Genomic DNA, 107,043 nt, shown 5'->3' on the forward strand with positions numbered 1-107,043 from the left:
GGTGTTCTCTCGAAGAACAGCATCCACACGGTGGAAGAAGCTCTTCTTGAACTCACCATGTTGCTTTCTAGCTTGGTAAAAACACTTTCTGCCTGCACAAGTGCAAAAGAGCCCTGGATTGTGTCCATCTGGCTGTGAGGCAGGAAGGGAAATCTGTGATTTTCCTGAGTTTCTTCCTGTGGTGGACTGAGTGAGCTCCAGATGACTCCACAGTGAGAGACCGGCAGGATTGGAGAGGGAGGATTGGCACTCAGCAATGCCCTGCATGGCAAATATCATCTCCAAGTTCCCCTTGTGTTTCAGGGGGCTTAAATCCAAGGTTTTACTACAGCTCTCTCTGCGTCTCTGATGAAAAAAAAATTGAAATGCAAATGACTCAAAATCAGCCAGATGCACCAGAAGGAAAAAACGATGCTCCGAGAACGAGCTGGCCTCCAACTCATTCCCACCTCGGCTCTGTCAGGGAGCATTTGTGCAGGCAAGAATATCCACACTCTTGTCACTCACAGGGATTGTGGATCTCGTGTGGGGGATCTGGGATGCATCACACGCTCCTTCAGGGGGCTGGAGCTCCAAGGGCAAATGAGGTATCTGAGAACATCTCAGCCATTGCCGCAAGCACAGCCCCGTGTCCTCAGGTGCCCCCTGTGATTACAGACAGCTCGGGGCTGATGTGCCTCTGTCGCCCTTCGGGGTTGTGCTTAATGGCTGCTCTGAGTGGGATCTGGGCAGCTGCGAGGCGTTTGGCTTGAGTCACGTATGCTTGGAGGAGCTGGAAAAACAGGTCTGGAGCTCCTGGGCCAGGAGAGAGCCCCGCGCCTGGGTGTGCAGGAGAGCAGGATCCGCTGGGCTGGGCAATGCTGCCACCTCCTGCCTGCCGGGGACAGCTCGGTGTCCTGGGGACAGCCCTGTGTCCTGTGATAGCTCCCTGTCCTGGGGACAGCCCTGTGTCCAGGGGACAGCTCCTTGTCCTGTGATAGCTCCCTGTCCAGGGGACAGCCCTGTGTCCAGGGGACAGCTCGGTGTCCTGTGATAGCTCCTTGTCCAGGGGGTATCTCCATGTCCAGACACTGGATTTAAAATTCCAATTAAATAGCACTAAAAATATCAGTTGGAAAGGGAGTTTCAGGCTGAGCTGACCCCAGGTCTCACCGCTGCTCATAATCAGGGTGGTTTCTCTTTTTCAGCCTCTTTCCCTCCTACTCACCTTCTCACTGCCCAGCTCTCCATGGTCAGCTCAGCTCTCCAAACCTATAGAAAATTTTCCCAAAGGTTTCTCCCGGTGCTTTCTCTGGGTTAATGTTCTGCCAGGCTGGTGACCCTGATGGAGCTCCAGGGGCAGTGCAAGGGTTGTCTCAACTTGGCAGTGACATGGCAGAACAACAGACAGGAGATGTCAGCTGGAAAAGTGAAGGAACATCTCCCACTGCCTGAAAAGGAGCTCTGAAGACGCCAGGGAAGAGCAGGAGAATCCATGAATTCCCAACCTCCTGTCCATTATTATTTTTCATATCTTTCAGGGCCACTGAGACAATGAAAACCTCTTTGTATCTGCATCACTTGGGGGAGTGAAAGGAATAAATCCTCTCTCTGCCCTTTCCAAAAGGCAGGCCAGAAGTCCTGCAGTATGACCAAGGCTCCAGACTGAGCAGCCCTCATCTCCAGCCTGAACTCTGATCTGCTCTCTGAAGTGCTTGTTGTCTCACAGAGATGGAGGACCCAAGACAATTTTACCCCATTTTCCCTGTAAGGGAGCAAAACCCAGGTGGGGACAAAGCCAAGTGACACCAATGGGTGTCACTGAGCCTGGGCTGCCCAAATCACCTCAGAATCCCTTTGTTCTTTGCCAGGAGGAGCACGTGAGCCGCTGGCACCACTGAGGCTGTGTGTCCAGCCAGATCTGGTCCCAGGTGTGCAGTCCCAGCAGGTCCTGGCCTGGGACACCTCTGTGCTCTGGCATCTGCCCTCACCTCACACCAGCAGCATGTCCCCCTGACAGGGACCTCTGCCCTCCCTCCTGAGCCCCTGCCTCCAGCCTGGAGTGCCCTCAGCTCATCCTCCACGCTGCTATTGTTAGCAGAGCTTGTGGTGTTTGAGAAAGGGGCTGGAGAGGAGCAGCTTGTGCCAGCAGGACCCAAACCAGGCTTGCTCTGAGCCCCTATGTGAGGCTGCTCACCTTGGACACTCCTGCCAAGGACAGGGGACACTGCCAAACCCTCCTGTCCCTCGGGTGGCACTGCCAAACCCTCCTGTCCCTCAGGTGCCACTGCCAAACCCTCCTGTCCGTCAGGTGCCACTGCCATACCCTCCTGTCCCTCAGATGGCTCTGCCAAACCCTCCTGTCCCTCAGGTGCCACTGCCAAACCCTCCTGTCCCTCAGATGGCTCTGCCAAACCCTCCTGTCCCTCAGGTGCCACTGCCAAACCCTCCTGTCCCTCAGGTGCCACTGCCAAGCCCTCCTGTCCCTCAGATGGCTCTGCCAAACCCTCCTGTCCCTCAGGTGCCACTGCCAAACCCTCCTGTCCCTCAGATGGCTCTGCCAAACCCTCCTGTCCCTCAGGTGCCACTGCCAAACCCTCCTGTCCCTCAGGTGCCACTGCCAAGCCCTCCTGTCCCTCAGATGGCTCTGCCAAACCCTCCTGTCCCTCAGGTGCCACTGCCAAACCCTCCTGTCCGTCAGGTGCCACTGCCATACCCTCCTGTCCCTCAGATGGCTCTGCCAAACCCTCCTGTCCCTCAGGTGCCACTGCCAAACCCTCCTGTCCCTCAGGTGCCACTGCCATACCCTCCTGTCCCTCAGATGGCTCTGCCAAACCCTCCTGTCCCTCGGGGGGCTCCTGCAGAGCAGGGTGACGTGGGGCTTCCCAGGACATTGCAGCGTGGCAGGAGGGATCCTGTCCCTCCACATTCCACGGGCACTGTCCTGCCTGACCCCCACCCGTGCCAAGGGGTGCTGCTGGCCACCCCTGCCAGAGCCACTTGTCCCTGCCCTCCCCTGCACTGGCACAGGGCCGTGGGGAGCCAGCCCAGGGAGCTGCTCCAGGTTGAAAATAACTCCGTTTTTCCAGAACAGTCTGACACTGGCAGCCTTTGCCAGGCTGGATCTCAGTGCAAAGCTTCACTGCCAGTGCTGGCACGAGGCAAGAGGCACCATTATTTTTGGCAAGGGCGCCTGCTTTAAGTGTTTGCACGCAACCCTCAGAAAGTTGTCAGCCCCTGTGCAGTTACAGCCAGCACAGGAGATGCCTTTTTGCCTCAGCAGGGATGTGAGCAGCCATGAAATGATGGGATTTCATTCCCAGGAGAAGGCAGCAGGGACAAGGCTGGGACAAGGCTCCCCCACTAATGCCAAACCTTTATATTTGACCTCATCGTGTCTCCAGGCAGATCCCAGCACCCACAGCCATCGTGCTTTGCTCAGCCTCCTGCAGGGAAAGGACACAGCAGGCCCTGGAGATGGGAATGGCTTTGGGACAGAGCCTGGAGCAGGAGGGACAGTGGCACAAATCTCATTCTTGCAGTGCTTGGGTTGAGCCAAAGGTGTTTGTGTCCAGGAGCCAACAGCGCCACTTCCAAGCCTGTAAGAAGTTAGAGGGGAATTCTGCAGCCTGAGACATTCTTGGCTGTTTGGAGAGAGGATTGTTGGGTTTTTTTAAGTACTGGAGGAAAAGGGGGATTTTCAAGTAATTTGGATGATTCATAGGAATGTTGTTAGTGCACAGCTGAAGCTCCACCAATGAACTTGTTCCCTGGAAGACTTTTCTGCAGTGTGTGGAGCTGAGGCCCAAACTTTCCAGTGATGTCAGGGCTGAAATTGCTTTGAGTGCTTGAGAGGATGCACTGGGAGGTGAGGAAAGAGAGTCTGAAGGAGTCATGGGCCCAAAAAGATGTAAATGGCAGCACAGCTGATTCACTGCATGTCAAGTGCTGTGGAGAAGCCTTCAGCAGCAGCTTCTCTGGTGCTCTTGAATTAATTACCCTGCTGGTGTGCAGAGTTCTGGTACTCGGCAGCCAAGGCACATTTCCTCTGTGGCTGCTTAAATCAGTCAGGTTCAAATCACTGAGGTGAGTCTGCTCTAACACAAAATAATTCAGCTGCTGCATGACAGCTGATACACCTGGGAGTAAATCATCCTCCTAAGTGCAATTTCTTGAACCATTTTAGGGAACATGGGTTTTGGGTTTTATACGTGTCGTGTGCTGTGCTTTAGGATGCTGGGGAGGATAAGAGGAACAGAAGCAGCTGGTGCAGTGCCTGAGCTGGTCCCATGCAGGCTCTGGCTGTGCTTGCTGGACATTGCTGCTCTCCAGTGGCAGGAGCCGGCTGAGCACAGTGTCCCTATCACCTCTTTTTGGGGTGCTCTGGATCTCTTTACACATTGGGGGAGAAATTAGATGGAGCAGGAGCAGAGGCTGAGTTCCCCTGTCAGGCCATTACAGTCCCTTCCCTCTTTTTTAAAGCAAATTCCTTCCTGCCTGAACATCTTCCCTACTCAATGGGCGAGCTTTTCAGGTCATTCAAAAGCTGATGCTCGCTGCGATTAAAAAAAGCCCAACAATGAGCTGAGAAATGCTGTTTGATTATGCCTGAATTTTTTTTCTCTCCCCTCCTCCAAAGATCATCACGAGCTCCCGGTTCATTTGCGTTTGGGAAGAGCACAGGGTGGAAAGTGCCAGATAAGGGGAAAGGCTCATCACATGTTATTGTCAGCAACTGGAAATGTCACTAATGGATCCATCAGCCCCTTGGTGCACAAGGCCCTGCCCCAAACCCCCCTGGAGCAGCAGGCAGGGCAGGTGGGTCCTTCAGGGAGCAGAAGGAGCAGATGAAGAGGGAATGGGCTGTCCCGCCTGGATGCTCTTGGGAACCAGCTCTGTCAAGGGCTCCTTCACTGCTGGGCCCTCAGCGAATTCCAGCACTAACAAGCAGCAGCTCAGCACAGAGCAGGGCCATGGTTTGCAGTCTTGCCCGTGTTGGACACTCCAGCCCGTATTTAGCACCCCAGGAGTGGCTCTGTGGGCTCTCATGATGGGGACACCCAGCTTCAGCCCCAGAGCTGGGTCAGGGCTCTGTGTGTGACACAAGGCAGCTTTGGGCTGAGCTGCTGCTCAGAGGGACAGCTCTGGGGAGCAGCTGGGTGCCTTGAAGAGCAGGGTGCTCCACAAACACCCAAAGTGCAAAAGTGGGAGCAGCAGGGCCAAGGATGAACCTCCCTCCTGCTCTGCACCGACTGCAGCTCAGCACACACAGCACAGGCTCCTGCACCATCCCTGCTGATGGGGAGCACATCCTGGCAGGGACTGCTCCCTGCTGCAGAGCTGGAGGGACCAGATTTGGCTGCAGAGCGGCTTCATGGTGGGAGCACAGCTCTGCTGTCACTGCCTGTGCCTGCTCTCCTTGGCACTGAAAATACAGACAGAATTACTTGTCACCGCACGAGCTCTCATGCTCCTTCCTGAGCAGCTCCTGTGGGTCTGTGAGGTGGTGGCTGATGCCTGGCACAGAAATGTCACCCAGCCAGGACACTCACCCCCATTACAATGCTGCTGGCCCAGTCCAAACCCCACCAGTACCTGGGGAGCAGATCAAAATCTCGTGTGACTCAGGCCCAGGACTCAGCAGGATCCTGAGTGAGGCAATGCCCATGCTGTCCCAAGGAGTGACCCTTTCTCCAGAGGGACACAGAGTGCCCTGTGTCCCCAGCATGTGTGGTGACTGAACAATGTCCCCCCAGAGCAAGCCCATGTTCCTGGGCTGGTGCTCCCAGGAGTGGGATCCCACCTGCCTTCTCTTGAGGAGATTTTTCACTTTGAAACTTCTCAAGAAAATTCAGACATGTGGGACTTGCCTCCCCTCTGCAGAGAGACAAAAAAGCCTCAGTCCAGAAGGGAAGGAAGGAGTGCTCAGTGCTCACACAAGGTGACCAAGCCTTGGGGTGCAGCAGGCATTCCCTGGGCAGGATGTGGTGTGCCATGTTCCCAGCAGCTCCTGATCTCTGCTGCCATCTCAGGACAGCACGTCAGAGCCACGGGACACCTCACCCCTGCTCTGGCTGTGGCCCACAGCAGATGTTTGCAGTGTTCTTGCCCCAAGAACATCCCCTGAGCTCCCCCCAGACCTCCAGCCTTGAGGAAGAGGTGGTTGTTCTTTGTCTTTTAATAACCCAAAGGATTTTTCTTCCATGAATTCATCCAGTTCCTGTTTAAAGGCTTTGCATCTGTCACATCCTGTGGTGGGGAGCTCCATGCTCTAACTGTACATTGCACCAAGAGCCACTTCCTTTTCCTCACCCCAAACTTCCCTGCAGGTAGTTTCGTTTGGAGCCTGCACTCCTGCAGGGGCAGGGCTGTGAGTAATCCCCCTCCCTGCCCTCACAGGCCTCGCAGGGCAGGGCAGAGCTGCATCACAGCCCTTCGGTGCCTTTCCTCATGCGGAGGCTGCTGCAGGGCTTGGGGCATCCCTGCCTCCTGTCTGAGCCTCTCGCACACCCCTCTGGAGAAAGGCAGCGGGGAGAGCTGCAGGCAGCATCCCCAGCGTGGGCTCACCCCCAGCTCACACCCTGCCAGTGATTCCTTCCCATCCTCTGCTTCTTCCCTGCTCATTTCCAAGTCAATTCTCTGCTTTCTCTGCTCCAGGCGTTTTGGAAGCATCATTTAGCAGGACCCCCAGGATTGCCTTGCTGGGAGGAGATGCACCAGTCGGAGTCTATCACTGGGCTAGGACTGGTTTTTATGTGTTTTCCCTGCCCTTTCCTGAGTTCCCTTGGCTGTACCCTGCTCAGGGACATGGACCAGCAGCTCCAAAGAGCTCAGTGCTGGTGCCAAACACGCTCACTCTGCTGGCCCTGCCCTTTTCCAGAGAATTTGTGGACACACTCAATGGCTCCCCACAGGTAACATCCCCGAGCTGTGAAAACAAACTCTTTATTGCAGCCCTTCCTTTCCTGCCTGTAACAACTGCTCTGCCTGCAGGTTTTTCCTCTGTCCCTCCCCTGTCCCTGAGGGCTCCTCTGGATCTCACAGCCCAGGTTTCCTTCCCCATCCCTGCAGGATGGCCCCGATCCCCCTCGGCCCAGAGGGTGTCAGGGCTGGTGCTCTCACCAGCATGGCCTGGGGAGGAGCTGGGGCTGGGCTGGTGACTCAGGGTGGCTGCAGGAGATGGGATCTCATTAATAATGGAGACTCATTAATAATGGACACGTCCCTGTGACTCTGCAGCCACCCTGTGGCTGGAGGGAGGAGGTGAAGCAATGGCTGCTGGCACACGGGGAGCAGAAGCAGTGGAGGAGCAGAGGAACCTTGGGCAGGCGCTGCCACTCTGGCAGGAAGCTCCACACAGCCTGAGCTGGGCTAACCCCACAGGTATGGGGCATTCTGAGCTGTACCTGGCACCAGGCTGAGCTGGCAGACCTCAGTGCCACCACAGCTGGGGTTCCTGGCTGTCATTTCATGTTCCATGGCATGAGCTGATGCTGGGGTTTGTTCCCAACCAGCTCCTCCCCAGTAAAACGTCCTCCCTGTCTGATGTGACGTGGTGGAGAGGAGGACGTGTGGGCAACACCACGAGCTGCCCTGCAGCCCCTCTGCTGCTGCTGCTGAGGCTCCAGGGACCTCTGGAGCTTCCCTGACACCTCCACCACTTTCCATCCCTTCTGGCTTTGTGCAGCCACATCTCCCCGTGTTCTCAGCCTTGGCACCCACACCAGTCCCAGCTCTCTGAAGCCTCTGGTGATTATTTCTCCCAAAATGAAGGGGGACCCAGGCATTAGGCTGTTCCCATGAAAACGTTCTGGGTTATGATCTTCCCCAGGCTGTAGCACAAAGCTCAAGGCTGCCCTCCTTCCCAGCAGAGCCTGGAGCTGGTGAGCTGCCAGGCCTTTGCTTTAGGTGTCCCCGCTGTGCTGTGAGCCCCAGCCGAGCCCCCTGGGCTGGGTTTGTGCCCTCAGCAGTGAAACAACACCCAGTGGCTCTCCCAAGGGGCACCTGGTACACCCGCCTGTGGCAGAGACACGAGCCCTGTCATGGCACAGCCATTCCTGGGAGCACCAGTGGGCAAAGGGATGGGGACGCTGCTCAGGGACTGGCTCAGCACTTGAGGGGGCTCTCACCTCCCTGGCACCCCTCCTTTCTCCCTGAAGCAAGAGAAGTCAGCTCCTGCAGCTCCTCCTGAGCAGGTAACAGCTGCTGCTGTGACTCCAGAACAGCCACTCCTGCAGGAATTTGCCTGGAGGAGCCGGTGGGGCTCCAGAGGTGTCTGATCCCAAAGCAGAAGGTGACTCCCATGGGGATGTGCCTCCCTTTGGCTTCTCACTGCCTCACCTTGCTCAGGAGAGTGGCAGCACCCGGGGGTGGCTGTGGGCAGGGGGTGCCCAGGGTGCCCGGCTGTGTGGGTGCCCATGGGGAGGAGGAGGAGGAGGAGGAACTCACGTGGAGTTCCAGCTCCATGGGTGGGTGGTTGTGATGACGTGGCTGGAGCAGAAATCCTACAAGATCAGTATTGGATCCGTGCAAATGAGTAATCAGCAGAAACCACCAGAATTTTCTGAGCTTTTCTTACTTTTCTCATGTCTTGTTACTCCTTGCTGCAGGCAGGAGGGTGGGGTGCCCTGTGGGATGCTTTGGGCGAGGAGTGCTGCTGCTCCAATGTGTGGGTGGCCCTGTGTGGGGCTGGGCTGGCCTGGACACATCTGTCCTTCCTGCCAGAGCTGCAGGGTGCTGCAGAACCTTCCATCTCTGCATGCACTCCAGGCCAGGGACTGTGCACACTTCTACGTTCTCCACTGGTCCTGAGAGAACTGTCAGGGCAGAAATATGAACATCTCAGTGCCCTCACACCAGCCTCTGGCTTTCTCCTTGAGCTGCTATCAGCACCAGCTGGCTCAGCTGGCTACAGGGATTGGTGACAAGTGGGTGAAAGGCCCAGAGCCACCAGCCCTGGGAGAGAAATGGAGATCTTGGTGTGGGAAAGCAAGGCAGGGCAGCAGAGGGGAGAGGGAAGGACCACAGAGACTGGTGGACATGAAGCTCCAACCACAAGAACATGGATCCAGGAGGATCCATGCTGTGGCCTCAGAGAGGCCCAGAGGGGCTGAAGCCTCCTCCATGAAGGAGAACTCTGCAAGGCCATAAATAACCCTCTTGGGAATAAAGAGCTGACTCTTCACTTATTCTGCCTAGATCAAATCCTCTCTGCTTATTTTTGCTCTGCCTCGTGGTGCAGGCACGGGCTGGAGCCTGCAGCTCCACACAGAGCCTGGAGCTGACTCCATTTCCCCAGCCTGGGAGCGCCTGAAGGGATTATCCTGAGCAGGGGGCACAGCCCTCCCTCCCTTCTGAGCACATTATCTGGGGAGGGAAGGAGGAAGAGGAAGCAATGACATCCCTGTGGCTTTTCAGGAGTGCTCGTGCTGGTGGCAAGTTCAGCAGAATGAAAACCTTTAATTTCACAGGCTTTTCCCTCCTTTCCAGGGGCTGGAGCTGCACACACAGCACACACAGCAGGGCTGCAGGCAAAGTCCACTTCCAGCCCTGCCTCCCTGTGTGGGAGGAAGCTCTGTGATTAGGACGCACCTGGGAGCACATTCTTGAGCTGCTGTTTTTCTCCCTGTGTTTTCCTTTCCATCCTGTGGTCACCAGGTCCTTTCTAGACAGGAAAGAAATCCCAAGAACAGCAAGAATGGAAGAGATTGAATCGAGGAAATGTAACTTTCCTGTACCAACCTGCTGCTGGGGGAGGAACCCCCACCTGCTGGTATTGGGCAGAGCCTGAGCTGCGGTGCTTTGCGTGGCTGGAAGCTGTGCTTGTTTTCTGAGCAAGCCCTGTGTAACTCCAAGCTTGTCTGGAGTGTTCCCAGAGAGCCCCCTGATGGCTTTAGCTTCCATCCCCACATCCTGAGCGTTGATGTTTGGAGGAGCCGGGAAAAGGCAAAGCAGCAAAAGGCTTTGCAGGAGCCAGCAAGCTCAGGGTGAGATGTAGGGTGGAAATAGCCCCATTCCAGGATGAGTGATGCCTTCTGCCTGGATGTTCCTGCCTCACATCCAGCTCCCTGTTCCCAAGGCTTTCACCACGTCCTGTTTGGAGCCAGAGCACAGAACCATTACCAGGTGCTGCTCCAGCCCCTGCTGAGGCTGTGCTCATCGCACAGGAGAGTCCCAGGGATCGCGTCCCACCAGCCTCACGGGGTTGGGTTTTTCCTTAAATACTGCCAGAGCAGGGCTGGCACAGACTCCTGCAGGGGCAGTAGGTCTGGAGAGGGCTGGGCAATGCTCTCCCGCAGGGGCAGTGGGTATGGAAAGGGCTCCAGTGGCTCTGGAGAGGGCTGGGCAGTGCTGTGGAGGTGGCTCGCCCTGCTCTGTCAGAAGCAGTTTTGCAATGAGCTTGCACACAGCTGGCACTGCTGCAGGAGAAGCCCTGCAGGGTCCCACAGGACACCTCACTCCCTGCCCAGCTCGCCAGGTTTGCGTTGGCAGGGTGGGAGCCCGCCCGGCTGGGTGCCAGGGGACAGCCCACCCTGCTGGGACACTTCAGCTTGGCTTCCCCTGCCCACAGCCCTGGCACACGAACACTTGTGCTCGACCAGCCGGCGCCTGCTTGTTTTCCCGGTGTAAGGAGAGCCGGGCCGGGGCAGGCAGCCCGCTGCCCTCCTCCTGGGGAGCCCTGGAGCGGTGCCAGCGCTGTCCGTGTCACACGGCGCTGTCCCCGTCACACAGCCCTGTCCCCGTCACACAGCGCTGTCCCTGTCACACAGCGCTGTCCGTGTCACACAGCGCTGTCCGTGTCACACAGCGCTGTCCCTGTCAGTCACACAGCCCTGTCCCCGTCACACAGCGCTGTCCCTGTCACACGGCGCTATCCCTGTCAGTCACACAGCCCTGTCCCTGTCACACAGCCCTGTCCCTGTCACACAGCGCTGTCCCTGTCACACACCGCTCCCGGGGCCGCCCAGGTGAGGCGAGCGGAGCCGCAGCCCCAGCTGAGGCTGCACGGGAGGTGTGTGGTGCTTGCAGCAGGGCAGGAAGGAAACGGCTTGTGCCGAGGGAAGGAGCTGCCAGGAAGCAGGACAAGCCCATCCTGCAGGGAACTCGCCGGAGCCAGCCTATCCTGCCTCTGAAAAAGCAGACTGGAATGGGAAATGTGCCTGAGGGAGCGCCCGTGGTGTGAGCTGGCCGGGGAGGGGCTGGGGATGGGGTGTCGCTCCCGCCCGGTGGGATGGAGATGCTGCGGGAGGAGGGAGCTCTGCCCTGCTGGATTCCCTGGTGGTTCCTGCCCTGGATCATCCACAATGTGCTGATGGGAGCAAAGCAGCTGTGGTGTGTCCCCATGGCTTTGTTGGACATGGCAGCGAGATGGAGCTGAGAACTGGCATCAGAGCAATGCCAGCCCAAGGGGCCTCTTGCTGCTGCAGAGAGCACCTGGGCAAGGACTGAAGCCCTGCTGCCACCTGCAAGGGAGGAAGGACATCTGTGTGCCCAAAGCCACAGCCAGGTAATGCCCTCGCTGCCCAGCCGTGTGTGGGTCCCTCCTGTGGCCATGTCACTGCCTGAGCCCATGTGGCACAGACCAGCCTGGGACTGATCCTGCTGGGGTGCTTTACCACCCAGTCAGCCAGTTCCATGAGTTTTGTCTCTCTGTGGCCACGATGGGAGGCAGGCAGGACAAGCAATGGGACAGGATGGCCCTGGTGGCAGGACAAGCAGTGGGACAGGATGGCCCTTGTGGCAGGACAAGCAATGGGACAGGATGGCCCTGGTGGCAGGACAAGCAGTGGGACAGGATGGCCCTTGTGGCACCAGCACTGGCTGGGAGCAGGTGGAGCAGGTGCATGTAGGTCCCTGTGCTGCCCTGCCCAGCCCACATCAGAAAGGGTCCCACAAAGGGACCCAGAGGGAAGGGCTGGAAGTGCCAGAGAGCTTGTCCTGGCCCATGGGGAGTTTTGGATCTGGTCACAGACGCTGCCTTGTGCTGCATGAGTCACTGAAAACCTCAGAGTCCTTTTCACAGTGACACCTTCTGCACACCGTGGGTCAGCCTGGAAAAACCCCAGTGCTGCCATCCCCTCCCTGTGGTCGGGACAAGTGAACAGCCTCTCTCTTCTCAATCACTTGTTTATAAGGATGCAAACACCTCACCGAGAATAAAAACCAACTTCGTGCCAAGCAGGCACTGGTTCCCCATGTCCGAGCTTCCGCGGTTCTATTTTCATTTCTGTTTTCTCTGTCCCCGTTCCCGAGGCTGAGCAGAGGTAGGGACAGCAGAGCGGTGCCGGGACACGCCTGACCTTGGGATAACACAGCAGGAGCCCTGCGCGTTTGGGATGGGCTGTGGGAACAGCAGGGCGTCACCGGGGCTGTACCTCGGAGCCGCAGCGATGCCGGGGAGACATGGGGGGACCTGTCCCTGTTATCGGTGTCAGGGGCGAGTTTGTGTACCCTGCTCTCCCGGTGTGTCCCCTGTCTCCCGGTGTGTCCCCTGCCCTGCCGCACCGGGGGCTGGACGGACGGGGGGCACAGGGCTGGCGGCACCGGGGGCCGATGCGGACCGGGGCTCGGCTGCTCTCACGGACAGGAGCCCGTGCCGGTGCCGGGGCTGCGGGGCGGTGCTCGGGCCCGCCGGTGCCAGCCGGGCCGGCCGCCAGCCCCCCCCGCCCGCCGGGCGTGCGCAGGGCCCGCCCCGCTCTGCCCGACCGACACCGAGCGGCGGCGGCCGCGGCGGCCCCGAGCGGCGGGGCCGGGCCCGGGCGGGATTATCCCCTGCTCGGGGTTATCCCCCGCTCGGGGTTATCCCCTGCTCGGGATCAGCCCCGCTCGGGATCAGCCCCGCTCGGGATCCCCCGGGCCCGCAGCTGCGGCGGCGCTGTCCCCGCCCGCAGAGCGGCAGCGCGGCCGGGCACGGCGACCTGCGCAACCCCGCCCGCGCCGCAGGTGAGAGCCGGGGCCGGGGGCTCGGGGGGCACAGGCGAGGCTGGGCTGGCTGAGGAGCGGGGGGGACACTCCTGGGGCGCGGTGGGAGCTGCCGGTGAGAGCCGGTGCGCGGGAGGGCCGGGCCGGTCCCCGCGTCACGGACAGGGATGCCCGGAGCCGCACCGGGGACAGGGATGCCTGGAGCTCCAACAGGGACAGGGATGCCTGGAGCCCCTCCGTCACGGACAGGGATGCTGGCAGCCTCTGTAAGGACAGGGGTGATGGCAGCCCCCCATAGGGACAGGGATGCCCGCAGCCCCCGTAGGGACAGGGGTGCTGGCAGCAGCCGAGGCAGCAGTGACAGCTCAGATGTGGGAAGCTGCCTGGGAGGGAGGCTGGGAAAACGAAACCTGCTCCTGCGCTGTCTGCCTGCTCCAACGCTGCCCAGAAATGCTGCGGCTTCCTTTTGCGCTGTCCCCTCGTCCCTCTGAGGTGCCAGATCAGGGGGGGTGAGGGGAGGCAAGGAGGTTTCTGCAGCCTGGGGTAGCCCCCCGAGCAGCTCTGTGCCCTGGGGATGCTGCTGCAGGGACCAGGGACACCCCAATACCGGCATGCCCTGAACTGCAGGGCGCCCCTCCAGGGCTCAGGGGTGTCTCAGATGGGGCCTTTCCACCTGCCTCCACTGAACTGGGGCTTTGCTGCCACCCCAGGCAGAGGGCACTGGTTCTTGATGGGAACCCCTCTGCCCGGACACCTCGGGAGCACCCAGAGGGGTGCAGGAAAGTCTCCTCTCCCCATGTCCCATGGCAGCCACAGGCAGGACAGGCAGCCAAGTCCCAGAGGACAGGGTGACAGCTGGCAGGGTGACACACTCCTCTCGGGCAAGTGCAGGTCCAATGCCACTTTGCCGGCTGTGCCAAGCCCAGCAGCGGGTGTGTGCCAGGAGGGGACAGTGGCCCTGCCCACAGCTCGCAGCTGCATCAGCCCTTCTCAGCTGGACCCGGTGGGGACGGGGAGAGGCGCTGCAGCCTCCAAGGGGGCACCTGGCACGGTGCAGTGTGGCTGTGGAGGCTGGCACTGGCTGGGCAGGCAGGGCAGGGCAAAGTCTGTGCTGCTGCTTGTGCCATCTGGCTTTTATCTGCCGCCTCTGCCTTGCCCCTGCTGCTCTCCTCCTCCGCAGGAGCCTGGCAGGAATCCTGCCCGGCCAGGGCTCTCACAGCCCAGCTGTGCCTGTGCCACACCTCTCTTTCTCTCAAGACCTTCCTGCCAGCAGCCAAGCACTGTTTGTGATGCTCTGGGAGCTGCTCACGCTCCCTGGTATCAGTTAGAGCAGAGTGTGTTTCCTGAGAAGAAAATGTCAGCAATCAGCTCAGATTTTCCATGGCAGAGAGGAGAGAAGAGTGTGCTGTGCCACGCAGGGCCCTGGCATTGTGTACCAGGGGCTGCCAGTGCAGCTGGCAGAGGCAGCAGCAGCTCTGCCCACTTCTCCCCCATCCCAGTGGCTTTTAAAGCAGCTCTTGCTGTCACAGAAACATCTCTTGTTCCAGCACTGCAGAGCCACTCTTTGTACTTTGAACAGGACCCTTGAATGCCAGGCAAGGTGCCAGGCGCCGCCAGCCAAGGCAGGGAGGGAACAATTGGCCCTGGCAGCAAGGAGCTGTGGCGGAGGTGGCAAACCCTGCTCTGCCATGGGGACGGGTCCCCGAACAGTCCCAGTGCTGGGTGGCAGCTGCCAGGCCCCTGCTGGCACCTGGGGGCCCCCTTGCCCCACACGTGGTCACCAGAGCGTGGGCACGCGTGTGTGGCACGTCCCTCCCTGCCACACGCGGGTGTCTGCAGGCAGCCTGCTCCCGCCTGGCAGCACTGGATGGTTCGATGGGTTTGGAGTGTGCAGATGGGATGAGTGTCCCCGGGGATGTGCTGTGGTGCCAGGGCAGGGAGCGCGGGCACCGAGCTGGGTTGGGCTCAGAGCACCGGGCTGCCTTTGCCGCCCCTGCAGGTCCCTGCAGAGATGGCGAGTGCAGAGCCCGGCCCCGAGGAGGCAGCTGAGGCTGAGGAGGCCGTGTACGAGGAGATGCCCTGCGACAGGATGGAGCTGAGCCAGCGCCTGGCCGTGGAGGAGCTGCTCAGCACCGAGGCCAGCTACGTGCACAACATGCAGCTGTGTGTGTGTGACATCCGGGCTCACCTCCAGGACAAGCAGGTGACACGGGACACTCTGCCAGGGGACTGCAGGGGGACTCTGTCACAGTGGGAGATGCCCACATCACTGCAGGTGCCCCTTCCCCCTCCCTGTGCCCCCTCACCAGCCAGCCTCTGGGGTTGGAGGGACGCTGGGTCTGACCCAGGACAGCCACCCTGGGAGCCCAGACAGGCCTCAGCGTCCCCAGAGCCTCCTGAAACACAGCATCACTCCCTGGGGTGCCCCGTGGGGCAGGTGGAAGTTACCAGCAGTGCCTCTGAAGCACCTGGTGCATCTCTGATGTATCTGGCTTAGCCTGGGGCATCTTCGTTCCCTTCAGCTGCCCGAGCTGGACCTGGAAGGACTCTTCTCCAACACCGACGACATCCTGCACGTGTCCAGGCGCTTTCTGAAGGGGCTGGAGGACATGCCTGGCCAGGGGCAGGAGCAGCTGCTCGGCATCAGTAAGTGGTGCAGTGCCACGGCTGCCCCGTGCCCTCCTGTTGGGGTGTGCCAGCCCAGCCCCTGCCCTGGCACCTCCTGCTCCTGCCTGGGCTCTGGGAAGCTCTGGTGCCACCGTGTCCAGCCAAGGCTGAGCTGCCCAGCCTGCAGAGTGATGGGCACAGCAGCAGGCCCAGCCTAGCAGGGTACCCAGGGGGCAGAGCCCTGCCCTGGCACGCTTGGCATTGCTCCATTGGCTTTGTCCTTCCAGCAGGCTGGGGATAAACCCCTGCCTTGTCATGGGCAAGGACCCTCCTGTCCAGCCCCACTCTCCCTCCCCAGGCACACTGTTCCAGGAGTTCAAGGAAGAGATGGAGGCTGTCTACAAGATCTACTGTGCCAGCTACGACCATGCCCTGCAGCTGGTGGAGAGCTACCGCAGGGACCCCCGGCTGCAGGAGGAGATCCTGGACACCCTCAATGCCACCGTGTAGGTCCCTCTGCCGAGCCACCACCTCCCTGTGCCTGCTTCACATCCTGGCTTTGCCCTTCTCCTCTCTGGACAAGCTGCCTGCGTGGATCTGTGTCACCAGGCTGGCTGTCACATCATGGCCACCACCTTTGTGGCAGTTCCTGGCAGCCTGTCCTGGACCCTTGGGTCAGGATCTTTTGTGATGGATCCCAAAATAAGGGATGGGTGATATCCACAGCTGCTGCCTTCCCCAGGGAGGGCACATTGACCAGAGAGACACAGGCTGGCCCTAGGGGACCTGAACTATCAGGGGGGTCACAAACACTGCGAGAGGCAGGAGGAGCAGCAGTGGCCGGGGAGCAGCTCCTGGGATTCTGCTTAGGGCACAGACAATGTGATTCCCAACAGAGAGGTGGTGCCTCCCTGTGGGTGGGAAGGAGACACTGCCAACACCTTCCCTCCCTGCTGCCCACTGATGCCATGCCCAGGGCTGGACAAGCACAGAGCTGCCCAGGGAGGCAGGATACCCACCCGAGGCTGGCACTGCCCTTAGGGCTGGCAGGGACAGTCCCCTGCAGCTGGAGGGAGCAGCCAGAAATGCCCCACAACATCGGGGCTGCTCTGTCCCACAAACACTCCCAGAGGAGCAGTGGAGAGCAGCAGGGCAGGAGGGCAGCCCTGCACACCAGCCCTGAGCAATTCCCCTCCCCACCAGGCCTCACACGGGCGCCTCAGACCTCAGCTTCTTCCTGGTGATGCCCGTGCAGAGGGTCACCAAGTACCCTCTGCTGCTGGGGAAGATCCTGGAGAACACCCCGAGCAGTGCCAGTGCCCACTCAGCCCTGGAGGCAGCGGCTCGTGCCATGGCCCAGGTCAATGCCAACATCAACGAGTACAAGCGGCGCCGCGAAGTGGGTGAGTGGCCAGGCCTTGGTGCAGGAGGGGGCACAGCACCCAGCATGACCCCAGTGGTCTCCTGGGCACTAATTCCCACCTAAATCAGTTCAAAGCTCTCCTGCCCTCCACTTAATCCTGCTGCAGACTGTGCAGGCAGCTCCTGGAACTGCTCTGGTCCTGTCAGTGCCACTCTGGGCAAGACCCAAAGGCTGCAGGAGCAGGGTGGCATGGGGTGATGAGGACTAAACCAGTCTGTCCACATTCCTGGGGCTGGGGAACGGGGAATAACACTTCTGCCCTTGGGATAGGAGAAATCAGGCTCCCCAGAGATGGGAGCTCACCTTCCTCTTTGGTTTTCCCAGTCCTTCCCTTCTTTGATGTGGCTCGTGCTTATCCTGCCCATCAGCCCCTGTGCTGCTCGCCTTCCTTGCCTGCTCAGCCATGAAGTCTCCTCTTCTGATTTTTTCTTCCCCCCTTATTTTGTGTCCTCCCACCCGAGGCAGCCACCAAGTACACCAAGGCGGAGCACCTGACGCTGCGGGCGCGCCTGGCGCGGCTCAACACGCACTCCATCGCCAAGAAAACCACGCGCCTCAGCCGGCTGCTCATGCACGAGGCTGGCATCGTGGCCAAGGTGGGCAGCCCTCACCACCCCCCGGGCACCTGCTGCCCCTCCCTGCGCCGTTTCTGGGGCATTTTGGTGCTCCTCAAGTGCCTCAATGGCAGAATGGGGAGGACAAGGCCGGTATGGGGTGGGGTGGCTGGTGCTGCCTCCTGGTTCTCCACCAGCCCAAGGAGCAGTGGGATAGCAGGGATGCAGGGATGCAGGGATGCAGGCACACGCCTCACTCCCCACCCCAGAGCATTGCAGGGCAGCACTTTGGTCCCCAAAGGACCTGCAGGACCCTTGGGCCCCCCAGAAAAGGAAAGACACCCCAGTGTTCCCCAGCACCACAACCACACCAAGGGCTTTGTTGCTGCCTGCAGCAATGTTTTGACCCTTTCCAGATTCATGGAGCCCCCCAGGTCTGCCCTGCCCTGTGAGCTCCAGGCTGCTGTTTCAGCCCCCAGTGATGGGCATCAGCCCTGCCCGTGCTGGTGACAAGCTGCCTCTCTCCTGACAGACTGAGGACAAGGAATATGATGACCTGGAAGAGAAGTTCCAGTGTGTGGCATCCAGTGTGGCCACGCTGAAGGAGAACGTGGCATCCTACCTGGGCCACCTAGAGGTAACACCCTGACCACTGGCCCCATCCCTCGGGAGCTGTTCCTTAGGATTGGGGAACACTTCCAAGCCCTGTGGAAAGCAGGAGCTGTTGGGGATGTTCAGGGATTTGCAGCTGAGCTGTTGTGTCAGGGAGTTGCACAACACACAAGGATTGCTCAGGTGCAGGGGAGTTTAAACCAAAGCTGAGGCTTTGACAACACTGTCTGAGCTGGTGTCAGTTGAGAATAATCCGTCCTTAAACTTATCATTATTTCAAGGTCTGAAATGATTGAAAAGGCCGGGTGTTGTTCAGCCTGGGAATTCTCAATTTAACAGTGTGTATAAGGCAGAAAGGTCCCCAGATCAGTCCTGACAACAAATTGCCCTTCTGAAATCACCTGGGTCAGCAGCTGCTACGATTTTCTCATGGAAATCCCTCGGGGCATCTGAGGAAAATGAAACTCTGAGTGCTGGCAAAACATGCAATCCCCGGACACGGCATTATCAGGAAAGCCTCGGGGAGCGGCCGAGGGTTCAGCAGCAATTCCTGGGCTGGAAAGGCCTTGCAGGAAAGATTGGCAAGGGCTGCCCACGCAGGATTATCGGGAAGGAGCTCAAGGAGCGTGGTGCTGCCTCCCTTGCAGGCGTTCCTGCTGCCCAGCCCGCACCTGTGTGACCTGCAGATGGAGCAGGGCCCTGCCCAGCAGCACCGCCGCCTCTCCCAGCTCCTGCAGAGCGCCGTGTTCCCCGAGTTTGTGAGTGCTCCTGCCCCGCACACCTCCTGCAGCTCTCCCACCTCTGGCAGGGCTCACCGGGGGCACCCCGGTGTCCTCAGAGTGTCCCAGAGCCCAGCTGGGCAGGCAGGGCCAGCAGGGAGTAACAGGATCCATCCGCAGTCCTGGCACAGGGAGGGAGGGAGCAGCTCCAGGGACAGGGACACAGCAGGAGCACAGCCAGGGCTGGGCTGGGCTGCAGTGTGTGCCTGATGTGCCTCCAGGGAGATGGGGAGGAGACCAGAGCACCCCAAGGCAGGGGCAGAGGGGCCTGAAATGGGCTCTGGGCAGGGGTGTGGGCAGAGGCCCAGCTGGGACTGCTCCGAGCCATTGCAGGGTCCTGCCCAGCTGTTCCCATGGAGCACCAGTTTGGAATTGTGTCAGGCTCCCTCCCAAGGGTTTGTGTTGGTTGGCATCCTGTGAGCCCTCAGGGAAAGATGCCCCAGGTGCTCCCCACTCCCCGCAGACCCCCTTCCCCTGTGCTGGCAGCGGCTCCTGCCTGGGGGCTCACCTGGGGTTTGGGGTTCTGCCCTGGCAGAAGCAGCGTGTGGGCAGGCTGGTGTGGCAGCCCCTCTGCAGCCTCTCAGACATGCTGGAGGGGCCCCAGCAGCTGGTCAAGAAGCGCCTGGACAAGCTGCTGGACTACGAGGAGATCCAGGAGAGGAAGAGCGAGATGGGCAGCGTGAGCTACGACGAGGAGGCTGCCATGAACACCTACCTGGCCATCAATGACCTGCTGGTGGCCGAGCTGCCCCGGTTCAACCAGGTGGCTGTGCAGCTCCTGGGGCAGATCCTGCGCTCCTTCAGCGCCCTGCAGCTGGACTTGGCCGCCCGGGTCCTGCACCACGCAGAAAAGGAGCTGGAGCAGGTGAGTGGGACCCCTCAGCACAGGGGCTGAGCTGGAACTGCCTTCTCCAGCTTTGGGGGATCTCTCAGACATCAGGGCACTGAAGGTTTGCTGTGGTCCACCTGCCCTCGCAGACACACAGCTCCCTGTGGAGCATTTGTAAGGATCTCCCTTCCTTCCTGCCCAGGAAAAGCCAGATTTTCTCTTCTGCACTGTCAGACACTGTCCTGCTCTCTGTTTGTGGACACTGCTGGCAATTTATTGATGTGCTGCTGTCTGAGGGGTCAGCGTGAGCTCAGAGCTCCTGAGAGCCCTGTGCCAGCAAGGCAGGGAGGAGAAAGGCAGCTCCTGGGCTGGGAACAGCCTCCCCCAGCCCCATGCCCTGGGAGATGTCTCCCAGAACTCCTCACTGCTCAAAACTCCTCACTGATGTTTGTAAATACGGGGAGGGAGGGAGGGAGGGCTGTCAGAAGCCCTGGGGTGGAGCACAGCCCTGGCCTGGGCCAGGAGCAGGAGCAGAACAAGATGCAGCTCAAAGCCAGAGAGCAGCACATTGATCCCCCATGCAAGGTGAATTTAGTGGCCAGGTCTGCTCTCTTGCTTCCTCACCCCTTTTCTTCCTCCTGCCTCGCTCTGCCTCTCCCCAGAGCTCTGTCAGGGCTCTCCCTGACCCCAGCCTGTCTCCACAGCTGCCCCACGGGCACATGGCCCTGCCCAGCTTCTGGAAGGTGGTGGAGGACAGCCTGCAGCAGTCGGGTGCCCAGCTCCGTGCCTTCTGCCAGGCCTTCGAGACCGTGGCACCCAGCCCTGGCACACAGGTAGGGGCAGGGCAGGGTGGGGCTCAGGCCAGGGGACACAGAGACATTGGGCTGCGGCTCCCCAGGGCAGGAAATGCCCTTGGTGGGGAGGCTGGCCCAGGATGGGCCCTGGGGGTTCCACAGGATTCCCCCAAGCCCCCGAGAGCTGGGCACAAGCAGGGATGGAGGAGCTGAGCTCTGCTGGTTCTGGACTCCCATCTCCAAACCTGGGGGTGTAAAGGAGGTTCTGCTGTTAACCTGGGGCGTGATCCTGCAGCAGGAGAGCGGGAGTGGGGGTCTCATGCAATGCTCCTGTGTCTCCTCTCCCCACCAGGCTCTGACCCCAGCTGAGGAGAGGAAGGTCCTTTCCCTTGTGAGCAAGCACGGCCCAGACAAGCTCTACCAAGTGACCAGCAACATCAGTGGCAGCAGAGAGCTGGACCTGACCTTGCTGAGGGGACAGATCGTGGCCCTGCTGCAGAGCTCCGACACCAAGGGCAACACCAGCAGGTGGCTGGTGGATGCTGGAGGTATGTGGGCACTGTGGGCAGCCTCTCCTCACCCTGGCACCAGGGCCAGGTTCACCTCAATCATTTCCTATCCTGGATGAAGGAGCAGGCTGTGCTCTCCTGCGCTGCTTTCCAGGCTGTGCTCAGCCCAAGGCACCTGAGCTTTGCCACCAGCTGTAAGGCTCAGGTGATTCCCCAGGGGAAGTGTCGTGGCTGGGGAAGGGGAATCCACACACACAGAAACACATGGAATTCCCTTTGTGGTGGGGATTTCTCCTGGATGTGATGGACAGGGCTGCTGTGCCATGCCAGGCCACAGCCCAATTGTCACTCCTGTCTCCTGTGTGTGCCAGGCAGCAGGGCCCCGTGACCTGGCTGTGTGTGTGTCCTGCAGGGCTGTGTCTCACACCTGGCTGTGTGTGTGTCCTGCAGTGTCAGGGCTGTCTCCACACCTGGCTGTGTGTGTGTCCTGCAGTGTCAGTGCTGTCTCCACACCTGGCTGTGTGTGTGTCCTGCAGGACCCCGAGGGTTTGTCCCACACCTGGCTGTGTGTGTGTCCTGCAGTGTCCTGCTGTGTCCCACACCTGGCTGTGTGTGTGTCCTGCAGTGTCAGTGCTGTGTCCACACCTGGCTGTGTGTGTGTCCTGCAGTGTCGGTGCTGTCTCCACACCTGGCTGTGTGTGTGTCCTGCAGTGTCACAGCTGTGTCCCACACCTGGCTGTGTGTGTGTGTCCTGCAGTGTCCTGCAGTGTCCCACACCTGGCTGTGTGTGTGTCCTGCAGTGTCAGTGCTGTGTCCACACCTGGCTGTGTGTGTGTCCTGCAGTGTCAGGGCTGTCTCCACACCTGGCTGTGTGTGTGTCCTGCAGTGTCCTGCTGTGTCTCACACCTGGCTCTGTGTGTGTGTCCTGCAGTGTCAGTGCTGTGTCCCACACCTGGCTGTGTGTGTGTCCTGCAGTGTCAGTGCTGTCTCACACCTGGCTGTGTGTGTGTCCTGCAGTGTCTCACACCTGGCTGTGTGTGTGTCCTGCAGTGTCAGGGCTGTCTCACACCTGGCTGTGTGTGTGTCCTGCAGTGTCAGGGCTGTCTCCACACCTGGCTGTGTGTGTGTCCTGCAGGACCCCGAGGGTTTGTCTCACACCTGGCTGTGTGTGTGTCCTGCAGTGTCAGGGCTGTGTCCCACACCTGGCTGTGTGTGTGTCCTGCAGGTCCCCGAGGGTTTGTCCCTGCTGCAAAGCTCCGGCCCTACAGCCCAGTGCAGGTGCAGCAGCCGCCTGTGATGCAGCTGCTGGGCCTGGACGGTGACCCAGAGAGGAGGAGACATTCCTATGCATCCCCTGAAGCTCCCAGGCCTCAGGTGGCCACCTTCACCCCAACATTCCAGGTGAGAGTGGGGAACATCCCTGGGGACATTTCCAGCAACCCCACCAGCTCCCTGCTCGTCCTGGTGTGGCTGGGAAGGTGGAGCTGCTTTTCCAGGTGTCCCTTTTGCTGGCACCAGGGCGCACAGGGCAAGAGAGCCATCCTTGGTGGGTCAGCCCCTCCATCCGTGGCGCTGCTGTGCTGCCCTCTGGGAGCTGCCACATCCTTGCCACATTGACTCCCAGCTCCAGCCAGGGCTCCCTCCTTCCCTTCCCTTCCTCCCTCCCTCTCTCCCTGCCTCCCCCAGGTGGTTGCCGGCTTCTCCTTCGCAGCACGGAGCCCGCAGGAGCTGAGCCTGCAGGCGGGGCAGCCCGTGCTGCTGCTGGAGCCCCACGACAAGAAGGGCAGCCCGGAGTGGAGCCTGGTGGAGGTGAACGGCCAGAGGGGCTACGTGCCCTCCAGCTACCTGGTGACCGTGCCCGTGCCGGAGCCGGCGGGCTGGAGCCTGCCCGTGTGAGCGTGCCAGGCAGGGCAAGGATGGATGGAGCCAGCCTGGCACCGAGGAGACCTCGCAGGAGATGCTGGAGGGAGGCAGCCCCCGGCTGGGGAGGTGGTGGGAGGCACCCGGGGGACACGGGCACGAGGTTGGCACTTGGGAGGCGCCTTTTGACAGGAGGTGTGAGGGTGCCAGGTGCTGTGTGTGTGTTGGCACAAAGCAGAGCAGCACCGGGGCGTGAGGGCAGGTGGCTGCAGTTATCCAGGGATTTGCTGCAATCCCTGTGAGTGACAAATGTGTCCTGGGGAGATGAGGTGGTGTCGTCCCTGCTTGGAGCAGGATTGAGCAGCACTGCAGGGGGGAGCAGCGCTGCAGGGGGGTCCTCAGCCAGGCAGGGGGCACAGGGGCACCTGGGCACTGAGCATCTGGGCACTGGGGCACCTGAGGGCCTGAGAATTTGGCTGCTTGGGTACCTGAGTACCGGAGAAACTGGGCACCTGAGAATTTGGCTACCTGGGCACCTGAGTGCCTGAGAAACTGGGCACCTAGGCACCTGAGGATTTCTCTCCCTGGGCACCTGAGGATTTGGCTCCCTGGACACCTCAGTACCTGAGGATTTCTCTCCCTGGGCGCCCTGAGCCCCGTGGCCGCCAGAGGGCGCCCCGCACCCGCTCCCGGTGCCCTTTGGGCCCGCGCTGGGGGCGCTGGGGCGGGGGCACCGCCCGGGCCCGCCCCGCGGAGGGACCGAGATCGGGACCCCCAGACCCCCGGGACTCCGGGCGGCACAGATTGCCGGCGGGCTGGCACAGGTGCCGTGGGAGAGGTTTTTGGGAGGATCGATCCGGGTCGGTCCTGACCTAAGGCTCGGTTTGAGACCGGAGACCCCTCCCACCATTCCCGTGGTCTCCGTGCCTCAGTTTCCCCGTGGTTGCACTGTTAGGGGATGCTGATGGGGCTGGGGTGGGCAGCCCTGCCGTGGTGCCAGAGGGGACTTCAGGAGCGCCCCGGGACTGGCACCGCACGCTGCCCATCCCTCACCCAGACCAGTGGAGCGCCCGGCTGGCGTCGCCTGGGCTGCCCACATCAAAGGTGCCCGTGCCGTGCCCTGCCCTGCCCTGCCCGGCCACCCACGGGCTCCCCGCGGGCTCCCAGTGCGGCCATGCCCGCGGGCTGGGCAGGGGGCAGGGCTGGCACGGCCTCACCCAGCCCTGGGCAGGTGCCAGGCGGGTGGGGACAGCCCCAGGCAGTGCCCTGTGTGGGGCTGGGGTCCGGTGTGAGGCAGAGGGGGGCTCACCCTCCTCTCATCCGGACCCGGGGGGTGGCTGGGGGCAGCCAGCTCTGCCCAGGTGCCATTGAAAGGCCCGAGGAAATGGTCAGCTACACCAAACCCGGGAGGGGGCAGCAGTGCCAGCGCTGGGCACGTGTCCTGGGGATGCTCCCGGCCTGGGCAAAGGCTGATGGGCTCCTCAGCAAGGGAAAATGAGCAGGCTGGGGATGAGGGTCAGTGAGCAGGGGCTGTGTCTGTGCTTGCCCACCCAGCCCAGCCCCTGCAGGCTCAGGGCTCACCCCTCCAGCTCCCTGCAGGTGCCTCCTCTGGGTTTTTCCATCCCTAATCAAACCCCACCAGGTCGGGTTTCCCTCCCCAGTCAAGCAGCAGCAATCAGCGCTGTGCCAGCCATGGCAGCAGCGGGGCAGGTCCTGCTGCACAGCCCTGGGTGCCTGTGACCCTTTGGGGGCTGAAAGGTGACGGTGGCACACGGAGTGCTCACCCTGCTGCTGCCCGAGCCTGATCGAACCACTGGAACTGGGCAGGGCTGGGCTGGACACCCAGCAGGAAGAGGGCACTGAGTTCACGTGGGTGCCAAGGGGCGAGCTGGGCTCTGCAGTCCCCCCAGCCCTGCTGCCAGCCTCAATGGCCAGGGCGCCTTTCCCAGGGCTCTGTCCCCAGGATGGGGCCTGGTGCTTGGCTGCAGGATGTGGGTGCCTGCATCCCTCCCTTCTCCCTGAATGCACCCAAACTCACAGCACTGCTGCTGCCCTGAGCCTGGAAATGCCCTCCTGGAGTCACGGGAGGGCACGGGGCTCTTCCAGCCCAGCCATGAGGGGGATAAAGGGCACGAGTGTGCCTTTAAATAGCCTCCCAAGGACAGGCTCTCCCGGGAGGAATGCTCTGGCTGGCCCGCTGGAACATGCCTGTGCCCGGGGGCACGGGGGGACAGCTGGGGCTGCTCGCCAGCAGCCAGGTCAAGGTTAGGCACGGCCCTGGCCCGGTGCCACCGTGCCATGCTCGGCACGGGGGAACGGAGCCGTGCAAACAGGGGAATGCGTGCCAGGCCGGGGGTTTGCCAGGCCGGGGCTTTGCCAGGCCGGGGCTTTGCCGTGCCCGGGCTGCTCCAGAGTGGCAGCGGAGCCGCTGCTGCCCCTGACCCGCCCTCGGCCTGCCGGAATTTGGCAGCGGCGCTGCCCGGCTGCCCGAGCCGCCTCCGGGGCAGCTCCGGGTGTCCCAGAGCGGCTGCTGCGCTCCTGTCCGTGCTGATTCATATCCTGGACGTGCAGGCGTTTGGATATTGTCCACCCGCGGGGTGTGACGGCGTCCCCGGGGCACTGCCAGCCCGGCCGCGTGCCAGGAGCGGCTCCGTGTGCCCGCTGCTCCCCGGGGACGCGGCAGGGACACACAGCACACCCCAGGTGAGAGCCCGGGGTGCCAGGGGCGTGGCTGAGTGCCCAAGTGTCCGTGTGCCCGTCGGCTCTGCTGGGGCACCCCGGGGGCACAGAGGTGTGAGGAAAAGCAGCTGCCACCAGCCCCGATCCCAGATCCGTCCTCTCACCGCGGGGTGCAGAAAGGAGAGGGCAAAGGGAGCCAGGAGGAGCAGGGTGGCTGCCCTGGGCCGAAGGGCACAGCCAGCCCCAGCGGCTTTGGGCACAGAGCTCGGGTTGCCCACGCTGCCAGGCTGAGCTGGCTCCCAGCAGAGCCAGCCTGTGCTGCAATGTTCTGCCACCTGCCCACCCTGTGGCGGCCCACGAGGGGCAGCTCAAGCCCCAGGCCACCCTCACGGGCCCCTCGTGTGCCAGCTGGGATCAGCGTGGCCCGAGGAGGGGCTGAGCCCCACGGAGAGGGAGCCCGGGGCTGCAGAGCAGGAGAGGAGCCGTGAACAGCAGCGCTCGCTCCAGGCTGGTGCAGCTGGCACCTGAATTGTCTAATAAAGTGTGAAATTGCTTTCATGCTCTGCTACCTTTGCTGAGCTGGACCGTCATTACAGCCCCCCCTCGCCGCCCGCACCGGCTGTGCCCGTCCTGCTGTGCTGGTGCTGCCAGCTGAGCCCGGGCTGGGCTGGCACTGCTGGGGCTGGCACTGCCCCTTCGCCCCTGTGCCAGGGCTGTGTGTGCTCCCAGCGTCCCCTCCCTGCCTCTCTGCCCCTCTGCTGGGTGGGGGCATCACCGGGATGGGGACAGGGGATGGGGGCAGCGGGATGGGGATGATCCCTGCCGTGGGGATGGATCCCCGCTAGTGGGGCCGGGGGCTGCCGTGGGGCCGGGGGCTGCCATCCCTCTTCCTTGTCCCACAGGATGCCCCGGGCACAGGGATCAGCTCAGGATGCCCCGGGCACAGGGATCAGCTCAGGTCGGAGCCCTGCCCTGCGGCTGTGCTGCTGCCAAGGCCCTGCCCGTGCCCATCAGATTGGGCTCCATCCGGCCGCGCCCCGAGCCTGCCGAGGCTGCAGAGAGCTCCCACCGGGGCAGGGACAGACGGACAGAGGGACAGAGGGACAGCCCCGAGCCTGCCGAGGCTGCAGAGAGCTCCCACCGGGGCAGGGACAGACGGACAGACGGACGGAGGGACAGCCCGGCCCCCCTCGCTGGTGGGTGACGAATTGCTCCTGAGCCACCTGGCTGTGCACAGAAACTGTTCTCCACCTCTAATAACAAAAATCCATCATCCTGCTCTGGGCAGGGGATGTGCAAGGTTCTCCAGGGCTGGCAGGGGGATTTTGGGGGGCTCCCCTGAGGGGACACAGAAGCCTCTGCTCCGGGGGTGGCTTCTCTCCTGCACTGCCCACCAGGAGGGCAATCCATGAGCGGGTACACACCCTGCCAGGGGAAGTGCCAGCTCCTCGGGGCTGTGAGAATCCTGGTTTTGGAGGGAAAAGCAGCTGGGAGCCCAGGTGTGGCATGGGGCACTGGGTGCCCCCTGCTCCAGAGGGTGCCACGGCTCCCCATGCCAAAGGAGCTGCTGAGTGAGGCCCAGGAAAAGGCATTTCTGCAGGGATCAAGATACTTTGCCCCAGGGAAGTGGTGCCACGTTTTTCCAGCTACTGATAAAGTTAAACCCTTGATCTGGTTAAAGATTTAGCCCACAAGGCGAGCCAGGGTAGGACAGCAATGCTGTTAGTGCCACTGCCTTGGCGACACTTCAGTTTTTTCCCAATATCTGACCCAACCCTACTCTCTGGCCGTTGGAAACCATTCCCCTTGTCCTGCCACTGCTGGAGAAAACCAGTCCCAGGGAGAGCACCCGAGCCCAGCAGCATTCCCAAGCCCCCCTCCGTTGGCATTCCTCCTCTCCAGCCTGCACAGCCTGTTCCCAACGCCCCGAGGGATGATTGAATTGCTTCCCCCAGAACTGCCAATGCTTCAGGGACTGGAGCATCTGCACACACCACGGGCAGCCTGCTCTGAGCCTGCTCTGAGCCTGCTCTGAGCCTGCTCCATGCTTACTCTGTGCCTGCTCTGAGCCTGCTCCATGCTTACTCTGTGCCTGCTCCAAGCCTGCTCCATGCTTACTCCGTGCCTGCTCCAAGCCTGCTCCATGCTTACTCCGTGCCTGCTCCAAGCCTGCTCAGCCCTTCCCATGGGATGCTGCAGCTGCAGGGAAGGAAAAGGGAGCGAGCAAGGACAAGGCCAGGTTGGTATGGAGGTGCAGAGACTCATGGAATGAAGGGGATGGAGTCCAGGCAGGAGGCCAAAAAGCTCTGAGAACCCCTTGGTGAGGTCTGCAAGCACCCAGAGGGTCTGGGAAACATCCAGAGGGGCTGGAAAGGACCCAGAGGGGCTGGAAAGGACACGGAGGGGCTGGAAAGAATCTAGAGGGGATGGAAAGCATCCAGAGGGGATGGAAAGGACCCAGAGAGTCTGGGAACCACCCAGAGGGGATGGAAAGCACCCAGAGGGGTAGAAAGCATCCTGCACCCCTCCCTGCTCCCCTGCCCGCTCTATTGGGCACTCCGTGCAGCCCATCGAGCCACCGGGGCTGCTCCTTCATCCCTGCCCGAAGGAGATTTGTGGGTCTGAAATCTGCCTCTTTCAGGCTGCTCCCGACAGGAGCTCCGAGCTGCAGACACGGAGCCTTTTGTGATCCCGACCGCATCCCGGCTGGGATTTACCTAAAACAGCCCCAGGGAGGAACGGCTGGGCGGGGATGCGGGGAGAGGGAGGGAGGGAGGCTGCCTGGTGTTTGTTTTTACTAATGAAGCCCCATAATCAAATCATTTCAATTTTAATTGTGAAGCCAGCAGGCAGATTTCTGTCTCCAGATGGGACGTGATAGGAATGGTTGAAGGCTGGGCACGTTCTGCCACTCACCTTAATGCCTGGAACAAGGCAGATAGATGGGAGCAGCTCTGGGGAGAGCTTGGGAAGAGCCTGGACCCCAGGGATGGGGATTCGAGCTGGGATCAGACCCAAAACCTCTCCTGCTTGGTTAATCCAGGGAAATGAGCCCCTGGCAAGATGTGCTGCACCATTCCCAGGTCTGAGCAGGGGAGGCAGGAGCTGATTTCCCTGCTTTCATCTCCCAGCTCTGCCAGGATACATGAAATCTATTTGTGGCTTCCACTTACCGTCTCATTTTTTGGGTGTTTGGACTTTGGGAAAAGAGGAAAATAAAGAAACTGGGTCATTTTCTATTTATTTGGAAGAGCTGAGATGTTAACCCTCCAGATGCACAGAGCTCTGCTCATGTCTCTGTGGGACTGGCAAACTTGGAACAAGTGATGGGGGAGAGGAGAAACCTCCTTCCTCCTCAGCAAAGAAAACTCGTCTTGTTCAGGCTGGGGGGAGCTGGGTGCAGTGGGGTTGGGATTGCCCTCCCAATCTAAAGCAGTTACCTCAGGCAAAACACATCAGTTGTTTCTTGTGGTGGAGGAATGGAGCTGGAGTGCTCTGGGAGTGATTAGATCTTCCAAGAAGGGACATTCCCTGCTGCCTGCCAGGCCTCAGCAGCCACCCAGGGCATGGGGTGGCCACAGAGGGGTGTCAGGGAGGGTTTGTTCCTCCCAAAGAGGATGAGGCCAGAGGCACAGGGTGACCCAGGCAGGTCACAGCAAGTATGGAATACCTTGTGCTGCTCTTGTGCCTTCCCCACAGCCATAACGGGGCAGAGCCCAGCTCTTATCAGGGCTGGCTTTCACCTCCTCGAGCTGCTGCCCTCCCCATGGCCACAGTGCAGCTCCCAGAGCTGACAGCATTTCTGGAATCCCCTGGAAGGGATCCAGCTGGGGAATGCCAGGCACAGAGCAGCCACCAGCATCCCTCTGGCCGGGCCTCTTCACTCTTATCAGCTCTCCCTTTCCGTGCCTGAGCCATCAGGGACCAGAGCATCGTATCAGAAATAAAGTCATTACCCCGCTAAGCAAATACAGATGAAAACCTCACTTTATTTTTTGAAATCGGAGTCCTGGCTCCTGAGGGCTGGAAGTGGCACCTTCCCCCTGCCAGCCTGCCCTTGGCTGGGTGTGCCCCAGTGCCAGGGACACCGTGGGTGGGGAGAGCAGGGGGACAGGGGCTCTCTCCCACAGCCCATGGATTTCCCGGGATGGAGGAGCCCTGTGTTTGGTGCACCCTTGCTCTGGTGGCTCCAGCTACATGAACTGGGCACATCCGTGGGAGTGACACCCCCTGTGCTGTCCCTGTGACCCCATCCCTGCTGCCAGCACAGCCCCCTTTGCCCCGGGGCTCACCCCTGTCTGCAGCTCACCATCCCATCCCAGCACCGATCAATCCAGGGTTCTGCTCTCTTTCTCCCTCCTTTAATATCTTTTTCCCGCCGTGTCCAAAAGGGAATTAAATTGAGGCCACTGAACTCATTTGTTGCAGCTCGGCTCTGGGGCTGCAGGCAGCGTTCAGCCCCGGCTCCCTGAGTGTGCTGGCTCCTGCTGCCTGCCCGGCGTGCCCCTGCCTGCCCCAGGGCCAGGCACAGCTGGGGTTAACCCCAGCCTGACCCAAACCCGTGCCCGAGCAGTTTCTGCCTCCTGTGAGCCCAGCCTGGGGCGGCGCTGGGGCTGCCGTGGCCGTGCCTGCCCGCAGCCCCATCCATGCCCGAGGGCTCTCCCGCCGTCCCGGCCGTTCTCCTGCTGTGGGCAGGTGATGGAGACAGCCTGGGCTGCCCCCCCCACAGCCCGGCTCGGCCTCGGGAGCAGCAGGGGATGCCTCAGGGCATGGGCATGAGCTGGAGCCCGAGAGGTGCCTGCCAGACACCAGGGCAGGGTCTGGGGGTGTCTGCAGGCAGCGGCACCCAGCTGGCACTGAGTGACCCCCGAACCGGGCAGTGCCACCCCAGCAGGGCTGGTGTCATCGGGCAGGAGCAGGAGGATGAGGGATGCTGTTCATGGGTGGACTTGTTCTTCTGCCACCCAGGAAAATGTCCCTGGAAGTGCCTGAGGACAGCAAAGGACAGCAGACCTGAGTGGTTGGGAACAGCTGCTGGGAATTTCAATGACTGCCCGTGAATGCTGGTTTTGTTTTGTCCCAGCCTCGGCTGGGCTCTGCCTCGGCCAGACAGCATTGAAACCCTGCTGCTCACGGGGCTCTGCAAACGGAGCTCCTCGGGAAGAGCCAGGGAGAAACCTGAGCTCGAGAGGAGCCCTGGAGCAGCTCCCTGACCCTGCTCTGCAGAGAAAGCCGCCAGGCTGGCCATGGCTGAGAGAGCCTCAGCAGCAGGGATGGCAGAGCTGGGCTGGGCCTCCTGTTCAGCTTTGTTCCCGTCCGCCCGAAGGAAAAGGGATGGAAAGAGAAGAGATGGTCAGGAAGTGAGTGAGGTGTGCTTCCTGCATCCTTCCTGCATCCTTCCAGCATCCCTCCTGCTCAATTCCTGCACAATTCCTGCACGCTTCCCTCTCCCCCTGCCTGATGCACCCTGCCTTGGGGCTGGGCAGAGTTTTCCAGGGACAGCCTGGGGATGCAGCGCTCAGCCTGCCCTGGAGCCTGGGACACGGAATGCTGCCCCGTGACTCTGCAGGGCTCCCTGGGGAAGTGGAGATGCTGCCAGGCACTGTGGTTTACAGCCTCAGCCCCGGTGCTCGCTGCCAGATCCATGCCCTGAAAATCTAGTTTCCTAGGGATAAACAGGATTTCTTATTCCTGTTGCTAATGTGATATCAGCACATTGCAACACAGATGTTTTAATAACACATAGTTCTTTTAATGAAAAGACTTAAGCTAATTTACTTCCCAACATTTGTATATGTCCTATTTGCTCATTTATTCATGCAGTAAATGAAATTAAAGTTGCTAAACATTTAGAAAATTACAACTACACTGGAGAAGTGCACCTGTGTATTAAACTGAGGAGCAGGAGCTGCTTTCCTGGCACAGAGGCTGCCCAAGGCACGTGCTGCTGGCTGTTTTCTCCTTTCCTGTGCAGCCACTCAGGCTGGGGGGGAAGGCAGCCGGGCACTGCCAGACCCCATTCCCAGGGATGCTGACAGTTGTGACAACCACTGCATTTTTATTTTTATCATCCTGCCAACGCCGCTCTTTAGATCAGCTTTTATTAAAAATAAATAATGCTTTTAAAGCCGCTGCTGGGGCACCAAACTGTAACAAAGGCCAGGGAGGCGGTGCTGAGGATGATTAATGTGGTTTTTCCAGTGAAATACTGTAGCAGCTCTCCCGTGCTGAGTGAGGGCTGTGGGAAGGACAAAGGCTGGGTGCTGTTCTCAGCCTGGCACCTGGAGCAGGGGCACGGGTCTGGCTGAGGCCTCAACCCCTCCCAGGCCTGGCTTTGGTGGGCACAGGTCGGGCAAAGGCCACAGGGATGCTGAGGCACAGAGCCTGCCTGACTGTTGGATGTATCCATCCCTTCTTTTTCCTTTTTCCCCCACACCTGCCCCTGCAGGCCCAGCCACCTGAGCCCAGCTGGGGGGTGACCACTGCTCACTGTCAGGGCAGGGAAAATGGATTTAGAATGTTCCCTGCCACAGGCTGCACCCTGGGGCTCAGGGATGTCACACACCCATCGTGTCACCACCCTGGGCAGACCCACAGAAGGCACATCTCCATTGCATGGGGAGGCTCCTCTCATATCATATCCTCCCGGGGAAGGTGAGCAAACCTCCAGCACCTCGGGAAAACCCCAAAGGCTGTGCAAGGCTGGGCTTGCTCCCCCGGGGCAGACTCGTCCTTCCCAGGCAGGGACACCAGTCCTTGCCAGTTTGAGCACTGGTGTGATGGCACAGCTGCCTCTGCTCATGGCCACGGGGACAGGGCTGCAGCTCCTGCCCTGCTGGGACAGCCCCAGCTGGAAAAACCCTGCCACCATCGAGGCTTGTGGCTGGAGGGCTCCATCCTTGTCCCAGATGTTCCCAACACCTGAGGCTTTCCCCAATTCCAGCTCACGGCAACCAGCGGGAAAAGCAGCGAGAAAAATCGTAGGCAAACATTTTGGGAATCCAAAAATCTCACTCTCTGAGTGCAGTTTGGCTCGACAGCTTGCTGGGGCACGGTGGGCACTCGGTGTCAGGTGGAGAGGCAGAGCTGTGGAGCTCCGTTAGTTATCTGCTCGGTCAGGGAAAGGCGCTGCCTCTCACCGCTGCGCTCCCGTTATCCCTGCCCTGCCCTGCCTCTCCAGGCCGGAGCATTTCTCAGTCTGTGCTTTATCCCATCCCTGCCCTGCCTCTCCCGGCCGGAGCATTTCTCAGTCTGTGCTTTATCCCGCTCTCTCCCCTGCCTCTCCAGGCCGGAGCATTTCTCAGTCCGAGCTTTATCCTGTCCCTGCTTTATCCCGCTCTCTCCCCTGCCTCTCCCGGCCGGAGCATTTCTCAGTCTGTGCTTTATCCCATCCCTGCCCTGCCTCTCTAGGCCGGAGCATTTCTCAGTCTGTGCTTTATCCCATCCCTGCCCTGCCTCTCCAGGCCGGAGCATTTCTCAGTCTGTGCTTTATCCCTCCCCTGCCCTGCCTCTCCAGGCCGGAGCATTTCTCAGTCTGTGCTTTATCCCGCTCTCTCCCCTGCCTCTCCAGGCCGGAGCATTTCTCAGTCTGTGCTTTATCCCATCCCTGCTTTATCCCATCCCTGCCCTGCCTCTCCAGGCCGGAGCATTTCTCAGTCTGTGCTTTATCCCGTCCCTGCTTTATCCCGCTCTCTCCCCTGCCTCTCCAGGCCGGAGCATTTCTCAGTCTGCGCTTTATCCCGTCCCTGCTGCTCCTTTTGCAGCGCTGACAATGCCCGGTGCCAGCGCTGCGAGCCCCGGGCGCTGCCAGCCGGAGCTGCGGCCGCAGCAGCGCGGAACGCGTGGGCATGAGTGGCACGGATCTCTCCTCCCCCGGCTGTGCAATTCGGGCTCTCGGGATGCCATCCTCAGCCCCCCGGCTCGCCGCTCCCGGGAAACTCGTGCCCGTGCCTGTGGCGGGCGGAGGAGCGAGGCGGCTCTGTTCTTACCTCTCTGCGGAGCGGGGAGAGCTGGAAATAGCCCTGGCTGACACAGATACCTGTGCGGAACAGCAGGGGCCCGCACTCGCCGTGGTAATTGCATACTGCATGGCGATGAGTCAGCCGGAGCCCCGCTCGGGCAGCACGAGGCCGCCCTGCCTCCCGCACCGAGCCCGAGCCGGGCCCCGTTGCCGGGGAAATTGATGCTCCCCCCGTCCTCTAAGCACAGGAGCACGGAGAGGATGGGAATGAGAGCATCTTGCAGCTTTTTAAGCTCTCGAGATGCTTTCAAGTGCCAGGGAGGCTGTGCGAGCTGTGATTTGCTGCATTATTTCTGTTGCTATCCCTGCACGGGGAGCTCCTGTGTGCAGAGGAGCTGCTTGCAGCAAGTCAGCATCCAAACGCTGCCTGCTCTGGGGGGGCTGAGCCCCACAGCTGCCATCACCCACAAGGGACCGGGGCCACCCTGGGGCCAGCCCTCAGTGCTTCCCAGGGTCTCTGGGATGGTCCCCTTTGGGATGGGCCCCCTTTACCTCATGGGGAACCGGAGCAGCCGGACACCAAAGCGGTGTCAGCTCACCCCGAGACCCTCAGCGAGAAAGCCCCATCAGCAAAGCTCTCCATCCTCCTCCTCCTCCTCCTCCTCCTGGGGCTCAGGGGCTGCCTGGCTGCCGGTGATTGCGCTGCCAGGACATTAATAAATAATTAGCCGGCAAACTTCCACCAGGGAGCTTCGTTTGCTCTCCTCCAGCGGTGCCGCCTGCCCAGAGAGAGAGCAGCTATTCCCAGGAAGAGGGGCTGGAGGGGGTGGCATTTCCCCAGCCGGGCTGGCGGCTCCCCAAGCTCCTCCACAGCCGACTTCACATTCCAAAGGGATTCGGGGGGAAGAGGAGGAATAGGTAAAATCAATGAGAACCTATTTGGCGGGATAAAAGAACGGGGTTTTATTTATAGCACTGGCTGGAGCTGAAGTGTCTCCTGCTCAGAGAGACGGTGCTGAGGCGCTGAGGAGCAGCACAGCAGTGTCTGCACAGGGCTGGGAGATGCACCAGTGCCTGCTGCCCGCCCCTCACAGCCAGCCCCCACGGACTCCCCAACTCCCCAAAGTGCTGAGGGTGGCTTTGCTGGCCAGCCTGGCAAGGGGGAAACGCCTGCTGAGGGGATTCTGCTCTGACAGCAGTGTCTGTGCTCAGAGGGTGCCAGGAGCTGAGCACCAGCCCCTTCCCACCACTCGTGCCCAGGCAGGGCTGCAGGAGCTTGGGACGGTGGCCAGTCACTGTGGGGGATGCTCAGGGGACAGCTGGTGACAGAGGAGGAGGAGGTGCTGCGAGATGGAGGCCCAGGGACAGACAGAGCCAGCCTGGCACGCTGGGAGTCACGAGCCAGGAGATGCCCATGGACATCCCTGCCAGCAACAGCTGCTTGGGGAACAGCAAGTCCTTGCTCAGCAGTGCTGCAGATCCACGGCGTCTCCCTCCACTGCTCACTGCCTTGGCCAGCTCTGCTGGTGCAGGAGGATCAGGACCTGCTCTGGTGATCATGGCACGTCTCTGGGACGAGGCAGTTAACACAGAGAGAGGAAGAGAGGCACCCAGACTCTGAGCAGCCTCCAGCAAGAGGCAGGGGGAGCTGCCCTGCTCGCAGCCATCAGCAGAGGAGGATGAGGCCAGCCTGGGTCTCGGCCAGCCACCCCAGTGCCCCCCACTCCTCCTGGCAGCGGGATGGTGGGGGTACAGGAGATAGAAAGCCCAGCTCCTGGGGCTGTCCTGCCAGGCAGGCACGGGCAGCGAGGGGAGCCCAGGCAGCAGCACCAGGAGCACAGGCAGCTCAGCAGGCAGGGATGAGGCCGGGGGGCAGCCAGAGGCCAGTGGGCTGACATGGATGGGCTGTGACAGACACTGGCAGCACAGTGTGAGAGCTGCCAGGGCTGTGGGAGAGCCGAGCTCACATGGAGTGGAAGGGACACGAAGCACACGGTGCCATCCTGCCGGCCCCACAGCTGGCTGGTGCCCTGTGCCAGGCTGCTCTGGGCAGCACGGGGGGCACCAGCCCTGGACCAGAGAGGGGCAGCCTGGGGCTGCAGGCTGGGATGTCAGGCAGTGCAGAAGGAGCAGTGCAAGGGCTCTGACAGCGTGTTCCTTCCCCCAGATGAAGCGAGGTACAGCGTGAGCCGAGTGCCCTGGGCTGCTGCCAGCCTCCCATCCCCAGGCAGAAGGGGCCGGCTGGCCCTGCTGTGCCAGAGCAGCCTGGGGAGGAGGACAAGCTGCTTCAGCTGCTGTGGGTGTGCTGCTTCTGTGGACAAATGAGTCACTGAAGGTGCCATAAGGAGTCAATGGGCATCCTGGTCCCCTGCTCGGCCCACACAGCTGGTGGGCAGCGTGAGCCATCGTGCAGCAGCCATCCCTACCCTCCGCTGCCTCTTGCTCCAGGAAATTCCCATCTGTTCCAACAATGCAGCCACAAAACCCCCTTCTTGCTCCTTTGCCATCACACTTGTCTCCTGACAGGTTTTCTCTGCAATAACTGTGTGGATTTGCCTCCCCATCACGCTCCAGGCTGCAGTTTGGGAGCGGGGCAGGCTCAGGGTGGGGCAGGCTGCAGCCCTTACAGCATCCCCTGCATGGGTGCATCCCTCAGCCCTTAGTGCTGGCCACAGGCTCCTCTGACAGAGCTGCAGCAGCCCCTGCTCTGGGGAAAGAGCCTTACCCCCTGGACAAGCTGCATCTCAGAGCCAGGAGCCCACCTTGCCCTCAAAATCCACTTTTGTTTCCTAGGTCCCCTCCAGCCCCAGGGGCCAGTCCCTCAGCCCTGCGGCAGAGAGGAGATCAGACTTTCATTCCTTGCTGGCCACGAAGCATAACAGAGCCCTCCTGTCACCAGCTGAGGAGGAGGAGGAGACAGGAGCTCCCAGGTGCACACAGCTAATGAGGCACAGAAAGCATGGAGGGAAAGCAACACTCTGTCCCTGTGCTCATGATCTCAGGTGAAGGATAAGGCTGAGCAGGGCTGTGGGGAAGGGAAAGCAGAGCTCGTGGAAGGGAGCCAGGCAGAGAAAGTCGGCGAAACCCTGGGCATGGCACTGCCGAGCACTGTGCACACCTGAGCAGCCTGTGTGGATGGAGAGGGCTGCAGGGCAGGGCTCTGGGCAGCCTGGGGACGCCTTCCCCTTCAGCTGCCCCCAGCTCGCCCAGCAGCGGCTCACGGAGCTGCTGCCAGCCCACAAAGCCTTGCCCCGTCCCCAGCGAGAGCGGCCACCGCTCCAGTCGCCCGTGTCACGGGAGTGCCGAGCAGAGAGTGTCACCAGCGGGGGCTGCGGGTGGTGTAACTCCTCGGAGCAGCCCCATTTGCCGCTGCCTCTCACTGCCCGCTCCTTACAACATTCTGCCATCCACAAACAGAGGCAGCTGCAACGTGAGAGCGAGGCGGGCGGCCGCGGGCCCGGGGTGGCTCCTGCCCAGCCGGCGCTCATTGGCTCCGGCCGCTGTCCCACGCCTGGCCCTTGGCAGGCGCAGGGTACCTTCAAACCCTGTCCCCTCCTGACCGCTGGCCCAATGACATTACTCGCTCGCTGTTGTTTTGAAAGGACATTTGCAAGATTTCCTGTTATATTTTACCTCGGTAATGTTATCCCCAGCCCCTCCGGGCTGAGCATCGAGTTGCTGCTGCAGAGGCGGCGTGGTGCCACGGGGCACTCCAGCACAGCCAGGGCTGCCAGGCCAGGGTGGGCACAGGGGGTTTAACTCTGCTCGAGAGGGGCTGACACCTCCTGGAGCCCACAGATACAGAGAGCAGCAGGAGCTGGAGCTCTGGCAGCTGCCCTGCTCTCGAAGCTCGGGGTCTGGTTGAGGAGGGAAGCTGTGAGCACACGGCAGAGCTGGCCAGGTCCTGTGCACAGGGCAGGTGTGTGACACGGGCAATGCCATGTCCCATTCACACCACCACCATCCCTACCACCGCAGCTGGTTCTGAGGCTGCCACATGACTGACTTCTGAGAAGGTGGAGACAACACCACTTATAACATCCTGTCCTCCTTCTCCTCTCTCCTGGTGCTTCCAAAGCCCTTTTTATGAGTGTTATTCAACCAGTTCCTCCAGAAGCTGCAGGACACAGGGAAGCGGTGTGATCTCCATTTCATAGGTGAAAAGAACCAAAAGGCACAGAAAAATGCTTGGACTGTGCAAAAGTCCAGAGCAGTCAGGAGCTGAAGCTGGGCAGGTTAACAACAACTTGCAGCCACGTCAGCAGCTGTACTTCATCCTGCAGGATCCCACAGAAACCCAGAAGCAGCAGAAAGTCCACTTGGCCAAGAAGCCCCATTGTGCTCTGCTGTCCTCTATCCTCGTCCCAGCACAAGGGAGTCTGACCCCAATATCACATCCAGTTTTGCTGCGGGGCTGGAAGAAGCCCTCACCTGTCTGTTCAGAGGGGAAATGGGGCAGTGCAGGCTGAGGTTTTCTTTCCTCATGCTCCTCCACGCCTGGGGGTGGCTGCTGCCAGAGGGGTGTCCTGCAGGATGGAGGCTGGGAAGGGCTCATCTCCTCCATCAGAAAGAAAGGGAAATGTTCTTGTACAAGGACCAGAAGGGAAAAGGTATTTCTGAAAAACCCAGCTATGCACAACTTGATTTTTGAATGACAATTGACGAGTAATTCCCACGAATGTTACTTCCGACTTGAGTGCAGATGGTGCAAAGGAAATCACGAGATACACAAGTGCAAACTTCGCCTTTTGTGAAACAAATTCCTCCCAAAGGACTGGTGTGGTGAGGCCTTCCAGCCCTGATGTGGCAAACCTCCCTTCTGCTCTCTGCTCATCTTCATCACACCTTAGCCTTCATCACTTTTATCTTCTTCAAGGAAAGGAATGCAGATCACTGCTCAGTGGGCTCAGCTGGGAATTTGAGTGCCAGTCTTCAAGGAATTGCACATGCCCCAGAGGAAGGCAATTTCCTTCCTTGGCCCTGCTGAGTGTGCTGTGCCCGCTGTGACTGGGAATCCTGGCAGGGCATTCCGGGCCCAGGCCTCCCACCCATGGGAAGAGAAGTTTCAGTGCTGGCAGGGCAGCTGGAAAAGCACCTTGGGTAAGTGTTTTGGCACTCAGTAATTAGTACTAGAGTGCACAGCAACGAGGAAGAGTTGCTTTGTCCCATCCCGGCAGCCAGGCCACTCTGGCCTGCAGCTCTCATCAGTGTGACACAACAGACGCTGTTCCTGACATCTCCCTTTGGTGCAAGGCTCGGGATCATCAGGGAAAACCCAGTGTTGCTCTATTGCCTGGTGTTCACAACGTGTCCTGAGCCAAAGGGGAATTTAAAAAGTGCCTGGAAACAGTTCTGCCTTTGAAACAACAGCAAGGAGAACACGGGCAGGCCTTTCCTGCCAGAGGAAGAAGCACTTTCTGCTCACCCCTCAGAGCCTGGCACAGAGCTCCCCACCCCGATAGCTCCACATCACTTTGCTCCATCAGCTCTTTGTGGTGACCCTGCAGGCCTGTCTAGGCACTCTGAGGGGAATCAAGGATTTGGAGCCATTAGGCTGCAGGTGTTGCCACTTGGTTGGTTGTGTATCAGCTAATTCAGGCTGCAGTGCCAAGCCCTGCTCTTTCCCATGTAATTGCTACGGGTAAGTAAATAGAACATTCATGAGATTTTTGGTCCCATCATTAATTATTTCTGAAAGGGCTTTTAGGATACGCCTCAAAACCCCAGACAGAAAGATGACGTGCGTGACATCAAGATGCTCACAGCCGCAGCTGAAATGAAAACAAGGAAAATCAGAAGATCTTTTGCTCCTTTTTACTCTTTACTGCAGTCCCCTGGTCCCACTTCATGCAGACCCACGGAGCTTGGAAGCAACTCCTGGCCCAGCCGCCCCTCTCAGGGTTTTTGTATCTCCAAATATCACTCCAAATGGGGTGATCTGGGGACTGTGGAGAGGTGCCTGGCGCTGTTGGATGCTCCCACTTCTAAACGCTGGCAATTTTAAGGTGTGCACAGTGGCGCTGCTCAAAGTGGGATCCCTCTGCGTGTGGTGTCCCTGGGGAAGGCGCTCCTGCAGGAACTACTTTAAAAGCCCCAGAGAGAGCCTGGATGTGCCCCCTGGTCTGACCCGCTGCACCAACGCTTACACATCCAAACTCGGAGCAACCCAGGGGCCGGTGGCACCCCCTGTTTGACGGGGTGGCACTTCCAAGGGACACACAAAAGCGGTGTCCCACGCGTGTCTGCAAAGCCCCCGGGGCGCTTCCTCGCAGCGATCCCCCCGTGTCCGGCTCCGCAGCCGCTGCGGGCGGGGGCTGCGGGCGGGGGCTGCGGGCGGGGGCTGCGGGCGGGGGCTGCGGGCGGGGGCTGCGGGCGGGGGCTGCGGGCGGGGGCTGCGGGCGGGGGCTGCGGGCGGCTCCGCCCCGGCGCTCCGCGCTCCCCGCCCCGCCGGCCGCCCGGCTCCCGCCGCCGCGCCTGCTGCATGCTCGGTGCTCAGCCCCAGCCGGAGGTGGAAGATGGCGGAGCCGGGGCCGGATTGCAGCTCTCTGCTCGACGAGGATCTCTCCTCCTTCGTCTTCAGTTACCTAGCGGACAGCCAGGTAGGCGGCGCGGGGGGGGCTCTGCTGCGCGACTCCCCGGCGCTGCACCGGAGGGGGGAGCTGGACGGACCCCCCCGCTGCTTGCCGGGGCACCCCGGGGAGGAGAAGAGCCGGCGCTGCCGGAGCGGGGCTGCGGGGCCCGGCTCGTCCCGCCGGGTGCCCGGGGTGTGCGGCGGTCCCGTTCTCTCCGCGGCTGCGGAGCCGGCCGCCCGCGGGGCTGTGCGCGCCCCTCCCGGGGCTCCCGGGCGGCCGCAGCCCCGCAGCCCCGCCGGCGCTTTCAGCACCACTCGCACGTGGACTCCCCATCGGCCGGCAGTCTGGGGGGACAGGGGACAAGTTGATGGCTCGATGGGTTTCGGTGCAGAAGCACCCCCCGGTTGTTAGGGCTCCCCCGGAGGTGGGGAGGGGGCGGCGCGGTGGTGGGGGGGGCTCCGCAGGGGGCTGCGCGGTGGGGGCTGATAGAGCCGGGCTGTGGGATGAGTCATGCCGAGCGTCAATTCCACGCATACGGGCTGGGATCTTGGGGGATGGAGGTTTGGGGAGGGGGGGTGCGACAGCGACAGGGGTCTCGGTGCTGCGAGTCGCCGGCTCCAAAATGTGGATGGGCTGTGTCTTGGACGGAGCCGGGTATTAAAATCAGATTAAGGCTCCTTGGCAGCTCCGGCGGGATCACGAGAGCGAGCCGTGCTGGCTATAGGGCTCGCATGCTTTTCCATTTTGGGGGCTGCAAGAGAGGCGCTATACAATAAACCGGGCAGGAGCCGGAGCCGGGGCTGAGCCCGAGCACGGCCGCGCATTTCGCAGTCGGCTCGATGAGGCTGCTGCTAGTGGGAAGAGTTTTCTGTAGTTATTTATCATCCCCCCCGACCCTTCACTTTCATAACCACGGATTACAAAATAGCTCTGATTGTGAAGCGAGCGCATTCATCCCAACCCTTGCTCTCTCACCAGCTCAGCCCCGCGGTTGCAAACAGCCAGGAGCGTGTGTGTTTGTGGGGGACGGGACCTGGGCTAATCCTGCCGCCGTTTGGGTTCAAAACAAACACGGGCTCGAGACCTGGTAAATCAGATTTGCCCGCGGTGCGTGTGCCAGCCAGAACCAGGCAGGGCTTGCCACCAGCCAGATTGATGTAGTCCCGGCACCTCTGCCCGCCTGCACCAGCGCCAGAGCGCTCCGGCTTGGCACGGGACCGGGCGGCGTCTGGGGGCAGAGCAGGGGGAGGCAGCCTGGCTTCTTAACCGAGAGCTGCTGACAGGTTGATTACAGCAGGAGGGTCAGGAAAGGTGAGAAGTGGGCCGAGATTTTTGTAAGCACTTTGTGGGTTTTTTCCATTTTGTTATTGCTGAGAGAGCCCATGGGCTTGCAGGAGAGGAGGCTGGCTGTGTGGGACACTGTCCCCCGAGTGGGCTGCATGTGTGGGATGCCATCCCCTGGAAGAATGGCACAAAGGCTGCAGCCTCCACCAGCCCCACTGCTCCCTGAGCAGGTGAAAGTTCCTGGCTCCACTTCCCTATAATAACCCTCCTGTTCTCAGTGTGTTAACCACGACATGAAAAGCCCTTATGGTTGCAGCATGTGCCTGGAGCCTTGTTTCTCTTTTTCTTTGCTTTTTGGTCAGCCTTTGATGTGCCAATTTAAGAATCTTATTTCAAAAAGCGACTGCTAAGAGAGGGGGAAAAAAAATTATACGAATTGTCACATCTCTCTCGTGCAAGCCCACCATGTTGTGAATATTCCCTGGAAAATTTAGAACTGTGTAATGGCCTGTGCTGATAGGAGACAATGTTGATGAAACGCTGTTGGCTGTGTCCCCTGTTTTCTCTCCCGGCCCCCGGCGTGCTCTCTGCTGGAGGGAGCAGCACAGGTAGCGCTGCTCTGAAATCTGCAGGTGTGGGAGGAGAGGAGCAGCGGGGGCAGCGTTGCAGCTCGCTGCAGCTCCCGTGCAGCCCCTCTGTGCTCTCCCGTCCGGCGCCTGCTTTCGATAATTCCGTTTCCTCTTCTGTCCCCACGTGCGCTGAGGGGCTCAGGGCTGCGATGGGAAGAAAAGAGAAGACGGAAAAAGGAAGAAAAAACAGCCCCCCCCAGCTATGATTTGCATGCGTTCGCTAAGAACCGCCTGAAGTTGTAAGCATGTGTTGTGCTTGTACCTTAACCTCTGATGAAACTGGGGGAAGGCTCCAGCCCTGGCTCTGTCACATGCTGCTTCTAACTGGGAGCGGGAGGCGGGCCGGGCTGGCGCTGACGTCTCTCCCCATTACTACTGTACGAGCCTCTGCTTACAACTGGGTTACTGCCTCCTCCGGGGAGCCCCCAAGCTGCTGCCCCAGGGACCCCAGTGCCCCAGCACGGAGCAGGTTGTCCTGAGAGGCTGCGTTGTCAGGAGGCCACGGGATGATGAGTAGTGGCCGTTTCCTTCGTGGAAATTTTGAGGAACTGGGACTCTCCTGCTCGCTCGCCCCTGCTTCTCCCTGTCCTGCTTTTGCTGTAGGTTGTGAGAAGGGCGCAGTTGGTGCAAGTGCCAGGTGATCCTTTCCCCTCCAGGGGAGGAATCCTGAGCATGGCTCTCAGGGAGATGCACAGGGGTATCTGCATCAGTCCCTTATTCACAAGGGTTTGTGCTGAGGGTGCCAGCTAACCTCTATTTACATATCGAGGACAGCGATGATTCACGTGGTACCTGCATTGCTACAGAAAGAAAATCAGGGTTTTTCACTTGATATCTGCCTTTCTCCTGCCAACTCCTTTTTCCATTTTTTTCTCTTTTTTTCCTTTTTTTTTCCCAAAAAAAAAAAAAAAAAAAAAAAAAAAGTGATTTTGTTCTGCTGCGCCTCAAAATGTGTCATTTCTGGGCCTCCTTAATCCATTTTGTGCAACTCTGCTGCTCAGAGGTATGAAGCTGGTTGTAGCTGGTTCATCTGCTGGCACCAGGCGCTGGGAAGTGCCAGCCAGGCAGCTCTGCCGAGAGCACCACGGAGCAGCTCTCAGCATCCCTGTGAGAGGCTGGAGCACCGTGGCTGTAACGGCTTCAATTTAAAAACCCCAAACAAAGTGCAGCAGGAGGGGGGGAAAAATAATAATAAAAAGAAGCCAGGCTGCTTCTCAGAGGGATGTTTAAAGATCACATGAACTGAAATACAATATTCCCTCTTTAACTTCCCAGCCTCCTGCTAACAGCTTAATCCATCGATGAGTGCAGGAGGCACAGCGAGCCCGCGCTGGGTTGGCATTTCTAGTGCTGAAGTGGGGATGCATCTCTGATTTCTGATAGTCCTCACTGAGCTGACCGATATCCTGCTTTCTGTGGCTTTTCTCTCGAAGATTTGGGGTGGGTTTGGATGATGGACAGCCCGAGGGCCTGTGCAAAACGCATCCTCAGCTGCATTGCTGCAGCGTGGGTCGAAGGGCTGCTGCAGTGGCAGAGCTGGAGGAGGCTGAAGTTTTCTGGGAAGCAGGGTGGCTGTGTCCTGGTGGCTGTGTGCTGGAGCTGGGGGTGCAGGTTGTCCCCTGGCTGTCCCCAACATCAGGCTGTGAAGGCTGGCGAGCACAGCAGAGTCTGAGCTGAGCCAGGAGAGAGAGAGCAGCCGGAGGGAGAGGAGGGCTGGGCTGGAACCTGCCCCTCAGAGCCTGCCCCCACACCTGCCTGCCTTCCCCCTGGGATTCTGACCTGTGTTCCCCACCTCAGGGGTGCCCTACACCGAGGGTTTTCCCCCACCTGCCTGCCTGCACATCCCTGCCCTGTCTCATGCTGTAATGGAAAGGCACCTCTCCAACAGGTGAATAATTAAGGGCTCAACGAGGGCCTCCAGCAAAGGGAGCTTTGTGAGGGAGAGGGATCTCTCTCACATTAACCTTTCCAATGTCAAAAGCCTTTTTGTAGGGAGGAACTCCACTTACACGAGCTCTTTGGCACGGTTGGTTGGCTAATTAAAAATGTTCTGGGAATGTCCCTTCCAACCCCAGACTCCTGGTTTTGGGAAATGGGTTCCATGTTTCTGGTGCAGGGCTGGGGACAGAGATGCCACAGGCTGGCTCCTGGCAGGTGATTTGATGTGGTGCCAAGGGCAGGAGCCCACCAGGCTCTGAGATCCCCTTTGGTGGGGCTGGGGGCTGTGGCAGGATGTGGGAGCTGCAGTGCTGTAGTAACGGGACAAGGAGAATGGATCCAAACTGACACTGAGTAGGTTTACAGGAGACACTAGGAAAAAAATCTTCCCTTTGAAGGTGGAGAGGCCTTGGCACGGGTGCCCAGAGAAGCTGTGGCTGCCCCTGGATCCCTGGAAGCGTCCAAGGCCAGGCTGGAAGGCATCCCTGCCCATGGCAGGGGGTGGAATAGATGAGCTTTAAACTCTCTTCCAACCCAAACAATTCTATGATCCCATGAAGGACACGATTCCCCCTGGCCAGCACGTGCCACCACCATGGAGGCTTGGGGACATCCCCGTGCTGGGGCAGAGACATTGTGCAGGGCCAGTCTGCGCTGCTGCTGCCAAATGCCACCACCGGAGCCACCACTTCTGCATGCCCACGGCCCTGGGGAGATGCTGTCACCAGGGCAAGGGGCACCGTCCCTGTGTGGCTCTGCAGCAGTGTCAGGGAAGGGAAGTGCTGTCCCCAGAGACGTGGCTCCACCGGGACCACGCGTGTGGCACCGCTTGGCCGCCACCGCGGAGCCGGGGACGCGAGGTGCTGGCAGGGCCTCGGCTGCAGACACGTTTGCCGGAGGAATCGGCTTCAGGCTCCCGCAGCTGAGCCCTGCTCCATGGCAACCCAGCGCGGGCTTATATTTCTCGTGACTGCTTGGCAGCCTGGAGTGATTTAGCAGGGGGGAACTCTGTGTGCGCCGGAGCCACCGCCAGCGTGGCCCTGCCACGGTGACCGCCACGCTCCCGGCCATGTGGGGCTCCCGGCCATGTGGGGCTCCCAGCCATGTGGGGCTCCCGGCCATGTGGGGCTCTGGAGCCATATGGGGCTCTGGAGCCATGTGGGGCTCCCGGCCATGTGGGGCTCCTGGCCATGTGGAGCTCTGGAGCCATGTGAGGCTCTGGAGCCATGTGGAGCTCTGGAGCCATGTGGGGCTCCCGGCCATGTGGGGCTCTGGAGCCATGTGGGGCTCTGGAGCCATGTGGGGCTCCTGGCCATGTGGAGCTCCTGGCCATGTGGGGCTCTGGAGCCATGTGGGTCTCCAGGCCATATGGGGTTCTTGGCCATGTGGAGCTCCAGGCCATGTGGGGTTCTTGGCCGTGTGGGACTCCAGGGCCATGTGGGGTTCTTGGCTGTGTGGGGCTCCTGGCTGTGTGGGGCTCTGGCACCCTGCCCACAGCCCAGGAGTGGGCAGGATCCCACCTCCTGCTGCCTGCAGAGCCACCTTCTCGCCTGGACAAGGGGGTTTTAAGATGCCTGTGCTTGTAGTGAGGAGACAGGGACTAAAGGTTGAAGTTAATGGGGCAGGTGGTCAGGTGAGGTAGTGACCTACTTCCAGGGGCACGGGCACCGGAGGCACTGGGTGATGGTCCAGCCAATGTGTTTCCCTTCCCTTATCGCTCAGCCAATCTGCTTTTCAGCACTTTTCCTGAACTCTGGCTTACAAATTATTATTTATTTATTTATGGCGGTTGGGTTGGTTTTTTTTTCTTTTTCTTTCAATAACGGGAGCTTCCAAGAAACGCCAAAGGACTTTGCACAGCTCTGGCTGCACTCAGAGCCTTGTCAGCCCTGTCCTCATCCAGCCCCGTCCCACTGCACTTCCCCACGTGGAGGCAACAGCCAAGGCCGAGCTGCTGCATTAAACCAGTTCACTTCTGAATTAACACAGGGAAAAGTAAAAGCTGGAAATCTCCTTTGGCCCTGGGAGATCTGGAAACCCACTGGGGGAGGGGTTCTCCATGTGGCAAGCATGGTATCTGGTGGTTCAGCTGGTGGGGGATGTGGAGGGGCTGCGGCAGCCCCGGGACACGGCCCCATGCAGTAGCCAGAGTCACCTTTGATCTCTGTCGGCCCGGGCAGCAATGTGGGGCTTAGGGAAAATACTTCCCTTATCTCACATCCCAGTGTCCCGAGGCAAAGCCTGCAGGCACTGAGAGCTGGGTGGGCACCCCCGCACCAGGAGTTCTCCCGGAGGGAGCATGATGATGCTGAAAGGTGCCAGGAGCTTTTTACATCTGTGTCTCCTGTGCCAGGAGCTTTTTCCATCTGTGTCCCCTCTGTCCCCACGGCCCCCTGCCTACCCAGATGGGGACAAAGGCTGGAGAGCCCATGGAGGGCTGATGTGACACTTCTCCCCTCCCCTGGGATGAGCAGTACATGCTTTATATGGATGTTTTTGTGCTGAGGTGGCGCCTCCAGCTCTTGCAGGGACTCCAGTTGCAGGGCAGCAGCATATCTTCGCTGAGATGCATTTTCTGAATTCTTCCTGTGCACCCTGTGGCCGGGGCAGCACCGCAGCCCCTCTGCTGAGCCAGCCACGGCCAGGCCCCTCGGTTCCCATTTCATTTTGCTGCCAGTTGGGCTCAGGGAGCAGCAGCTCAGCACTGCTGTCACTTCTGCTGCCCCCTTTGTCTGGGGAGGCTGCAGGACACGCTTTGTCCCCGGCATGTGGGGGGACGGTGTGGGAAGTGTCATCCTTTCGGCCCCGCTGCCAAAAGCTGTCTTCCCCACCTATTCCCCGAGGAACCCTCATTTCCTAATTTTCATGGACGTCAAGAGCAAGGAAATCCTGTGGCGAGGGCCAAGCGTCCTGGCCGGGGCTGCGGGCCGAGCTGGGGCAGCCTGGGATGGAAGGAAGCCCAGCTGCCTCTCTTCATGTTTGTTCTCCTCCCTCCTGCACCCCGCAAGGGGGGATGTGGCTTTCACAAGTGACAGCTGGGGACCTGGCTGTCCTGCCACGAGGTGACCCATGGCTGGAGCAGCCCCAGCTGTCCCTGGGGGTGCAGCATTTTTGCTGAGCGTTTTTCTTGCGTTTTTTAGCCAAGTTCCTAGGTAGGAGGGAGTCGCGTTATTATTTTTTCATGAAGAAAGTGCATGTGTAGCTGCAGGGTGTTCAGGGGGCTGCCATGATCCCTTGCATGCACGCAGTTCTGGCACACTGGGCAGCAACCAGGCTGCCTTGGAGCTGAGACCAGCACTGGTCACCCCGAGGCCGTGGCTGTGCACGTGCCAGGGTGGCAGCGAGGAGCTGGAGGTGACAAACGTGGCACTCACAGCTCTCCTGGAAGGATGAAGCCGGGCCAGGCTCTGGATCTCTATCCCCTGCAGAGTCCAGTCCCTCTGCCAGCATCGTGTGGTGACACTGGTGGGCACAGAGCTGGTGGTCCTTTGCTCCACGTGTGCTGCCCAGGCATAGCCCACAGTCCTGGGCCGGATCCCAGTGCCCGTGTGTGGCAGAGCTGGCCAGGGGCTCGCTCACCTTGGCTGGTGCCAGGTGAGCTGCCAGCACCCGCTCCTGCCACGCACAGGCTGCTCACCGGGCACCAGCACGGCAGGGCTGAACTTTGTCCAGCTTCAGCCCTGATTTCTTGGCACCTTCCCTGCCTCAGTGGAAATGTTTGCAACTTCCACAGCCCTTGGCTTCCAGCTAATTAAACTTTGCATTCCTGTTGGCTCCCTGCAAACCCAGGCTGCTTCCCTTTGCCCCGGGCTGGGGGACCTGGGGCTCTGCCTGTGCCAGGTGTGTGTGGCTCAGGGCCACCTTCCTGCACCTTCACTGCAGGAGGATTTTCAAACCTCTGCTCCAACGGCATCAGCCCCAGAGCTCTGCACAGCTGGAGATTTAAACCACCAGCATCGTTTCTCCTTTCGAGCAGGCTTGCACACAGTCACGACCAAACCGTGCTGATAATGAAAAGAAAAAAAAAATGCAATTTTTTTTTCTTAAAAAGGAAGTTTCTGTTTCTGTGTGGGCCCCACAGGGAGGCTGGCGCATGCGGGTTTCCAGTGCTAGAACCCATTTCCCAGGTAACAGAACTCCAGCCTGTGAGAACTGTGTGGTTTTCTCAGGCTGAAAGGTTGGACGGTATTTGAGCTGCTTTTTTTTTTTTCCTTGTTGCTGTGTCCTTTTAAGAAGGAATAAGTATGTCTATTTATATGTATTTTGAAAATGAAAGCACGTGGCCCGTGTCCCCAGAAACCCTCACGGTACATGTTGCCACCCAGCTCTGGGGGGACACTGCTTTGCTGGTGACCATTCCCAGCCCATCCCATCAGCAGAACTGGAGCTGGGGATGAGCTGTGGTAGGTGCAGGACGTTCTCCTGGGAATTCTCCAAGGCTTTGGGATGTGAAAGTGGATGCAGCAGGAAGGAAGTTGATGGCTGAGAGTAGCGCGATGTCATGGGGGAAATGTTGGGACAGCAGGGATGGGAAGGGCTGCAGCTGCTCACTTCTTTATTCCTGCTGACTCCTCCTGCCCGTGCTTTGAGTGGTGCTGCCTGGCCTCCCTGCAGTGCTGGCTTCTCCCTTCCTCTGCCAGGGCATCTGGGATGCAGAGTGGTTTCCCTGGGGAGAACTGAGGGTCTGCCTGCCCTGGCTGCCTCCTCTCAGTGTCCACCTCAGTGTCCGGCAGTGCCCGCTGCCCATCTGCCCAGAGGAGCTGCAAACCCGTCTGCACATCCAGCTGAGTCAAAAATACATGAAAGGCAGATTATCAGGGGGAGACTGTCCTCATCTCTGCCTCTCACTTATGGCAGTGCAAGGACCTGGAAATACAGCTTTCAAGTTTCTTTCTGTATTTATGTAACCCAAACGAACTCTTTTTTGGAAAGAGCCACTCTGTCTCATTTAGATACCTAAATATAGCAGCCTCTCCAGAGGGAGGATTAGCCTGCGAGTGCCCTGGCGGGTATGGGACCTTTGTGCACGGGTGTTATGGGGAGTTTGAACCTCATTCAGTGGGGCCTGGGGGGATTATTCCCCTTGCCATTATCAGGGTGGGCTTGCAGTGTTCTGGGTCAGCGGGGATCTCACGGCAGTGACCGGGTTGGGAAGCACAAACCTGTGGAGATGTGGACTGCAGGGTTTTTTCTAAATGTCTCGATGCCTTTTTGAGGCCAGGGCCCTTCTATGCCCAAACATGCTGTTTGTTATTGTGCCCTGTGGAGGGAGGATCTGTGCTCCAAAGCACTGAAGGAGAGCTGAGCTACGGGGTGAAACCTCCACATCCAGCCCTGCCCAAGGGCCCTGTGGGGCTGCAGCTCCTCGGGGTGATCAGTGAGGGCTGTTGGGGATGAATCACCCCCACAACGTGGCTGGGTGGAAAGGCAGGGAAGTGCAAGGGTCCTTCTGTGCCCATAGGTGCACCTCAGATAAGGTGCACCTTTAGGGAAAGGTGTGGGACCAAGCCTTTGAAATGCCAAGCTGAGGGACACCCCACAGGTGCCATTTCCCTTTGCCAGGGATGTTCATGGGCATTCAGGGACACCCACCCTCCTGGGCACCAGGGCGTGCACACCTCCAAGATGAAGGTGTTGGCAGAATCCGGGCACTGTGCACATCCCATGGACCCACTTCTGCTGCTTCACACACACCAGAGCTCTTTGCCTTTGGATGAGCACAAGAGATGGGTCTGACCATGTGGCACGGGGGGCCTCTCGTGCACCCCCTGGCATCAGCCAGTCTTGCACCTTGCACCAAGCATTGATGGAAGCTGAGTTTCTCAGAGGTGCACAGGGTGACCTTTGCTTTTGTCTTGTAACATTTCCAACTGCCCTGCAAGTGAGGGTGTCACTTCCAAGGAAGTGGGGAGTGGCTGGCTGTGTGTGTGTGCTGCTGTTCCAGGGACTCGGTGATACATGCTGCAGGAGTCTCTGCAGCAGGCTCACTTTGAGAGTGTGGAGAGGACACCCTTGTGTTCCCTCTGTTCCTGCCTGCTTTGCAGGGCTGACACAAGAGCGGCTCCCTGGTCTGGGGCTGCTGCAGGGGCTCCTTGGGATTGGAGACACACAGGAGCTGCCTTGTGTTTTCTTCAGGAGAGCAGAGAGTCCCTCAGCTGTTTGAGCACTGCCTCTGTGCTTTTGGTGTGCTTTTGGCTCTGCCTCCCTGCACACCTTGTCCCCCCGCTGCCCATCCTTGCTCCTCGCTGTGCCCGGCTCAGCTCTGCAGCCTGTGGTGTGCAGGCTCCTCTGCCATCCCCTGGGGCAGGAGCCACCTGGCTGAACCGTGGGACCCCGGGGATGTGTCAGCGAACACCTGCACGCTGGCTGCACGCAGTGCCCTTGGACAACCTTGTGAGCCCCGCTGCCGTGTCCCCTCAGCTCCCAGCGGGCACCAGCCAGGTCCTGTTTGGGCACTCCCCAAGTGTTGGGCCCTAGCAGGGTGCAGGTGGAATGGACAAGGCAGAGGAAGCAGAAGGGGAGGAGGTGGCACGGTGGGCTCTATGTGGAGGGCTCGCAGTGTCCCCAGGATCCCCGGGCTCCTGGCAGATGGCTGCAGCCCTCCCGCCCTGCTCCGAGGAATACAAATGTGCGGCAGATACGGTTACCCGGCCCGGCAGCGGTGTTGGCTTTCATCTGGATCGATATCCCTGCCGGCCTGCGTCTGCGGGAGCGCTCGGCTGGCAGCACAAGCCTGCCCAGGAGCAGACACCCGGCCGGGCTCTGCTGCAGCCCCTGCCCGTCCGTGTGTCCGGCTGCCTCGGCGCGGTGCGGCCGCAGCCGCGCTGTCCGGCTCCGTCATGCGTAAAATGTAATAAATAGGGCCATAAGCCTTTTACAAAGTCTATTTCCACTCTTGGATCCGGGATTTAATGCATGGCTGCTTAGAGAGGCTGAGGATTTCAGGGGTCAGCAAGGCTAATTGCACTGCTGGAATAAAAGGGTGAGTGGTGAGGATCCTGCCCGCCGGCGGGAGCGGGTGCCGGGGGTCCCAGCCCCCCACCTGCTGCCCCGGCCCTTTGTGCTCCCTGCCAGCAGTCTGGGAATGCCAGGGCCAGGTGTGGCGGCTTGGCGAGGGCAGGGGTCCCCAGGGAGGTCTCTTTTGGGGCCCGGGAGGCCGAGCCAGCTGGGGAGTCACATGCTGCAGGTGTTCAGTTCCCCGCTGCTCCGTGGTGTCTGTGTGTGTCTGCCCAGGCACGGCTGGCTGGAGCGCTTGATCTTAGATTACCTGTAAGCCAGGGAAAGCCTCTGCGGGGCCAAGGGCCAGTGAGGATCAGGGCTGTCCCGGTGCCAGCTCAGCCCCAGCCTGCAGCATCTCCTGCAGCTGCAGAGGGGAGCTGGGTACCACCCTGCCAGGCTGTGCCAGCGGGCCCTGATGTCACCAACTGGGATGTGAAGGGATGTGTGTCCTGTGGCAAGGGGACAGCCCCACTGGGAATGGAAATGGGGGAGAGACCTGAATGGGGGTGCTCCAGTGCCAGGTGTGCTAAGTGGCCAGCACAGGGCTGGGGTCAGGACCTGGACAGAGCTTTCCTGGAGGTGCCAGGGAGGGGCTGATGGGATGTGCGGGCTCTGCATCACCAGGACAACCGGCAGCCACACGCTCTGTAAGGAGGGGGACCCAGATGCCCCGAGGCGGCCGGGCGTGCGCCCTGTGCCAGCCTCTCACTCTGGCAGGGCTGTGCCGCTGGCCACGGCAGACGGAGGACGCCAGCTCCGCTCAGTGACTCCGCTGGCTGATCCCGTCATCTCCATCTCGCGCCAAGTGCTGAAGTCGCCATGGAAACCGGCACGGCAGCAGCCTCGCCAGCATCCTCACTGCCAGCGCCCGGCCGGTGCTGCCGGTGCCGGGTGACCGGTGGCAGCCTCGGCCACCTCTGCCCGTCCCCGTTCCTTGAGGCTGTCGGTCCTGCTGTTGGGCTTGGGGATGCACATGGGGCCTTCCCCAGAGCCACGGCAGGGCCCGATGCATTAGAGCTCCTCCATCCCGCACAGCCTCGCAGGAAGCACAAAGCAAAAGCCCGAGAGTATTGCTATTAATAGTACCTGCTCACAAAGTTATCTTTAGCTGCACCGCTCCCACCTTCATTCATAACAGCCATGGCACGGGCCTGACTCTTCTCCCTGCTGCTGGAGTGGCTTTGAGGTAACCCCGGCATCCCCAGGTGCCCCACTCGCCTGGGCTTCCATCACTCAGCAGCCTTTCCTCTGCCTGAGGAGCGGGAAGAGCTGCAAACCTTTCCCTGTAGTGGGAAATGAAGCTGGATTTCTTTTCCAGGGCTCATTTTTCTGTGCTGACCGTAACTCTGAACTCTGCTTGGCTTTGCCTCTCCTCCCACGTCGCTCCTGTGCAGCAGGGTTGTGTCTTGCCAAAGGCTTTCTCCCTGGAGCATCCCTGCTGGAAGTCCATACTGGTGCTGGGATTTTGCTTGATCAGTGGAGGAGGCAGTGTGTGGAGTTGACTATTGGGGATGGAGTATTTTCCCCTTGTATTTCAGTGGGTGTTTTTATGGGTTTCAAGCTGTGGTCCACCCTTCCCAGCATCTTTCATCTCCAGAGCTCACACAGCTCCTGGGAGGGTGCAGGGCTTTGAAAGGGCTTTGAGGATTCAAGGGCTCATCCCACTGCTTTGAGGCAGCATCTCCCACCGTTGCCAGGGAAGGGCCTGTTGCTCCTATTCTTGAACTCGGCAGTCACCGAGTTCCTCAGGTTCCTGGGTTAATCTGTTCCTGCCTTTAATGAGCTGCCTCATTAAAGTGTTTTTCCCTAATAACCAACCCTCCGGGCTGGGTGATGTTCAGCTGCAGACAACTGGAGACCTGCAGGCTGCAAAGGGCTGTTCAGGCTGGGTGTGGGGTGCAGGATGAGCACCATCCCTCCTCTCTCACACGGTGCCAAAAAGGCTGTGAAGGGAGCAGCTCAAAGCACCCCAAATCTGCCTCTCCTGGGCTCCAGCACCAGAGCCACTGCACCCACAAACTACAGGGCAGGCTGTACTGAGGGTGGCATCTGCCCTTGGGGTGCAGCAAACTGGGGATACTGGGACTAACCTATCCTGCTGCAGAGTCTTCCTACAAAATGTTCTTACCCAGGGGTTGGACATCACCCTAGGAGCCAAACCTGTGGGTGCATGCCTGCACCCCTTGGGCTGGGAGGCATCTGCCCAGCCCTAATGAGGGGTTTGAGCTGCTTGCCTTGGTGCCTGGGAGCTGATCTGGCTGGTTTGGATAAATGGAAATGGAAATCTCCCTCCTGGGGGCCTGCTCTGTGTGGAGGAGTGCACACACAGCTTGCAGCCATGGCCTCCTGGGAACATCCATCCTGCAGGCATCTGTCCCACCTGGTCCCCCTGTCCTGCAGGCATCTGTCCCACCTGGTCCCTCAGCTCCGTGGTGGCTGCCCTGGGCCAGCAGGAGCAAGGCTGGGAGCCCTTGGAGCAGTGGCTCCACAGGAGCAGCTTCAGCAGAGCCTCTGGTGAGGCAGCAGCTGCCACAGCCCCTGTCCCCAGGCCGTGGTTTTTAGGGTGTCAGTGATGCAAGGCAGGAAGGTGCCTGGTTCTGGGGCTGCTCCATTTATATTTAGCTGACCCAGTTGCTGAGCAGGGGCTGCTGGTCCCTCCTGGTGCTGCACTTGGGGTGCTGTGAGGGAATGCAGCAGCAGCATCCGGCTGGGAGCGCAGGGCTGAGCTGAATTCCTGCATCCCTGCATTCCTGCATCCCTGCATCCCTGCATCCCTGCATCCCTGCAGTCTGCTCTGGAAGGGCTGGACTGTGCTGGCTCCCACCCTGCAGCCTGCCAGCCCCTCAGCAGCCCTCCCAGCCTCCCCCATGCAGCAGCACCCCAGATCCCCCAGGGAAGGAGGAGCCGTGCTGCCCCAGCAGAGGTGGGGAGGCAGCAATTGCTGCTGCAGGGAGCAGCCTGATGTTGTGCACAGACTGAGGCAGCAGCGGGCACTGCTCCAGCCCCGTTCCTGGAGCCCTCCCATGGGGTTCTCCTGCCTCTCCAGCCTCAGCTCACCCCGCCAGCATCCTGCTGCTGTCTGCGGTGGGTGCTGCCGCTGTGTGAGGGGCTTCAGGGAACTCCTGGAAAGCATGGGCTGCCAAAGCACATCCTCCCAGTGCCAAGCACCTGCGAGGCAGCTGCTTCTCCAGGGCAGGAAGGAGATAAAAAGAAAATCTCTTTCAAAGGCAGGGTGGCCTCCTCCCCGGGATCAGGGCGTGTGGCCAGGATGCTTTCCCGAAAGGAGCCGCAATCCCTGCGGCTGGAGGGGCTGGAGGGGACACGGTGTTCCCATCCTGATGTCCCTGTGGCTGGGTGCTTCCAGGGCTGTTGTGGTTGGCACACCTGGAGAAAGGCGAGTCCCCAAGGCAGGTCAGAGCAAAGCACTTGCTGCGGAAAGGGAAATTAATTACGGGCACTTTGCTGCACTCCAAGTGACTGCAAAGGCTGATGTTTCTCCTGTTGGCCCATAAACTAATTGTAACGGCAAAACCTCAACAAAAGCCAGGCTCTTAAATGCTTTCTTAATTAATAATTCTCAATAATCACTTGACGTCAATGACCAATTAAAACTTTGGAGAAGGGAAGTTGTTGTTAAGTGCCTGGTACCTTTGCTCCTCAGAGGCTGCAGCTCTGCAGAAAAGCTCCGGGAGGGCCAAGCCCGATGTTTTTAAAGGAAAACATTAAGCAGGAAAAACGTGAATATTCACGTGAGTGTCCACAGGGACAAGAGCAGGGAAGCTGAGTGGTCACTTGGCTCTGCTGCTCCCTGCTGAGCAGCCAGCAAGGGCTGGCAATGCAGGCACCCAGAGGGTGGCACCAGGGGTGCCCCTTTCCTGCCCCTCTGGTGTGCTGAGCCCCCGGGGGCAGCACAAGTGGAAGGGCATCGTTTCAGGGAGTCCATACTGCAGGGACCTTTAAGGTCCTGCCGAATGTCCTGTCCCGTGGTGGGTCCTTGATTTGTCATGTGCCTCCTTCTCCTCCTTCTCTTTCTGCTCCTCCTTCCCACAGCTTCTCTGAGGTCAGCATCTCCCAGCTCGGCCCTGCCAGGCCCGAAAGCATCAGCAGCTGGATTTTATTGGGTGGGAGTTGAGTGGTCCCCAATCCATGTACTGCTAAGTGGAGCCTCTGGAAAGCTGCCATTCATCTCCCTGCAGTGCTGGTGGCTGCAGCGCAGTGCTGGGAGGGTTAATGTCCTCCTCCTCCTCCTCCTCCTCCTTCTCCTTCTCTCAGCTTCACAGCCATCTTAAAACTGCTGGAGCCAGGGCTGTGCACTCCCTGCTCCCACTCCTTTTACAGTATGGGCTGGCTGGCCAGGGAGCCCGGCCTGCTCCTGCATCCATCCAACTCTTTTCCTTCTTTGGATGTGCCCTGCTCGGGCTGCCCGGGCACTGCCTCCCCCCACGGGCCCCGTGCCCCTCGCCAGGGGCGATGCCCAGGGCCAGGGGCTGCCATGGCTGGGCTCAGCAGTGCCAGGGTGAGATTTTTGCCCATGTTTCTCCAGGACAGCACTGGATGTCTGCCAGGGTGGATGCCAGCGGCTCTCGGGCACTGAGTGGGCACTTTATACCTGCAAATCCCTTGGCAGGCACTGGGAAATCCTCCCGTGGGAAAGGTGGGAGAGGGTCAGAGCTGGCAGCCAAAGGAGGGTGAGGAGCATGGCAGAGGGGAGCTCTGTGGCACAGTGTCCACGATGGGCACAGGCTGCTCCCAGCAGGGCAGCAGCACTCCTGCAGCAGGGAACAGCAGTGCAGGGAGCAGTTCAGGGAGCGCAGGGGGCAGAGCCTCGGGCAGGCAGGCTGTGCTCCCCACTGAGCTCCTGCCCTGCCTCTCACCCCTCACAGCTGGCCTGGGGGTCCCTGGGGTCCCGGGGGTGTTGCTGGTGGCCGTGGGAGAGTTGCTGAGCCTGTGCTGATGGGCAGGCACAGCCCCAGCCCCGTGTGTGTCGGGACAGCAGCGGCGCGTGCTGCTGCCTCTGTACCCCAGTGTGGCCTCTTACCCAAATACCAGCCACTGCCCAAGGGTTGGTGCCCCTCCTGACCTGGGGGAAAGCAGGGGAAAGGCCTCTGGAGCCGAGGGGGAGGCAGAAACAGTGTCCCTGTGTCCCCTCTGTGCTGCTTCAGCACATGTCAGCACAGGGAGCAGGAGGAGGTCACCCAGGGACCACATCTGGGCATTTTTTGGGTTGCTGACAGTCCGTGCATAGGATGGTGCCTGAAAAAGGAATGAGGAGAAAAGGGGAGCAGCCCCAAAAGGCACAGGGAGTCTTTGGTGCTGTGGTCCCCGTGGGTCAGTGGCAGGAGCAGTGGGAACACTGAGGGGCCAAGGACTGTCATTCCAAGTGGCTTTTCCATGAGCCCCGTGCCTGTCCCTGTGTGGGGACAGCAGCCTGAGGTGTGACATCCCTCGTGTCCCCAATGTCCCTGCAGCCACCAGGCTCAGGGCAGGGACTGTCACCTCTGTCCCTGCTGGGGGATGCTCCTGGGGCTGTGTCCCCCCCTCCAGTGCCCAGCTGTGACAGGGTGGGTGCAGCACCAGTGCCAGGCAGGTTCCCAGTCCCCTCCCGAGCAGCTGGCACAGCGGGCACCAGGCTGCCTCTGCTGCTGCCACCCATTGTCCCCAGGGAGGATGAGGCAGCCCCAGCAGAGCCCCCAGCTTGGGACACCCTTCAGAGATCCCAGCAGCAGGGTGGGGGCAGGACTGGTGCTGCTGTGGGTCCAGCAGGGATGATGAATGGCTTAACACTCTCCGGGTTAAACATGCCAGCCTCCTGCTTGGATGGATGCAGCAGGATGGATGCAGCAGGATGGATACAGGAGCATGGGATGGCAGCAGGATGGATGCAGCAGGATGGGATGGATGGAGCAGGATGGATGGAACAGGATGGATGGAGCAGGATGGATGGAGCAGGATGGATGCAGCAGAATGGGATGGATGCAGCAGGATGGATGGAGCAGGATGGGATGGATGGAGCAGGATGGATGGAACAGGATGGATGCAGCAGGATGGATGCAGCAGGATGGATGGAACAGGATGGGATGCAGCAGGATGGATGGAACAGGATGGGATGCAGCAGGATGGATGGAACAGGATGGATGGAACAGGATGGATGCAGCAGGATGGATGGAACAGGATGGGATGCAGCAGCATGGGATGGAACAGGATGGATGCAGCAGGATGGGATGGATGCAGCAGGATGGATGCAGCAGGATGGGATGGATGCAGCAGGATGGATGCAGCAGGATGGATGCAGCAGGATGGGATGGATGCAGGATGGATGCAACAGGATGGATGCAGCAGGATGGGATTGATGCAGCAGGATGGGATGGATGCAGCAGGATGGGATGGATGCAGGATGGATGCAGCAGGATGGGATGGATGCAGCAGGATGGGATGGATGCAGGATGGATGCAGCAGGATGGGATGGATGCAGCAGGATGGGATGCAGCAGGATGGGATGGATGCAGCAGGATGGGATGGATGCAGCAGGATGGGATGCCTGGAGTTCTGTCCTGCTTGGCCCCATCTCAGTGGCACTCGGTGCCAGCAGTGGGGGGATGGCTGCTGTGAGTCCCAGCTGGGCCACAGCCCAGCCTGGCTCCCTGGCCATCCCTCCTTTCAGCCCTTTGTCCCAGATGTGCTGCTGGAGGCAGGCAGAACTCCTGCCAAAGGATGGGTGGCTTCCCTGTGGCTTCCCTGCCCCCAGAGCCCGGGGATGGCTCCTCACCCGAGGCAGCCACGGTGCCAGGGCTCAGCCTGGCTGCACTTGCTGTCTCCCTGGCACTGCAGGCAGGGCATTGTCTGCCAAGCACCGGGGTCACACCAGGATTTGTCTGTGCTGCACATGCCAGAGGAGAGGAGGTGGAGGCACCCGTGGCTCCCTGCCCCTCCTGCCTCTCTGCTCCAGCTGTGGCTGGCTCGCTTGAGGAAGATCCCTGATTTTGGCAGTGGGGCAGCCACAGGAAAGCCTCCCATCCTTTGGCAGAAACCTGGGTACCCTCACCAGGAGCAGGGGACCCCCTTCCCAGGCAGGCAGGACTGCTCATGCCAGCACATGTAAACCCTTGTGGGATGCAGGGTGGGGGATTTGGACTCAGTCTCATCTCTCAGGAGACACCCAGGGAAAGGGTTTGTGCATTATTTTATGCTTTGCAGCCGGTGTGAGCCTGTGGCTGTGTCCAGGCAGCCCCAGCCATGGGTGAGGGGAGCATCAGCGCAGCCCCTGGCTCCTCTCACACCAAAGGCAGCAGCTGCAGGATAATAAATGAGCAGTCTAAATTTAGCCCCTGTGTCTGGAGCAGCGTCACGGCGTTGCCAGAGGGTTTTACCATTCACCACAGGCAGGTTTCCCTGCTCCTCCTGCTCCATGCCACCTCTGCAGAACAGCTCATCAAAGACATCCAGCTGGAAAAGCACCCTGGACAGAAAAACTGATACCTGCCCAAAATGTCAGCGCCCACCGAGGGATGACAGAGCAGAGCATTCCAGGGAGCCCTGGAAGGAGCTGGCCCGGGGCCCCTTTCCTTTGGCAAAGGCTTTATTTTGTTGCACAGAATTTTGTAGTAAAGCAAACAGGGATGGAGCCATCCCTTGTGCCAGCCCAGCCCCGCGTCACCCGTGTCCCAGGCAGGACAGCTGTCACCCATGGAGCTGCTGGCCCCTGTGGTCCCTGGATCCCCCAGGAGCAGCTGGGCTGGGCGGGGGGCAGTTCTGATGGAGCTGGGGGTGCCTGGGAATCCGTGTTGAAATTCCAGCAGAGCTGGAGTGCTGTGCCCAGAGCCCTGTGCAGGGCCAGGCTGTGCTTTCCTGGCAGCCCAGAGTGCCAGGCTGCACTGCCTTGGGAACGAGGATTTGCATGATGAGGATTCCTGGTGCTCGCATGTGGGATTTTCCCCGAGTGTTGCAATGTCAGAGGGTGCTGGGAACAGATGCTGTCCACTGCTGGCTCCTCCTGGCCGGGGAGGGTTTCTCCAGGCAAAGGCAACACTGAGCCCTTGCCATGAGGCGTGAGTGTGGCAGGGACAGCTGGTGACAGGAATGTGACCGGCTCTGCCCAGGCTTCCTTTGCGGACCTTTTCCCTGCACCCTTCCTTCCACAGAAAGTGTTTTCTTGTGTTTCTGCACTTCCCAGGGATGGGAAATGGCAAGGTGAGCACAGTGCTGGGTAAAACTCAGCAGCACTGGGGCTGACAGCCCCTTCCCCTGCCTGCACAGCCCCCCATCCCTGCTCCCAGCTGGGCACCGTGGGCGTGGGGCTGCCCCTGGATCCCTGGCAGTGCCCAGGGCCAGGCTGGATGGAGCTTGGAGCGCCCTGGGCTGTGGAAGGTGGAACAAAACCTTTCAGGTTCCCTCCCAGTGCAAAGCATTCCCTGGTTCCGTGCAGGTTCACGGCCTTCCCCGTGCCTGCCCGTGGTGCCAGCTGTGCCCTGGCAGTGCAGGACACCTGAGGGCACCCCAAGGACAGCCCACTGGCAGGGCTGGCTCACGGCTGAGCTGGGGGAGAGCAGCACTTGGTGCTGGGGGTCAGTGAGCCCCCGCCTGCCCCCCGCATCCCGGGGCACCCCAGAGCCCCTCGCCCAGAGCAGCGTGGGGACAGAGGCACCCACGGAGCTTGGGCAGCTGCCCAGGGCCCTGGCAGCCGTTCGGGAGGAGGAGGAGGAGGAGGAAGGCACCTGACTGCCAGGCAGGAGTCCAACTAGTTGAAACAGCTCCTGTTGTGGTTTGCATAACCCAGCGTGGCTCGGCCAGCTCTGGGTACGCACGGCGCCACCTGCTCACCAGGCTGGCACTGGGGCTGCCTGGGCAGGCTGAGGGGCTGCCTGGCCGGTGCCCGCCATGCCCACCGTGCCCTCTGTGCCCTGCTGCCGGGCTGGCAGGGGCAGGGCTGCCAGTTCTCCTCCAGTGCAGCCCCAGCTGTGGGGCTGTGGCCCAGCAGTGTCCCCTCGGTGCCACACCGAGCACAGCCCTGTCCCGCTGCCCTGCCTCCCTGCAGGACCCTCCAAGGTGACCCTGCGGGCTCTGCCAAGGGCTCCTGCCACGTCCCCGCATGGCAGCCCCTGCCAGGGGGGCAGCAGAGGCACGGGGATGGATAAGAGCGGGTGGATAAGAGCGAGGCAGGGCTGGCAGCTGGAGCTGCTCTCGTCTCACATGACTGGGGAGCTGCTGCCAGGCTCTGGGCCATGCAGGGTGCATGAAGGTGGCACACCGAGCCAGCCCGGGCAGCCTTAACCCCTGCCAGCCCTGCACCGGGCTCAGACCTGCTGGCATGGGGCACTGCCAGGCTGGAGGTGCCTTCCCTGGCTCTGATGGTGCCAGCCCAGGGGTGGCTGCTGGCTCAGAGCAGTTCCTGGCGCAGCCAGAGCTCGGGGCTGGCTTTCAGGCCAGCCTGCCCTGGGGTCTCTGGCTTCCTGCTGATCCCGGGATTAGCTGGGGTCAGAAACAGGGGGGACAAGGCTTGGGGGCAGGCAAGCTCAGGCCAGGGTGGCACAGCACGTGGAGCAATTAAAGGATCTGGTTTAGTGTAAGAACCTGAGCTTGTGGGCTTCACCCCAACTGGTTCGGGAAGAGAGAAGGGGCTCCCAACTGGTTTGGGAGGAGCAGAGGGGCCCCCAACTGGTTTGGGAGGAGCAGAGGGGCCCCAGCTGCTGCCGCAGGGAGCGGCCAGACCCCTCCTCTCATGCCATGTTGGAGCCTGCCTGGGGTTTTGGGGAGGGGAAAGGTGTGGTCCCTCACAGGAGAGAATTTGGAATAGAACAAAGCTCTGTGGATGTGGGTTTGCATGTGCTCCTGAAGGAGCTTCTTGCCCTCCTAGAGGTTTTCTATCTGGAGATCTCGGAGCTGTTTCTTTCCAGGGTGAGTCAGTTGTTTGCAGAGTAGGAAGCCCGAGGAAAGCAGGTTGGCAGCAGCAGCTCCAGGCTCCCAGAACTGCTTCCCGCAGAGCCAAAGAGCAGGGGCAGAGCCCAGCCCTGGGGCACTGGCCTGGCAGGGTAGGTGCAGACCCGGACACAGCCAAGCCTTGAGCAGCCCCAGGAAATGCCCAGAGCAAACAGGCTGTGCTCTGTGTGCCCAGCCTGCCCCGAGCTGCTGCTCAGGGCTCTCAGCTCCACATCCACCTGGGAGGTGTCCCTGCATCCCCAGGCCTGCTGGGACCTGCTCTCCTCCCACCTTTCCCACAGAACTGGGGTGGTGTCCACACTGAGAATCACTTCGTGCCAGGGACTCCTGGTGCCCACCTGGAAAATACCAGCTGGCAGCACTGCCCCTCCCCAGCAGCTTTCTGGGCACAGAGGGGTCAGAGCAGAGGCACGAGGTGACCACAAGGTGACCACACTGGGTGGTGACAGTCCCCTCTGGCCAGGGCACCTGCAGAAAATGGGCAATCATTTATTTGGGTGTAGCAGGATGGGGGAGCAGAGGGAGCCCCTGATTCAGGAGCAGAAGAGGGGGGGACTCAGCTCTTGCTCTGCCCAGGTGATGGGGACAGGGAGGTGCAGGGTGCAGCTTTGTGCAGGGCGCAAGCAGGAGCTGGCATGGGCAGTGCAGCAGTGAGGGGTGGCCAGCAGTGCCCACCCACCCACCTGGCACGGCTGGGGCTTCCAGCTGCACTGGGCACACCTGGGCAGGCTGGGCAGGGGCTAAGGACAGATCTGGGTGGTTGGGGGGTAAGGGCAGATCTGGGTGATTTAGGGGGGTAAGGACAGATCTGGGTGGTTGGAGGGTAAGGACAGATCTGGGTGGTTGGAGGGTAAGGACAGATCTGGGTGGTTTAGGGGGTAAGGACAGATCTGGGTGATTTAGGGGGGTAAGGACAGATCTGGGTGATTTAGGGGGGTAAGGACAGATCTGGGTGGTTTGGGGGCTAAGGACAGATCTGGGTGGTTGGGGGGTAAGGACAGATCTGTATGTTTTTTCCCCTTTCACAGGGGTTTGCATCCTCACGCATCCAGCTGAAAACTCCATTTTCCCATGGGAGCTGGGCACAGAGGGGGCTCCCACAGCCCCCTGGCAGCAGGGCCAGCTCAGCCCGTGTCCAGCAGCAGCGGGGCTCTGGAGGGTCCCACTGAGGGTTTGTGCTGGCCCCTGAGCCCCCGCGGGGCAGGGCTGTGCCTGGGCTGCCTGGGAGGTCAGGCTAATGCAGGAAGATCCTCCTTGTGCCTTCTTAACCCCGGCTTGAACCCTCCCCGTCTCCTGCCTCGGCCCGATTAGCACTAAGAGGCTGCCGGTGGCACCCGCAGTGCCAGCCCGCGGTGCCTCCCATGGCAGGGGCACCTGAGCCCCCCCAGGAGCAGCAGGAGCTGGGCCTGCCCTGCCGGGAGGGGACACCTTGTGCGGGCAGTCCCTGCTGCTCAGCAGAGATCAGCCAGCTCTGGAAGGGCTGCTGTGCCCGGGGAGGTGAAGGGTGTGCTGCAGGGGATGGGGACAGCGCTGGCAGCGGGTGACAGCAGGCAGGGGTGACAGCAGGCAGGGGGTGACGGGGCTGAGGGTGACAGCGGGCAGGGGGTGACAGCGGGCAGGGGGTGACAGCGGGCAGAGGGTGACAGCGGGCAGGGGTGACAGCGGGCAGGGGTGACAGCGGGCAGGGGGTGACAGGGGGCAGGGGGTGACAGGGGGCAGGGGTGACAGCGGGCAGGGGGTGACACCAGGCTGAGGGTGACAGCGGGCAGGGGGTGACAGCGGGCAGGGGTGACAGGGGGCAGGGGGTGACAGCAGGCAGGGGGTGACAGGGGTCAGGGGGTGACAGCGGGCAGGGGGTGACAGCAGGCAGGGGGTGACAGCGGGCAGGGGGTGACAGCGGGCAGGGGCTGACAGGGGGCAGGGGGTGACAGCGGGCAGGGGTGACAGCGGGCAGGGGGTGACAGCAGGCAGGGGGTGACAGGGGTCAGGGGGTGACAGCGGGCAGGGGGTGACAGCAGGCAGGGGGTGACAGCGGGCAGGGGGTGACAGCGGGCAGGGGTGACAGCGGGCAGGGGTGACAGCAGGCAGGGGGTGACAGCGGGCAGGGGGTGACAGCGGGCAGGGGTGACAGTGACAGCGGGCAGGGGGTGACAGGTTCTCCCCAGCTCCTTGTCAGCTGGGAAAGGGGCAGGACTGGGCCCGGTGTGACACGGTGTGACCTCAGCCCTGTCACACGGGGTGACACCAGGATGTGCTGGCAATGCCAGCCCTTGCCCAGCTGGGCAGGGAGGCTGAGGCACTGCAGGGATTCCCAGGCTGTGGCTGCTGGAATGCCAAGGGCAGCCCTGGCAGCCTGGGAGATGCCAAGGCCGTGCCTGTGAGTGGGGAGCATGGCTGTGGCTGGCCTGGGTGGCACCAGGCAGTGATGTGCCCATGGGCAGGGGCTCTGCCTGCCCCTGGGTGCCACCACAGCTCTGTGTGGCAGTGGAGGGACAGCTGATGCCTCCCTCTCTTGGAGCTGCCGGTGCCAGGGTGAGCAGTGCCCTGGAGCTGGGCTGGGGTTCGGTGTGCCAGGCTGTGCCATGGCAGCATGGATGTTTGCAGCCTGGGCACAAAGGGCCTGGTGGAGCCCTGCCAGCCCCTGAGCTGGGCACCCAACCTCCCCAGGGCAGGGCCAGGGCTGCTCCTGCTCGCTGGGGTCCCTGTGCCCACGTCAGTCACGAGGCTGCCGGCTGCAGGGACATCAGAAGAGGAAGCTCTGAAAATAATCACCCCCTCATGTTTTCCTTGCAAAGGGGGCAGTTGGCATCGAGGGGAATTCTTGTGACCAGCAGAGCTGGCTAACAGTCAGCTCCTCGGTGAGTCAGGCCTGTGCCCATCGTGGCACAGCCGGGCCCCTGTGCTGCCAGCCTGGCCCCAGGGCTGCACAGCCTCTCCTGCCCTCAGTGCTGTGCGAGTGGGGCCATCCCAGCAATTTCAGTGCCTCAGCCACGGTCCCCACTGCTCCCAGTGCCACTGGGACCCCCTCAGGGCTGCAGGGCTTGTGCCACCTCCTGCCCTGTCCTTGGCCCACACAGGCTGGAGGGCCCCTCACAGAAGGAGAGGGGTGCTGGGGGAGCCCTGCCTGCTCCTTCTCCTTCTCCTTCTCCTTCTCCTTCTCCTTCTCCTTCTCCTTCTCCTTCTCCTTCTCCTTCTCCTTCTCCTTCTCCTTCTCCTTCTCCTTCTCCTTCTCCTTCTCCTTCTCCTTCTCCTTCTCCTTCTCCTTCTCCTTCTCCTTCTCCTTCTCTTCTCCTGCCCCTGCTCCTGCTCCTGTTCCTGCTCCTGCTCCTTCCCTACCTGTCCCACAGCCCGGGGCTGCCCCTGGCAGGGCTGGCAGCTGCTGTCCCATTTCAGTCCCCTCTGTGCTGTGTGCCCAGCCCGTGCCCGTGTCGTTGCTGCTGCCTTTGCTTTGGGGAGATAAAAAGGAATTTCCTAGAAAACCCCAGCCGAGTTCAGCCCTGCCTGGCTCATGCCATCGGGGGGTGGCAGGGAGCTGGTGCCAGGGGCAGGCTGGCAGCAGCCACTGGCACAGGTGTGTTTGGTGTGGGTGGGGTTTGCCAGGCTGGCTGCAGCCAACGCTGCAGGGTGAAGCTGTCCCGGTTCTGAGCACGCTGAGGGTGCCCAGGGGTGCTGGCACTGCCCACAGGGACACACACAGGGCTCTTTCCATTAGGTGGTGTTGAGAGAGGAGGTGTTCCTTGGGAACAGCCTGTTCTGCTCTGTCTGCTCCTTGCACGGGCACCACCTGCCCTTGCCTTGTGCTGGCACCACTGGGGCTGTACTGGGGTCCGTGGGGCTGCATTGGGGTCCATGGGGCTGCTTTAGGGTCTGTGGGGCTGCATTGGGGTCTGTGGGGCTGCTTTGGGATCTATGGGGCTGCACTGGGGACTGTGGGGCTGCTTTGGGGTCTGTGGGGCTGCTTTGGGGTCTGTGGGGCTGCTTTAGGGTCTGTGGGGCTGCTTTGGGATCTATGGGGCTGCACTGGGGACTGTGGGGCTGCTTTGGGATCTGTGGGGCTGCTTTGGGGTCTGTGGGGCTGCTTTGGGGTCTGTGGGGCTGCATTGGGGTCTGTGGGGACTGCTTTAGGGTCTGTGGGGGCTGTATTGGGGTCTGTGGGGCTGCTTTAGGGTCTGTGGGGGTGCTTTGGGGTCTGTGGGGGCTGCATTGGGGTCTCTGGTGGCTGCATTGGGGTCTGTGGGGGCTGCATTGGGATCTGTGGGGGCTGCATTGGGATCTGTGGGGCTGCTTTGGGGTCTGTGGGGCTGCTTTGGGGTCTGTGGGGCTGCATTGGGATCTGTGGGGCTGCTTTGGGGTCTGTGGGGCTGCATTGGGGTCCGTGGGGCTGCATTGGGGTCTGTGGGGGCTGCTTTAGTGTCTGTGGGGGTGCTTTGGGGTCTGTGGGGCTGCATTGGGGTCTGTGGTGGCTGCAGGGGCTCCCTGGTGGGTGCTGCAGCCCTGGGCTGGTCCTGGAGCTCAGGCAGAACCAAAGTGGACTCTGTGATCTGGAGCCTGAAGAAATGAGCTGAGTGTGTGTGCCCATGCAGCTCTGTAACCTGTGCTACACTTTGCTGTGCCCTTCTTCCTAAAGCAGACACACCTTTGTTTGAAGTATTCCAGCAGAGTGTTGTTTATCCAGGGCATTATTACCAGTATCTCAGGCTCCTTTCTTCTGTCCTGTGACTCAAGGACAGTTCAGTGCAATTTCTTCCATCTTTCCTGCATATCAAAGCTATCCTGGCAAGTTCATGTTTATTGTTTGTGGTTAATGTTTAATATTTCCCATTACTGGCATCTCTTGGTTGATCTTAATTACACCTTCCAGTGTAAGGCAAAAGTCAAGGAGTGAGACTGTGCTCAGCCTGGGGCTCAGAGCCTGGCACTGGGCACCCCTTTTTCCCACCCAGCACCCTCCTTTCCCACCCAGCACCCCCTTTTCCCACCCAGCACACCTCAGGCTGTGTTGGGAGTGCAGCTGCTCCGCGTGTGCCACTGAATCACAGAATTATTTCAGTGGGAACAGACTTGTGAGGCCATCGGGTCCAACCTTTGGGCCGAAGCTCTGAGTGCAGGCTGCCTTGGCACGGCGTGGGCAGCTCCCACGTGCTGCACCCACAGGCAGAACTGGGTTTGGGGTGCCTCAGGAGGAAGAAGGAGCTGCTGTTTGCTCAGCCCAGGTTTTAAATGAGGTTTTGCCTCTTGCTGGCCGGGCTGAATCGTTAAAACGGATTAGCAGAAGGTTAAAAAAGTAATTAAAAATTAACAGGGGGCAGAGGGCAGCGTGGCTGGCAGGACAGAGAGGTGTCCCTGCTCTGCGCAGCCCGGGAGGTTCCTGAGGGCCTTGCCCCAAGCCTGGGCAGGGGGTGAGGGCCCTGTGCTCCCTGTGGGTGCAGGCAGGGTCCCCTCACCTCCAGGGACCTTCCTGGGGGCTCTCAGGCTGTAAATATGGGGGTGTCAGGGGGGACAGGGCCGAGGCACAACCCGACACCGCCTCGCCCTCATTCACAGTGACATTTTGTCAAATGCCACTGGGCAGGGGGGTTGCTTATCTGCTGGCACACACTCTGGTGACCTTCACGGCTCTGGCCAGGTGCCTCCTTGCTGTATTTACACTTATTTATAGCTGTCTCCTCCGTTCCCACCTCTGCCCTCCTCCCTGCTGCTGGAGCCAGGCTGTCCCCACTCATCCCTCATCCCTCTGGGCTGGCCACAGCAGCCAGTGCCACAGCAGCCAGTGCCACACCAGCCAGTGCCACAGCAGCCAGTGCCACAGCAGCCAGTGCCACAGCAGCCCAGTGCCACACCAGCCAGTGCCACAGCAGCCCAGTGCCACAGCAGCCAGTGCCACACCAGCCAGTGCCACACCAGCCCAGTGCCACAGCAGCCAGTGCCACACCAGCCCAGTGGCACACCAGCCCAGTGCCACAGCAGCCAGTGCCACAGCAGCCCAGTGCCACAGCAGCCAGTGCCACAGGAGCCAGTGCCACAGCAGCCAGTGCCACACCAGCCCAGTGCCACAGCAGCCAGCCAGTGCCACAGCAGCCAGTGCCACAGCAGCCAGTGCCACAGCAGCCAGTGCCACAGCAGCAGTGCCACAGCAGCCCAGTGCCACAGCAGCCAGTGCCACAGCAGCCAGCCAGTGCCAACCCCTGGTGCCAGCCCGTCCCAGGGACACGCTGCCGTCTCCCTGCAGGGCTGTAATCCCCGTTTGAAGCAGTCTGTGATTACGGATTGCCCTGATAAGCCCAGACAACTCTGCAAAACCCCTGCCCGAGGATTTTCTTTCCTTTTCCGAGTCCCGGTGAGGGTGAGGAGGGAGAAGCTGCCCTGTGGCCGAGGCAGGGCTGGTGGGAGCAGCTCTGGGTGTTCTCAGCAGTTCTCCTGCTGCTGCTGCTGTGCTGCCAGCCCCACTCTGCCGGCTGCTCTGGGGCAGTGCCTGCAGCACGAGGGGATGGAGGTTTATCCCTCAATGCCCTGGGCAGGCTCCTGGCTCTGCAGGGAGGAGCTGAGGCACTGTTTGCTCCCTGTGAGGGGTGGGCTCTGCTGTCCCTGCTGCTGCTGTCCCTGCTGCTTCCCTCCAAGGTGCTGCCCCTTTCCTGCCCTGTTCCCATGGCACGTGGGTGACAGGGCACCCAGGGCACCCAGGGCACCCAGGGCACCCAGGGCAGGGTGAGGCCGCTGAAGGTGCTGCCTGTGCTCAGCAGCTCTTCAGAGGCTGCCCCTGCCAGGCTGAGCGGGCACCAGCCCCGTGTGCCAGCCCCCGTGCCCACAGCCACGCCGCAGTTCTTGGCCACGACTTCAAGGGCTTGGACCCGGGGCTTGTGCAGATAAGGGCGATTTCTGGCAGGGCTGGAGCGAGACAGGAGAGCACCTGCAGGTCTGTGTGTCACGGTCACTGCGCTGTCCCAGCTCCTGAGCAGCTCACAGGGCACACAGTGAGCTCAGCCCCTGCCTGCCCTGCTCGGCTGCTGTTCCCTGGCTGCTCCTGCTCTCCCTGGGCTCGTGGATGCAGCTGACCCCAGGCAGCCTCTCCAGTCCTGCTGACTGCAGGGGATTTGTTTGGGGAGCCCAGGTTGACACTGAAAAAGAGGAAAACATTTCCCGTCTCCTTAATCCAGTGTTTGAATTAGAGCTGGGCTCGGGGAGGAGTCTCGTGTGTCCTCAGAGATAAAACCTCACGTGCCAGAGTTCACACTGCTCAAAACAGGACTGAAAGGGACATGTCCCACCTGCTGTCCCCAGCATGGCAGAGCCAGCACTGAGCTGCTACATCCTGGGACGTGGCTCCAGCCCAGGACACGTCCCCACAGCTTCTGGGGCCACCAGAGACAGTGGCCTGCATTGAGGGGAGCTCTCCCCACTGGAGCAGGGGCTGCTCAGCATGGCACAGCTCTCTGGTGGCTGCTCAGGCATGGCACAGCTCTCTGGTGGCTGCTCAGCATGGCACAGCTCTCTGGTGGCAGCCTTGCTGCTCACAGCCAGGTGTCTGGGCTGGAGGATGCCTCCCAGGCTCTGAGCATGTCTCCATGGGTGTTTGCTGGCTGCACACCAAGAACCCATGGCTGATCTTCCTACAAAGTCCCGAGTAAAATTAGAACAAAAGTTCACTCCTCTCCCAAGGCAGCAGGAAGTGCAGAGGGTGGGAAAGGGACAGTGAGAGCAGATGAGGTCCCGTGCCCACAGGCAGTGTCCCCATTGCTGCTGCCACCCCGAGCTGGGCAGGGGCTGCCCCTTCCCCAGAGGGCTCAGCCACGGGCTGGGAGCGCTGGGTTCCCTCTGCAGCCCAGGCCCTTGGTGCCAGGGCGGGGTCAGTGGCACTGCCCAGCAGAGGGGGCTGGCTGGGGGCCGGGGTGCCCATCCAGGTGACCCCACCAAGCAAAGGCTGTCCCCATGATTGTCAGGGAGGAGAGGAGGAGGCTCCGCACACACAGAGCTGAGCTTTGGGCATTCCTGACCCGTGGGAGGCAGGAGGATTGGAGCATCCCCAGCGTGGCAGTGACAGTGACAGGGCAGTGACAGTGGCAGTGACAGTGGCAGTGGCAGTGGCAGTGGCAGTGGCAGGGCAGTGGCAGTGGCAGTGACAGTGGCAGGGCAGTGGCAGGGCAGTGACAGTGGCAGGGCAGTGGCAGGGCAGTGACAGTGACAGTGGCAGGGCAGTGGCAGTGGCAGTGGCAGGGCAGTGACAGTGACAGTGGCAGTGACAGTGACAGGGCAGTGGCAGTGACAGTGACAGTGACAGTGGCAGGGCAGTGGCAGTGACAGTGACAGTGTTAGTGACAGTGGCAGGGCAGTGGCAGGGCAGTGGCAGTGGCAGTGGCAGTGGCAGTGGCAGTGGCAGGGCAGTGACAGTGACAGTGACAGTGGCAGTGACAGGGCAGTGACAGTGGCAGGACAGTGGCAGGGCAGTGACAGTGGCAGGGCAGTGACAGTGGCAGGGCAGGGCAGTGACAGTGACAGTGGCAGTGGCAGTGGCAGGGCAGTGGCAGGGCAGTGGCAGTGACAGTGACAGTGATAGTGGCAGTGACAGTGGCAGTGACAGTGATAGTGGCAGTGACAGTGGCAATGACAGTGGCAGGGCAGTGACAGTGGCAGGGCAGTGGCAGTGACAGTGGCAGAGCAGTGGCAGTGGCAGTGACAGTGATAGTGGCAGTGACAGTGGCAGTGGCAGTGGCAGCTCAGTCCTGCCCCCAGTGCCCAGAGAGGGCAGCTCAGCAGCCTGGCATTGCAGGGTTTATTTTTACGCAGCGCTGTTGCCAATGGGGACATGTCACATCTGTGGAGTTGATCAAAAGACATCCCAGCGCTGGTGTCAGCTGCTCCCTGTGATCTCAGCACCGGGATCTTTCCCCTTGTGGCATATCAAAAGGAGCAGGAGAATTTGGCTGCTCTGCTATTTTTAATTGCACGCACACACGCGCACACAGACACACGTATAGCTGGGGATGTATGGCTCGGCTAAAAATAAAATCCTGTGCCTGTGTTCCCATGGGAAGCTTTGGGGAGAAGGGGGAGACAAAGTTGTCACGAGACTTTTCCTGGAGCAGGCACCGGGGCAGGGACAGGAAGGCAGGGACGAGCCACAGCAGGTAAGGGACACATCAGAAAGGCCAGAGGACACCTGATCCCAGAGCAGAGGGACCCCACGAGGGGGAAGGCAGCATCTGTGTCCCCCAGGGCTGCCAGTGGGGACTCCTGCCCTGCTGCATGCTCTGACACCTGGCAACAGAGGGTTTTGCAGGGCAGGTCAGAGAATCCCCATCCCTGGGGAGGCAGTGAGGAGTGTGTGCTCCCAGAGCCCTCAGGGGTGCCCGACTCTCTTTGTGGCACCTGGTACACATCTACCTGGTACACAGCCCTGCAGCAAAGGGGTGAAGGGAGGGTGCTGGGAGAGAGTGGAGGCAGCTCCCAGAGCTTTGTGTGGGGCAGCCCCAGCTGCTCCCTGCATCCACTGCAGCCCCTGCAGCCCCTGCATCCACTGCAGCTCCTGCATCCACTGCAGCCCCTGCATCCACTGCAGCCCCTGCATCCACTGCAGCCCCTGGGCATGGCTGGGGCATGGCACTGCTCACCTTCAGGCCATAAAACCACTCTCCCTGCCCTTGCTGTGCCCACCGAGGTGCTCTCCCTGTTTCCCACCTCCCCTGGGATGGGGCAGGGTGGGAAGCAGGTGGGAAATGCAGGCAGGAAGGCAGTGTGTGCAGGGGAGTGTCCTTTGGAGTGTCCTGCATGTGGTGGGGAGCGTGGCAGACAGGCTCCTCAGCCTGGGGGAACACAGCCATTAATCCCAGATTATCCCAATTTGAAAAACAAAAAACGAGAAGAGAAAGAGAGAAAAGCTGTCTTTCCCATTCCTGCAGCTGGGTTTGAAATCCCCTTTCCTTCCCACTGAGGGATGGAGCAGACCCTTGCAGGGTGCTCCAGGAGGAGGGGCCCCCACGCTCCCCCGCAGCCTCTCTCACATGCTCAGATGTTTGCCTGCTCCAAAATCCATTTGCTCTGTAAATAAACTTGCTTCCCTCGCTGCCAGAAGCCTCCCCTTGGGCAGGCAGTGCTGGGAGGAGCCTCTCCAGACCTTTCCCTGTGCTTTACCCTGACACTGAGGCAGAACCAGGCGCGGTGCAGGTGCCAGGGCAGGCACTGGGTGCTGGTGCCAGCCCCAGCCCCCTCTGGGGTTTCGTGGCTGGAGCCCAAGTGGGGCAGGTGCCAGCTCCTTTCTGTGGTTAAATGGAGATTTTTAGCTCACATCACCCCGAGTGCTCTCAGTCGTCCATTCATTTCCAGGCTGTCCGCACCCTGCAGGGAGCAGGGAGCAGCTCTGGTGGCCTGGGTGGTGCTTTGGGATCCTGAGTGCTCCAGGGCCCTTGGGGGGACAGGGTGAGCAGCAGGTGTGGGGCTGGCCCTGCGTGCTGCTGTCCCAGGTGTCCTGTGCTGATCCCCAGGCCACCACCGGATGTCACTTTTGGGGCACCAAGGGCAGGAATTGCCCCTACCGCGGCTGTGCTGTGCCCTGACCATCTGCTCGCTGGGAAGGGATGAGGCTCTTCCCAAGCAGCTCCAGCTGTGCCACAGCTGGGACACCAGCGGGGCTGTGGTGGAGCTGTGGGGCCGCTCCAGTGCCCAGTGCCAGGCTGAGCGGGTGAAAAGGTGCCCAGCACACCCTGCCAGTGCCTGGAGCTCTGTGGGAAGAGGGGCTGGGAGCACTGGGGTGGCTCACTGGGTGGCAGGGGGGATGCTGCTGTCCTCAGTGCCTGCTCCCCTGGTCTCAGTTGTTTCTCTGCTCTCCTGTGTGCAGTATGAGGTGTCTGGAGAGGAGCACCTCTACTCTGACTTCCCCGAGATCGATCTGTCCCAGCTGGACGCCGGCGACCTGGACTCTGCTGGCTGCTTCAGCGAGCTGCACTGGGACAGGGAGCACTCGGAGACCGACTCCAGCCAGTACAGCACCGACGACTCCGAGCTCTTCCAGGTACCCCCTCCATCAGCCCTGGGTGCAGGCAGGGGCACAGGGAGCAGGGAGCACAGAGCTCCCCAGGTACCCCGGGATGGAGGCACAGGGAAAGGGAGCCTGGGAGCAGGGAGCACAGAGCTCTCCCATGTACCCCAGGATGGAAGCAGGGGCACAGGGAGGTTGGGAGAAGGGAGCACAGAGCTCCCCAGGTACCCCAGGATGGAAGCAGGGGCACAGGGAGGTTGGGAGAAGGGAGCACAGAGCTCCCCAGGTACCCCAGAATGCAGGCAGGGGGAGAAGGAGGTTGGGAGGAGGGAGCACGGAGCTCCCCAGGTACCCCAGGATGGAGGCACAGGGAAAGGGAGGCTGGGAGAAGGGAACACACAGGACTATTAATATCTCCTCCCCAGCTGATTAGTGCTCCATTAATTTGTGCACCAGCTCTAAATGGGGCAAGCGGAGTAAGGCTAATGAGGAGGAGGAGGAGGAGGCTGCTGAGGCAGCCCTCCTGTGCTGGATTATTCACTGGAATCGCAGCCGGGGTGCAGCGTGTCCTGTTCCATTCCTGGAATGCCAGGGCGGCAGTGCGGGGGTCTCAGCACTGGAAAGTTCCTTCCCAGGAGCTGGGAGCAGCCCCTTCACCCTGTTCCTTTAGGATCCAGCCCCTTCACCCTGTTACCTCACAGGAGCCAGCCCCTTGCTCTGTTCTCCCAGCTCTGGCAGCCCCTCTGCCCCCGGGGTCCCTGTGTTCCTCTCCTCAGCCCTGGGCTGGGATGGATCTGTGCCTGTGTCAGCACGGAGCAGAGCTGGGACAGGGGATGTTCCTGGGGCAGGGATGCTCTGGGGCAGGGATGTTCCTGGGGCAGGGATGTTCCTGGGCACAGGGGATGCTCTTGGGGCAGGGGATGCTCTGGGGCAGGGATGTTCCTGGGCACAGGGGATGCTCTGGGGCAGGGGATGCTCCTGGGCACAGGGGATGCTCTTGGGGCAGGGCATGTTCCTGGGGCAGGGGATGTTCCTGGGGCAGGGGATGCCCTTGGGGCAGGGGATGCTCTTGGGCATAGGGGATGTTCCTGGGGCAGGGGATGCTCTGGGGCAGGGATGCTCCTGGGCACAGGGGATGCTCTTGGGGCAGGGATGTTCCTGGGGCAGGGGATGTTCCTGGGGCAGGGGATGTTCCTGGGGCAGGGGATGTTCCTGGGGCAGGGATGTTCCTGGGCACAGGGGATGCTCTGGGGCAGGGGATGCTCCTGGGGCAGGGGATGCTCCTGGGGCAGGGATGTTCCTGGGCACAGGGGATGTTCCTGGGGCAGGGGATGTTCCTGGGGCAGGGGATGTTCCTGGGGCAGGGGATGCTCCTGGGCACAGGGGATGTTCCTGGGCACAGGGGATGCTCTGGGGCAGGGGATGCTCCTGGGGCAGGGGATGCTCCTGGGGCAGGGATGTTCCTGGGCACAGGGGATGTTCCTGGGGCAGGGGATGTTCCTGGGGCAGGGGATGTTCCTGGGGCAGGGGATGCTCCTGGGCACAGGGGATGTTCCTGGGCACAGGGGATGCTCTGGGGCAGGGGATGCTCCTGGGGCAGGGGATGCTCCTGGGGCAGGGATGTTCCTGGGCACAGGGGATGCTCTGGGGCAGGGGATGTTCCTGGGGCAGGGGATGTTCCTGGGGCAGGGGATGCTCTTGGGCATAGGGGATGTTCCTGGGGCAGGGGATGCTCTGGGGCAGGGGATGTTCCTGGGGCAGGGGATGCTCTGGGGCAGGGATGTTCCTGGGGCAGGGATGCTCCTGGGGCAGGGATGTTCCTGGGCACAGGGGATGCTCTTGGGGCAGGGATGTTCCTGGGCACAGGAGATGCTCTTGGGGCAGGGATGTTCCTGGGCACAGGCAGGACAGCTCCGTGTCCCTCTGCTCCTGTCCCATCTCCTGGAGCTGTAAGGACAGGGCAGGGCTGTCTGACAGCACAGCCAGGCTGGAAGCAGGGAGATGCAGAGGGGACTGGGCACAGAGCAGGCTGGGCAGCCCCTCACCCTGCCCAAGCTCGTGCCATGCCCTGCATGTGCCTGTCCCTGGGGCTGGGGTCTCTGTGCCCTCCTGACCTTTAACCCTTGCACAAGGAGTTTGTGACCCCCTGGTACCAGCTAATCACCCACCCTGGGTCACATTTTGGGAGGAGGAAGATTTCTATTTAAACAAGGAGATGAGAAAAAAGGCTCAATATTTTCTAACCTGCCCATGAAATAACAACCCTCTGGCTTTTGTGCTGGGCTGATGCTGTGCTTGAAAATGGTCCAGTCCAGCTGAGGGACCTTCATCACGAGATGCATATTTTCCGTGAACTTCCTGGGGAAAAGATAAACAGAAAAGAAATGCAAAAGCCAGGCCGATGAGGAGCAGTGGAGTATGATGAAATGTATCCCACTGAACTTGTATGCACAGCAATCTCGTGCCAATAACAGGAGGAAAAGAAACTGAGCCAAAAATGGAGCATCCTGCTGCCTTTCCCTGGAGCCTGCTCTAGTAACTGCGAGCAAGGTTAGGGCATGGAACAAAAGATGTTTAATTTTCAAACAAGAGGAGAGAAGCGCGGGAGGCTGTGTGCAGGCAGCAGTCCTGCCTGTGAGCCTCACTTTACCCCCGTGCTAATTTTATCCCTGATGGTAGCCTGCCTCTCCCTGGACATGGTTCACATTCAGATTGTCATGGAGGAGGACCAAAAAGAAGGAGCTGCTGGCTCACTCCAGCCGTTCCTCAGCTTTGCATTCTCTCCTGGGCTTCAGCGCTGTGTTGCCAGACTGGAAGGAGCTCGTGGGGCTGGGTGGGACTGGGAGGGCACTGGGAAGGCTGGAGGTGCATCAGCAAAGCCAAAGCACAGTGAAAGGAGGGACCTGAGCCAGGCTGGAGCAGTGGGCACGGGGGAGGCAGAGCAGCTCCTGTCCAGGAGTGAGATGGGCCTTGCACTACAGCTCCCCTGACGCAGTTTTGGGTGAACAGCGTGATCTGGGGGTGCTGATGGGAGACTGGGGAGTGACTGGGGCTGTGCTCTGGGCAGGATCTCTCACAGAGCCCTGGGTGCAGCAGTGCAGGAGGGCTGAGAGCCCCTGAGCAGCTGGAGGTGCCTGTGTTTGGGGGTTCTCAGTGAACACAAAACTCAGCGTGGTTCTTGTCACAAGCTGTGGCATCAGGCCAGCGGTGCAGCTTCCCCTGTGCCCTCCTGGGAGGCTGTGCCCTCTTGTCCACTGGGCAGCCCTGGCTGAGCTGACAGCTCTTGCGCTTGTAGAGTCAGGAGGATTTGGGCCAGGAGCTTTTTCCTGACAGATCCTTCATCTGCTGCTGTTTGCCTCGTGGTGGGGTGGAGGGGCTGTGGGGAGAGAAGATGCTCTGCTTCATTCTTTTCCTGGTGGGCTGCGGGTGGACAGACTGACACTGCTGTTCCAGGTCTCACAGTGGGGTCACTAGGCAGTGTGGGAGCTGGTGTGGCTCTGCTGGTCCCTGTCCCCCATCCAGCGTCCTGGGGACCCTCTGCTCAGCCTAACCCCTGCTTTTCTTCTCTGCTGCTCCTTTCAGATAATAGACAGCGAGAACGAAGCGCTGCTGGCAGCCCTGACCGAGACTCTGGATGATATTCAGGGAGATGACATGGGCCTGGCTGCCTTCAGAACTATGGAAGAGGGGGACACGCTCAGCCCTGCCACCACCTCACCTGCCCCCTCCCCCAAACCCACCGCCCCGGTCACGGGGGGCCCCCCGGCCCCCGAGGGTGATGAGCTGTCTCTAGTAAGAACCCACTTCCTACTGTTTAAGGTGGATTTGGATGAGCCCCAGATAAGCCGGCTGCATGGGTATGATAGGAAGCCAAGGTCTGAATTTTTTCATTCTAGGCTTAAAACTCTCTTTAACCGTCAATACCAAAGCATATACTTGTATTGTATACGTATACATGTTCTGCATCATTGCTGTCACCTCCATCACCATCCTCACGGGAACCAGCTGTGTGTATACAAACCTATCTCTGGGCGGGGTGGGGGCGGGTGCCAGAGGGCTGGGGGCTGCTTTGGCACACCCACACCTGCTTTTAACCCCTCTGCAGGTGTGGGGCTGCCCGGGGCTCTCCCTGGCTCATCCCAGCCCCATGCCCATGGGCAGTGGTGGCTTTTCCCCTGGCTCTGCCCTGGGCCGAGCTCCCTGTTGTCACAAGCTGAGTGTCAGCCCCTGCCCTCGGCTGTCAGTGGGAGGGTTTGACCCTCCCTGTGCCTTCCACCGGAGCCCCTCAGGGGCTGTGTGGCCTCCAGTCCCCCCAGCTTCGGTGGCTGGAGCATCCCCTTGGTTCCCGGCAATAGTGGGGCTCCAGCCCCGCTCCCCTCCCTGCCCCGGGAGCGTTCCCTGCCGTGCCCGGGGGGTTCCCTGGCACAGGACCCCCCGCCTGCCGCTCACAGCACCCCCGAGCCCCCAGCCCGGCCCCGGGGTGTCCCCGCGGTCCCAGCCAAGGGGAGCAGTGACATCCAGTGGTGACAGCGTGCATCTCCACCGCGCCCGCCCCCAGGGGTATATATCACACATGACCTGTATGTGTATATATAGGATGTATACGTTGCAGGGGCGGGGGGGAACGGGAGCTGGGCGCTTCCACCCGCAGGAGCCTCTCTCCTGAAGCCTCGGGTGCCCCGGCTGGCATTTCCTGGCCGACCTTGACCCGGGCACCCCTTTTCTATCAGCCCCAAGCCCCAGACCTGTCTCTCCTGCAGCCCCCGGTGCCTACGCAGTCGTCTTGCTGTTGAGCTGTTGTCGCCTCCGGTTATAGCGCCACACGGGCACAATCTCAGTTGTTGTTGCTGGGTGTGGGGTCTGGGGGTTTTTTCCCTCCCCCTGACCAAAATTGGGGTTGAGCAGAAGGATAACGTGCTGGCCCTGCCATCAGAAGGGGTGGCACTGCGGGTGAGCTGGGGAAAGCCCCTCTGCAGCGCCCGTGGGTGTGACACGGTGCTGGGGGAGATCCTGGCAGATCCCACAGGGATCCGCATCTCCAGAGAGCCTTGAGAGCTCGTTAATGAGTCGAGGCCCTGTCTGGATGTTTTGGCTAAATGAGCCTCACACGGGGACTCAGCGAGCTGTCCAAACCCATCACTCACACCAGTGTAAAGCCTCTGTCACCTCAGGGCAGAGCTGATGGAGTGAGAAGTTGGGATGACCCGAGTGGGGCTGTCCCTGGGAAGCAAATTCCCTCCTGCACGCTGCCCCAGCCTGCCTGGGATCCCTGGGCTGAATGCTGTGGGGACACCCTGACACAGACAGGCACCTGCCCCACAGCCACGTAGGGTGGGAGCTGCTAACCCTGACCCTCCCTGCCTGATGTTTCTTTGCCCCATTTTTGGGTGGGATGCTCGGGGATGGGTGTGCTCACACGTGAGCCAAGGGGTGCTTTCTCCTGCCCTCGCTGCGATGCCGACTCCTTTTCTTGCCCCTTCTCTCTGCAGCTGAAGAAGCTGCTCCTGTCTCCGTCCCCTCCGAGCTGCGAGGCCCAGCGGGACGGGAGCGCCCGGCGCCCGGGGACCCCAAAGTGCCGGCCCCCACGGCCCTGCACGAAGGTACACACAGCTCCCGGGGGACGGCCCAAAGGATGCTGCTGGGGACTGTGAGCAGCCTCTGGGCTGGGCAGGGCGTTGGGAACAGGCAGGCACTGTCACCCACAGTGCTCCCATCCCTGTCTGATGCAGTCTGGGCTCTGCAAAACTTTAGACTCTGTGCTGTGCTAAGAAGCACCTTGATGTCACTTGAGCCCAGGGGGGTTTGGCCTCTCCCAGCTTCTCTGAGCACCCCTTTGTGAAAGCCCCGTGTGTTCCATCCTTGGTCACCCCCTTGCCCCCCTTCCTGCTGACTCTCAGCCCAAGCCAAGGCCTTTGGCCAGGAGTCACTGCCTGTCGTACTGCAGAGCCCACCCCAACGCTTGAGCTGATCTGAAACCCGGCAGAAGGTGCCATGAGAGATTTTCCTGCTTTGTTAATGGTAATTGTGCAGTGCATTAGGCCTGGCCAATTAGATTGTGTGGGAAGAGCAGCAGATCCCTCCTGGGGAGCAGGAGCATCCTTGCCTGCAGGAGGGGCAGCACTCGGGGCACGGGGCTGACCCCAGGGAGGTTGGGGTGCTGGTGAGCCACAGCTGGGGGGTGTGAGGGTGTGGGGGGCTCTGTCAGCCTCCTCTCAGTGGCTGGGGGGCTCTGGGCTGATTTTCTCCTTTCTCCTCTCTCCTCTCGGAAGGTGGAGGGTCCCCGGGACAGGAGGGCGAGCGTCCCGCAGGCACAGAGCCGCAGCTGCACGGAGCTGCACCGGCACCTCACCTCCAGCACCTCCTGCTCCCAGACCAAAGCCCCCCAGGCGCCCGAGGAGTGCCCCGGCGGCGGCCGCCACCCGTCCCCAGGTGACTGCGCCCAGCACGAGGACGACAGCGACTCCAGCGAGGACTCGCTGAGCTCCGGGGACTCGGCGGAGGAGGGCCCGGGCCCCCAGTTCTCCTGCGAGGGGGAGCTGCACTCGGTGCTGGAGCTGATCCGCTACATGCACACCTACTGCCTGCCGCCCCGCAAGCTGCCCGCCCGCGACCCCGCCGAGGGCCGGCCCCAGCCCTGCGGCAGCCCCTACAAGAGAGCCAAACCCGACTGTGCCCCCGGGCAGGGCCGGCCGGGCTGCGCCTGGCAGGCGGCCGGCAGCTGCAAGAAGCCCGGAGCGTCCTTCTCCATCCTGAAGGAGCTGCTGGCGCGGGACCTGCTGTGCGACGTGAGCAAGCCATACCGCCTGGGCAAGCCCGTGTACGCCGCCCTGGCCCCGCCGCCCGGCTCCGGCTCCCCCGTGCCGCCCGACGGGGAGGATGCCGGCGGGACTCGCACGCCCAGAGGCAGAGCAGAGAGCGGCGAGCCCCGGCAGAGCCCCGAGGCGGAGGCGCCGCGGGAGCTGGGGGCCCTGGAGGACGATGCCGGGAGGCAGGAGGGGAAGGCGCCCCGCAGGCAGGACAGCGCCGCGTATGCCGTGCGCCGCTCCAAGAGACTCAACCCCGAGCTCGGGCACTGGCTCTCCTTCCTCGAGCAGCCCCACGCCGAGCCCTCCGTGCCCCTGGGCTGCAGGGAGGCCGCGCCCTGCCCGCTGCTGGAGGGGCTCTCTGCCGAGGAGCCGGCGGCCGAAGTGGAGGTGGGGGGCACGGCCCCGTCGGCAGAGCCCCAGCCCCTCTGCCTGGGCTCCCCGGGGGACGGAGAGGTGGCCACGGAGAGCCGGCGCTGTGCCCTCCTGGAGCAGACAGGTGAGGGGCCTGGCCACCGTCACTCTGCCCACTGTCCCTGGTGTGCCCGTGCTGCCCGTGCCATCCCTGCCATGGGCCGGTGATGCTGCCCGGGTGCTGGGCACTCAGCTGGCAGGAGAGCTGTGAGCAGCCCCCTGTGCTGCCTGGCTGTGGGGTCCCGTGCATGGGCAGCTGGGGGTCTGTTCTCTTTTGGGGTGCTTTTTCAATCCATGGGCATCTTCTGCCTCGGTTTGCCTGTCCTTGTAATGAGGTGGAAGAGTTGGTGTGGCCATAACCCCGCAGGGACCAGGTCGCCCCATCCCTCCAGCTTTTTCCCTGGGTTTGGGCTCTGGGGTTCAGCTGCAGTGGTACCCCAAAACCCCAGCAAGTTGCAAGTGCAGGAGTGGCTCAGCCCTGCCAGTCCCTCTCAGGTGGGCAAAGCCCTCAGTGGGCACTGCAGGGGTACAGCCCCACTGGTAACCTGCTTCTCTCCTGCCTTTCAGAAACACCCAGGTGTCTCACGCTGTCCTTGGCACAAACGTAAGTGCAGGTGGGGCTGGATGAACCATTCTGGGGCTGGAAACTGCCTGGAGTTGTGTGGCTGGGCAGGGCCCCTGCCGGCAGCACAGGGAGCTGTGTTTGCAGAGCACAGGGTGCGAGGAGCTGGGAGAGTCCCATGCCCAGGGCAGGGCATTTTGTGTGTGCCCTGGAGCTGCTCACCCCACTGCCCTTGCGGGGTTACTCTGTCAGGCACCAGCCAAAGTGGGAGGGTTCACTTGTGGGAAGGCTTTTCTCAGCTTGCTTTTGGGTTTTGGGACTGTGTTCACCTAAACACTTTCCTGGTTTTCTGCTCTTCTCCAGTGACCCAACCTTTGGGAAGAGAAACTTTGAGCCAATGCTGACTGTGGAGCTGTGTGGGACAGCAGGTAGGATGTGCTTTGAATTCTTTAGTTTTGTAAAAATGTACTCTAGGAGGGGGCTCATTCACCCTAAATTCAGACTGGAGTCATCATTCCAGCCTACCCAGCCAAGGGGGCACCTTCATCCCATTCACGCTGCAGACACAGGAGCCTGCTGTGCGCTGCCGCATCCAGGAGCAGCTCAGGGGAATGCCTTTGGGGTGGGAGGAGATGTTCAGGGGGGCCCTGCATGAGCCAGGAGGGAAGGGAGAGTCCTCTGCTCCCCACTGGGATCAAGGCATCCTTCCTGTTCCCCCAGGTGCCACTGGATGAGGCTATGGGGGCAGCCAGGACTGGGGTGGGGCAGGGCAGGCCGGAGGGGCAGAGCTGACTCCTGCCCTTCGTTTGGGGCTCCAGGTCTCACACCGCCCACCACTCCGCCATACAAACCCGCCGAGGAGGACCTGTACAAGCCAGACATCCCGCAGGAGGCCGGGAAGGAGGAGGGGATGGCCCCCAGCCCCGGGGACGCGGCAGCCTCGCGGAAAGCGCCCAGGAAGCACCCGGAGAGGACGGAGCTGTTCGCCCACCTGAGCCGGGCGCGGGCGCTGCCCGAGCAGCAGGGCGTGCTCAAGCGGCCCTTCTCCCGCTCCTTCGGGGACCACGACTACTGCCAGGTGCTGAAACCCGAGCCTGCCCTGCAGAGGAAGGTGCTCAAGTCGTGGGAGCCCCTGAGCCAGGTGGAGACGGAGCACAAGAGGAGGGTCCCGGCCGCCCACTACCAGGGGCTGGAGCTCGGCAAGGACGCGGGCACCGAGATGCTCTGGAAGGACGGCGTCAAGCAGCTGAGAGACCAGGAGATCAGAGCCAGCTTAACAAAGCACTTTGGCTTTCTGGACAGTGCCCTCGACGACGAGGACATGGTCTTCTGCAAGACCCCCGAGTACGACACCGTCTTTGAGGACAGCTGCAGTGAGAGCGGCTCCCCCGTGGAGGAGGATGAGGAGGAAGAGGAGGAGGAAGAGGAGGAGCACAGCGACACCAAGCTGTGCCTGAGGAGAAGCGCCCTTTCCAGGGGCAGTTTGCATTACTGCTCCCGGAGCAGGTCCAGCTCGGGCTCCTCGTGCTGCCGGTCGCGGTCACCTGCCAGCAGACGCGCCTTCAGGTACGGGCACACCTTCAGGGGACATGGGCACTGGTCGCGTCCCCTGAGTTTTCAGTGTGGTGCAGGGCACTTCCAGTGCTCTCTGCTCCGCTGGCACAAGTCGTAAAGATGCTAATTAATGAAAGAAAAAGTGTGAAAATAATTGGTGCTGCAAGTGGTAAAGATGTTAATTAATGAAAGAAAAACTATGAAAATAATTGGTACTGCATCAGTCACCGCTGCCAGTGTCAGCCATGGCCTGAGGAAGCAGTGGAGGACTGAAGCAGCCAGGGGGTTCCATGGGTGGCAGGGCATGGGCAGGACCCAGGCCTGGGAAGGGGCAGGTGCTGCCTGGGGACACCCTGGCATACATCAGAAAACATTTTGCAGTGTCCTTTTCAATGGGTCCAGACCCCAGTCTCTCCTTGGCTCCCAGTGCCCCCACTCCTGTGGGTGTCTCAGCTTCTCACTGATGTTTGAAGCTTTCCCAGCAGCTCCCCCGGCCCCGGGCTGAGCTCCTGTCCCTCCCTGCAGGTGTGAGAACGGCGAGCAGTGTCAGGGCGGCAGCGGGCAGCGGGGCCAGCTGAAGAAGAGACGGGAAAAGGCCATCGTAAGTGAGGGGGGACCCCACGGGGACACAGCAAGGCCAGCCCTGGGCTCATCTCCGGCTCCCAAAAGCAGAGTGGAGCCCTTTAGCCCTGGCTGCAGCATCCCTTGGTGCGAGGCCAGTGTTAAACAAGGACAGGGGCTGGTGGGGGGAGGAAAACCCAACGTGCAGCAGGAGCCGCCAGCGATTGGCCACACACGGAGTCCTTGGCACAGGGATGCCCAGAGCCTCCTACGCTGGTGCCTCAGTGCACTTGGCACTGGCAGTTTGTGGGGTGAACTGGGGAATCCCTGATGGCACAGATATGGCCCTGCTGCATCCTCGTGCACCAGGAACCTGTGGGCACATGGAGGGAGCTGGGAGAGGAGTGGGCACATGGGAGAGTAAATTGGTGCTCCCTACTGCTGTGCACACACACTCACACTCACACTCACACATGCTGCTTTAGCACTTCTTCCTGCAATGCAATTGGATTTTGCCACTGGCAATTCTTGGGACTGTATCCCACATTTGCCAGGAGAAGCTGCAAGAATGCAGGAGAATTTTAAAAGAGAAAAGGGGGCAGTGGCTGCTCCAGCCTGGTTATGGCTGTCCTGGGGGTGACACTGTGACCTGGCTCCAGATCCTGGAGATGTCAGGCTGTGTCCGTGGCAGTTTCCCAGTGCTGGCTGCAGGGGCTCCGCCACAGCCCATCAGCAGCACAGAGGTGCAGGGTCCAAGCCTGAAAGCTTTTGGTTGCTTTGGCAGGGGGAAGGCCGGGTGGTGTACATCAGAAACCTCTCCAGCAGCATGAGCTCCAGCGAGCTGAAGAAACGCTTCGAGGTGTTTGGTGAAATCGTGGAGTGTCAGGTCCTGACCAGGACTAACAGGTGGGTGGGCAGTGAGCTGTGGCTCAGGGCTCCAGCAGCTACAGGCAGCTCCTCTCCTCAAAGCCCACAGCACTGCCAGGCAGTGCCACATCAATCCCCTGGGTCAGCCGAGCTTGGTCTCGGTCTCAGTGCTTTTGTCAAGGAGATTCAGTGTGCCCAGAGCTCCAGGGGCATCTGTGGGATGGAGGAGTGGGAGAATGATGGGCCAGGGGTGTAGTGCTGCATCACAAGGGCTGTGGGGCTCATCACATCCTGAATTGTCTCTCTGGTTGCTCAGGGGGGAGAAGTACGGCTTCATCACGTACCGCTACTCCGAGCACGCCGCCTTATCGCTGAAGAACGGCCCCTCGCTGAGGAAGAGGAACGAGCCCTCCTTCCAGCTCAGCTCTGGTGGCCTGGGGCGCTTCTTCTGGACCAGATACGCTGACCTGGGTGAGGAAGCAGCAGCTGCTTTGTCTCTTTTATCAGCACAGAGCTGTTAGAGCACTGGGCACCGCTGAGCCCTGGTCACGCAGGGATCCCCAACGCCTGCAGAGCCTGCAGGAGAAGCCCACTGCCTTTCCTATGGCTCATGGGACAGGTGGATTGGGGAACTGGGGAGAAGGAAAGAAACTGGTGTGAGGCCTCAGGGTGTGCTGGCTGCAGAATGTATCATCACAGCCCAGAGTGTTGGGTCTCAGCTGAGCGCAGCCCATCTTGTGTCTGCTGAGTTTCTGCACAGCGCTGGAGGCTTTCCAGCAGAAAACTCCCTTCCCAGGCATTAGAGAAGGCAGTCAGCAACATTTCATTAGCCCAAGAGGTGATGTGGGTGGTTTGCTGCTCTGCAGGACAGATTCACCAGGCTGCACATGCACTCTGGAGCCAAAGTGACAGCACTGAAATGTGCTGTGCTCGCATTAATAATCCTTTCAGTGCCTCAGCAAGGTCTCAGGGACTGTGTCACCAGGGCTGCAGCCTGAGCTGAGGGCCAGGAGCCAAACCCTGTGCTAGTCGTGCAAGAGAAATGTGTCCTGGGCTTTGCCCAGCCCTCCTTGCTTCAGGTGTTTCACCAACACTGCATGTTTATTTCTGTACCCTCTGCAGAGGCTGAAGGGTTCTGGATATCACTTGATGAGTGAAGGACTGAGGTCCAGAAAATAAAGCCCCAAGTCTTGACTTACCTCCAGATGCCCCATCTGATTCAAGTACTCCCTGATTTTTTTTATCACCTTGCAGTATCTGCTCTGCTTAGAGCAGCCATCCCTTGACTTTGATCGTGGGCACAAATGTCCAGTGTTCACCTAAATAAACCCCAGAGCCTCCCATTTTGGACACAGAGAAATTAGGAACCAGATAGCACCCTGTGAGGAAGATGGTGACCATGCAGGGCTGTGGGGAGGGGGGCCAGAGCTGTCCTCCTGCCTAAGAGAAGCCCCCTGAGTGCTCCTCACCTGACTTCTGCAGAGCCATCAGTCACCCCCTTCCTGCACAGCCCAGCTCATCCCTAAAATCCTGCTCCTCCTGGTACAGGATGAGAAGGGGAGCTCCCAGGCAGAGGGGAAATGCAACCACACCATTCAAAAATACACACCCAGAATGTTAAGCTGCTGTGAAATTCGGCAGCCTTAGTTCTGCTGTGTGCTGAATTCCCTGGGCTTTCCAGGGGCACTCTGTGTTCAGCTCCTGGCACAGGGCTGGCAGTGGAGCAGGCTGGCTCTGCCACCAGCACAGCTCCCATGGGATGGCCCTGTGTCAGCCCTTCCAAATTCAGCTGCACACAGGAGATTTTTTCACCCCTGGCAGTGAATGCCAGTGGTGTGTGCCCTGCCCAGCCGGGCCTGGCTGCAGCCCCCCTGCCCCAGCTCTTTTCAGTGTCACCATCACCGCTGTGCCCAGCCTGGCTGTGCAGTGGCAGGGCGGTGAGCAGTGCCCTGCTGTGCCTCAGTTTCCCTCCCCACGAGGCAGAGAGGACCTAATCCCCCTGCCTGACCCGGCTGTCCTCTGTCCCTGCCATCCCCAGATTGCGGCACGGACGAGTCGTCCCCAGCTCCGGTGAAAAGCAAGTACGAGACCATGGATTTCGACAGCTTGCTGCAGGAGGCCCAGCTCAGCCTGCATCGGTAACAGCCTTAACCTTGGAGGAATACCTCAATACCTCAGTCAAGGCACTTCCAATATGTTTACGTTTTCAAAGAAATTATTCAGTCTATGGCAAGCGAGAGAGCGAGAGAGAGCGAGAGCACGCCCGCAAGAGAGAGAGACTGCTGTCCCCTGATCGATGTTTACATTGAACAAAGCTGCTTCTGTCTGTGAGTCCCCATGGTGTTGATGTCTCACTGCCACACGTTAGTCCCCCCTCTGCTTCTGACTGGTTGTTTTAGGGTGAGCCTAGGAGCCCCCCGGCCCCTCTTCCCCCTCCCAGCCCTCCCCATGCTCCCGCCGTGGAGTTGCAGCTGTGTTCACCATAACATTTTTTGTCCGTAGTGTGTGATGATGAAATTGTTCATTGTGAATAGAATCAGGATTACAAACTAATTTTTAATAGAAGAAGAGAAGAAAAAAAAAAGTATATACTTAAAAAAAATGTATTTATGGCTCAGATGTACTGTAATTCAGATTTATTGTACCGCTTCCTTGATTTTTAACTATGCACTGTAATGAGGCACTTGCCACTCAGCAAATGGGGGGTCAGAGCAGTCAGAGAGCTGACATTCCCCTGCCTCCCCTGCTGGCAAACCGGGGTGCTCGGTGCTTGCCCCGGGGTCACCCACTTTGCTGTCAAAGCCATTCTTCGTGCTGGCGTGGCCCGAGCCCCCAGCATCACCCCCATGCTGAGCTGGGTGCTGGTGGGTGATGGATGCAGCTTTGCAGGCTGCAGAGGCTGGGAGAGGGATGCAGTGCCTGCAGCCAGCGCTGCTCCGGCCTCCGCTGCCTTTGGAGCCAGGAGAGAGGGGCTGGGGGCTGCAGCCAGCTGGGCAAATGTGTCCTGCTGGCACAGCAGGGGCATGAATGTCTCCGGGCCATGTGGAGGAGCTGGCTCCTCTCCAGCTCCTTGGATGGCTGCGAGACTGGCCAGGCCCTGTGGCTTGATCCACACTCGCTTCCACACCCTGCAAAGCAAGCGGGGCGAGAAGACCTGTGTGTGCTTCCCACTGGGCAGCCAGCCCAAATCCAGCCCAAAGTAAGGCCAGCCCCAAGTGCGGAGAGCTGGGGCGGGCACAGCACCCACACTGAGCACCCACACTGAGCACCCCCAGCCCCCTGCCCCGTAGCTGATAAGCCATACACGTCCCAGCACCCACCCGCACCCCGGATCCGTCCAGCGCCCCGGGGCACAGCTCTGCCTCTGGCCAAGGGCCCTTGGCGCTGGACTGAAGTGTAAAATGAACTTGTGGACTTGCCCTCCACGTGTGGGTGTGGTGGGAAGGGGACACAGCCCCCACCAGCCGGAGCAAAGCCCACCACCAGCCGGCCAGAGGCGCTGTTTTCCCAAGGGAGCGGGAACCTTGCCGCTCCTCAAGCCATCGCCACCTTCTCCTTTTATTTTTGAGCCCCAGAGACCACTAGGGATTCAGCCATCCTCTGTAGATAGAATATTATAGCCTTAACTCTGCCAATAGATAGATTAGAGTCTCCTGGGGTCTCCCCTCCCCACGCCCTGGGGGTTTCACCCCCGGTTCCCTGGGTATGTTCCGTCCTGCAGGGAGAGCGACCAAAGCCTGGGAAGTGGCACAGGATGCGAGGCCAGGAGCCGGAGCCGTGCCAGGGTGGGCCCTGGCAGGAGCAGGAATGCCGGCAGCGCCGACACCAGCACAGTTCCCTGGCTGTTCCCTCGGGAGAGCCGTGGTTCTGACAACACCAGCCCGGCAGCGCCAGGGCCCGGGGCCACCGCGGGGTCCCCACGCTGCCACCGGTGACCATCGCTGCCAGGGAACAGCCCTGGTGCCATTCCAGCCTCAGCAGAGAAATCTGGCGCCTCTCCCACCCCTAAATCCCCCGTTCTCATCCCACCTTAGCGACCACGAGCAGCTCTGGCCGAGACTGAGCATCTGCTATTGGCAATTGCCTCATTGTAGCTTTGCCTTTTTCTGTCCTAGTATTTCCTCACGATGATGATGTTTACATGTGATTGCTATAGAGCTTATGTAGAATGTATATAGCGACACATTTAGGGTGGGTAGTACTGTCCTGTGCTGTGCTGATGTTTTTCAGAAAACGATCAATCCAAAAGAAAAAAAACCAACAAAAAAAAAAAAAAAAAAGAAAAAAGAAAGAAAGAAAAAAAGAAAAGCAAATAAGTGGAATTCTTCCATCTCCCACTCAGCTGGGGGCACCCGTGGCTGGGCCCCGCTGGGGATGCATCAAGGGTGGTGGAGGGGAAGGGTTAGTGCAGAGCTGGGGGGCTCCAGCCCACGCCAGGGGATCAATCAGTCACTTCCCAGCGCTGCTTTTGGCAGACCCAGCCCCAGCATTTCCCAGTGTTTTCCTGTGGCTGGGTGCCCTGCGTCGGCCCCAGCCCAGCTGCTGGGTCCTGAGGCCGGTGCTGGGGAAGGGAAGGGCTGGTCCTGCACAGAGCTCATCAGTACTGCAGCCCTAGGGTAGGAAGAGATGCAATAAGTGGTCTTTGTGGTGCCTGAAGCCTATAAGTGGGGTTGGGTTTTCTTTTTTTGTTTTCTTTTTTTTTTTTCTTTTTTTTTTGTTTGGGTTTTTACTTTTTTTCATTCACTTGGGATGATTTGTTTTCCTTCCTCCCCAAAAAAATCTTTCCAGACTTATGCACTATGCTTAGAGCCCCTTGGGCTGTATGCTGCCTGCCCTGGGGCTTCCCCCACCTCTTAGGACTGGGTGAAAAATAAATTTCCACTTGATTCTTTTTTTTTTTAATTTTGTGGGGTTTTTTTTTTTTTTTTTTTTTTTTTTGTTTTTTTTTTTTTTTTTTTTACTCTAAAGGTGTCTTTAGCTCACAGTGCTCGAGTGTGCAGGAAGGTGGGTCAGGCACAGGGGCAGGTGAGAGCTCCCTCCTGAACTGCCTAAGGGAAATGGGGCAGGAGCAAAGCAATGCCCAGGCACTGCTGCCAGGGAAGCCAGAGGTGCCCAGAGCTTTGCAGGAGCTGCCAGGGACTGGGGATCCCCCCCCCTTTCCCAAGGATTGCCTTCCCATCCCACCCAGCCTGTGGGACCCTCACACCCCAGCCCCCTGCAAGGGCTGGGGATGGGCAGGAGAAGCTGGGAGCAAAAGGGTTTATTCCGGTAGGCAATAAGTCAGGAGGAGATTTATTTTTTTAAAGCTGTGTGAGTATAGAACGCCCCCCGGCCGTTTCCTGCAGGTGCTGTGGGCAAATGCTGAATGTGTGAAGAGTTTCTGATAAAATGCCCCTTTGCTTGTTTTGCACAGGTTTGCCCCAGAAAAACTCGTTGTTCAGGGGCGGCAGCAGGTTTCTGGCTGGAATCCAGCGCGTCCCTGAGGCTCCGCAGGGAGGAGCAAACGTTTCTGAGTGTGTGGGCTGAATGCAGAGGACAATCCCAGGTTTTAGGTTGGATGCTGCCCCAAAGCAAAGGTTTCTCTCATTTCCTCAGCACACCTTTCAGGAAGCAGCAGCTCAGTCACCTTGTTGCAGTCCTGGGTCTGGTCTCAGCTCTGTGCCGTGCAAATCAGTTTTGCAATTGCAGATCAACATGGTTTTCTCCCTTTTTTGGGGATTTTTTTTTCTTTCTGGAGGTCTGCTGAGTCCTGAGGTACTGGTGTTGGAGCTGAACTCAACACCTGTTCTGTTCTAAGTCCATCCCTGACAATCTCAAGCAATACAGAGCCAAATGCAGCCTTGGGGTTTCATTTTGGGGTTTCATTCCTCTTCCCTCGCCCTCCCCGGGGCCAGGGGCAGCAGCAGGAGCTGGGGAGGGAATGTGTGAGTGCATGTGAGAAAGAGAGAGAACGGTTCAATTGATGCATTTCTTCAGAAAGGTGTAAGAATTTCACCTAAAAAGGGGCACATCTGCTTTGTTATTTATATAAAAAAGCTAAATTCTGTGTTTTTCTTCTTTTTTTTTTTTTAATGTAAAAGGACACTGCTCATAATTATTAGGGGCCAATTCTGCCTCTGTTGCTCATGCTCAGTAAGTACAACTTAACTCTGCAATTTTCTACTTGCAGAGTAAGTAAAAGCAGAATTGATCCCTCTATGATTAAGAATCAAGTTTTTAGTATTTTTTTTTAATTGGTAGTGGTTTTTTTATATTTCACTTAATTTTTCCCCCAGTTCCGTTCTGTTGTGTCCTTATTTATGTAATATACTTTAACCTTAAGAGATGGCATGGATTCTTATGCCTTTCCTTTATTATTATTGTTATTATTTTTAAAAAAAGAAAAGAGATTTATTTCTAGTGTGATTTAACTGTCTACCTTCTAAAATGAGAGAACGTTTTCTTGTATTTTTACATTGTCAGATTCTATAGTTTCATAGATAATTTAACCAAATCGCTCAATGTATTCTCTATATCTATCCAGTGGGTATAAAAGTTCTATTTTAAATTGTGTAAATACTTCAGAACTGGCTTCTTTTTCCAGACTCCCCTGCCGTGGAGTTTCTTGTTTACATCAAAAAGACTGTAGAATCTCTACGCTCATGTACTGTAAATAGTGAAGTGATCTGCCTATAAATAAACGATAACATATATACTATAAAGTGGAAACAACACAAAAAGGAACCAGTTTGTGCTGCTATACTTTGGTTTTTAGTGCAGATCTGCTCGGGGTGAGGTGTTTTCCTGTGCCAGGGCCAAGGGGGTGGCAGAGCCCACCAGCTGCCAGGGATGCAGCTCCTGCCTGGGAACATCGCTGTCTCTTGCTATTTTAAGTGTGCCTGCTCCCAGTTTAAGTCATGCACTTGGAGTGGTGCCACTGCCACAGGACCCTTCCTGAAGGAACTCCTCAGATGGAGGGGGTGAAAAATGCAGCTGAACATGCTCCTCAGAATTTCAGGAGTGGAGTAAGAGGGCAGGAGAAAATGTGGACAAGGCTGCAGGTGGTGATGCAGCAGCTGAGCAGCTGAGGCCGGCAGCTGGAGAGCCCCTGGAGCCAGGAGAGCAGGCCCTGGGAGCCAGAGTGCTCTGCCAGGGGCAGGGCCGTGTCCTGGTGCCCTGGTGCCTGCGGCAGTCCAGGCTCTGGGAGGGATGTTTGGAAGGCAGGGACAGGCGCAGCACGGGCACAGCTCCCCCGGGCACACGGGAGCCCTGTGCCAGCCATGCCCTGTGAGGGCTCACCAGGCTGGAGGGGTGGCACTGGTGTTATCCAGAGCATGGGTCAGTGAAGCTGCTGGGCTGGGGGATCCCAGCAGCCCCAAAGGAGCAGCTCTGTGAGGTGCTGAGCTGTGCCAGCTGCTGGTGTTTGCTGACTGGCACCGATTCAGGCAGCAGCTCTGCACCTGCCTGTCTCCAGCACATCTGTGGGAGCCCAGTGTGGCTCCCCCAGGCTGGGCACAGAGCTGAACCTGCCTCCCAGCCCAAAGCCAGCCCCCATCCTGCCACTGCTGCAGCCAGAGTGCAGATCCATGGGAAGCCCGTTCCCTGCTGCTTTCCACAGCCAGCAGCCTTCAAGGCCACCAGAGAGGAATGTTTTCCTGAGCTACATCAGCTCTGTGATGCCAATAGTGCCCAGACAGATGAAAACATGAATTTGGAGGGTGGAAATGTGGGAATGCAGCAGGGACAGCCAGTGATGGGGTGCCCGGGGTGGGCACATGTGGAGCAGAGACACAGCACTGGGTGCCCAGGAGGGACAGGGGCACACAAGGGAAGGGCCTGCAGGGAGGGACAGACCCAGGGCTGATGTTTGTCCTCCCAACCTGACCTGTGCCTCCAACACTGCATTCCCAGGCAGCCTCCTGGAAAACAAAGCACTCATCTGTTTATTAAATACAATTGTTTGTTGAGGACAATTCCTGCAAGCAGACCTAGAATCTGTCTGAAGGGATGGTGAATGCTGACACCAGTTCATCAGTTCCCTTGGTCCCAGCAATTACTTCCAACCATTTGGGATAAATCCCAGCTGGGCTGTTTTTATTTTGGCAGCACTTTGTGATTAAACAACTCCTTTTCACACAGACACTGGCTCTGTTTTGGAGTGGCTCAGTTGCTGCTGCAGGGGAGGGGGGCAGTGTTATTTCTCTCCCTGCACAGTGTGCCTCGTGGGAGGGGAAAATCAGTCACTCAGGAGCTTGTGTGAACAGGGACAGCTTTGGTGGTGCCCTGGGCTGGCTGGCACCTGGCAGTGGGGGCAGCCCAGCCCAGCTGCTGCTCCTGACCAGAGTGCAGTGCCCACTGTGCGGACTCCATCTCACTGCCTGCTGAGCTGGGCTGGGCTGCTTTGTGGAGTCTCAGCTCCACCTGTGCCCTCAGCAGTGGCACCTGACACCAAATCCTGCCCTGGGCTCTGCTGGCACGGGAGCTGCCTGACAGGGACCTCAGCTTTGGCCACACAAGCTCTGCCCTGGGCTCTGCAGGCTGCACTTCACGTAAAGCCACACAATTGCTCACTCAGGGTTTATCAGTCCCAGCCTCTCGTCCAGCTCCATCCAGGAGTCTTTGCAGAAGGGAACAGCTTTGGTTCCTTTGGTCCTCTCTGCCTGCTGGTCCAGCTCTCCCAGCCTCCCTGCCCACAGGGATTCTTCCCAGCTTTCCTTCCTGCCTCATTTCCTGACCCATCACAGCAGGGCTGGTCCTTCTGCCACGCTGCCCTTGAAGTGCTCAAGCTCTCAGCCTCGAGCTGCTGTGAGGAGTTTGACTTGCTGTCGCTGGGGAATTCAACTCTCTAACGCTGGAATTTCAGTATTAGAAAGTGGCGTTTCTTTATTTCAGCCCCAGGCATGTGGGGTATAACTCCCTATTACACACAGCACACCTGGCTGACCGACCTGCTTTAATCTATGTGGCTTTTACATGTCCAGTACATTTCCCCAAACTATATGCTAAACATCCCCTGTATTCTCTGCATGTTTAAATCACTTCTCAGAGTTTATTTTCATTGGAGTGGGGTTCTTTTGAGAATCCTGGCTAGTCGTTTGGGGAACATCCCATTTCTCCAACTATTCTTTTTTGGTCACAGACCTCCAAAAATTTGGAGGTCTTCTTCTCTTTCAATGCATCCCATTGCTGTTGTTATAAATACATATAATATTCTTGGCTTTTCACAAATATTAAGATAAATGCTCTATCTATAATGGTAAAATTACTTTGCTTTTATTTCTGCTATTAACAAAAAACCTTAGGACATAATAGTAGTGGTAGCTGATATAGTTCTAAGTGAACTGTTTGGTCAGGATAACATGCAGTGAACATGTCATGAGGACACTGATATTGATATGCCAGCTATCAGCGTCTGCCATCTGAAGGAAGAATGAACCAAGGCTCAGATGAGAAGTGGTAAGGAGAAGGAGCCAAAACCACAGCCAAGAAACATGCATGCTCTAAAAAGGCAAACCCAAGGAGGGGCCACGCAAAATAGTTCCTGGAATATGTGAACTAGTTTATGGGAAAAGATGGATATGCATAAGGGTCTATGAGAATGCAACAAGCTGATGTCATTGTGAAGGTATTTAAGGTATCCCCGAAGGTAAAGGTGTGCTCCTCACTGACTGCCAAGACACACCCGGCCGTAATCATCGCTTTACTGTCTCAGTCTCCTATTGTCCTTTATTAAACTTTTTAAATTTTCAAAGGAGCGTGAAAGGGTTTGTCACACTGTAGTCTGACCAAAATATGAGTACTTACCAGCATAGCTCAGGCTCACAGTCTTTACAGATGAGATAACCGCTTGCACACAGCACAAAGCCCTGGCAAGGAAACTGAAGGAATGAATTCAACACGACTTGTTACTTGTTTTTGTCAACAGCAGGACAGCCACAGCCCCTGCACACGTGGCTCCGAGATGCAGGAAGCTGGAGAGAAGGGAGGGAAGACCCTCCCTGGTGAAGGGGAGGAGGCAGCAGCCATTAGCCCGCAGGGTAAAGTTCATTCCTCGTCACCGCCCGCGTTCAGTTTCGTTTCCCAGCTGAGCCCTCCCTGTCCGCCCTGCTCGGAGCCGGAGGCACGGCCCAGGCAAAGGCCATGGCCGGGCTGAAGGAAGAGCTGACCTGTCCCATCTGCCTGGACATCTACAAGGAGCCCACGAGCGCGGGCTGCAGCCACAGCTTCTGCAAGGACTGCATCAAGCAGGCGCTGCGGGGCCAGCAGAGCCCTGCCCGGTGCCCGCTCTGCCACTCGCTCGTCGGGGAGCTGCGGGCCAACTTCCACCTCCGCAACATCGTGCAGAGGTTCCTGGATGATCCCGCGCACCGAGAGGAGGAAAAGCAGGAAGCGCAAGGCCAGGAGAAGGGGGAAAGCTCGGGCCAGGCCGGGGAGGTGGTGCTGTGTGACTCCTGCCTCCAGGAGCCGCAGCCCGCAGTGAAGACGTGCCTGAGCTGCGAAGCCTCGCTGTGCCAGGCGCACCTGAGCAGGCACAACAGCCGGCACGGGCAGAAGAGCCACGTGCTGGTGGAGCCCTGCGATGGGCAGCTTTTGGCTGAGAGGAGATGCCCCCAGCACGGCAAACTGCTGGAGTGCTTCTGCGAGAGTGACTCGGAGTGCATCTGCGTCCTGTGCTCCGTCATCTCGCACAAGAACCACAAGATCATCAGCTTGGAGGAGGCTTTCAGCGAAGCGCAGGTAAGAGGCTGCTGGGGCGGGGGCCCTGGCCGGGATTGCGCCGGGAGAACCCCAGGGAGCTCCCATGGCACAGGGGCAGCTCCTGGGTTTGAGAGCTGCAGAGCCAGCACGGGGCTAAACTGCAGTCCTGGGCTTTTATTCTGAGTTTTGTCCCAGATTCTCTCTGGCTTTGGCCCCTCAGATATAAAACGAGGTGTTATAAACGCCTTTTTCCCCTCCTGAGGGAGGAGTTTGGCCAGACTGGTGGGCCTTGGTGCTCCTGCAAGGTTTTAGTCCCTGGTGCACCTCCAAGGCAAAGATGAGCCTGAGCTGCACTTATGCAAAGATAATTAATGACAGAGTAAGAGAAAGAAAGGTGCCAACAGGGGAAATAGCTTTCTATGTGGCTAGTGCACATGAACAGTTTTCAACTTCAAACTGTCCTTTTTGTGCTTGTAATTGTGGCACTTGTTCAAGGATAAACCCTTCCAGTGAACCTTTATCCACTGATTAGTCCTGAGAGCATGCAGTGAGCAGACCTTTTGCAAGTCCAGCTTAACCCCTGTCGATAAAACCGCTGATCTCGTGCATTATGCCAGTCCTCTCCTGATATCTCCTTCCCATGATATTTGTAGGAATCTTTTCCTGGAATACTGGAATCAATAAGAAACCATGAAGCTGTCGTGGATAAAGCCCTTGCAAACCTGCTGAAACAAATGGAGGGACTAAAGGTTTGTTTCAAGGTCCCATATCACCTTGGGGTGGTTGCTTGCTGGTAAATAATGAGATAAAGTTTTCTTTTGTCCTTCCCAGATCATGGATTCTGAAGCTTTTTTAGTTCCTGGGTGGTTTCTCATGTATTTTTGAGATTTCTTCTTTGGGAAAGGGTGATGCAGAACTTTCTAATCAGTGTGGGAGGTCCATTCTTAGTTAAGCTTGAAAGTCTGTGCCTCCAGATAAGTGGCTGCTGTGTGGCTTTTTTATTTTTCCAACCTTCAACATTTAGTTACTTTTTCAATCCCAGAAAAAAGACAGATTTTTTTTTTCGTAACAAGAGCTAATGTAGAAAATGTCCCTTACAAATTTAAATTGTTTTCTTGATAGAGTGATGAGAGCCAGCGGAGGGAACGGCTGGAGAGCCTGTTCAAGGAGATGCATAAGGAGCTAGAGAAGAAAAAAAGGGAGGTCCTGAAAGTTCTCAGTGACTATGAGGAGGAACAACTTTCTAAGATTAAGACAGAGGTGAATAATCACAAGAGGATGAAGGATTCGGCCAGCCAGGATGTTCAGAAGCTGCAGGCTCTGAGGAATCAGAAGGACACACTTCTTTTCACCAAGGTACCTCTCAGCATCCCCCTTCCCAGAGACACACAGCTCCAGGGCTGGCCTGTGCCTGCACTGTGCTGATTCTGCTTTCCAAATCTTTACAGGCTTTTTCAGCGATCAGAGGCAGGTAAGCTGTTCCTGAGGTTTAATATCTTTATTTATGTTGTGGACGAGGGACAGAGCTCTCGGTGAGTTCCAGACAGCCTAAGGCAGGCTGGGGTGGGTCTGTGCTGGAGGGCAGAGAGCTCTGCAGAGGGATCAGGACAGGCTGGATCCATGGGCCAAGGGCAGCAGTGGGAGGTCAGTGAGGCAAAGAGCCAGTCCTGCACTGTGGTCACAACAATCTCGTGCAGTTCCAGGCTGTGGGAACAGTGACTGGAAAGGTACCTGGCAGGAAAGAAACTGGGAATGCTGTTCAGTGCTGGCTGAACATGAGCCCAGGTGTGCCCAGGTGGGCAAGAGGCCAATGGCACCTGGGCTGTCTCAGCAATAGTGTGGGCAGCAGGAGCAGGGCAGGGACTGTCCCCTGTGCTGGCACTGCTGAGGTGACACCGTGAGTGCTGTGTCCAGTTCTGGGCCCCTCATGGTGAGAGAGACATTGAGGGGCTGGAGCATGTCCAGAGAAGGGAATGGAGCTGGGAAAAGGGCTGGAGAAATCCTGAGGGAGCTGGGAAGGGGCTCAGCCTGGAGCAAAGGAGGCTCAGGGGGGCCTTGTGGCTCTGCACAGCTCCTGACAGGAGGGCACAGCCGGGGGAGTCAGGCTGTGCTCTGGGGAGCAGGGACAGGAGCAGAGGGAACGGCCTCAGGCTGGGCCAGGGCAGCTCAGGGTGGGCACAGCAGGAATTTCCCCATGGAAAGGGGGCTCAGGATGGGCACAGCTGGAATTTCCCCATGGGAAGGGAGCTCAGGCACTGGAACTGCCCAGGGAGGGTTGGATCCCCATCCCTGGAGTGTCCCAGGAAGGGCTGGAGGTGGCACTCAGAGCTCTGGGCTGGGGACAAGGTCGGGATGGGGCACAGCTTAGAGTTGATGGCCTTGCAGGTCTTTTCCCATGTCTGTGATTCTGTGGTTCTGTGATTCCTTCTGTGTGTTTTAGGAAATGCCAGCCACTTCCTAGCGTGGATGGTGTGATGTTGCCAAAGCCATCCATTACTGTGGATAAATCATCAACCGATAATATTCTGAGACTTTTCAAGCAATTCATCTCAAACATGGAGGTCTCCTTTAAGCCACCACCACCACAACCACCACCAACTATACAATTTGGAGCAAAGCCTACTGGTAAGAGCTCATTTGCTATGTCAAAAGCAAATGGGGAAGTCAATCAAACATCTTTAAGAAAGGACTATAATGAGGCACCAAGTACACTGGGTACCTCTAGAAATGCTAATTCCTTACACCTGTGCTTATTTGCACATGTGTGTGCAGCAAAGGGAGCTGGTCCTGCCATTCAGGGCTTTGGGGCATGCCTTGAATGCACCTTGCTAAACCAGGCTATGGATGGAGAGGTTGGGAAGTCCCAGGAGTTTTCTGGGAGGATTAAGAGAAGCAATACCTCTGTTGCCTCCCTTTGATTCAAGGGGAAAGTTGAGAACTCATCCCAGCAGGGGCAGGGTCAGACATAAATAACCTCCTCTTCCTGTATAAGTATTTCTACTCCTTTGCAATGCTTTGCAAGCTTAGCCCACAGTCCCAGAGCTGTGCACAGTGGACACCTGTCTGACTGAATTGGTGAAATTAGGGATGCCTAGGTACTGCTCTCTGGGTGTTTCTTCAGCCCTTGCTGGCAGCAGGTCAGGACAGAGGCAGACTCCATATGTCCACAATGATCTGGTAATCAATGCGTTTTTTCTCTTTAGGTCCCTTCTCATTTAGTGGTGGTACAACATCCTCTGGATTCACATTTGGATCTACCCATCATTTTCCTTACAAGTAGCCTAACGAAACACAAATTCAGTGGCCATCATAATGATAACAATCATAGAAAGGAGGAAGAGAGAGAGAGAACCCGACCAAAACTATCAATGCCCAGCACGATTGCTCCCCCATCACCTGCTCTCTGATGTCCAGCCACTGTTCCTGAGCAGCAATTGGCTCCTTGTGGACATCTGCCCCCAGTTCATACATGACGGCGGCGAGGGAAGAGAAGTAATCAATCAATATGATTGGTGAAGCAAGCTTCAGTTTATTTTGAGTACACCGGTACTTTTATATTGTTTTCCAGTAATTATGCATACTTGTCATTAGTTTATTGGTTTAATTGCTCATACATGTCGTGAGTTTATTGGTTTAAAGCAAAAGATTACATTTACGTATTCCTCCTACTTTGTGGTTATGCATTCTTTATGGTTTCTGTTCTCGTCGCTGTCCTTGCCCTTTCGACCTTGTCAGCAGGCACGACGCAGCATCTTCCTATCCTGGCGTGTGGCCTGGTTATGCTAGGTACAGCTCACTTATGCTAAGCTGCTAAGTTAACATGTATGCTAACTTAACATGGGGTTTGCTTGTGCAACATTTCCACGGATTCATGGCCCTTTTCCTCCAGCCATTCTTCCACAATTCCCCCTTTTCCTTTTTGTACAAGTAAAGCCCTATCGGTTAATTGTGTTACATTTTTCATAATACAAGAATAGGCAGTTCTAATAACTGCTATGATTGCAAGCAGTATTCCTAACCAGCAAAATCCTTCTTTTATAAGGGATTTGAGCCAGGGAGATTAACAGAAGAGAGGCTGTCACTATCTATAGGATATCCTATGAGACAGGTACGAAAAGGATTTTGTGCTGTTGCAAGGCTCAAACAGAACTCAGGTGTGCTAGTACGATTTGCAAAAGTAAGCCAAATATTTTCACTAATGGGGTTTTGAATTTCTTCGGGAGTTATCCCGTAGGCGACGTCAGCGCCAGTATTCATTCTTGGCATGCCACTTGGTGTCAAGTACAGAATGAGGGTAAGGCACAAATACATTTTTGTCACACTCAAAAGTGATTACACACGATTTTTTACAATAAGCCAAAAGAGTAATATGTGTGCAGATTTCATTAGCGTTGATTGCCTGGTAAGCTTGTTCTCTGTTCTCAAACAATAGATATATATTTTGAACAGGAATGGGCCCGCCTATAAATGCTTCTAATTGTCTTCTCCAATTAGAGTTTCTCTGACGTTCATTATAACATTCTGCACATAAATCATAAAACAAACGTCTAGTATAAATCCATTTTAGTTTTTTACATTTACCACATTCAAGCAAGACCCAAGGGATACAAAAGGTACACTTATTACACATTAAACATTTAAATGTTTGAAATCTTTGTGAAAAGTAGGCTGATTGTAAAGTTAATGCCCTAGACTCTAAGGACAATATATCTATACACCATTGGAGGAGTTGATCTTCCAGGAGGTCCCAGCGAAAATCCTCCTTTTCATGTGCCTCCGGACATAACTCCTTATCTGTTGCAGTGTGTTGCAGTTTCCTGTTTTAGCTACCCCAGTCCTTTCCCAGGTGTGGCAATATCTTCCTTCTCCTCCCCTTGCCTCCTGCTAAGTGCTGCCCGTCAAGCTTAACATTCCAGCAAGGGCAGAAGTTCAAAAGATGCTTCTCAGACCCGGGGTCATTGGCCTATCTAAGTTGTCCCCTGAGAATTGCCCCCTCTCATCTGGTTGGTGGCTCACCTATCCTTTCCCTCCCCGCTCCCCCTGGGCTTAAAAGGACATTGAGACCATGCGGTCGGGATTCTGTGGAGCTGTTACCAAGATTCAGAGATCTGTGACCCTGGAATAAAGCTCTAGATTAAAACCCTCTGGCAGAATCCTCTCCTTTTCCCCTTCACTTCACCTAAGGACTTTCACTGGAGGTCAACCTGAGTTCCTACTAGCCTGGACTTGCAAGTGCCTAGCTGCAACATCCTGCCAACCAAAGGTATCTCTGCGAGGCGCTGAGCTGTGCCAGCTGCTGGTGTTTGCTGACTGGCACCGATTCAGGCAGCAGCTCTGCACCTGCCTGTCTCCAGCACATCTGTGGGAGCCCATTGTGGCTCCCCCAGGCTGGGCACAGAGCTGAACCTGCCTCCCAGCCCAAAGCCAGCCCCCATCCCTGCCACTGCTGCAGCCAGAGTGCAGATCCATGGGAAGCCCGTTCCCTGCTGCTTTCCACAGCCAGCAGCCTTCAAGGCCACCAGAGAGGAATGTTTTTCTGAGCTACATCAGCTCTGTGATGCCAATAGTGCCCAGACAGATGAAAACATGAATTTGGAGGGTGGAAATGTGGGAATGCAGCAGGGACAGCCAGTGATGGGGTGCCCGGGGTGGGCACATGTGGAGCAGAGACACAGCACTGGGTCCCCAGGAGGGACAGGGGCACACAAGGGAAGGGCCTGCAGGGAGGGACAGACCCAGGGCTGATGTTTGTCCTCCCAACCTGACCTGTGCCTCCAACACTGCATTCCCAGGCAGCCTCCTGGAAAACAAAGCACTCATCTGTTTATTAAATACAATTGTTTGTTGAGGACAATTCCTGCAAGCAGACCTAGAATCTGTCTGAAGGGATGGTGGATGCTGACACCAGTTCATCAGTTCCCTTGGTCCCAGCAATTACTTCCAACCATTTGGGATAAATCCCAGCTGGGCTGTTTTTATTTTGGCAGCACTTTGTGATTAAACAACTCCTTTTCACACAGACACTGGCTCTGTTTTGGAGTGGCTCAGTTGCTGCTGCAGGGGAGGGGGGCAGTGTTATTTCTCTCCCTGCACAGTGTGCCTCGTGGGAGGGGAAAATCAGTCACTCAGGAGCTTGTGTGAACAGGGACAGCTTTGGTGGTGCCCTGGGCTGGCTGGCACCTGGCAGTGGGGGCAGCCCAGCCCAGCTGCTGCTCCTGACCAGTGTGCAGTGCCCACTGTGCGGACTCCATCTCACTGCCTGCTGAGCTGGGCTGGGCTGCTTTGTGGAGTCTCAGCTCCACCTGTGCCCTCAGCAGTGGCACCTGACACCAAATCCTGCCCTGGGCTCTGCTGGCACGGGAGCTGCCTGACAGGGACCTCGGCTTTGGGCCACACAAGCTCTGCCCTGGGCTCTGCAGGCTGCACTTCACGTAAAGCCACACAATTGCTCACTCAGGGTTTATCAGTCCCAGCCTCTCGTCCAGCTCCATCCAGGAGTCTTTGCAGAAGGGAACAGCTTTGGTTCCTTGGGTCCTCTCTGCCTGCTGGTCCAGCTCTCCCAGCCTCCCTGCCCACAGGGATTCTTCCCAGCTTTCCTTCCTGCCTCATTTCCTGACCCATCACAGCAGGGCTGGTCCTTCTGCCACGCTGCCCTTGAAGTGCTCAAGCTCTCAGCCTCGAGCTGCTGTGAGGAGTTTGACTTGCTGTCGCTGGGGAATTCAACTCTCTAACGCTGGAATTTCAGTATTAGAAAGTGGCGTTTCTTTATTTCAGCCCCAGGCATGTGGGGTATAACTCCCTATTACACACAGCACACCTGGCTGACCGACCTGCTTTAATCTATGTGGCTTTTACATGTCCAGTACATTTCCCCAAACTATATGCTAAACATCCCCTGTATTCTCTGCATGTTTAAATCACTTCTCAGAGTTTATTTTCATTGGAGTGGGGTTCTTTTGAGAATCCTGGCTAGTCGTTTGGGGAACATCCCATTTCTCCAACTATTCTTTTTTGGTCACAGACCTCCAAAAATGTTTCTTCTCTTTGAATACTCCCCATTGCTGTGGTCAGACCAGGTTATTAGTTCCTACCAGCATAGCTCAGACTCACAGTCTTTACAGATGAGATAACCGCATGCATACAGGACAAAGCCCTGGCCAGGAAACAGAAAGGAATTTCCAAGAGGTAATTCAACACGAATTGTTACAACTTTATTATCAGCACGGGGACAGACGCAGCCCCTGCACACGTGGCTCCCAGATGCAGGAAGCTGGAGAGAAGGGAGGGAAGACCCTCCCAGGTGAAGGGGAGGAGGCAGCAGCCATTAGCCCATGGGGTAGTTTGCTCCTTATCAGTAGTGCCCGCGCTTTGCTTTGTTTCCGTCCCTGTCAGCCGTGCCCGGAGCCGGAGGCACGGCCCAGGCAAAGGCCATGGCCGGGCTGAAGGAAGAGCTGACCTGTCCCATCTGCCTGGACATCTACAAGGAGCCCACGAGCGCGGGCTGCAGCCACAGCTTCTGCAAGGACTGCATCAAGCAGGCGCTGCGGGGCCAGCAGAGCCCTGCCCGGTGCCCGCTCTGCCACTCGCTCGTCGGGGAGCTGCGGGCCAACTTCCACCTCCGCAACATCGTGCAGAGGTTCCTGGATGATCCCGCGCACCGAGAGGAGGAAAAGCAGGAAGCGCAAGGCCAGGAGAAGGGGGAAAGCTCGGGCCAGGCCGGGGAGGTGGTGCTGTGTGACTCCTGCCTCCAGGAGCCGCAGCCCGCAGTGAAGACGTGCCTGAGCTGCGAAGCCTCGCTGTGCCAGGCGCACCTGAGCAGGCACAACAGCCGGCACGGGCAGAAGAGCCACGTGCTGGTGGAGCCCTGCGATGGGCAGCTTTTGGCTGAGAGGAGATGCCCCCAGCACGGCAAACTGCTGGAGTGCTTCTGCGAGAGTGACTCGGAGTGCATCTGCGTCCTGTGCTCCGTCATCTCGCACAAGAACCACAAGATCATCAGCTTGGAGGAGGCTTTCAGCGAAGCGCAGGTAAGAGGCTGCTGGGGCGGGGGCCCTGGCCGGGATTGCGCCGGGAGAACCCCAGGGAGCTCCCATGGCACAGGGGCAGCTCCTGGGTTTGAGAGCTGCAGAGCCAGCACGGGGCTAAACTGCAGTCCTGGGCTTTTATTCTGAGTTTTGTCCCAGATTCTCTCTGGCTTTGGCCCCTCAGATATAAAACGAGGTGTTATAAACGCCTTTTTCCCCTCCTGAGGGAGGAGTTTGGCCAGACTGGTGGGCCTTGGTGCTCCTGCAAGGTTTTAGTCCCTGGTGCACCTCCAAGGCAAAGATGAGCCTGAGCTGCACTTATGCAAAGATAATTAATGACAGAGTAAGAGAAAGAAAGGTGCCAACAGGGGAAATAGCTTTCTATGTGGCTAGTGCACATGAACAGTTTTCAACTTCAAACTGTCCTTTTTGTGCTTGTAATTGTGGCACTTGTTCAAGGATAAACCCTTCCAGTGAACCTTTATCCACTGATTAGTCCTGAGAGCATGCAGTGAGCAGACCTGCTGCAAGTCCAGCTTAACCCCTGTCGATAAAACCGCTGATCTCGTGCATTATGCCAGTCCTCTCCTGATATCTCCTTCCCATGATATTTGTAGGTATCTTTTCCTGGAATTCTGAAAACACTGAAGAACCATGAAGCTGCCATGGATAAAGTCATAACAAAATTGCTGAAACAAATGGAGGGACTAAAGGTTTGTTTCAAGGTCCCATATCACCTTGGGGTGGTTGCTTGCTGGTAAATAATGAGATAAAGTTTTCTTTTGTCCTTCCCAGATCATGGATTCTGAAGCTTTTTCGTTCCTGGGTGGCTTCTCATGTATTTTTGAGATTTCTTCTTTGGGAAAGAGTGATGCAGAACTTTCTTATCAGTGTGGGAGGTCCATTCTTAGTTAAGCTTGAAAGTCTGTGCCTCCAGATGAGTGGCTGCTGTGTGGCTTTTTTATTTTTCCAACCTTCAACGTTTAGTTACTTTTTCAATCCCAGAAAAAAGACAGATTTTTTTTTCTAAGTAAAAGCTAATGTGGAAAATGTCCCTTACAAATTTAAATTGTTTTCTTGATAGAGTGATGAGAGCCAGCGGAGGGAACGGCTGGAGAGCCTGTTCAAGGAGATGCATAAGGAGCTAGAGAAGAAAAAAAGGGAGGTCCTGAAAGTTCTCAGTGACTATGAGGAGGAACAACTTTCTAAGATTCAGACAGAGTTGAATAATCACAAGAGGATGAAGGATTCGGCCAGCCAGGATGTTCAGAAGCTGCAGGCTCTGAGGAATCAGAAGGACACACTTCTTTTCACCAAGGTACCTCTCAGCATCCCCCTTCCCAGAGACACACAGCTCCAGGGCTGGCCTGTGCCTGCACTGTGCTGATTCTGCTTTCCAAATCTTTACAGGCTTTTTCAGCGATCAGAGGCAGGTAAGCTGCTCCTGAGGTTTAATATCTTTATGTTGTGGACGAGGGACAGAGCTCTCGGTGAGAGGAGGGGACACCTGGGGGGTGTTGGGCTGTGCTCCAGGGAACAGGGACAGGAGCAGAGGGAACGGCCTCAGGCTGGGCCAGGGCAGCTCAGGGTGGGCACAGCAGGAATTTCCCCATGGAAAGGGGCTCAGGGCAGGCTCAGGGTGGGCACAGCAGGAATTTCCCCATGGAAAGGGGCTCAGGGCAGGCTCAGGGTGGGCACAGCTGGAATTTCCCCATGGAAAGGGGGCTCAGGGTGGGCACAGCAGGAATTTCCCCATGGAAGGGGGCTCAGGCACTGGAACTGCCCAGGGAGGGTTGGAGTGCCCATCCCTGGAGTGTCCCAGGAAGGGCTGGAGGTGGCACTCAGAGCTCTGGGCTGGGGACAGGGTCGGGATGGGGCACAGCTTAGAGTTGATGGCCTTGCAGGTCTTTTCCCATGTCAGTGAACCTGTGGTTCTGTGATTCCTTCTGTGTGTTTTAGGAAATGCCAGCCGCTTCCTAAAAGGGAAGTTGTGCCAAAGCCACCCATTACTTTGGATAAATCAACCAAAGATGGTATTCTGAGACTTTTCCAGCAATTCATCTCAAACATGGAGGTCTCCTTTAAGCTCTCATCACATTGGGGATATGAAGGAACATCTACTGGTAAGAGCTCATTTGCTATGTCAAAAGCAAATGGGGAAATCAATCAAACATCTTTAAGAAAGGACTATAATGAGGCACCAAGTACACTGGGTACCTCTAGAAATGCTAATTCCTTACACCTGTGCTTATTTGCACATGTGTGTGCAGCAAAGGGAGCTGGTCCTGCCATTCAGGGCTTTGGGGCATGCCTTGAATGCACCTTGTTAAACCAGGCTATGCTTGGAGAGGTTGGGAAGTCCCAGGAGTTTTCTGGGAGGATTAAGAGAAGCAATACCTCTGTTGCCTCCCTTTGATTCAAGGGGAAAGTTGAGAACTCATCCCAGCAGGGGCAGGGTCAGACATAAATAACCTCCTCTTCTACTCCTTTGCAATGCTTTGCAAGCTTAGCCCACAGTCCCAGAGCTGTGCACAGTGGACACCTGTCTGACTGAATTGGTGAAATTAGGGATGTCTAGGTACTGCTCTCTGGGTGTTGCTTCAGCCCTTGCTGGCAGCGGGTCAGGACAGAGGCAGACTCCAAATGTCCACAGTGCCATCCCAGAGCTGCTGGGAGGAGGATACCAGCAGTGAGAGCTGCTGGAAGCTTGGAATTGTTTGTGCCTGGTTAGAATGCTGCTTCTTTGTGTTCCTTAGGTCGAAGATATTAATGGTAGAAGAAACACTGTCTTTTCATGATGTGTCTGTCAAGGCTGGACATCTTGCTAAGAACTTCAGGCTTACAGAGACTGGAACCATCTCTTTCAAATGTCCCATCCATGATTCCATCAGAGTGATGAAGCTCCTGTTAGTAATGTGATTACAAGGTGTTTTGTTTGTTCAGGCCTAGAAATTGTGCGCCTTGCACGGAGGCTATGCCAAGCTGGATTGTGGGCTGCTATGAGGGGGTGTATCACAGCACCCCACCTCTTCCTGCAAGAGCTCCTCTTATTTATTCTGTTAATCATAATGGAAATACCGTTAAGTTGGGCATTTTTGCTCGGCTGTTTTAAATACTGTGTTTGGTTCTTGTTAATAAAGTCATGTTATTAGTTTGTTAAACGTGATAGCAATTTGTTTTATCTAAAAGTTGACAGCACAACATTAACTGCTTCAGCACTAGCAGTTCTGATCTTTGATCTAAGGCGGCAGCTTTTGCCTCTGCCGCCTCTTTCCATCCTGCGCATCCAGTGCAGAAGCAAAGCTGCCCTGGGAGGTGAGGAGAGACCGTGCAGCGTGCCCTGCTGGAGACTGAGGGGAAACTTCCCGAAGTGGCTGCCACAGCGTAGGGAAGGGTAGAGCCGGCAGAGGGAACATTTCTCTGCCTGGCCTGGGGCGGAGGAAGGGGCTGGAGGGGGCGGGCTGGGAAGACCCTGGGCCGGCTGCCTGCAGCAGGTTTTAGTCTCGGTTCTGTGCTCCTGCTGCAGCCATGGCCCAAGCTCGGCAGGGATGTGGAGGGGCTGGCATCCTGGGGGCCGAGCTCACCTGCCCCATCTGCCTGGAGCTGTACCGGGAGCCGATGGCGCTGAGCTGCGGCCACAACTTCTGCCGGCTGTGCATTGAGGAGGCGCTGGATTCCCAGGCCCTCGGGACTTGCCCCACATGCATGGCCGACCTGGGTGTCACCTTGGAGCTACACAACAACTTCAAGCTGCGCAACATCGTGGAGGCATTTAAGGCCGTCACTTTCAAAGCTCGACGAGAAAGCCTCCAGCAGGACGAAGGCGCTGAAAAGGGGAAGACGGACGTGGTTGCCTGTGAGCAGTGCCTGGATGAGCCCCAGCCGGCCGTGAAAAACCTGCCTGATTTGCGAGGCGTCCCTGTGCCAGGCCCACCTGAGCAAACACAACGCCAGGGCTTTCCATCAGGAACGCATCCTGGTGGAGGTGGGAGCAGGCAAGGAGGAGGAGAGGAGGTGCCGGGATCACGGCAAGCTGCTGGAATGCTACTGCCTCAGGGAGGAGAAGTGCATCTGCGTGCTCTGCTCCATGGCCGGGGCCCACAAGGGCCACGAGGTCATCACCATGAAGGAGGGACACGACAGAGAGCTGGTAGGGAGCTCTTCCCTGCCCTGGCCGCGAGGACGGAGGAAAGCCGCAGGAAGGGTGATGGGGCTTCCACAGGGAGTGGGGATGGGTGTGAGGGCAGCCCCCATGAGGGAAATTTCTCTCCGCCCCAGGCAAGGGACTGGTGCATTGCGCTGGAATTTGCTTTTCGTTCCCTCCTGTGTGTAGCCAGAACAGTGCGAACAGCTATGCAGAGGGAGCAGAGCGGGGAAAGGTGCTCGAGGCTGGCCGGGACAGGCGTGGGTCGGTCCCTCAGGGTGTGCGGGTCCCTCAGGGCGGCTCCCCGCAGGAGAGGCTCCGCTGCCCCGCGGCAGTGAGGTGCAGCCCCGGCACTGCCCGCCGCCCTCACTGCGGCGTTCCTGGCTGGCATTGAGAAGTATTGCTGCAGGGATTAGAAAATCCCTTCCTCCACAGAGCATCGGGAATGCCATGCTATTGAAGTTTGCGTGGGAAAGGGATTTTTCCCTCTCGAGGTCCTTCCCTTGGTCTCTGTCCGTGCTGTAGCACGGTGGGATCAGGCTCTGCTCCCCTATAACCAGTGACGGGATGAGGGGATGCAGTCTCAAACTGTGCCGGGGAGGTTCGAGTTGGACATCAGGAGGTGTTTCTTCACTGGGAGGGTTGTTAAACATTGGAAGGGGCTGCCCTGTGAAGTGGTGGAATCCCATTCCTGGCGGTGTCCAAGGAAAGAGAGGACGTGGCACTCAGTGTTCTGGGCTGCGTGACAAAGTGGGGATTGGTCACAGGTTGAACTCGGTGAGCTTGGAGGTCTTTTCCAATTTCACTGATTCTATGATTCCTCCCTCTGCCACAAATTTTATGAAGCCAATGTCCAGTAGATACAAGAGATGGGGGTCTCCATATTCCTGCCTCTGAGTCCAGCTGCTGTCCTTGAAGTGCTCCAGAATCAGCTGAGACTTAGGGGATGCATTCCCTCTGCTCACTCACTGCCTTGCACTTGAAATATCTGGGCTCAGTTTAGAGCCCAAGCAGAAACGCTGCAGGAACCCAGTGCATGGGCAGGAAATGGCTCCCTCTGGACCTCAGGACAGGTCACAGCCTCCTCAGGAATTAGCAGAAGCATCCTTGGCAGCTGTGTGAATTGCAAACTAACTTCCTCCCCCAAGTTACATATCCAAGTTTCGGGGCTGCCAAGCAGAAGTGGGATGTGTGAGACAATGGTCATTTCATCAGCTCCACAAACTGCCCGTCTGGTTTGAAGCTGTTCCTGCTGGGAAGTTCAGTGCTGTCTTTCCTTCTGCCAGGTTAAACTCTCCAGCATCATGACAGACCTGCAGGAATCAAAAAGTGATTTAGTTACTGCCCTAGAAGAGCTTTAGAAAAGGGAGAATCAGATCAAGGTTGTTGTCAGGGTTATTGGTAATTCAGAGCATCTTTCCTTCACAATTTCCCAGCAATAAGTGATGGAAACTATACTGTTAAAAGCAGATGAATAGACAGGGAAAAGAGTGGTTTGAGAAACTGCCAGAAGCCAAGCTTCATTGCAGCCCTCCAGCTCCTCCACAGGAGGAACCAGCTGGGGGATTCCACTCTGTATTGTGGTTGCACAGACCAGCTTGCAGGAC

At 58.9% G+C, this 107,043-nt stretch overlaps 4 protein-coding genes across 6 annotated transcripts; all 4 read left to right on the forward strand.

The window, feature by feature from the left end:
- Positions 1-10,929: 10,929 nt before the first annotated feature.
- ARHGEF37 (Rho guanine nucleotide exchange factor 37) lies at positions 10,930-26,114 on the forward strand. Of its 3 annotated transcripts, none has more exons than XM_063169070.1 (13): positions 10,930-11,485; positions 14,900-15,103; positions 15,423-15,546; positions 15,866-16,013; positions 16,711-16,910; positions 17,396-17,526; positions 18,017-18,121; positions 18,744-18,854; positions 19,411-19,740; positions 20,409-20,537; positions 20,851-21,046; positions 22,233-22,408; positions 22,526-22,675. In XM_063169070.1, the coding sequence occupies exons 2-13, from the start codon at positions 14,912-14,914 to the stop codon at positions 22,622-22,624; spliced, it is 1,941 nt and encodes a 646-aa protein (XP_063025140.1). In that variant the 5' UTR covers positions 10,930-11,485; positions 14,900-14,911; the 3' UTR covers positions 22,625-22,675. The 3 variants fall into 3 exon arrangements, with proteins under 3 accessions (XP_063025140.1, XP_063025138.1, XP_063025139.1); XM_063169068.1 differs by lacking the exon at positions 22,526-22,675 and adding an exon at positions 22,694-26,114 and having other exon boundaries at positions 10,931-11,485; XM_063169069.1 differs by lacking the exons at positions 10,930-11,485; positions 22,526-22,675 and adding exons at positions 12,835-12,921; positions 22,694-26,114.
- Positions 26,115-39,963: 13,849 nt separating this feature from the next.
- On the forward strand, positions 39,964-89,310 carry PPARGC1B (PPARG coactivator 1 beta). Its single transcript, XM_063169071.1, has 12 exons — positions 39,964-40,105; positions 71,690-71,863; positions 75,413-75,622; positions 77,320-77,430; positions 78,100-79,132; positions 79,615-79,651; positions 79,973-80,037; positions 80,428-81,175; positions 81,689-81,764; positions 82,509-82,630; positions 82,908-83,062; positions 84,630-89,310. Exons 1-12 carry the CDS (start codon positions 40,022-40,024, stop codon positions 84,731-84,733), a joined length of 2,919 nt encoding a protein of 972 aa, XP_063025141.1. The 5' UTR covers positions 39,964-40,021; the 3' UTR covers positions 84,734-89,310.
- A 2,805-nt stretch (positions 89,311-92,115) lies between these two features.
- LOC134424903 (E3 ubiquitin/ISG15 ligase TRIM25-like) lies at positions 92,116-98,411 on the forward strand. Its single transcript, XM_063169073.1, has 6 exons — positions 92,116-93,307; positions 93,922-94,017; positions 94,391-94,624; positions 94,717-94,739; positions 95,709-95,893; positions 96,472-98,411. Exons 1-6 carry the CDS (start codon positions 92,711-92,713, stop codon positions 96,546-96,548), a joined length of 1,212 nt encoding a protein of 403 aa, XP_063025143.1. The 5' UTR covers positions 92,116-92,710; the 3' UTR covers positions 96,549-98,411.
- Positions 98,412-99,804: 1,393 nt separating this feature from the next.
- On the forward strand, positions 99,805-104,453 carry LOC134424904 (E3 ubiquitin/ISG15 ligase TRIM25-like). Its single transcript, XM_063169074.1, has 6 exons — positions 99,805-101,295; positions 101,910-102,005; positions 102,377-102,610; positions 102,703-102,725; positions 103,252-103,415; positions 104,049-104,453. Exons 1-6 carry the CDS (start codon positions 100,699-100,701, stop codon positions 104,060-104,062), a joined length of 1,128 nt encoding a protein of 375 aa, XP_063025144.1. The 5' UTR covers positions 99,805-100,698; the 3' UTR covers positions 104,063-104,453.
- The last annotated feature ends 2,590 nt before the right edge of the window (positions 104,454-107,043 follow it).

The sequence above is a fragment of the Melospiza melodia genome, chromosome 14 (assembly GCF_035770615.1).
Source record: "Melospiza melodia melodia isolate bMelMel2 chromosome 14, bMelMel2.pri, whole genome shotgun sequence".
In the NCBI taxonomy this organism is placed as follows: domain Eukaryota; kingdom Metazoa; phylum Chordata; class Aves; order Passeriformes; family Passerellidae; genus Melospiza; species Melospiza melodia.

Coding starts and splice junctions, on each gene's coding strand:
- ARHGEF37 (XM_063169068.1), top strand. CDS start 14,912: ATGGCGAGTGCAGAGCCCGGCCCCGAGGAGGCAGCTGAGGCTGAGGAG. Junction 18,122..18,743: donor CCTACCTGGGCCACCTAGAG/GTAACACCCTGA, acceptor CCTCCCTTGCAG/GCGTTCCTGCTGCCCAGCCC. Junction 20,538..20,850: donor CACCCAGCCCTGGCACACAG/GTAGGGGCAGGG, acceptor TCTCCCCACCAG/GCTCTGACCCCAGCTGAGGA.
- PPARGC1B (XM_063169071.1), top strand. CDS start 40,022: ATGGCGGAGCCGGGGCCGGATTGCAGCTCTCTGCTCGACGAGGATCTC. Junction 79,652..79,972: donor ACGCTGTCCTTGGCACAAAC/GTAAGTGCAGGT, acceptor GCTCTTCTCCAG/TGACCCAACCTTTGGGAAGA. Junction 81,765..82,508: donor AGAGACGGGAAAAGGCCATC/GTAAGTGAGGGG, acceptor TTGCTTTGGCAG/GGGGAAGGCCGGGTGGTGTA.
- LOC134424903 (XM_063169073.1), top strand. CDS start 92,711: ATGGCCGGGCTGAAGGAAGAGCTGACCTGTCCCATCTGCCTGGACATC. Junction 93,308..93,921: donor AGGCTTTCAGCGAAGCGCAG/GTAAGAGGCTGC, acceptor TGATATTTGTAG/GAATCTTTTCCTGGAATACT. Junction 95,894..96,471: donor ATTTGGAGCAAAGCCTACTG/GTAAGAGCTCAT, acceptor TTTTCTCTTTAG/GTCCCTTCTCATTTAGTGGT.
- LOC134424904 (XM_063169074.1), top strand. CDS start 100,699: ATGGCCGGGCTGAAGGAAGAGCTGACCTGTCCCATCTGCCTGGACATC. Junction 101,296..101,909: donor AGGCTTTCAGCGAAGCGCAG/GTAAGAGGCTGC, acceptor TGATATTTGTAG/GTATCTTTTCCTGGAATTCT. Junction 102,006..102,376: donor AACAAATGGAGGGACTAAAG/GTTTGTTTCAAG, acceptor TTTTCTTGATAG/AGTGATGAGAGCCAGCGGAG.